The following is a 139,451-nucleotide window of genomic DNA, read 5'->3' on the forward strand; positions in this document are numbered from 1 at the left end:
AGGGCCATTTTATTAACCGTATGCTGTGGATCTGTTGCTTGCGAGAAGAATGAAGGCATTCACAGGTTTGGTCACCCATCTTGCCCTTGGCCTGGAGAAATCATATTACCATCAAACAGAAAACAAGGTTGTTGGGAACACCTGGGTGAATTACAATGTTTGAGTGGGTTTTTTCTTTTGTTTAAAGGGGTCAAAGTATTCAAGAGGCTAGCCTCCCCATGACTGGGGAAGGAAAATGGTGACTTCACAGGGTGGTAGGCCAAGGGCTGGGAAGCTAAAAGCTGGGTGGGGCACCTTGGATATGGCAAGGTTGGGGTAAGAGTCTTTTTAGGAGAGTGGATGGAAGTGTGCAAACTACAGTAAAGTCAGAATTTGGACACTTGGAACTGTTCTTATGTGCCCTAGGTCCTAAGCTGGCTATTTCTCCTCTTTATATACCTTTAAAAAATCTTTTTATTTTGAAATAATTTGAAACTTACAGAAAAGTTGCAAGAACTTCTATATACTCTTTACCTGAATTTATCAATTTTCACATTTTTACAAATTTTCTTTATCATTATGTATGTACTATAACTTATTTTTTTCAGAACCGTTTGAGAGTCGGTTATAAACAATATGCCTCTTTATTTCTTAATACTCTAGTGCATATTTCCCAAGGACAAGAATATTATTTTAACCATGATATGATGATCAAATTCAGGAAATTTAACACTGACACCATACTTTCATCTGAAGTCCATATTCCAGGGACTTCCCTGGTGGTCCAGTGGTAGTGAATCCACCTTCCAATGCAAGGGACGCGGGTTCGATCCCTGGTTGGGGAACTGAGATCCCACATGCCGCGGGGCAGCCCGTGCGCCACAACTACTGAGCTCCCACGCCTCAACGAGAGGGCCCGCATGCCACAAACTACAGAGCCCATGCCCTCTGGAGCCTGCACGCCACAACTAGAGAGAGAAAATCCACATACCACAACTAGAGAGAAGCCCGTGCCACAACAAAGAGCCCTCATGCTGCAACTAAGACCCGGCACAGCCTAAATAAATAAATAGATAAATAGATAGATAAAATAAAGTCTATATTCCAAAGTTGTTGATTGTCCCAACAATGCTCTTTATGGCATTTTCCCCTTCCAGTACAAGATCCCAGTCCAGGATCATGTTGTTTCCAGCCTTTCTTTATCATTAACATTGACATTTTAAAAGAATACAAGCCAGTTATATTATAGAATGTTCATCAGTTTGTTTTTTCCTGATGCTTCCTCACGACTGGATGCAGGTCAGCATTCTAAGCTGCAATATGACTTGTCACGTGTGTCCTTTTCAGAGAAGCACATCACGAGGCCACAATGTCCATCTGCTCCTTACTGGTGATGTAACTTTGATCAAAGTCAAAAGTGGTCAAGGTGGTGTCTGGCTTCTGCAAGGCATGGTTACTATTGTGCCCTTTGCAGCTAATAATCTATGAGGAGACATTTTGAGATTTTGCAGATATCCTGTTCCTCTTCATATTTTCCCCATCTAGACTTAGTATCCATTCACGATGCTTGCCAAACCAACTTTTATCATAATGATAGCCAAATGGTGGTTTTCTAACTCCAACATTCCCTCCACTTTTATAATTTGGCATTTGACTATAAAGAAGAGCCCTCCTTTCTCCTTATTCATTTAGTCATATATTTTTTTTCAATATGGACCCTTCATTTTTGGCTGCGGTGGGTCTTCGTTGGAGTGCGCGGGCTTCTCTAGTTGCGGCGCACGGGCTTAGTTGCGGTATGTGGGATCTTAGTTCCCCAACCAGGGATCCAACCCAGGCCCCCTGCATTGGGAGCGCGGAGTCTTAACCACTGGACCACCAGGGAAGTCCCAGACCCTTGTTTTATTAAGTAACTTATAATCCATTTCTAACCTTACTTATTTTTAATGCTCAGATTGTCCCAGTTTTGACCATAGAGAGCTGCTTTAATCTGGCTCCCATGTCCTTTAAACATGACTTTTTGGTTTTTTTAAAAACACTGCCTTTCTTCCTGGCACAGCAAAAATCTTGTCCCTTCTCTGCCCAGTCTTGCAATCAGCAAGGAGCCCTGATTCCTTTTAGTGGAGAACGGCATTTAGAAACCACAATCTAGGCACCAGGTATGTTCATTGGTACTGGATATATTCATGTACTTTATTTATTTATTTATTTATTTTTGGCTGCGTTGGGTCTTTGGTGCTGCGCGTGGGCTTTTCTCTAGTTGCGGCGAGCGGGGGCTACTCTTCGTTGCAGTGCACAAGCTTCTCATTGCGGTGGCTTCTCTTGTTGTGGAGCACAGGCTCTAAGAGTGCGGGCTTCAGTAGTTGTGGCACGTGGGCTCAGTAGTTGTGGCTCGCGGGCTCTAGAGTGCAGGCTCAGTAGTTGTGGCGCACGGGCATAGTTGCTCTGCGGCATGCGGGATCTTCCCAGACCAGGGCTCGAACCCGTGTCCCCTGCATTGGCAGGTGGATCCTTAACCACTGTGCCACCAGGGAATTCCCTATTCACGTAATTTAAAAATTTAAGCTTCACGTAATTTAAAAATTTAAACTAACATCCTTTTGGATCTCCTAACCCATCATAACTGTGCTAAGGGAAACAAAAAGCCAGAGTTCTAAAGGGAGAAATGCGGTTCCCCTGAGAGCTAGCACAGGGGCAGCAGAGAGAATGGGTTGATAAACTAGGATGGTAGGTGGGGGGTGAGGTACAGAGTTGGGATGCTTAGTTGATTCATCTCTTTTTTTAGAGAGTTTTTTTTAATGTTAAGTGGAGAACCTTGCAGATTGGGTACTGTATGAAGATGGCAATGCTCTTGCAGACCCTGGTTTAGCATGAGCATTCCAAGTTTCATAGAATTTTTGGTCTTGCAATTAAAAGGACAGAACAGGTACTCATCTGTACAACCTTGGCCTTTAGGTAGATTTTTTAAAGCCGTATTTTACAAATAAGGCAGCTGAGGCTGGGCAAAGCTCAGGTTCTTGACAAGGTCACAAAAGTGTCTGTCTCTTAAGCAGAAGATGTATTTTATTCTAAAGAGGAATATCTGGGACTTCCCTGGTGGTCCAGTGGTTAAGAATCTGCCCGCCAATGCAGGGGACACAGGTTCGAGCCCTGGTCCAGGAAGATCCCACATGCCACGGAGCAACTAAGCCTGTGCGCCACAACTAATGAGCCTGCGCTCTAGAGCCTGCGAGCCAAAACTACTGAGCCCACGTGCCGCAACTACTGAAGCTCGCGTGCCTAGAGCCCGTGCTCCACAATAAGAGAAGCCACCGCAATGAGAAGCCCGCGCACCGCAACGAAGAGTAGCCCCCGCTCACCGCAACTAGAGAAAGCCCGTGTGCAGCAACGAAGACCCAACGCAGCCAAAAATAAATAAATTAAATAACTAAATCTTTAAAAAAAAAAAAAAAAGAGGAATATCTTTTGTTTGTACAAGCCAGCATCTCTTTAATTTTATACCCCAAATACAATAATTCTGTTCTTTCTTTTCTAGACTGATACTTTTTTGGCTCTTGAGATCCAGTTTCCACATGTTAGAGGAATCCAGTAGTCTGATGGCCTAGTTTTGAAAAATTCCTGAAGTTCATTTTTAGCAAATTCTCTGGTGCCAGCATAATGAGCTTGCACATTTCCTTAGTTTGTAGCATGGTATTTTTAGTTTTTTCTTATAATCACATACATTTTAAAGTTGGCTCAGAGGTTTAAATGTTTTTACTGTCAACTGGAGGTGTTGTGGTGCTGTTCCCTTCTGCTACATACTGTCACACATCAATGCTGAGACAGTACCGTGTCCTGAATGGAACTTTGATTACAATGGAAGCTTTGATTACTACAAAGCTATAGTAATCAAGACAATGTAGTTTACAGGATACACATGCAGGTCAACGGAATAGATTGAGAATCCAGAAGTAAACGCTCACATTTCCACTTAATTGATTTTCAACAAGGATGCCAAGACAATTCATTAGAGGAAAGAATAGTCTTTTCAACAAATGATGCTGGGACAACTGGATAGCCTCATGCAAAGTCGAACCCCTTTGTCACATTATACACAAAAATTAACTCATAATAGATCATGGAACTAAATGTAAGAGCTAAAACTATAAAACTCTTGGAACAAAATAGAGGAGTAAATCTTTGTGAGGTTGGGTCAGGCAAAGCCTTCTTACGAATGACACCAAAGCACAAGCAACCAAAGAAAAAAATAGATAAATTGAATCTCATCAAAATTTAAAACTTTTGTGCTTTGAAGTTTGTGCATCAAGGAGGTGAAAAGAAAACCTAAAGAATGGAAGAAGATATTTGCAAATCATATATCTGATAAGGGACTTATATCTAGAGTAGATGAAGAACTCTTGCAACTCAGTAATAAAAGACAAATAACCCAGTTAAAAAATGGGCAAGGGATCTGAATAGACATTTCTCCAGAGAAGATATATAAATGGCCAATAAGCAACTGACAAAATGCTCAACATCATTAATTATCAGGGAAATGCCAATAAAAACCACAACAAGATACCACTTCATACCCAATAAGATGGCTATAATTAAAAAGGGAAATAGCAAGTGTTGGTGAGGGTATGGAGGAATTGGAACCTCATACACTTCTGGTGGGGTTGTAACCTGGTGCAGTCACTTTATTTTTTTATTTTTTATTTATTTATTTTATTTTTTGGCTGCATTGGGTCTTCGTTGCTGCATGCGGGCTTTCTCTAGCTGCGGCGAGCGGGGGCTATTCTTCGTTGCGGTGTGCGGGCTTCTCATTGCGGTGGCTTCTCTTGTTGCGGAGCACAGGCTCTAGGTGCACGGGCTTCAGTAGTTGTGGCACGTGGGCTCAGTAGTTGTGGCTCGCGGGCTCTAGAGTGCAGGCTCAGTAGTTGTGGCGCAGGGGCTTAGTTGCTCCGCGGCATGTGGGATCTTCCCGGAGCAGGGCTCAAACCCGTGTCCCCTGCATTAGCAGGCGGATTCTCAACCACTGCACCACCAGGGAAGCCCTGGTGCAGTCACTTTAGAAAACAGCTGCCCAAAGCTGGAGGGATTGGGGGAATGGGTACAAGATTTTTTGAGACAGTGATGAAAATGTACTGAAATTAATGAATTCTGGAGATGGTTGCACAAATCTGTGAATGTACTAAAACTATTAACTTGTACCCTTTTAATGTGGATACATTGAATGGTATGTGAATTATATTTGAATAAAGCTGATAAAATAGCTCATATATATGTATATATGTATCTATACACATCTTTCCCTCTAAATCAGGAACAAGGCAAAGATGTCCACACTCACTCATTCTATTTAAAGTTGTACTAGAGGTTCTACCCAGGCAATAAGGCAAGAAAAATAAATAAAAGAAATAATGATTGAAAAGGAAAAAGTAAAATTGTCTTTATTTGCAGGTGATATAATCATCTGTTTAGAACATTCTGATGAAGCTACAAAAATGTTACTAGTTTAGCAAGGTTATAAGACACAAGATATAAAATGCAGAAACCAGTTGTATTTCTATATACTAGCAACAAACTATTGGAAGTTGAAATTAAAAGACAATATCATTTACAATATCATCAAAAAATGAAATGTTTAGGGACAACTCTGACGAACGATGTGCAAATTCTATACACTGAAAACTAGAAACATTGCTAAGAGAAATTAAACGAGACTTAAATGGAGAGGTATACCATGTTTATGGATTGAAAGACACAATATTGCTGAGATGTCAGTTCTCCCCAAACTGATCTAGAAAGTCAGTGTAATCTCAATCAAAATCCCAGTATGATTTTTGTAGAAATTAACAGTTGATTCTAAAATTCATGTGGAAACGCAAGTGATCTAGAATAGCCAAAACCAACTTTGAAAAAGAAAAAATAGGAAGACTTATACTGCCTGATTTCAAGACTTAATAAAAAGCAGTAATCAAGACAGAGTGGGACTTCCCTGATGGCGCAGTGGTCAAGAATCCACCTGCCAATGCAGGGGACACGGGTTCGATCCCTGGTCCGGGAAGATCCCATATGCCTCGGAGCAACTAAGCCCATGCGCCACAACTACTGAGCGTGTGTGCCACAACTACTGAAGCCCCCGCGCCTAGAGCCTGTGCTCCGCAATAAGAGAAGCCACCGCAATGAGAAGCCCGCGCACCGCAACCAGAGAAAGCCCGCGCGCAGCAACGAAGACCCAATGCAGCCAAAAATAAATAAATAAATAAATAAATTAATTAATTTAAAAAAATCCTTTCTCCTTCCCACTTCCTTTTAAAAAAAAACAGTGTGGTATTAGCATAATTATAGATAAATGGAACAGAAATGAGAGTCCATAAATAGATCCATACATATATGATGAATTGGTTTTTAACCAAGTTGCAAAGGCAATTCAGTGGAGAAAGTACAGTCTTTTCAACAAATGGTGGTGGAACAACTGGCTATTTATATGCAAAGTTAAGTTAGATACCTCCTGCTTTTAAAATGGAGGAAACCTCATGGAATGATGGTGAACATGTAAATGGCTCTAAGTCTAGCTATTCTGGAGAATATCTGGCTATTCTTAGTGAAATTAAATATGTCTTAAGAACAAGTTCCTAGGAAATCCCACAGAGAACCCCTGTCTCCTCAAGCCCATGCTAAATATCCACTATTAAATGTCCAAAAGACATATATAAAATGTGGTGCATGCATATGATGGAATGAACTATCAGCAGAAATTAACTAACTTTACCTGTAACACCATTGTACATCTTTTAAAACGATGGATGAAATGGGATGAGAATTATGGCATAAATTACTTTATATAAATTAAAAAGGTGCAGTACAACACCGTATATTTCAAGAATACGTATAGGTTTGTCATGTATTAGAGCGGATACGTATGGTGCAGAGGAAATGGCAGTAAGGGACGGGAACTGAAGTAAACAACCTATACTAAAATATGGAGACCCATGGGTGTGAGAAGCCAGCAAGAGTGAGCTCAGACAACTCTTTCCAGAAGTTTGGCTATGACAGAAAGCTGAGAAGTGAGACAGCTTGATGAGAATGTGGGGTGAAGAGATGACTGTAGTAGTAGAGGAGCATATCTGGATGCCAATGGGAGAAATTTGATAGGGAAAAGGACAGGGTGGTGCCCAGAACTCATCAAACGGACTAAGTGTTGGAGATGGTGAGAGAGACTGGCCTTTGATGTGAAGGTGTTATGGAGCTCATAGACCACTGGGCCAGCACAAATTAGGGGACCACAGAAGAGTGGAGTGGGTGTTATACGGGGGTTCCTGGACAGGCAGGGAAATTTGGAGAAAACACAGGACAGAATCAGAGGGGTAAAGAGAGTGTGATTGAAGCAAGGGAGTGGGCACAGAGTTTGGGGACACAGGTGGGGCAGGGCGAGGAGACCCCAGACAGGAAGACGGGGTTCCTAGCCCTAGCCCGGGAGCAGAGCCCCACTGGGCAGGAGGGTGGCCAGAGAGCCCTCATTGCCTCCCACGTTCATCACCACTCCAGGCGCTTCCACCCCGAGTCCCCACTGACCCCAGGGGGTCGTGGAGGGAGTGCCGGGCAGCTCCGATGCTGCCCTCTGGGTACAAGGGTAAAACAAGGGTGCCGCCAGGGGAAAGGGGTCCTCCTTTGCACAGGCTCAGGATGCCTCTCCCCTGACACCTCTATTCCACTTCAGCCCAGCTTCAAGGCATCCTTACCTGGGCGCCCTTCTCAGACTGGGAGTCAGGGTCTTGAAGGGCCCGTGAGAGCTTTGGTGGAGGAGGGGGTCTGGATGGAGACCAGCTGTGTACAAGCCTCCGTATCATGAACAAATTGAAGAACCCAATATAAAATAAGGAGATGATATCTCCCTGCTATTGGATTAATTTCCTTACTGGAGAAAAAAGGTAAAATTTTGAAGAAGATGAAGGAGGAGGGCTTGGTTTGGTGTATTCTAACGCAGTGGTTCTCAGAGCGTGGTTCTCGGATCAGCAGCAACAGCATTCTCTGGGAACTGGTTAGTAATGCAAATTCTCAGGCCCTACTCCAGACCTCATGAATCAGAAACTCCTGGGGTGGGGTTCAACCGTCCATATTCACAAGCCCTGGAGATGATTCTAATGCATGCTCAAATTTGAGAACAACTGTTCTAAGGGGATTTTTTACTTCCATCTCCGAACATGTGCTTCTTCTTAGCCATATTGCTGCTGGGACCAGTGGCATCAGGGCATACAAGTGAAGGCTTGGACTTGGCATTAGTATGGGGAAGGCCTGGTGTGGAGACAGGTGAGGAGCTGCCTCATTCTCACCACACAGGAGCCTGGAGACCAGCTCTGGAGAGGCCCTGAGCAGAGGTCAGGACTGTAGGAACACTGGAAGAACATGACTCAGAGGGCCTTGGCCCTACAGGGATGAGGTCATTATAGCTGGTGTTCCTGCCTACGGGACAGCACAGGAACCACTGAAGAGGTACGTGACAACTTAAGAAAATATTAGGAGCAGCTAAAGAGATTCAAGTAGTGTACCCAAAAAATACTTTCTGGAACCAAAAAAACATTATTTTCAACAACAAAAAAAAATCAGCCTATTTACTGAAAGAAAGAAGTCTGGTCACTGGCAGGACTCAAATTAGTGGCTTGGAAGAAGAAGTGGAAAAATATTTCAAAGCACAGAGCAAATAATACGAAGAGATGGAAATAATGAGGAAAATATGAGATTTGGAGAAGAGACCCAGTAATCCTAATATTCAAATATTTTAGTTCCAAAAGAAAGAAAAGGCATAAATGGAGGAGAGGCAATACTTTAAAAATAGAATATTTTGTGGACCTGAAGAAAGTTCTGAGCTTGCAGACTGAAAGGGCATAGGAAGATACAAAAAGAGAAGACATACATCTAAGCATGGAACTCCTGAATTCCAAGATTAAAGAAAGATATTTTCAAGTGTCTAGAAAGAAAAAGCAAGTTATTTACAAAGCGAAAAGAATCAGATTGACACAGGACTTTTCATCTGCAACACTGGAAGTTAACAGTAGGAATACTGAGAGAAAAGGATGGCTACCCCGGAATCTCATACCCAGCTGAGGAAGCATTCACCTGTTAGCGCAAAAGAAAGATATATGGAGATATAAAGGATTCAGAGAGTATATCAATCCCATATCTCACCTGAGGAAACTACTCAAGAAAATTTTGGTTAGAGAACAGAGAAGTCAAGATAGAGGAAGATGAAAAGGAGAAAGAACAAGCGGTGAGCAACAAACCCGGCAAAATATTATACTGTTAAATGTTTATGGCGATTGGGCTTCCCTGGTGGCGCAGTGATTAAGAATCCGCCTGCCAATGCAGGGGACACGGGTTCGAGCCCTGGTCCAGGAAGATCCCACATGCCTTGGAGCAACTAAGCCCGTGCGCCACAATTACTGAGCCTGTGCTCTAGAGCCCGCGAGCCACAACTACTGAAGCCCACGTGCCTAGAGCCCGTGCTCCGCAACAAGAGAAGCCACTGCAATGAGAAGCCCGTGCACCACAACGAAGAGTACCCCCGCTCACCACAACGAGAGGAAGCCCGCGCACAGCAACGAAGACCCAATGCAGCCAAAAATAAATAAATAAAATAAAATTTAAAAAATTAAAAAATTAAATGGGCAGAAGACTTAAATAGATTGTTCATAAAGGAAGATACACGAGCGGTCAATAAACACATGGAAAAGTGTTCAATGCCATTGATTATCAGAGAAATGTAAATTATAATTACACTCCACTAGAATGACCAAAATAAAAATGGACTAGCAAAATCAAACATTGGTGAGAAGTCCTGTGCCCAACTAGAATTCTCATACACTGCTGGTGGCAATGTAAAATGATATAACCACATTGGAAAAAAGTTTTGCACCTTTTTATAAAGTCAAGCATGTATCACCTCTATGATCCAGCTATTCTGTTTCTTGGCATTTACCCAAAAGAAATGAAAAAATTTACCCACAAAATGATTTGTACATGAATCTTCAGAGCAGCCTTATTCATAGCAACCCCAATTCAAATGTCCATCAACAGGTAAATGGATAAACAAATTGTGGTATATTCATAAATGGAATACTGCTGAGCAGGAAGAAAGTACAAACAATCCAAAACATGGAATAATCTTAAGAACTATATTCAGCAAAGCAAGACTACATCCTTACAGGAGTACATACTGTAGAGCTCTATTCCTGTGAAGTCGTAAAAGAAGCAAAACTAATATATGAGGGTAGAAATCAGAAAGTAGTTGCCTTTGGCTGAGGAGTAGACTGGAAAGGGGCATGAGGGAACAGTATGTCCCCATAGAGTCAAGACACTTCTAACCTAAATGTCCTTTTTTTTTTTTTAACATCTTTATTGGAGTATAATTGCTTTACAATGGTGTGTTAGTTTCTGCTTTATAACAAAGTGAATCAGCTATACATATACATATATCCCCATATCTCTTCCCTCTTGCGTCTCCCTCCCACCCTCCCTATCCCACCCCTCTAGGTGGTCACAAAGCACCTAAGTGTCCTTTTTTTTTTTTTAAGCCACAACGCGTGGCTTGTGGCATCTCAGTTCCCCTACTAGGGACTGAACCTGGACCACAGCAGTGAAAGCGTTGAATCCTAACGGCTAGACCACCAGGGAACTGCCTAAATGTCCATTTCATAGCTGTGGAAGCTGAGGCTCACGAAGTTAAAAGATTTGGCTAAGGTCTGTACAGGAGGCTCCTCTCCTGGGTCCTCTGAAGGAAAGGAGGCCAGCCATGTGCCCTCTCAGGATGTGCTGGAGGTTGCCAGGGGCAGAAGGAGTCAAGGGTTGGGGAAATGTGATCTGAAGGAGTAGAGGTGGAAGAGGGGGTGAGGCTGAGTTTTGGGGAGATGGGGTGGTATAGAATAGGTAAAGGAGGATGTCACCCAAGACCCTCAGCCCCTCCCATCACAAAGTCTTGCCTCTGCAGACTTTGCCTATCTTCAGTCATGCCTGTCAAAAGTGGGTCTTCACATAGAGAACAGACTTGTGGTTGCCAAGGGGGAGGGGGGGGTGGGGGAGGGATGGACTGGGAGTTTGGGGTTAGTAGATGAAACTATTACATATAGAATGGATAAACAACAGGGTCCTACTGTATAGCACAGGGAACTATATTCAGTGTCCTGGGATAAACCATAATGGAAAAGAATATAAAAAAGAATGCATATAAATGTATAACGGAATCACTTTGCTGTACAGCAGAAATTAACACAACACTGTAAATCAACTATACTTCAATTAATAATTTTTTTTAAGTGGGTCTTCAACAAATGATGAATGAATGAATAAACGAATGAATAAAAAGCGATACAAAGAGTTTATTATTGTATTGGAAAGAGCACAAAGAAGGAAACAAACACCTCTCAGACCTTGATGGTCCGAGTTGCTTTAAGTCACCCCACCTTCACCAAATCTGTAAGGCCCTTCGTGTCTCCCCCAGTCTGAACAGCCATGGAGTGAGAGGGGGCCCTTTGCCCAACCCACCGGGCTGGGGGCTCAAGAGCCACCACCATTCTGAGTCTGTGCTCACCTGCCCACAGGTCCACAGATCTCAGTCCTTGGAGTTCTCTGGTGGGGTCAGGCATGGCAGGCCCCCTTGACTCAGAGCTAGGTCTGGGAATTCAGAGAGGAGCCCTGGTCCCAGGCTTTGCAGGCAGAGAACTTGGTGGTGTCATCTGGGCAGTGAGCGTGCCCTGACCTCTAGGTATGGCAGGACCAAGATCGAGGTGTCACCAGCCCCCAGAAGGTTGTCTGTGCCAGAGAAAGGTGAGTTGTGAATAAGGTCCCTCCCAGTGCCCACCCTGTGCATCTAAGACACGGGAGCCCGTCCCTCACCCGCAAACCGGGCCCTGGCCCCTGACCGTGGCTGTGGAATTGGGCAACAATAGGGGGCTGGCTCTTGGGAAGGGGAGGCAGGTCCTCCTGGGTGGGGAGCTGAGCGAGGGTCATGGTTCCTTACCTGGGGCAGGGGGCAGTGGCGCCGTGCATACCACTCCTGGCAGTACAGGCTGACCTGGATGCCCTGGCCCAGAAAGAGCATGGTCCACATGAGCACGTTCCACGCTGGGCCCGTGCGCCGGTCATGCATCATGAAGTTCAGTGGCCCTGATGCAGGAAGAAATGTTGTCACCTCAGCTCCAGATACCTGTATCTAATCTTCCTGGCTGCCTTCCTATCTCAGGGCACGGGGAAGAGTTGGAACAGGAAGGCACCATTGAGGAAGATCTTGAACCCAGCTCCAGAAGCTCACGGAGGTCTCAAGTGGCTCATGTAAAACCAGGATTCCTCAGTCTACACTTCAATATCCTGGATCTCTTACTAAACCTCCCAACCTCACACCAGTTTTCTCCCCTTTGTCTTCCTGTATGTGTGCCCTGCTCAGATGCTCCTCTCCAGCCAGAAGTCTTTTCCCACATCCCCCAGGATACCCCTTTGCTGCCTCCCTCCCTGCTCCCAAGTCCGTCCCCCACCCCCCACCAACTCTCACACACAACTCTCATGCCTTCCCGCAGAAGGCACACACATTTCCCCCTCTGTCTTGGGTACATGGCCTCTCTCATCAGTCTGGAATCTCCAGGAGTGGGACTCCAGGTCTCTTCCCTCTGGATGTCTCCCTCTCCAGGGGCATAAAGAGGCCAAGCTCACCTCCAATGACAAGGAAGAGCAACAGCATGACAGGGTAGAAGAATCCCAGGACGAAGCAGAAGATGTACTCGTGGACCACTGCAGAGACCAGGAACACGCCCAGCATGGCTGCCCCTCGGGCCCGGCCACCAAGGAGCTGGCAGGAGCCGGGGGGAGGAGGGTGGAGTGAGTCTCCCTAAGCCCCCTCCACAAAGAGCCCCCTCCTTAAGGAAGCCAGAGGTTGTGTAGTACAGTGGAAAGAATATGGGATTTGCGATCAGAAGGGCTGACATGTCCTGTTTAAGAGCACTTTATTAGTCCATTGGGCCTTAGATGCAACTTTCAAAAGGGGATATAATAATACTTACTTCTCAGGGTTACAGGGCAGATTATGTAGTACGTGAAAATTCTTGGTAACTGAAAATTGCTATATGCATGTTCCTTAGAAGGCTAAGGAGGGGAGAAATGCCCTGTGGAGGAGGTGTAGTTGAGGACAAGGAAGGAAGGAAGTTAGATCATAAGAAGGACTTTCTGCCCATTGGGTTGGGTAGAATGGGGACAGGTGAAAGTCAAAGGGGCCCCTAGGTCTGGAAAAGAGGAATGGTGCAGAGAAAGGGAAGGAGAGGATATCCCAGAGAGGTTCCATGAACTTTGGGAGCTGACGGAGTGTGCAGAGCCCATACCCACAGCCCATCCTGATATACGTAGCTGTACAGCCAGTCATGGACCACCACGTTCCAAGTGCGGTAGTAGTTGGAGAAGGACGTCGAGTTCCACCAGTCCTGGGGGGGGGTTCAGGGGGGGAGAGGAGGTGAGCATCAGGGCCCTGTCTCTGCCCAGGCCCCAGCTTCTCTCCCTTGCTTCCTGCCCCCTGTCCCAGTGTTCTCCACAAGGCCTGGCTCCCAGCAGGAGAGAGACAGCAAGCATCCTCCCAACTCCCTCTTCAGAATCTGGGGTCCTTGCCCTCCCTCCTACTCTCCCTTTCAGGAGAAGAAGATTCCAAATTAGCATCCCCACAAGAGCAGTTAGCCCTGGCTGGTCAGGGGGTAGAGGGGTGACAATACAACCATACCCAGAGGAGCACATTTCTCACTGTGGAAGATTGACAGCACAGCTGATGTTGAAATCGTGCCCCACAGGGTTAAGAGAAACTGGTGACTAATGGAAATTCCTGAGCTCGTCTTACAGAACAGCAGGTAAGGGAACAGCTTGTTAAAAAACCCTTCTGCTTGTAACCTGCCTTCACTGACTAAGCCTTAAATTTTTTTTTTTTTTTTTGACTCCTTAACTGCCCCATATAGATAACACCTCTGATGTATGGGTCACTATAGTAACAGGGGGCATAAGTTTTCCAGGAACTTGGAGTTGGCTCTTGTCTAGTTCAAGCGGGCTAAGACTGGTTGGGACCACTGACCCTAAAACTGGGCTTGCACAGGTGTCGGATGAATGACCTTTTGACATCAGAGGGCCAAAAACTCCACCCTCAGATCATGCTAAATGCCTCCATTTTTTAACATGCATCCCATGAAGAAGCATGTAACTCAGATACACCTGTGCAGAACACCGATTACCTCACCTTTTCTCTACCTCCAATCACTTTTCCCCATACCTAAGATCATCTTGCTTCTTTATCCCATAAATATCTCAAGCCCCTGGCCTTTGGGGAGGCGAATATGAGATTGTTCTCCCTTCTCCTCACTTGGCTGCCTTGTGAATAAACCCTCTCTCTGCTGTAAATCTTGGCGTCTCAGTGTTTGGCTTACTGCGAATTGGTCAAATGAACCTGGTTCGGTAACAAGGTGACAGCCAACATAGCCACCATCCTCCCCACATCCTTCCCTAGCCCTCCCTGCATCCAGCTCCCAAGTAGCCCAGGTCCAGGCCCCACCCGATAGAACATTCTGTCTCCAAATCGTAGCATCTCTGCGAAGGCGTTGAGCCAGCAGTGAAGGAAGGCAAAGAAGATGAGCAGCAGCATGAAAATGCCTGGTAAGTGGAGACAAGGGGCTGCAAGTCAGCCTGGCCCCCCTGATCCCCCAAGAAGCTCCAGGGGTCCCCCCAGGAAGCCCTCACCCAGCAACCAGGGCCCCAACCCCTACCAATCATTTGTTAATCATTCACTAATTCATGCACTCATTCATTCATTCCATTTGCTCATGAAGCCCATGCCACATGTTGGGGATACAGAGATGAATGTCAAAACCTCTGCCCGTTGGGAGTTCATAGAGTGGTTGAAAGGTAGGGAGTAGGTGGCAATCTGAAGTGAGACCCTGACGATGAGCAACCATAGGCGGGGGCAGATAAGAGAGAGTCAGAGGGAAAAGGTGTTGAAACTAAGAGTGAGCGGAGGGAGGGGTTCCCTGCTAAGCCTTCCCCAGGGTGCAGCCTTCTGCAGCCCTGCCTCTGGTGGGCATACCTGGCAAGGTGGCGTGCATGATGGAGAGCACCAGGGCACGGGTGCTGAAGGGCTCCCTGCTCATGTTGGCAAAGACAGGAACACAGAGGCGGCCCAGGATGAAACAGGCATAGAGCACGCAGCCCAGGGCCTGGGGAGGGGGTGGAGGACGCATAACTTAGAAAGGAATCACTGGTCGCTGCCCCTCCTTCTGGAATCAGACTCTGGCCCAGCAACTGCCTCCTCTTTCCTTAGCGCCACCCTCTGACCTCTTCCCCAGGCCTCCCTTACTTCACTCCCAGAAATGTCCCCTCAGCCACCATGAGTCACGGGTAGTCCACCCTTTGACCCCGTCTTCTGACCTGGGCAAAGTTCTTGGCCACATAATTCCACCTGACGTTGGGTGTCCTGCAGCAGCAATGGGGATAATATGTTTCTCATCCTTTTATCTTGTTCCTGCCTGGGCCGGGGCCCAGCACCTGGGGCCTCTCTCCGCAGCTCCCTCAGTTGCTCAGGCCTGGGAGGATTATCTGGGGAGGTGGGGGCCTAGAACACTTTGGACCTTCTATAACAGAGACGACAAGTGGATTTTTAGCTTGAGTGTCCACTAAGGTGACCAACCATCTGGAGTTTGCTCCAGACTGAGAGGTTTCCCAGGATGTAAGAATTTCAGTGTTAAAACTGGGGCAGTCCTGGGCGAACCAGGACAGTTAGTCAGCCTTGTGTCACCATGAGCTGGGGCAAGGAGAAGGGGTAATATACCTGCTCCTTACTTCCCATTTTTATTATGGGGTGCTGCCTGAGAAAGTGGCCAGTGTCTGGGACGAGGCTAAAGACCTCAGGGAGAGGAGAGTAGAAGGGCTAGATCCCTGACGGGCCTGGGCATTTGGGGAAGGGCGTGCAGGGTCTTACCTGGGGTAAGTCTCCCTGTAGATGAGTGTGGGGCAGAAGAGGAAATAGAGGTAGCTGGAGAAACTGGGGGCCCGGATCCCCTCACCTGGGGAGGAGTAAGAGGGGTCCATCAGTGAAGACGGAAGGGAGAGAGGACACAGCTGGGTGGGATGCTGGGAATGGCACCCCCATTTTCTGGCACAGGACCTGCTGTGGCCAGAGCTTCATTTGGCACCCACAAGTTGCACCACCCACTTCTCTCTCCTTCTGTTTTGACTACCTAATGGAAGGCTCTCATGCCCTGGGTCTTAATAAGAATGAGCCAGAAGTCCTGGGCAGCAGAGGAGGGGTCTCAGAGGTGGGACCTAAGAGAATGCCTAATGACTAAGGCCCACAGAGCCCACCTGGGGGCCGGAGCTGTGACCCGTGGGCAAGATGGCCTTAGGAGGTTGGAGCTTTTACGAGGATCCTGCAGCTAGTGGCTTCATGCAACTAGCCAAGAGGACTGAGTTCACAGCAGCGCCTGCTGAAGGCCTCACCTCCTCTGGCCCGAAGTGTCCCAGGCACAATCTCTCTCAGGAAGGAGTAGCTTTTCATCAGGAGCCTGACCTGAGATGGAATGGAAAAGAGGTTAAGGTGCTGTGGGACTTTGAACAGATCACTTAACCTCTCTGTGTCTCTTTTACGGGAGAGGGGCAGGCAGATTGTAAACTTTGTACGGTCAAAGCCCATACTTTATCTTTTTGTTGGACTGTCTTATAGCCTAACACAGACGGCTGCTGGGATGAATCGAGGGTAAAGGGGTACCGGAAAGGGCAGAGTCTCCAGCTGGCCAACCCAATCGATTATATTTGCGTAGCAGTGTCCGGTTCGTTTACATTTCCTTGGAGCCTGCTGTTTGTCTCAAATCCCTCGCAAAGGACTCCGCCCCTGGTAACTAGCTCCGCCCCCACCAATACAGTATCCAATGCCCTCCTTCCCAGGGGCCCCGCCCACCATTGGTCCCGCCCATCACCTACCTGCTCAAAGACTAGGACACAGCGGGAGGCTGGCGGGAGCTGATACTCCACTGCTACATGGACCGGAAGGATGCTGAGCACTGCTGTGTGGCCGGCCAGCAGCATGAAGCCCAGGCCCACCCCCAGCGTCCAGACCGCTCTGGACTGGGGCCTCGCCCACAGCCGCAGGGCCTGGTAGGGCACCAGCAGAGTGGACAGGAACATGGGGACCCACGTTACCAGCGCCAAGGGCAGCTGTCCGAAGCTGAAGATCAGTAGGTCAAACTCCAGCATCAGCCTGGGAGTGGGGAAGGAGAGACAAAGTAGACAAGTGTGAGGCCCATCCTTGTCCCCTTCCTCTGCAGTCAGAGCTCTTGGAAGATAAACTGAGGCATCTTGCCAAGGTTGTGAGCTCCCCATCTCTGAAAGTGTTCAAGATGGCACCTCTGTTGCCCAGGACTTCTAGCAACAGGGCATTGCCCGAGGAGACTCAATCATGGGATGGCTTTGCTTCCAAATAACCTTTAGAGCCCTCTGTGGCACTGCAGAAGGGTTCAGTACATCCCGTGCCACCGGTGTTAGGGTATGAGGTGCCTAGAGTTTAACTTTGATTTTTGTTAGTTTTGTACTTTTGGGGTGTCTGGAGCTGTAGACTTGAATTAATAGAAAGCAGGTTGTTGAGTGTTTTGTTTGCTTAGGTTAAGAGTATACGGTCTGGGGACTTCTCTGGTGGTACAGTGCTTAAGAATCTGCCTGCCAATGCAGGGGACATGGGTTCGATTCCTGGTCTGGGAGGATCCCACATGCCGCGAAGCAACTAAGCCTGTGCGCCACAACGACTGAGCCTGCGGTCTGGAGCCCGCGAGCCACAACTACAGAAGCCCGCGTGCCTAGAACCCATGCTCCACAGCAAGAGAAGCCACCGCAATAAGTACACGCACCGCAACGAAGAGTAGTCTCCGCTTGCCTCAACTAGAGAAAGCCCGCACACAGCAACGAAGACCCAACGCAGCCAAAAATAAGTAAATAAAATAAATAAATTTATTAAAAAAAAAAAAAGTATACGGTTTGGGACTTCCCTGGTGGTCCAGTGGTTACGAATCCACCTACCAATGCAGGGGATGTGGGTTTGATCCCTGGTCAGGGAACTAAGATCCCACGTGCTGCAGGGCAACTAGAGAGCCCGTGTGCCGCAACTAAGATCAAATGCAGCCAAATAAATTAATTAATTAAAAAATAAAACAAATAAATAAATTAATAATTTATTATAATAATTATAATTTATTATTAATTTATTAATAATTTATTATTAGCTAAATAAATTAATTAATAAAAAAAAAGAGTATACGGTTTGGGGACTTCCCTGGTGGTCCAGTGGCTAAGATTCCAAGCTCCTAATGCAGGGGGCCCGGGTTTGATCCCTGGTCAGGGAACTAGATCCCACATGCCACAACTAAAAATCCTGCATGCCACAACAAAGACCCGGCGCAGCCAAATATATAAATAAATAAATATTAAAAAAAAAAAAAAAGAGTATATGGTTTGGGGAATTCCCTGGAGGTCCAGTGGTTAGGACTCAGCGCTTTCACTGCCGTGGCCCGGGTTCGATCCCTAGGGTCAGGGAACTAAGATCCTACAAGCCTCGCTGTGCAGCCAAAAAAGAGTGTATGGTTTGTAATGGTGAAAAATTAGAAAATTAGAAGCGACCCAAACGTCCATTAGTAAAGAACTAAATGAACAAAAGCTGGCACTTCCAGACTCTGCAGTCATTAAAATCAATGGACCAACATGGAAAGATCTCTAATATGGGTCATTAGGGAGTGAAAAGGAAACAATAAGTACAGTATCTTATTAATGTAAACCCCCATAAAATACATTCCCTTGGTTCTTATATACATCTGGAAGTGGATGCATCGAAATGCTCTGGAGGGAAGCTCTCAAAACCATTAAAAATGTTACCCTTGGGGAACGGTCTGGGATGGAGGTGGGTGATGGAGAAGGAGCCATCTTACATATATTTGAAACTTTTCCTGAGATTTGATCCTTAATTATAAGGATGAACAACAAGTTTGCCAAAAGGAAGTGCTGTTGCTGAACCTGCAGATCCTTGGTCCTCTTCCTTTTACTGCTTCCTAAGCCATATGTAGGGTGAGATGGGGTCATGCAAGTCCAGACCCCCAGGGGTCTACAGCTCCCTGAGGCTCATCCCCAGAGTGGGGAGCTGCTTTTTGGGGGAAGCGATCCACCAAAGCACTTGTGTGCACAAGATCTTGTCTTCCCCACAAGATTGGGAGTGCCTCACAGAGAGGGCTGGGGTGCCCCCCAGGGCTGGTACTTAGGAGGGGCTCACTGGAGGTTACTTGAACTGAACACCACTGCCTTGGAAAGGACTGTGTGAGAGCAGTGGGGTGGGAACCGTGCTTGTGCGTGCACATACATGTCTGTCTGCCTCAGGACAAGGGTCCAATTGAGAAGGATTTGAGTGGGGGAGTAGTGTTCCCAGAGGGCTAACTCTGAGAAAACAGACCAAAGGCCATCCAAGGCTGTGCTAAGAGGACTTTTTGGGTGGGAAGGTGGTTGGAAAGCAATGTTGATGTGTGTCTAATAATCAAACGGGCCCGTGCTCTCTCAGGCCGGTGGCAAGTGGAACACTGGGAACCCAGGTGGTCTGATCTTACCTGTGGGCCTATCCCGAGCGGGAGGGGTGCCTACCTGCCCTCATCAATGAAGTCGATGGCCAGGGTGCTGATGATGAAGACACACAGGCCGGCGACAAACATGTGGTAGATGGTGCGGAAATGCTGCACCTCCATCAGCTCGCTGGAAGGACAGGGGCCCGAATGTCAGTGGGAGAGTTCTCAAGGTCATGCAGACTAGCTCAGGCACTGTACACAAGTGGGGATGGGACCTAGTGATTGGGAACTTGCAGCTACGGGCTGCAATATGGCTAGGACTTCTGTCCAAAGCTCTTTCCAGCCCGGACAATTCTCATCCTGGTGGCCTTTCTTCCACAATCACACCCAAGGCAAATAGAGAAACAGAACCTTAGAAACCTTCTCCAAGTCCTCCCCCAAACCACCTGGAGCCTGAGGATGACAAATGAGGTGCCCTGGACCCCCAGACAAAGCTTTTTCTTTTCTTCTCATCCCGTCCTCACCCTTGACTTACTCAAGCAGGGACTTGCGGTTGATGAAAACTTTCCGTTTCCCCAGGGATGGCTCCCGGGTCCTGAATTGAGACAGTTGTTCTGGGCCAGGACCCAAAGGAAGAAGGCAGTAGGCAGAGGGTAGGGCCTTGCGGGACGTCAATATTTGGGAGCCGAGGGCAGTAGTAGGGGAAGGTCAGGGTTAGGGCCAGCGGGCAGGACCAGGTGGAAGGTCAGGGAGGGCCAGGTCAGAGCAAAGCCCAGCAGTGGAGGTCAGGAAGGCAGAGGCGATAAGGGGAGAAGAGGGAAGACTGAAGTTGGAGTTACATCAGTGCTGGCAAAAGGCACATGGGATAGCATCTGTGGCTCATAATCCTTACGATGCAGGAGGCTGCGCAGCTACTCCCCAGCCCCCTGGCTTCTCAGACTCTTACTTGCGCAAGGAATCTGGAGGGATGGAGGGCACTGGTCTGTCTTGTGGCGGGTAGGCTTGAATAGCCTCGCACATGGCCTGATCCAGCAGCTCCGTCAGCTGGCCTTGTGCTTGTTCCAGCAACTGCGTCTTCACAGCCTACAGGACAAAGCAGGGCAGGGCCCCCGGTCCCTCCATCCAGTCAGCCATCCTCCCACTCACCAAACATTTACTGAGCCTCCCTCCATGCCAGGCACATTGCTAAGTGCTAGGGATGGAAAGATGAACAAGCATGGCTCCTGCCCAGAGGTTTCCATCCCCAGTTTAACTCCCTCTGGTTTCCCAGGGCAGCAGTGAGGATCCAGGAAAGATACTTTCAGACTCCGGGTCTGAACCTCAACCACCTTGTCATCTCTGATCCTACTCTCTTCTCCCTGACCCCAGCCTTCCCTCTCCTGACCTCTAGCCCCACTAACAGAAGACTGTTCACTGGCTGACTTTTGGCCCCTGTCCTGATGACCTGTGTTTCAAACCCCTCTATCTTAACTCGTAGCTCTGACCTGAGGGGTCTGAACCCAAGAACAAATTGTCTTTATCATCAAGCCAGTCCTCACCCCTCCCTCCCTCTACTCCAGGACCTGTCCATTTTGACCTCTGACCTCCCTCACCTGCATATGTCGGGTCCATTGTAGCAAATCTGGGCCTCTATGTGTCTCATTGTTTCCTAGGATAAGGGGTCAAAGGGGAGGAGTTGGGGTTCTGCTGCCTAGTGCAGACCCAGAGGCATCCTCTGACCAGGAAGTGCTTTCTGTGTGCTCAGCAGCCTCCCCACCCCCAACCAGTCAATATCTAGTATCATGGGGGGGGGCGGGGAGCAATCAGAAGGGGAAGTTATTTTTGCAGGGGGTGAGGAGGTCACTGGCAAGCGGGGAGCCTGATGACATTCCTGGAAACAGGGTACCCAGGGAACAGGAAGCTACTCTAATCACCATCTGGGGTAAAAGAGTCAGAAAGATAAGGCAAGGTACTGAATAGCTCTTTTCTCCTCCCTTCCCCAGCTGGGTAGTTAGGGGGCAGAGGCTGGGATCTGCCTTCACTGGCCTCCCAGGACAGCAGGAAGGATTGAAGGTAGACAGCAGAACCCCCTCTCGACAGTGCACCCCACCTCCAGCCCCACCTGGGCATTCTGCATTCCCAAAGTGGGGCTCCCCTTCTCTGGAGGGCCGGTCCTCCTGCTCTCCTCCTAGCCCTTCTCTCCTCCGCAGTTGGGCCGCCCTTGGCTCCATGATGTGTGTCTTGACTGGGCAGCGGCAGCTGGTAAGTGTTCCCTCCCTTCCTTCAGGCTTGCCTGGCAGAGCTCTTATCTCACTCAGCTCCTCTGACAGCTCCAAAGACTAAAGTCCTTTCAGGAGGAGGGGTTATAGGTTATCCGATCCATGATCCCCTTCCGGAAGGCAGTACCATCTCAGCTACAGGCTCTGCTCTACTGGCTGTCACAGGGATGGACACAACCCTTGAACAAATAGCCCAACCACCACCCAGATGCCCAGCTCCCTCCCACAGGAATGGGAGCTCTGCATCCATACATGTCACGGGGAGGGGGACTTTGCCCCTCTGAGGCTTATCACCTGGTATGGCTGCTTCCCAATCTCTTTCTCAGTAGGCTGAAGGTCGGGAAGGAGTCAGAAACATCTTCAGGTATCAGGGCACTCAGCTCCCGTACACCATGATAAGGTGCGTGAAAGAACCTTGTCAACAAAGCTTTCTGTGCATGTGATTACTATTCTGTGAGGTTGGTACCTGTGACGACTGCGGTACTGTGGCCCCTCCAGTAGAAGGCTACGTGCTGGGGGCCTTGAACACCACCTCTTCCCTACACCTGCTTGGGTTAGCAGGTAGGCAGAAAGGAGGCAAAACAAACACTTAATCAGCACCTGAGGAATGCCAGGCATTGTCACGTATGGAAGAACCAGATTTAAATCCTCCCTCAATCATTTACTGGCTGTGGAATTTCAGGCAAATGACCCTAATAGTTTAAGCTACAGTTTCTTCCTCTGAAAAACAGGGGCAAAAGTCCCTACCTCATTAGGTTATTGTAAGCATAAAATGAGGTAGTCCAGGTAAAAGCACATGGTCCAGGGCATAGCCCATGGTAAGAGTGCAATAAATAATAATTTCCTTCCCTTTTTAGTAAGAAGTAACAGAAGGGGTGCTTGAGAATTCCTCTTTGTTGGGTTCCTGGTGGGGATTAACTATTAATCGTTCCTCTCCCTTTGTGTCCAAAGATCAGTGTTAGAAACAAGGTCACAACCTCAGACCAAGGCCACGGCCTCAGTGTCTCCCTGCCCCCACCTGCTGCCTTCCACTCCCTGGTGGGCAGTTGGGTGAGGCTTGAGGCCATGAAGCCTCTACCAGTGGCTGTCTCTGTCATTCCAAGTGTGGCGGGAAGGACAGATGGTAGTCCACAGGAGAAGAGAGCTGCTATAAGAGGCTGGACGGCGTAGAGAGAAGGGCCAGGGACTCCACAATGTAAGAGGTGAACACAGAGACGTAGGCCAGAGACCCCCAACACAGCTTTATTAACACCCCAAGCCAACACCAACAATCTTTCCATGTGTGAGGTTGACAATGGGGCAGGGCCTGCAGGTGGAGTGTGGGGCTCTGGGCCCCTGAGTTACTCAGCACTCAACAAATAACCCAAGATGACAGCCCCACGCTCCTGCCAGTGGCCATGCAGCCTCCCACCCAGCCTTAGCCACTGCTCCCGGTGGGGCAGGGGGAGCTTCCATCGCCATCTGGGGACCCGGGCAGGGGCTGGCCCATGCGATCCACACACCAGCAGGGACCTCGGCGCTGCCCCTGGGAGGACCGGCACTGGGGAGAGAGGCACAAGGATCAGAGGTGTGGCCCAGGAGAGATGGGAGGGGCCCCGTGGGTTGGGGGCCGGGCTGTCGACTCCTGAGTCTGAGTCTGTGGAAACATCTGAGTGTTCTCAGGACAGCGAGGCCCACTGGGTTCCCTTGCATGGCTTCTCTTCTCCACCCACCAAATTGTGCCTGTTCTTCTAGGCCAGAACAGTGGTTCTCAAAGTGTGGTTTCCAAACCAACAGCATCAGCATCACTAGAGGCCGCATTAGAAATGCAAATTTTCAGGCTCTGTGGGCGGGGCTCAGCCACCTGTGTTCACACCAGGGTGATTCTGATGCTCCTCATGTTTGTGAACCTCTGAGTTAGGCATTGCTTAGATAGTCTAACTGCTCTCCCGTAGCTGTGGTTGGTTATTCTCTATGTTTGTGTGGGCCCTAAAGTTGGGAGAGCCCTAAGGGCAGGGCAAGTGTCTTATTTATGCAACTTTGTAAGCCCCCCTACCCAATTGCTGGTAGGACCCTTGTACTGATAGACCAAGGGAGGAGAGGAATGGCCTCACCTGCCGCTTCCGGTAGAAGCCCCGATGGTCACAATTAGGCACGTAGAGGGTGTGAGCCCCGCGGTAGATCTCGGTCTGGAGTTGCTGCAGCACTGAGTCCAGATGTCTGCGGCAGGGGCCCTGGAGGAAGGGATAGCTCTGCTGCAGAGCCTGCCGGCCCCACCAGCCAGGCTCCCAGGACTGGGATGGAAGACTTCGCCAAGCCCAAGGGAGCAGTCTCCGATGGGAATCTCCAGGACTCCCCACCCCTCCTGTTCCCTGCCCGCCCCAAACGCACCATCTCAGTGTCTTGGACGCCCCCAGGATTGGGCCGGGCGGGAGTGGTAGAGGTCCCCGGATTCCTCTGTTGGTCTCTGCGGTTCATGTCCTGCCGGCGAGTTGTCCCTGCTTGGGGCTTACTCTCCTTAGGATTCTCCCCTACAGCCACAAGAGGAATGGGGAAGAAGAGGCCGGAAATCAACCAGATGTCAAAGGCCAGAGCCCAGTGGAAACGAGCGGGGCTTTCAGAGTAGTGAGGGGGTTTACAGTTTGGCTCCACTGTTACCTTCTCCTGGCCTCAGTTTCTTTCTCTGACAAATGGTAATATTACCTTTCATGATAATATCCCCAGACTAGTTTTTAAAAAAAATATTTATTTATTTTGGTTGCACCAGGTCTTAGTTGTGTCATGCGGGACCTTTAGTTGCATCATGTGGGCTTCTTAGTTGTGGCATACGGACTCTCAGTTGCAGCGTGCGAACTCTTAGTTGCTGCATGCATGCGGGATCTAGTTCCCAGACCAGGGATCGAAGCCAGGCCCCCCGCGTTGGGAGCACGGAGTCTTACCCACTGGACCACCAGGGAAGTCCCCCGCAGACTAGTTTTAAGGCTTATAAAGGAGAAGCACTTTGGAAAGCAAAAATCAATACGTTCATTGATTGAGAAGCCTGGGGCTTTGGGTGAAAAGACCGGGCTGTTCCACCAGAGGCCAGCAGGGGGTGCACCAAGCCAGGGAGTTGGGGCAGAAGAGCAATGGCGGTGAGAGGGGGGTCAGCAGGGACCCAAGTGGAATGTGTGTCCCCGCTGTGACCCTGCTGTGACTCAGCCCACCCCTCCCAGGGCTGAGACATGGTTACTTTGGGGGCACTGCAGTGGGGGCCTCTCCCTTCTGGTCCCCTGAGACTCAGCCCAGCTCAACCCCAGTGGTCCCAGGAGCATGTGTGATTCAGCCCTTAACCAGGAGGTGGAAGGTGGGCAGGCTGCAAAGGTGCAGGAATGAGTGGCTTCCAACATGCAGGCCGCTCCTGGCTCTGGAGAAAGTTGCACACGTTGTACTGGGGGGTTTGGGGAAAGCTCAGGATGGGAAGGGAAAGTCAGGGTGTCAGGGCAAAGAAAAGACAGGGAGGGGAGCGGGCACTGTTTGGAATTTGCCCCAGCTGTAAAATGAGATATTATGAGCCCTGAAGTTGCTCCCATCTGCCTACTACTCAAAAGCCAAGAACCATTTCCTCTGCAATCCTGAGTCTGATCCCTCTTCCTCCACACTCCTCAGACCTTGCCCCTCATTCCCTCTATTCAGCATCCTACCACGACCATGCTCCCAGCTGCCTCCTCTGACCCATCCAGACCACCTCTTTGCAGGAAGACCCCTAGCAGCCTGGACCCAGGCATTTAGGACTGAAAGAAACTCCAAGTTGATTTCCCATCCTCCCTGCGGAAAAAACTGGGAGCTCAGATGCCCCTGGGGTGGGGGCCGTTTGTATTTCCTCCTCTTCCCATCTCCCTGCTGCCCCCCATCTTTTAGGTTCTGACTCACTTCTGTCCCACCCACCCAATGACTCAGCCTTCTATTCTCCTCTCTGGGTTAGGGTGGGGTGGGGTGGGGTGGGTGGAGGGTTCTGAGAAGCTTTAAATCATAACCCTGATTTGGCAGACTCCTTCTTTTCCCACCTCTACCCCCCGCTCTGGGTGGGGAGGGGGGAGGGCCAGCGCCAGACATCTAACCCTAGTCTAGTCTGAAACTGCTCTGGGTTTGAGCCATCTTCTATTCTCCACCCCATGTTCGGGTGCTTTGGACACCCTGATATTAAGAGGAGATATTTCTCAGTGTGTGCAGGATTTGGGAGTCTGGAGTTCTCTTCCCTCTTTCTCCAAGTGGAAGCTGATAACAATGCCTGGGTCCTTTCTCCAGCTTGGGGGTCTAGGGCTGAAGGAGCTGGGCCTCTGTGGCATACAGCACGTCCCTAAACCCTTCCATCCCTCCCTTTCCCCTCAAGAGAAAATAGGTCGAGGGGGCAAAAAAGGGTTGCGGGCTCAGACATCTCCCTGCTTCATCCCTAGGGCCCCCAGCCGTACCCCTGACTCCTAGGAGCTCCCTGCACTGGCCCCTTCAGCCCCTAAAATGTACCCCCACCAGGGTTGGGGAGGAGGAAGCGTCAATCTCAGGACCCTAATAGCAGGGCTGCCCGTGCGCATCCCTCCCGTACCCTGCCGGCAGAGTTGCGGGGCTCACGTGGGCGGGGCAGGGGCGGGGCGCGGACTCACCCGAGGGCGCGCGCGCCCGGCCGCAGCGGCCCCGGCCCAGCAGCAGCGCCCGCAAAGGCGCCTCGTCTTTCTCCGGCGGCTGGCATTGCAGTCCTGGGGCGCAGTTTGGAGTGTAGACCCCGCACTGCTGCCCCTCCCTCCTGAGACAGCCCCCAGCTTCCGCACAGCCCTCCGCCGGCGGCCCTCCATCCTCCTCCTCCACGCAGCCCCCTGGACAACCCGCCTGCACCCCCTGCCCGCAGCCTGGGCACCTTGCCAAGGCGCCTCCTGGGCGGGCAGCGAGCAGCAGAGTTAGCAGCAGTGGCGGCAACAGCCTGTGGGGGGTCATGGTCAAGATTTTTGCCCCGTCCACTCCTCCCAGAGCAGTCGTAGCGCAGCTGCTGCCCGTCGCCGCCCCTCTGCCTTAAGTAGCCGCCGGCAGGGGCCGGGCCCTTTAAGAGCCAGGTGAAGGGGGGGGCGGTGGAGAAGGCAGGGGCATTCCCTAAACTGGGTGGGACTGGAGAGGCCCCCCCTCCACCTGGGTCCTCCCCACTCTTCTCTACCTCCTCCCTCCTCCCGGTTTCTGTTTACTTCCCAAATTACTCTGATTTTTCTTGCTTTGTTCCCGGGAATCTCGCCCGGATTTTGGGAGCTGGACAGCTGGCTGGAGGCCCTGGAGGGTGGGAAGGGGTGGAAGCAGGAGGGGTGGAAGCGGCAGTAGGGGTGAAGGGGAAACCTGAAATCCAGTTCGGGTACATGTGTGGCGGATGAAGGAGACGGAGGGACTCCGATGGGGAGTGAGAAGATGGCGGACTTAAGTGGATGGAGAAGGGATGGTGTGGGGGTCATGAGAGGAATGCGGGTGAAAAGAGAGAAAAGGAGGAGACGACGGAGAGTGGGGTCTTGGGAGAACCGACTGCTCATGGAAGAGACTAAACCAGGGGCGAGGAGAGGAAGAGCAAAGCTGAGGCAGGAGCGAGAGAAGGTCTCCCTGAGATGTGACTGAGGGGAAGGCGGGTACTGGGGGCCAGACTTGGGTAAGATGATAGTAGAAGGGGTTGGGGGAAGCAAGGGGTGAGGTGAGGGGAGGCGGAAGCACATCTTGAATGAACTGTCAGAAATCCTAGCATTGTGTTGGGACCATGGGAGTCTGGAGGGATTGCAGGGGGCGGAGCGTGCCCGCAGAACTGGCTGAACACCTGGGAGGTAGGGACGGGGGACTGGCCAGCTGAAATTATGGTGGGGGGGGGGAGCGGGGAGGCGGGGGGGGGGAGGCGGGGGGGGGAGGATTAGAGGAACCCATACTCTGGGTGCTCTTAGGGACAGTGGCCAGAGAGCAGATCCCCAACCCACCCTGCCCTTCATCCAGGTCAGCCCACCCCTCCATTCCTCTCCTTTCCCAGAATCTGTCCTCCACTCCACACCCACCCAGTACCACCCTTTGGGTTTTCTGGATTATTCAGGCTGTGCTCTACCCAGGGGGGTTGGATGGTGACTGGTCCGAGTGTTTCAGTCTGCCTGCTCCCTGGGCTTTCACACGCTGGTCTGTCTACCCCCGCTCCCCACCCCTGGCCGCCCTTCTCCAGGCAGTGCCCCGCCCATCTGAGAACTCCTAGCTGAGCCTTCCTTCCTAGAGGGAGGAAGAAGGACCGTTTCCTTCTGCAACCCACACCCACCCAGCTCTGGGTTACGCAACACCGGCCATCTCATTCTTTCCTAAAACAACGGCTCTGGGCAGTGACTAAGTTTAAATTCTGGGCCTCCAAGCAAGAATGTAAGCAAGGGCTTCCTGAACTTTTAGGTAAATACAAAATAAAAAGAACTTTACTCCCAGCCCGCCCCCTGGGGCTACCCTGGGACCCTAGGACCAGCATTTGGCGAGCAGCGTCTTACAGTAGCCCTGAGACTGTGACGCAGATTGGGCAGGCAGGGAGGAGGGGGTGCTGGGGGAGTGGGAGGAGCAGCTCTCCTCTCTCTGGAGGCTCTCCTCTGGGAGGCTCTGGGACCTCCTTCTCCAAGCTCTGACCCCAGGGTAGCGAGCTCCATCCTGTCCCTCCGTCCTTATCACGATTTATTTCGCCCTGCACGTGGTTCTAGCTAGGGCTTTTCTCCTCAGCTCCATCTTGCTGCTTCTGAATAAGATGGAAAGGTCTGTGGAAAGTTGAGATGGGGAAGAGATGGCCATACTCCCTGCAGGATCCCAGTGTGGCTTTTTAAAGAAGTTTGTATTCTTTGGTAGGTTATATTGCAGAGAAGCCCAATACTCTGCTAGCCTCTCACATCCACCGCTGCCTTCCCAAATTCCCCCTTCCCCCTCCCACATCACCACCGCCACCCTTACAGATTTCTCGTTTACTGCTACCCCCTGCCCAGCTTGGTCCCTCCATGCAGTCTAAGTACAGCCACTGCACAGCCCAGTCCCACCCGCCACCCCAGCACTGCTCTTCCCTCGTCCCCATGCCTCCAGCATGGATGTCCAGAGCGGCGAGCTGTGCTGTCAGTGCTGGGGTCTAACCAGGCTCTTTCTCGAAGTCTGAGACTCTCGAACTCTGCTTTTCCTCCCTTTGGGATGCCCTTCACCTCAGCGCCCAGAGCAGAGGTAGGAAGCGCATGGTGAGTGCTCAGGATGGAGTGTGGGCCAAGGTGCAAACAAACCTCTGGAACTCTGTCTGGCCTCTGTGGAGAGAAGAGCTTGCAGAAAGCTTCTGTCAGGGCTGTGAAAAGACTAAACAGCTTGGGCTGTTACTTAGGCTTTTTATAAATAAACTTTGACAGGACTTCCTTCTCCTCTTGCAGGTTACACTCTGTCGTCCTGCTCCCTTATGCTCTGCATCTCTCACACCCAGCCCATCCCTCCAAATCCACAGCACCCCCAGGTGCTGACTTCCTTTTGAGAACCAGGGGTAAAGGAGGGGGCCTGCCTGGATCCTTTTGAGCTTTGAGTCTGAGGAAAGACAAGTGGTGGCACAGTCCACAAACAGAAAGCACCAGAGAGGAGGCTCAATGACCACGTCATGACATGGCCTGTCTGGTGTGGGTCTGATGGGAACTGTTACGATAACCTCCGCTGGTCTCCAGCCTCTGGTTTCTGCCATCTGTCCCACACGCACAATTGGTCTTGCTCCTGTGACTCTCTCCTCCTCAAAGGCCTTTGGTGGTACTCCATGCCCCCCCTCCCCCCAAGGACCCATGCTCTCATATGCCAATCATGACCCTGTGGACAGCTGGCCCTGGAAGCACACTCTGGTTCAGCCATCTGGTGGGATCACCTTCCCCAAAACCTCTTGGCAGTTTCTCATCTCTGAGTCTGAACTGAGATTAGGGGAAGGGAAGGTGTGGTGCTCAGAGGTAATTTCTTCCCCTGGACTCCAAATTTTTAGCTCATAAGGATGAAATTCTCCCCCCCCCATTCCTCTCACCACAAACCAAATTCTGCCACCTCATCCCCACCTGCTCAGCCAGCTGTCTGCCTTTCTTTGAATTCATCCACATTGTTGTGTTGCTATCTTAAATTTTTGCTCATCTTTTCTTGTGTCTTATTTTTCCAGTTAGATTATGAGTGTTGGGTTTTTTTTTTAAATTAATTAATTTATGGCTGCGTTGGGTCTTGGTTGCTGTGCACGGGCTTTCTCTCTAGTTGCGGCGAGCGGGGGCTACTCTTCGTTGCGGTGCGCGGGCTTCTCATTGCGGTGGCTTCTCTCGTTGCGGAGCACCGGCCCTAGGCGCGTGGGCTCTAGAGCTCAGGCTCAGTAGTTGTGGCTCACCGGCTTAGCTGCTCCGCGGCATGTGGGATCTTCCCGGACCAGGGATCGAACCCATGTCCCCTGCACTGGCAGGCGGATTCTTAACCACTGTGCCACCAGGGAAGTCTCAGATTCTGAGTGTTTTGAGAACAGGAGCCCCATACCTTCTTCACCTCTGGACCCCCCAGCTCTCAGCTCATGTAAGGAGTTAGGAATTGATACAGGTAAAAGTTGTTGTTTCGGGTGGGAGCAAAGGCAGTCCTGGGGGAGGGCCTTGAGAGGTGAAGCGGGCGCATTGTAACTCTTCTGGAGGCTCCACCGGTGCTTCTCTACTTCTGAGCTAGCCCAGGCCACCCACCCCAGGGGGTCTTGTGGCTCTCCAACTCCTTTAGCCCCTCCCCTCTCTTCTCCTATTTCTCCTCCTTGTTCTCCAAGTAAAGGCCAAAGAGACTGAGAGGCCACAGTGTGGTCAGAGTTCAATAAGAGAGGGAAACCTGGCCCCAGGATAAACCAAAGAGGGTTTCCCGGAGAATAGGGCTTTATTTTTTTTTAAATTTATTTTTATTATTTATTTATTTATTTATATTTTTGGCTGCGTTGGGTCTTTGTTGCTTAGTGTGGGCTTTCTCTAGTTGCAGCGCGCGGAGGCTACTCTTCGTTGTGGTGCAAGGGCTTCTCCTTGCGGTGGCTTCTCTTGTTGCGGAGCATGGGCTCTAGGCGCGCGGGCTTCAGTAGTTGCGGCGCATGGGCTCAGTAGTTGTGGCGCACGGGCTTAGTTGCTCCGCAGCATGTGGGATCTTCCAGGACCAGGGCACGTGGGATCTTCCCAGACCAGGGATGGAACCCGTGTCCCCGCATTGGCAGGTAGATTCTTGACCACTGCGCCACCAGGGAAGTCCCGAGAATAGGGCTTTAAAGTAGAGTTTAGGGGGCTTCCCTGGCAGTCCTGTGGTTAGGACCTGGTGCTATCATCGCTGTGGGCCCTGGGTTCAATACCTGGTCGGGGAACTAGGATCCCACATGCCTCATGGCAAGGCCGAAAAAAAAAAAAAAGAGTTTAGGAGAAGAGGGAGGAGGGCATCTCAGATAGGAAAGCACATCTTTGTGTAACAGAGATGAGGGGAAAGAGGCATGCGTGTGGATGTGTGTGCATGATTTGTTCTGTCTAGATTCCCAGTGTCCCAATGATATCAGAGAAAGGAGAACTGGGAAGGGAGCAGAGCAGTTTTCTAGACTGGGCTGGAGTCAGCCAGATGGTTGGGAGCTGGGAATCATTAGTGGAAAAGAAATAATAACTGGGGGTCTGAGTTTTGCTTTTTTTGGTAATTACATGAGTAAAAATATATTCAGTAGACTGATAAAGCATTTATTTATGTGGATGTAACTACATTATATGGACATAAATAGGGAGGAATTGTGCTCCCAAGGAGCTTAGAATTAATATCTGTCCATCCAACACACACTTAATAAACACCTAAAAAACCAATCGGGATGGTAGGGTATTCCAGGATAGAATGCAGACTGTAACAGGTGAATCTAAATGTATTATATATGTATGACAAAAACACACTGAGGGGGTGAGAAAAAAAAAAAAGGTGCTGACCTAAGTAATTTGGAAAACAGTGTTATGACTGGAAACTGTAAGGCTAAAGATAATTGTAATGGCATACTCTACACTCTACATAAACACTGTACTCTGGTTGATAAATTTGTTTCTCATGGGCTTATGGGTTAAAATTTTTGCAACTGCTTAATATGTACTGGGGTTGAGCAAATAAGTAATGGATATTGGGTTTCTCACTGTCAGAGAGAAGTAGGGAGGAAGGCTAGAATGAACCCTGTGGTACTGGATTAGAGTAAGAGACTTCAGTACAATCCTCATGGATTGGAAGACTCCATATTGTTAAAATGTCAGTTCTCCCAAAATTGATCAATAGATTCAATGTAATCCCAATTAAAATCCCAGAAGGCTTTTTTGTAGAAATTGGCAAGCTGATTGTCTCATATAGAAAAGCAAAGGATCTGGAATAACTCAAACCAACTTTTAAAAAGTACAAAATTGAAGGACTTATACTACCTGATTTCAAGGCTCATTATAAAGCTATAGTAATCAAAACATAAAGATAGAAAAACAGATCAGTGGAACAGAGAGTCTAGAAATAGACCCACAAAAATACAGTAAATTGATTTTTTTCCTTTTCTTTAAACACTTTTTTTTTTTTTTTTTTACTTGTTCAATAGGTGTTTGACAAAGGTGCAAAGGAATTCAGTAGAGAAAGGACAGTCTTTTTAACAAATGCTGCTGGAACAACTGGACGTCCATATGCAAAAAAAAAAAGAAAAAAATTATCTCAAAATTAATCACAGATCTGGATGAAGTTGGTAATGCATAACCTCAATCTAATAATGAGTAAATATCAGATAAAATGAAACTGAGGGATATTAAACAAGATAATTGGCATCTACTCTTCAGGAAAGACTGAATAACTGTCCCAGATTAAGGAGCCTAAGGAAACATGACAAGTAAATGTCAGTCACAGATCTGGGGTTCTAATCCAGATTTCTTAATGTCTGGTCTACACCTATTTCTGACACCTTATCTCCATTATGCCAAGTGGCCACTGTTTATGGTATAGGAGAGGATGGCTTCCATTTCATTCAACATTTGTAGAGCACCTATTTATGATAAGAATAGGATAGCTCTCAGGGGTCTGAAGGAGCTCACAGTCCAGCAGAGACAGATCTACAAACACAAGTTACTTTAATAATAAAAGTAAGACTGTAATAAGTGCTATAAATGAGGTGCAAACGACATGGTATAAGAATACAGAGGAGGGAAAACCTTCCTATCTGGAATAGAGAAATTCGGTGATGGGAGGAAACGGGGAAATCCTCCCCAGAATGGCAATAATCACCCTTTAGTAGGTGCTCAATAAATGTCAGTATCTTTCTTCCCTTCACATTATGGCCCCAGCCTAACTCTCCTTATGTCACACCAACCCCTCTGTTCCTGAACAGCGTGCCGTTTCATGCCACTGCTTTTTGCATCTGAAGTTCTCCTCCGGGAAAGGAATGCCCTGCCTAGAATGAAGGAAAGGTAACATGAAATGGAGCTCTGGAGAATACAAAGCACATGGTAACAGGCGCACGAGCTGTGGAGGCCAGCCTCAGGCTCTGCATCTACAAAAAGGATTTAATAAGACTCATTTCATAAGGTTGTTGAGCGGATTAAAAGGACATTCCTACAAAGCTCTTAGCCTCACGTCTGACACGGAACGAGCGCTGAGGGAATAGTCTCAGTATTTGTGGGTGCGCAGCGACCTTCCCCGCCCACCCCGCCCGGAGGGAGCCGCCCCTTGACCGGCCAGTCAGCGCCCAGGGCGCCCAGTGCTGCGTCCGCGCTGCCACGTCGCCACCTCCCACCCTCTCGACACCCGCATTTAGCAGCCCCTTACCCGGCACTAGGTACCGGGTTCACCGGGCCGCGCCCGACCCGGCCTGCGTCCTCCGATTGGCTTCTGCAGGTGCCTGTCGTCCTCAGCCGCTGCAGGTTGGCCGGGGTGGGTAGAAAGGGGCGGGCCTCGGGGAGCGTAGGAAGGGCGGGGACCCGGATGTGTGTGGTGGCGGTGGCCGAAGAGCTAGTGAGCGGAGCTCAGAGGCCTATGGATGAGGAGGACGCGGCGGCCCCGGTAGGCGGGGATCGGGGGCGGGGTCCCGGAGGCCTCGGGTCGGTCTCCACGGAGCCTGAGGCAGGAGGCTGGGGTCCTGGGAAGAGGCTTCGGAGTCAGGGGCGGGGTCTTGCGCTCTGGTCACTGGTCTTCCTCCCTGGGGACCCTCTTTGGCCCAGTGCAGGGCCTGGGGAGACTGGGCGTAGTCACACTGACGGACCAGGGCCCCTTTCCCCCGGGTCTTGTCTGAGTGATCGGGCTGTGCCCGGGGTGGAGGCGGGGCCCGGTGCGGCCGCGTCTCGGCGGCGCCAAGGCTGTGGGGTTCTAGGCAAGCAGATGCCCCTAGGTCTGGGCGCCAACATCGACCTAGGGTCGAGCCCCCTGGCCGAGTGCCAAGGAGGCCAATCCTAGGGCTGCCCCACAGCTGCCTACCCTTTTGGTCACGCGGTGGCTTGTAGCTACTGCAGAAGCGTGTAATATGCGCATTGGGATTGAATTCAGCCTAGCCGAGGCTTCCTAAGCCCCTGCTGTGTGCAAGGCACAGTCAGGCCTGGATGGAACCCTTGTCCAAGGGTTTGGGGGATGGGAAGAGAAAGTACCTCCCCTTTTTGTCGCTTTGGGAAAAATTCGTCCATTCATTCATTCATTCATATGTTAGCACTGTTAGTGGTTTAAATACCTGGGTCATCCTACTCCACTCCATCTTCACTGCTACCATCTTTGGGGATGCCGTCTCTCATCGGAACAGCTGCAACAGCCTCCTAATTAATTGTTTGCCACTTCTGTTCTTGCTCCTTATAGGATCAGTTTAGTCTCCAACCAACCGCCTGAATGATCTTTACGATCTGATAAACCTTAAAATCATATAATTTTCTTGCTTAAAACCCTCCAGAGCTTTCCCATCACACTTGAAATAAAATTCACACTCCTTAACATGGTCTGTAGGGAGTTGATCTGGCCCCTACCTTCCTTCCATCCTCTTCTGGTACATTCTCCCTCCCTCACATTCCCTACACACTAGCCACCTGGCCTTTCTATTTTCCTACCATGCCAGCTGCCTTGCACCTCAGGACCTGTGTCCTGGCTGTCCCTTCTGCCTGGGATGCTCTTTCTTGGGCTTGTTACATGCCTGTCACCTTTTCATCTCATAGAGTTCACCCCATTATTCTTTATCACAGCACTCTGCTTTTTCCTCCACTGTCTAACGTTGTCATGTTTGTTTATTGCCTGTCATGCCTCCCCCAATAGAATGGAAGTGCTATGAGAGCAGACATCCCATTCATCTTGTTCACAGCTGTATCCCTAGCACCTAGGACAGTAGGAGCACATAGTGGGAGCTCAGTAAATGTTTGCTGAATGAAAGGATGAGGGTGGGGACTGTTGAGGTCAATCTGGGCAACTGGCTTCAAGTCCAGTGTCCTCTCCGCATTCTGGGTGGAACAGGCTGAGGTACTTTGCTCAGCACCTTGCTTCCTCCTCCTCAATCCCCTTCTCCCCCTGGCAGGTTTGTTCTCATGAACAAGATGGATGACCTCAACCTGCACTACCGGTTTCTGAATTGGCGCCGGAGGATCCGGGAGATTCGAGAGGTCCGGGCTTTCCGATATCAGGAGAGGTTCAAGCACATTCTTGTAGATGGAGACACTTTGAGGTGAGTTTCGGGGACTGCTTCCACATTTTCCTTTCTGTGCCAGATCTTAGAGATGAAAAGGGGCTTTTGCAAAGGTAGAGGACTGTCTGCACTGCACATGGAGGGGTATGCTGTAAACCCTGGAGGCCTTTCCGAATGGAGCAGTATATGCTTCTTCACCCCGCACCCCCCTCTGCCTGTGTCTCTGGGTCCCTCTGTCCTGGTCTGCATTGGAAGCAGTCATGTCAGAGATGGAGGCTGCTGGGGTCTCAGGAATTGCCCAACTGCCTTGTTGAAAGGACTCCAGCGAGTCTGTGCGATGCCTGGGTCTCCTGCCTGCATCTCTGGAGTTGGGATCGGTGAAGAATGGCCATTCAAAGGCAGTGGATTTCCTGTTTTGGGAAGGACAGTTCTGTAGTGCATCCTGCTTACTGCCTTCCAACCCTTTGGTTTGTGTGTTTGTGTTTGTTTTCGCTCTATTTTCTGGCTTGAACTCTTCCCCTGACTCCATCCGAGTCTAATTCTCTCACAAAGTTGTCACTGGAAGGGGGGAAGGAAGTAGTGCTATCTAGCCTGGAGACAAGAAAGCTGAGGAGTGGGGACTGAATAACTGTCTTCCAATCTGCGGAGGGCTTTGGTCCCGAGGATCGAGACCAGCCGCTCTCCAGCTCCACTGAGGACAGAGCCAGAGGAAAAGGGCCGAAGCTGCAGCATGAGGGACTGAGGTTAGACAGGGTTGTGAGACCCCTATAGGCAACTGAGGGAGGCTCCACATTCTCTTCCCCACCGGCAGTGAAGAAGCCAGGCTTGCATTGGTCTGGTGTGGGCTGGGCCCTGGCTGGAGGCGGCGGGTAGGGTGGGTGACCTCAAGTATCTTGTTATGGTGTTTGTGCAGATGTCCTGAAGTATGGCCTGATGGATTCTCTTCTGTGCTGGCCCTCACAGGGTGGGAGTTGGGGATGCTGAGGCCCTCCCCCCAACCCCTGGGCTAGGCTGCTAATGGAACTCCCCCTTCATTCCTCCTTCAGTTACCATGGAAACTCTGGTGAAGTTGGCTGCTACGTGGCTTCTCGACCCCTGACGAAGGACAGCAATTATTTTGAGGTGATCAAGGCAGTGGGTGGGCAGAGCAGGGGGTGAGATGGTTAAGCTCCAAGGCGTTCTTTTACTGGATTCTTGACTGGTCCTTTAAATTTTCCATCAGGATTATCCTGTTGGCTGGGAAAAGGGCCCAGGATAGCATGGTGCCTAATCTGAGAGGCACCCTAAAGTCCTTTCACCCTGTCCCTTCTGCTCTCCTGCTCTTTACCTAGGTAGACTTTGACCCATGTCCTTTCCCACCCCCTAACCCAAGCCCAGCATCTACTCCATCTCCCATCTTTTTCCATAGCTTGGAAATTATTTTCTAAGTAATTGTGGTAAAGTGGGCCCCCACTTTCTCCAGTTCTCCCTCTGAGTGCCCTGACTTTTTCTCTGATTCCCCTGTCTTTTGCTCTTTGAGCCTCAGCCCGCTTTGATGTCTAACTCCCCTCCCTGCTAACTGTGCCCTGCTCTCCTCCCTCCAGGTGTCTATTGTGGACAGCGGGGTCCGGGGTACCATTGCTGTGGGACTGGTCCCTCAGTACTACAGCTTGGATCACCAGCCTGGCTGGTTGCCTGACTCTGTAGCCTACCATGCTGATGATGGCAAGTGAGTTGCCTTTTGTGGAACCCGACCCCTTTCCTACGGATTTGGGAATCTTGGGTATAATGGACTACCTCAGGGTGGCTTTGGCTATTCCTTCACTGGTCTTGGGGTATTTTTATAGACCTTTCTGATAGGGACAGGAAGGTGGCCTGTTGGCTACCCTTGGAGGTTTGCAGACTTAAAGGGGAGGGTGGAGCTCCCCCGAGAACGTAGGTAGATGCCGTTGCAGAGTGATCGGGAGCAGGAGCACTGGGGAGAGGTTGGGAAGCCAGGTTCGGGTCCTGTGTCTGTGCTGCTCTGTCCACAGGCTGTACAATGGCCGGGCCAAGGGCCGCCAGTTTGGGTCAAAGTGCAACTCCGGGGACCGGATTGGTTGTGGCATTGAGCCAGTGTCCTTTGATGTGCAGACTGCCCAGATCTTCTTCACCAAAAATGGGAAGCGGGTAAGTGGGACATCCTGAGTGGGATTTAAACGGCTTGAAGCTGTCCGGGGATTTGTGTGAGTAATAAGAAAGAGTCTGCTGGCTGGGGCTTGCCCAGGGCCCCACGGGCATATTTCCCATCTTCTTCAGTTCAGCCTCAGATTCTCCTGGGGTCTCCTGCATGTAGGAGAAGATGCTCCCCACACCCAGGGGAAGCTGGGACATTCCCCAGGTGATGGACACAGAGGGGCAGGTTTGTGCAGCGAAGGAGGGGCAGAAACTGTGGGGGACAGAATTGGTGATGTGGGGGAAGGTTTTGAGCAGAAAAAAAGACGGGGAGATTATGACCTGGCTGCATAAGCTGGAGGTCCTCTTGGGATTTTTGACTTGAATGCTTTTGGGGATATGTCCTTTCTGTGTTTCGTGTTCCTTGTTTCACTTCTCCTTTCCTTCCCTCTTCAGAGAGAGACTAGTGATGGTGAAGGGATGGGATAAGAGCAAATAGGAGAGACCCCGGCTCTCTTTCTTCTCCTCCCCAGCCCCATCTCCCACCCTGGGAAATTGCCTTCTCAGGCCTCCGCCGGCCAGCCTAGTGGTCTTCCTCCCTTAAGCATCTATGCTCAGCACTTTCCTGCTCCAGTCCACACTCATGCGTACCTAAAGTGTATGAGGGGTTGTCGAGAGACTTGTGTTTGCCTTCTAGCTCCGCGGGTACCTTGCTCAGCTAGGAGTACTCAGCAGCTTTTTATGCTTCTTTGTACCTCTGTTTTGCTATCTGTCAGCGTGTGTGATGATGACTGGCTGCATCATCTCAAAAGTCCCCTTGTGAGAATTAGATGAGCTGTGGGACAGTGAGCCAGGCGGCAGCTCCCTCCCTTCCTCCCCCTCCCTCTGCTGCAGGTGGGCTCCACCATCATGCCCATGTCCCCCGATGGGCTGTTCCCAGCAGTGGGCATGCACTCCCTGGGTGAGGAGGTGCGGCTGCACCTGAACGCTGAGCTGGGCCGCGAGGACGACAGTGTCATGATGGTGGACAGTTACGAGGACGAGTGGGGCCGGCTGCACGACGTCAGAGTCTGCGGAACTGTAAGTAAGGGGCAGGTAGGGCTGGGCCGAATCCCGGGGTCCACAGAAGCATGTCAGGATTGCTTAGAATAGGGAGTGAAGACAGGGTCTTTTTTAAAATTAATTAATTAGTTTATTTATTTATTTTTGCCTGTATTGGGTCTTCGTTGTGGCGTGCGGGCTTTCTCTAGTTGCGGCGAGCGGGGGCTACTCTTCATTGCAGTGCGCAGGCTTCTCATTGCGGTGGCTTCTCTTGTTGCGGAGCACCGGCTCTAGGTGCGAGGGCTTCAGTAGTTGCGGTGCACGGGCTCAGTAGTTGTGGCTCGTGGGCTCTAGAGCGTAGGCTCAGTAGTTGCAGCGCACGGGCTTAGTTGCTCCGCGGCATGTGGGATCTTCCCGGACCAGGGCTCGAACCCGTGTCCCCTGCATTGGCAGGCGGATTCTCAACCACTGCGCCACCAGGGAAGTCCCAAGACAGGGTCTTTTGTAGGGTTTTGGAAAGTGGGAATTTTGTCAGGAGAGCCTGGCATCCTGACATGATTCTTGAGTCCAGATCGGTGTTCTCCTTAGCGTTGGTCCTCTTTCCTGCCTTCTCTTTGTTTGAGAGCTCAGCCTAGTTGCTTAACCCTGGGAACAAGCAGTAGCCAGTAGCTCTCCTTTGCCTTCTTTCGTTCCTTCAAGCCCCCCCCCGCCCCCCCCCCCGACCCATGCACGCTGCTGCCCTGCACGCCTGCCTTTGCGAGGCTGGGCTGACTTGGAGGCCAGATGCCTGGAATACCCTTTTGGCTTGATCCCAGCCCAGCTAGCCCAGCTTTCCATTCTCTGCATTGTGGAGCAGGTGTGGTCACAAATCCCACTCATGCTGGGGAAGGTTCTTTGAGATCTTTTTCGAGTAAGCATCAATCACAGTCTCTTTTGCCTTCCTACATTTTATAGAGGATGAGAATAGCGGCAGATAATGATTCAGTGAGAGTCCTTGATCCTCCAAAGCTGGCCTTTTTATACATCTCATCATACCTGCTTTAGTCCCCTGCCTAGATTTTAAACTTTCTTGGGAAGTGTATGGACCTTGAGAGAGGGAAATTCTTCATATCTACCCTCTGTGCCTCATGCTGGGTTGGGAGTGAATGGATGCTGAGTTAGGGGTCTGGCCCTGACCTCTAGTGGGCCGCTCGGGCCTTCCACTTCGAATTGTCCCTCTGCTGCCCTCCCGCTCCTTCCTGGCTCAACCTTTTCCTCCGCCCTCTGGCATTCTCACCCCAACCCAGGCTGTTTTCGACTCAGCCTTTGATAGCAAAACAGAAGCAGCGGGGGGTGGGAGTGGATTATGAGTAAGGCTCTCCACTCTGGAGTTCAAGGTGAGTCAAACACAAGGAAAATGGCAGAAAGTGTGGCCTCCTGCAGCTTTGGGCACTCTGCACCCCCTTCTGGCACTAGGGTCCAGGAGGCCTCAGATGCCCACTCCCTGACCTTCATTCCTCCTTTCTTTTCCCCTTCCACCATCATTTTGACAACATCTACAGAGTTGAACTTGGGACTGAGCCAGGGCGATGTTCCAGCTCTCATCCTTGACCTCTCCTCAAGAGTTTTTTTCCTGGCACCCTTCTCCTGCCTGGACCTGTCCCCACTCTGCTCCCTGCTCCTCCCAGGCAGTCTTTTCTAATTGATGCGGAATCCTGTAGACATTTATAAATAGCCTTCCTTCCTCCCTGCCCTTCCCCCAGTGCCCTCAGGCCACACATTTAAGAATTTTTTTCTTTCTTGGACATAAGCTGTTGAGTGTAGCTCTTCTGTCAAACCCGCACCCCAGCTGGGGCAGCTGGCAGGGTAGGCACACTGCTGCCTGCGCACTTGCTCCTCTGGGACAGACGTGGGCATGAGCCTCTTGAGGGACGCAGGCTTCTCTTCTAGTCTTGCCAGCTACCTCATCTTTCACATGAGGGTGACTTACCCAGTTTCTGCCAGCCCCTCGGCCCCCCATCCACTCTTGCCTCCTGGCCTCCTTGCCTCATCCTCTTTGTCCCTTCTGACCATCCACTGTATTTCCAGTCCAGCAGTCAGAGTGGTGTCAGCCTGGAGGAGCCTGGGAGAGGTCATTAGGCTGTGCCTGTGCCTCCTATTTCTAAAGATGTCCAGCACAGCTGCTTCTCCTCTCTTCCCTTCCTGTTTTTACGTCCCCCTCTGTGGGGAGACCTTTCCTGAGACCTCAGACCTCTGCTCTTGTTGCAGCCTGTTTCTCCTGCCCCAGGTGATGTTCCCAGGAGGACACCCCATAGAACCATAAAGGTCTGGGGGAGGCTTTGATGCCATCCTGTCCAGGTTTCTCAGTGCAGAGACTGTGGGCATCTTAGGTGAGATAGTTCCTTGATGTGCAGGACATTTAGTATCCCTGGTTCCCAGACCCAGGATGCTGGTAGCTCCGCCCCGCCCCCCCGCCCCAGTTGTCGTGACTGCCCGCACATTCCCATATATCCTCTTGTACTGCTGAGAAAACAATCCCAGAGAAAAGTGAAGAGACTTGATCAAATGTCAAACAGCGAATTAGTAGCAGAACTAAGCCCAGATATTCATTCCTTGACCCCTACCCCCGCTTTTTCCACTGTCTGATATATGCTGCTGCCTTCTGCCCAGGCCCACTCTTCTGTAGCCAGTCTCTCCTGCTCGCTTCTCACAAGATGAATCCAGAGTTCCTGGGCTTAAATTCCCACGTCCCTGGGGATTTCTCCTGTCTAGTGTCTTTAGCCAGGGGCCTCCTAGGTGAGTTTACTTGGCTACCTTGGAATTCTTCTACTCCTAGCCCTTTCTCCCAGTTTTGTAGTCTCAATTATCCTCTCTTCTCCCTTCTCACTGGTTCTTCCCATTACAGAAGAGTGAATTCGACCCCTGACCCTTTTTTTTCCTCCAACAATTCATTATGAAAAGTTTCAAACATACAGGAAAGTTGAAAAAATAGCACAGTGAACACCCACTGTATCCCCACTACCTAGATTCAAGAGTTGTTAATATTTAGTTGTGTTTGTTTGATCTGAGGATCTATATATAGACAGACCGGCTCTTTCCAGAGGGAAGTCTTTCCCTGCTTCCTGTGGCCTCACTTTCCCCTCCTAAAGAGCGCCCCCTTCCCAGAGCTCCGGGAGGCTGAAGAATTGCTGTTGCATTTGCTCAGGCACGGGGTGCTGCCCCTCATTCCGGTCCCCAGGCCTTGCACAGTGAGGTAATGTGTCAAGGGCGGGGGGCAGTAGGTAGGGCTGGGGGATTAGACTCATTCTGTCTTTGTTTCTCATATCTGTTCATAGCTCCTCTAACAACTCCTTAGTGACGGGGCAACAGCTTTGGTACACAAAGTGGGGTGAATGAGGCCCCACCCTCTCAGGGGTCCTCCCTGGGCCCAACCCAGAAGGAGACCGTGTTGGGGCCTGAGCTGGCCGGTGGGGAGCTTGTTCTTCGTTCGTGTTTCAGTTGCTTCTAGGCCCTCCGGGCACTGAGTCCTCCCTTGCTCCTGTCAAGAGGGATTAGGGTCTCTGCTGGCAAGAGGAGGAGGGCGGGCCGCAGCAGGAGAGGAGGCTGAGAAGGGCTACTGTAGGAGGGAGGGGGCGGGGTGCAGGAGGCTCTCTGCACTCTGGTCTGCAGCCTCCGCTCTGTGGAGTTGACCTGTTTGGCCTCTCAAGGCTTCCGTTGTGTGTGGAGGGAGGTGGGGTGGGGAGGGGGTCTTGAGAGCCTTAAGGAAAGAGTTCCCCACCCCCACCAAAGATGTAAAGGAGCATGCCTGTTGATTGGGGGTATTGTTTGAGGAGAAACACTGGGAGGAAGACAGTTGGTCCTTTGGGATGGAGTCATCTGAGGAGTGTCCTGGGAGCCCAAGGGACCATTCTAGCTGGGGGTAAGGGCTGAGGTGAAAGATCCTTTCCTTCTTTGTGATTGGCAGTTCCAGTCTGTTGTAGCTTGGGGGCGACTGTTAATGTTTGGGGAGCATTGGAACTTTCAGATATTCCAGTATCACCCCCATTTCCTGAGTCAGGGAAAGGCTGATATGTGCATTTATCATCTACCGGGGGTCAGGCTCCAGACTAAGCCCTTGACACTCATTTCACTTCGTCATACCCATTTTTGGAGATGCAGGTAGTGGTACCCCTATTTTACTGCTGAAGTATCTGAGGCTTAAAGAAGTGAGAGTCACTTGCTTGAGTTTAGTGACTAGTAAGTAATAGGAGCTAGGATTTGAACCCAGGTCTGTTTGATTCTCTTTCAAACTAAGAGGTATCTTGGGAATTCCCTGGTGGTCCAGTGGTTAGGACTCCGCGCTTCCACTGCAGGGGGCATGGGTTCGATCCCTGGTCAGGGAACCCGCAAGCTGCGTGGCGTGGCCAAAAAAAAAAAAAAAAAAAGTAGAAACTAAGAGGCACCTGAGGCACAGATTGAGGGACCAGCATCAAGATTCTAGCAACTCAGACTCCAGGTGCTAAACCTCTCATCTCCTCTAGATTTCTACCAGCCCTAGTCTAAGGAGGGGAGGAGTGCACTCAGCAAGGATCTATCAGGGAGGCTAGACTTTCCCCCACCCCCTCCTCTGAGTGCTCTGAGAAGGCTCCCAGGGCTTGGGAGGACTTTGCCCAGGGGCAGGAGAGTGGATCCAGAGGAACAGATGAATCCAGGGGCTTACACCCTAAGGGGTGGGTGGTTCCTCTCTTGAAGAGGTGGCTTGTGCATGGCCCTAGTCTTCCAGGCATTCAGCAGTCTGTCTGAGCTGCTCTGCTTTCTGAGCTGCTCGGCGGGCTGGGGAGTGGGTTTTAGAGTCCCACGTTAGTGTGTTTCATCCTCCTGGCCTTTTAGCTTAAGGAACCATCCCCCCCTATCCATAGACAAACCAGCAGCCTGCCTTCCTCTGGGCTGAGGCACAGGGAATGGTTGGGCGGGTTTTTCCCAAGGATCAGGATCTGGATCTGCTGTCTCTTGGCTCTGGAAGTGGAGAACACTGTGTTTCCTATGCTGAGGCCAGTTGGATGGAGTGGGTCAAGGGCAGCTGTGGGATCCCCCACCCAGTTCTGCAATGCAGGGTGGAGAGGTTGGGCTGGGGGCTGCTCGGATTGGGTGGAGTCTATGTTAGTTAATGTGCATCATACCACACCCCTCCGGGCCCTGTGGGGAGAGATGCAGAGGAGGAACCCAGGCCACGCTGAGGACATACAGAGGACCAGAAATCGAATTTAAACAGTGTGGGCCTTCATAATACCCAGTAAATCAGAAGACCACCTGCAGGGGACCCCGTTCTGATGGAAGAAAGCAGTGTGAGATAATGGAGACTTGAGCTAGGAGTATGAATATCACAGAGCCAGTGTAGCCCGAAACATGTATGGTCCTGGCTGCAGGAAGGAGAGAAGAAAGTTTAGGTGGCCTCCCGTACACCGCTGGCTTTTCTCCTGGTGCCCCCTGTCCCCTGCCTCCAGTTCTCTGGGGAGGAAGGGAGAATGGACTTGAGGTGACAGGGCTTCGGGGATCCAGGGCTGAGAGGGGGGCCGAGTCCCTCTCTTGCCTCCCTGAAGCGGTTGGTGAGGATGCAGCGCCTGCCTCTGCTGAAGACACACGGAGGCTTCGGCACTGGTGCAGGCGAGCGTGATGCCTTTCCTGTTCAGGCAGGAGTTCTTTGTGGGGTGAGAGGCCAGCGTCTGCCAGGGATAAGTGGAGGAGATCCTCAGGGAGTGAGTTTTCTTCAGGGCCTGAGGGGTGGGAGGGTAGAAGAAAGTCTTGAGGGGCAGTTTGGTTAATTAAAAAGGGATTAAGGAATCCCAGGTGATGCTGAGGGTGGGGGAAAGAGGGATGGGGTTGAGTCACAGCCCTACGATCACCATGACAACTGATAAATAAATCCTCCCAGATCGGGGGTTGCCGCCCCATCATGCCCAGGCAGGATCACTGTGGGGCCGAAGAGCCCCAAGAGCCCATCAGTCATCTCCCCTCCACACCCCTGCTCCAGCTGGAAAGAGCCATGAGGGGCTGGGAGCAGGAACGCCTGCCTTTCTAGCTTCTCTCTGCCTGCTCCCCTTCCTCGCATTAAATGAAGGAGAAGAGCTGGGTGTCCTCGGTTCCCTGGCTCCCCTCGGCACCTCCCTGACCCTGCTACAAACAGCTCTGTTCGAAGCCAAGTAAAACAAAGACCTTGAGAAATTATATCAGTCCCATCCCAGGCAGAACTGGCTTCTGAGCTCGTCTCCCCTCCCCCGGACGTCTGGAGTTGGCCCCTAACCTCTGCATCCTCCCCATCCCCCTGAGGCACCCTGAGAAAGCCATCAGGCTTCCTCTCAGCCTAGCCTTTGCTTCTCCTCTTCTCTGTGTTCAGAGCCCCTGGGTGGCCCTTTCCTGGCAGGGTGATTGAGGGAAGTGATGGCAGAGTCTACAGACCCCTGTGTGGTCCTGGCGCTCGGCCATCCGGATCGCCGTGCTGCTCTCGCTGGCTCCCCACAGCAAGGAGAGGGTTTTTGGCTCGGTAGGCAGGTGGGCGCAGCCTTTAGCAGGGGCTCAGCCCTCTTGCTCGTGCTGCCACCGCCACGCCCCTGCCCCCATCCCTGTTCTCCCATGCCTGCCTGGAACCCTGAGGCCCACTTTGTGCCTCCAGGATCCCTTCCCTTTCGGCCAGGGCTTTTTGTGAGACCCAGGAAAACTGGTCCCCAGATGGCCCTGGAACCAGGTTTCCAGGGGTGGGGTGCTAGCCTGCCCCCCACCCCTGGTTCTTCCCCCACAGCTACTGGAGTACTTGGGCAAGGGCAAGAGCATCGTGGACGTGGGGCTGGCCCAGGCCCGGCACCCGCTGAGCACCCGTAGCCACTACTTCGAAGTGGAGATCGTGGACCCTGGAGAGAAATGCTACATCGCCTTGGGGCTGGCCCGGAAGGTGGGCGCCAGTGCTGGCTTTTGGCCTGTGGAGCTGCTCAGCTCTGGGGCTGTTGGGCCGGAGCTGGGAGCTCTTGGGGAGATCAAGGGGCTGGGCTGCAGAGGGAGGTCTAACCCAAGACAGAACAGGCTGTATGTGTCTGCTGTGTAAGGGTACAGACCCCAAGTCACCTCGGAGCTGAGAGAGGGTCGTGAGCGCACCACACGCACCTAGGCCTGGATGTGGGGTGGGGGGCAGCCTACAGCCCTGGCTGGGAAAGCCAAGCACCTTCCCACCTTCCCCTGCAACCTCCAGTGCCTGAAGGGGTGAGGCTGCCAGGGTGGCAGCAGCCATCTGGGTCGTAGCTTGTTTCAGAAGATCGAGAGTTCGTAAGCCACTCTCCCGTCCTCTTTTCTGTGCGTGGTACCACAGCTTTCCTTTTTTTGTCTTGGTGTAGGATTATCCCAAGAACAGGCACCCTGGCTGGAGCAGAGGGTCTGTGGCTTATCATGCAGGTGCGTGAGGGGCTGCCCTGGGGAAGCTGGGGGTGTGGGGTATAGGGGCACAGGGACATCCATTTCCCTGACCCCGCACTAGGGGCCTCGCCTTCAGCATCTGGCCGGAGAGACTTTCCCCTGCCGCTCTCTGCTCTCCCCATCCCAAGCTGCTAGCGCTTTCTCTTCATCTGTGTTTTTCCTCCCAGCCCAAAAAGCCAGGGGAGCAGAACAGGGGTGGGAGATCTGGGACCAAACTGGACATTCCAGGCCTCTGAGTTGGCTCCCTCTGCACCCTTCCTGCAGATTCTGCATTTTCTTTTTTTTGATCGGCTTGATTTCCTTTAGGGCTTCCTTTAGAAAGGAGGAGCTGTGAGTTCCTGTGAGTTCCTGGTCCCGCCTCTCCCTCCCCTCCGAGGGCCGCCCACCCCCCCCACCCCCCCACCCCCCCACCCCCCCCACCCCACCCCCCCCCCTGCTCTCTGACCAGCTCCCGAGGGAGTTTTCCCCTTAGCGCCTTGAGGGGACAGATGTGTGTCTCTCTTTAATCTGGTGCCCTCATTCTCTCTCCTCCCTTCCTCAGGGCCAGAGAGGGAAGGAGGGACACTTGAACTTTAAGCAGGGGCCGCTCTAGGGGCTGTAGGGTGTCGGCCCCTCCCTCAGGTGTGTGTCCTCTCCCCTCCCTCTGACAGATGACGGGAAGATCTTCCATGGCAGTGGTGTGGGGGACCCCTTTGGGCCACGCTGTTACAAAGGGGACATCATGGGCTGTGGAATCATGTTCCCCCGGGACTACATCTTGGACAGTGAGGGTGAGTGGGGTGACCGTGGCCAACCAGGCTGGTCGGGCAGAGGCTGGGGGCAGTACCACAGGAGCTCAGGTTTCCTGGCCCCCAGGTGACAGTGATGACAGCTGTGACACAGTGATCCTGTCCCCGACCGCCCGAGCTGTCCGGAATGTCCGGAACGTCATGTACCTGCACCAGGAAGGGGAAGAGGAAGAGGAGGAAGAGGAAGAGGAAGATGACGGGGAAGAGATAGAACAGGAGCATGAGGGCAAGAAGGTGGTGGTGAGTGGGGTGGGTCTGGGGTTGGACTAGGGGTCTTGGGCCTCGGTGAGGTCTGGTGTTAGTGCCGAAAGCGGAGCCCAGGGAGGGGAGAGGGGAAGCCCTGGCTGCTGTGGGCGTGGGGCTGCTGAGTGGGGAGACTGGCTGGGAGGCTGGTTTCCGGCCTCGGGACGCCCTCTCGTGGTCACCTCCTGCGTCGCCCTCTGTCTCTCCAACGGTGGTGCGAGTTGGGAGTGATGGGGCTCAGGCCTACGTAGCTCCAGCATCCTCAGAGGAGAGGCTAGAGCCTGCCTATCCCACTTTTCTCTTTCACCCCCAGGTTTTCTTCACTCGGAATGGCAAGATCATTGGGAAGAAGGATGCTGTTGTACCTTCTGGGGGCTTCTTCCCCACAATTGGGATGCTGAGCTGCGGGGAGAAAGTCAAAGTGGATCTGCACCCCTTGAGTGGCTAGGCCTTCTCCCCTGGACCTGCTCCTTCTCCCTCTCCTCGCCCTTTGCAGAGCCAGGTACCCCGTTCCTGACGCCCCGAGGATTTGCTTACCCAGCAGGCCCCAGGGGGTGTGTTGTCCCTCTGCCCTACCAGATCAGGCCCCTGCCAAGCTCCTCTGTGCCCATGTTTCTGACCTGGTGCTGCCCCTGTTGTTAGTCCCTGGGCGAGAGTTCCTGGCTGGACAGGAACCAGCCCAAAGGATGGTGTTGCTTCATGGGTGGGTCCCACTGGCTTTGGCCGTGGGCTCCCGCATGCCCCTCCCACTCTGGCCCGTGTGTGGGGAGAGGAGTGAGCGCCCGTCTCAGCTGCTGTTGGGCGTGAGGCTCGGCAAGGGTGGAGCAGGACACCCCCTCCTCTGTTTACCACAGGATTCCTCTTCTCATCTTCTTTCCTGTTCCCTGTCCTCGTCGTCGTGTGAAGCAGTTGCCGCTGTCATCCCCCCCTGGCTGGGCTGGGGGGGGCTCTCTTGGGCCCTCTGTCTCCTTCCACTGACTGGTGTCCCGAGAAGACTACTTGAGGGTCTCCGTTCTTTCCCCTGCGGGCCAGCTTCCTCCCTCACTGCCTGCTCAGGCACCACAGTCCCCCCGAGAATCCGAGTCTCTGGCTTCCCCCAGCTGTACACACATAGATGGTGTCCATGACGTGTTTGATGGGGTGAGAGAGGGGCTGTCAAATCGGGGGACTGGGGCCTTTGCTCCTGTCTCCCCCTTGCCCTCCTTGGCTCACCTGTGGCACCCGTCTCTCGTTCCTGGGGAGGCAGGCGGAGACTCCGGAGCCTGTCTCTCCCACGTGGTCAGGGCAGGACCCCAGAGCCCTAGCGAGAGCCCGAGGGCACGGGCCCACGCTCCCCTGCCCTGCCTTGCCCCCGCCCCTGCTTGCTGCCTGTGCCACTTGCCTGTTTTGCTTCAGTGTTTGATTCTAGCACTTAACGTGTCCTCCCACACCAAGCCCTCCTGTCTCCTAGCCCCTTGACCCCTGTCCCCTCCTCAGTGACTTCTGGGAGAGAGAGGGAGCAGGAGCAGGTGGCCCTGGTTTGGGGAGAGTGGGCAGGGCTTCGGGAAGAGGGGCGAGGTGTTGTGCTGCTGGGGCCTCCCCTTTGGCCCTCCCTTCAGGCCCTGCACTATGATGTATGAAATGTATGTACAGACCAGAGATGTTTATACAGCCAATAAAGATGGAGTTTCCATATTTATCAGTACGGCCAGGACAGGGGAATCCTTTCCAGTACAGGGGACCAGGGACAGGGCTGGAGGAGGGGGCGGCCGAGGGCACTTGCTCACCAGGCACGTGTGGACCAGTATGGGGCCAGAGAGGGGGATCGTGTGTGTCCCATGGGCCTGGCTTGGGCCTGGGATGCCCCAAGAAGCACAGGTGTGCCCCTGGGAGACCTGAGGCTTTGACCCTCCTGGAAACAAGGCATGACTCCAACTCCGACTAAACGTTATAGAAACTCTTTATTATTAGACAAAAATAGACTCTTTTTTAGCCCCCTTTTCATGTGATCCCACTCTGATCTCTCTGCTCAGAGGGGAGGCAGAGGAGGGAGTGCCTTGCTCCCCACACTCTCCCCTCTCCCTGCCATGCTGGGACCTGCAGCTGGGTGGAGCTAGCAGGGCCTGTCTCCGCCAGCGCTGATGTTCTCGCGCAGGTAGGGCCATCCCCATCTCCTCCAGGCTCCACTGCTGATGCCTCCTCACCCTCCACACACCCATCTCTGCCATCTGCTCACATGCAAGGTCATCTCATGGGCCCGTCCACTTCGCTTAGCAGGCTGGGGGCGGGGAAGGAGAGCAGTGTCCCAGGCCGGTGTCCGCTCCCCGTTCCTAGGGGAGGGGCTGGATCCCGGGTCTCCTGGGTCCAGGCCAGGGGAAGTGAGGGCTGTGGGGTGCTGAGAGGGGCGCAGTGTTGACGTGGGCTCGGAGCTTGTGGCCTTCCTTCATTTTCTCTGGCCCAGCAGAACTTTGGTGATGAAGGTGACAATGGCGCCTGCAGGCTGATCTGGGTCAAGCTCTGCAAAGAGGTGACACACATTCTCCCAGGGGCTTCCCGGCTTCTTGGCCACGAAACCAAAGATCCTGGGGGTACAAAGGCAGGGTGGGGAGGGCTCAGCATCCCTTCCACAGGGACTGCCACGCCAGGGTTGGGGAGGAAGGAGGTGCCTCGATGCCACGCCAGTGCCATGCCATGCCATGCCATGCCAGGGAGGGGCGACTGCACTCCCAGGGAGGCTTACTTGGAGGTGGTCCCGTCCGGGTTGGTCCATCTGCAGAAGGAGAAGAACTGTGAAGGGATGCACCCGGGGAATAGCTACCAACGGAAGAGCTGAGCTGGGGACTGTGGGGCGAAAGGGCTGGGAGGGAGAGGGTCACCTCCGGTCCTGAGGATCAGTGCTGGCGAAGGTGATGCTGTTCACTGGATAATGGCGGCGAAAGAAGAGCCTGTGAGGAGGAGGGTGGGGAAAGTCACCTGGAAATCGGGGCCCAGGGCCTGCGCCCCCCCGGGGGCTTGGCACGCACACTCACTTCCTCTGGTTGTCTGTCAGCGTGATGCCCTGGGCTGAGACCTTGAAGTGGACAATGGCTGGTGTGGCGCGGGGGCTGCAGCTCAGAGCTGCGGAGCTGGCCCGCGCCACCGCCTGGGGGCCTGTCAGCGACTCCGTCTCCACTGAGGTCAGGTAGAGCACACTGCAGGCTGGGGGGGCGGGGGGTTGGAGGGAGCAGCGGCTCTGCCTGCCCCCAGGTCTATCTTCCCTCGGTCCCCCCACCCCACCAGCTCTCGCACTTTCCCCAGCTAGCGCTGCTCGGGATGCGTGTCACACAGGTAACCTGTTAAAAAGGCAGGTTCTGTGACTCCCCCAGATCCACAGTCAGAGGTGCTGGAAAGGGGCCTGAGAATCTGCGTTCTAACAAGCCCCCTCCCCGCAGAGCCTAGACTGAGGACTCCCTCTCCCACTGTGCTTACAGATGCATGGCTCCCCCTGCCCTCATGGGTTAGACGCATCCGCCAGGGCCCACCCACCCACCCACCTCAAGGCCTTTCAGTGCCCCATGTATCAGCAATGGCCCCCTTGGTGCCCAGGGGGAGGAAAGGAGGGAGAGGCCCGTACCGGCGCCCTGACGCAGGAGGTCTGCCGCTGTGCTCATGTTGGTGGGCACTGGGGCCTCTGGGGCCTCCTCCAGAGGATCTGAGGGAAACGGGGGTCAGCGGGGAGTGGCAGTGCTGGGAGCTGGAGAGCACCCTCTGCCGTCCCCGAGGGAAGGCAGGCAGGCGGGAAGCCAGGGCCTGGGGATTCTGCCTTTGGCTGCAGTGGGTGGGGAGAGGTGGGAGGACAGATGACCGGACACCCACCTTTGCTGGGAATGCGCAGGCAGCAGGGCAGGGACAGCGGGGAGATGGAGTGCTGGGAGACCAGGGCCGACAGGCTGCCTGCAGGGGAGAGGCGAGTGGGCTCTCGAGGCACCCGGAGATACCGGCGGTCTACCTCCTCCCTCCTGACGCCTCTTGGCCTCCCTGGACCAGCCCAGTGCAGCCTTCCCAGCCTCTGCTTCTCACCAAAGTAGGGCTCGCTGGGGCAGCCCTTGATCTTCACCCCTTTGGGCCCAGTCTCAATGAGAAAATGGCGGACCAGCTGTTCCAAGGGGTCCCCTGAGCGGAGGGGAGGGGAGGGGAGGGGAGAGGAAGGCTTCGTCAGATTCCAGGTTCAGCTTCTCGCCTGCCTGCTGGAATTCTTTCCCGAGCAGGAGAGATCACTTGCTCCCTCTCCCCACTAAGAAGCGACATGGTCCACCCTGCCTTGTCTGGCCTCTGGTACCTCCCCACACCCCACTCCCCGTTTCCCTCACGTTTGGCCATTCTGTACCTTTCCAGGGCTGGGCGCTGGGTGGGGGCGTAGCCACCTTGAGAGCCAGCCCATAGGCTCCTTGGAATGAATGACTGTCCCTGATCAAGAAGGTCCCAGGGTCCTTGTCCTTCAGCAGGGCAATGGCTGGAGGAGGTGGGAGAAGTCTTCACAGCGGCCGACTGAGCCCCAAGGAGCCCCTCCGCTCTGCTGCCCAAGTTCCCCAGGCCTCTGGCCCTAACAGCTGCGGCGACAGCACCCGGGACGCCACTGGGGAGTCAGCGCACAGAGCGCTGACAGTGTTAGACCTCCTTGGGCCTGAAGCCCAGAATCACCAGCTAGGGAGAGGCTCGGCCTAGAGGAGGCCCGCTGAGACGGGGAAGAGGCACCGACTGGAAGGATGGGCTCCAAAGCCGAGCCAGAGCCCTGGAGGGGGGTGGGCGCAGGCTGGCTTCTCACCTTGGTCACGGGACAGGTGTGGCTTATACCAGAACTTGGATGTATCCTGGACAAACTTGACGTTGCTCTGGCTCTCTTGTATAGGGGGCTCTAGGACAGGGAGGGACTGAGCTTGGCCTCAGGGCTCCCCAGTCCCCATGCCATGCCCCTCCCTGGGAAAAAGGGTTCTCCCGAGGTGGCCCCAGCCACCTGAAGGCCTTTATACCTGGAGGTTGGGGGGCATTATCCGGGAGCAGAGGTGCAAAGGTGACATGGTGACTCGTGCCTCTGGCTGGTGGTGATGCCTGCTCTGGGCCCCAGGGTCCTGGCTGTTGCCCAGGCCCCAGCAGGTGGCGCTTCTCGGGAAGTGGGGGCTGGGTGGGGCCATTGATGTCATAAGATGCAGCCAGAGGGAAGGCAGGTACGGGTGAGCTCTGAGGTGGCTCTGGGCTGGCCACAAGCCAGGGCATCTGAGTAGGCACAGGGGTGAGGGGGGACCCATCTGGGCTGTCCGGGGAGTCTCGAAGGCCCTGCCAGGGGGCGTGGCGGAGGCCGGGCAGGGTGGTGGGTACAGGGCCCCTCGGACTGGCGCTGTCCGAACGGCCCCCCGGGCTCCTCTCCTGAGGCCAGTCGTTGGGTGAGCTGGGCGGGGAGGCTGGGGAGAAGGGACCAGGGGCCGCAGGCTCAGGCCCACTTCTTGCTGGCAGCTCTGGAGATTTTTCAGCCCCTCCCTGGGAAGCAGGTGGCAAGGCCTCTCCGGGACTCAGTCTCTGAGGGGGCGCCAAGGTGGGGGACCTAGTGTCCTGCCGTCGGGCGCTGCAGGGTGGGAGGGCGGGTGGTTAGTAGAGCCGCAGAACCCCGTGAGAGCTGCCCCCATCCCAGGCTTCAGGGTCTGCCCGGACAAGGAGGCGCCTGAGCTGCCCAGCCCCTCTGGGTACCTCTCTTTGCCCTGGACTGGGCTGCTGGTGTGCAGGGGCGTGGAGGGACCGGACAGCTCAGAAGAGGCACTGCACTGGGCATCTCGGGGAGACCGAGGCAGGGTGCTGTGCCCGCTGGGGCCCTCCCTCCAGGACACCGGCTCCGGCGACTCTGCAGGGAAGGTGAGAGGAGGGGCTGTGAGCCAGGAAGAGCCCCTTCTGTCTGGCTTAGCTCTTTCTCACTCTGTGCCTTCCCCCACCATCTTCCAGAGCCCTCCTCTGCCCTGAGCCTTCCTACCCCCATCCCAGTGCCCTCACCTGCAGATGCCAAGGGTCCTGCTGGGGCCAGGTGCCCGGGCAGCGGATACCTGTCCCCTCCCTCCTCTGCAGGGATCTCGTAGCTGAGGTTCCTGGATTGGGGGTAGGGCGGGCTGCCGGGGGAAATGGAGCCAGCCCGGGGGGAGTGGGCACCAGAGCTGGGATACCTTCTGCCCTCGCCTGGAGACCCGCAGCTGTGAGGCGCCCGGCCATACGCTGGGCAGTAACTGGGAACCGCTCCTCCATAGCCGTATGTCACCAGGGCAGGGTACCCTGGATGCCCATACCTGCCTTCGGGGCACATGGCGTAGGAGCAGCCCTCATGCCCTTCCTCGCCTGCCTTGGGTGGCTTCAGGCAGCTGTAGTCAGGCACTGGGGCATGGTGGTGCCCGCAGGCAGGCACCAGCAGGGGCAGCGGGTGCCCAGGTCGCACCGGGTGCAGGAGGGGCTTGCCAGCCTCATTCGCCCACCCCTCTCCAGCCTCCCTCTCCAGGCGCAGCCCATAGAGGGCTGCCGTGGGCAGCGCTAGCTTCTCCTCACAGGCGGGGCATGAGCACAGGGCAGGCAGCCCAGGGTCCTCTAGGATCACCACCTCCCGGTAGCCTGGGGCGCGGTAGCCAAAGTCCCCGTTGGCCGGTTTCCCCAGCTCAGGCGGGTAGGGGTACGGCCCCTCGGACAGCGATCGGCAGAGGCGCCTCTTCTCCACGGAGGCCTCAGCATAGCCCTGTGGGGGCCCCTCGTAGGCCCCGTAGGCCAGCCGCCTCCTCTCCAGGGTCCCCTCTGGCCGGTAGTAGCCCCCATTGGGGACCCCGCAGGGCTCCCGGTAGCCCTGGCGGCAGGAGCAGTGGCGGCTGAGGCCAGGCCTGTGTCCCGAATACATTCCAAGGCGGGGGCCTCCACCCGCCGGGGGCTGCTCTTCATCATCGAGGATGGCCGTCTCACGCCCAGCTCCCCGGCCCCCAGCGGCCACTCCACAGCCCCCCAGGAGGCGCTCCAGCTCCTGCCGCTCGGCAGCTGTCGGGGGTGGCCGGCCAGGGGACTCAGCGGCTGGCTCGGTGGTCAGCGTGGATGAATGGCCAGAATCGCTGCTGACAGAGAGCAGCGGGGGCGGGGGCGGCTCCGGAGAGGGCGCCGGCGGGGTCTGGCGGGGGGCCCGCTGCACCTGGGCGTAAGGACTGCCATCCAGGGGTCCCCGGGTATGGGTGACGGAGTCTGGATCCGGGAGGGAGGGCAAGCAGGCAAAAGGGGGAGAGAGAGAAAGCGTGTGTGTTAACAGGGGACAGCGCAGGAGACTCCAGCTCAGGGGGTGTCTCTTGGGAGGGGTGTCTGCCTGGGGAGGGAAGAGTGTGCCCCCCAAAACTCCACCTCCTGCCACCCCGCGCCCCACACACCGTCCACACTGTCCTCGTGGTGCAGGTTGAAGTTCTCGTAGGAGTCCCAGCGCACAGCAGGCTCTGCCGTGTTGTAGTCAACAGACACCGAGGGCTCGTTCCGTGGGGTGCTGCCTACGGAAGGGCACCCGGGGGTGAGGAGCAGGGAGGGACGATCCACCCCCCCACCCCCCCGCCGGGGCCAGGCCTGGCTCTCACCTTTGATCTTCTCTGGGCTGGAGGAGAAGACGAACTCCACCGAGGCTTGGAAGGGGAACCTCTCGTCTGCAGGGAGTGGACCGTGAGGAGCCCGGCGCCCGCCCGCCCGCCCGCCCGCCTTCACCTGGGCTCCAGCCCCAACGCCACTTGTCTCCAACTCACCGGTCCAGGCCTCGTCCAGCTGGTCCTTGGGGAAGGTGAGCCGTGGTCCATGGATGGTACACGTGTGGAACTGGACTCGGAACACGAGGGTCCGGTCAGTCCCCCGGCTCCCCCTGTGATAGCACGTCACCTGGGTGAGGGGAGGGAGACCGGCGTTCAGGCCCTCGTGTCCACTCACGTCTTCTCAGTGCTTCCACCCTGGGGACTATCTGGCCACAGCTCTGCCTTGCCTGAACCCCAAGGTGACCTCCCCATCAGGAGGACGCCCTCTTTGCCCTCCCATCGGCCTCGAATCGATGGCTCACCAGAGACTGTGCAGCTGGCACCTTACACCACCACCCCTCACCCCACCCCCAGGACTCTCCCTGTTGCTAAGGCCCCCTCACCATGACATCGCCTTTCAGGAGGAGAGCTGGCTCCAGGCTGATGCAAAGCTGCTGGGGACCAGGGCCTGCAACATGACTGGGGAAGAGAGAGGGCAGAGGTGAATCAGGGGCACCCGGGTGCACGGGTGGCTGTGAAGAGTCAGGAGGGAGCTGGGAGATTGGAGACTGAGCACTGCCTTAGTGAGAGCCCTTTAAGCATCAGCTTCCGCATCTATAAAACGGATTCTGTGATGCTGTTAGTTTGTGGGTGCAGTGGCTGGAGCTGGAGGCCCAGCTATCTGGGGAGGCTGGAGAAACAGGGACCCAGGGAGCAGGGAAGCAGGGGCCGGGGAACAGAGCACTCACTAGATTCCAGATGTGTAGACAAGCTGCATGGACTGGTAGATCTTGAGGAAGGGCTGGAAACCTGGAGGGGCACGAAGGAGAAGGCACGTGAGGGGTGCTGAGTGGAGGGGGTGGGGTACAGCCCGCTCCCTGGAGTACATTCCAGGCAGACTCACCCGTGCCAGGTTCAAAGGCTGGCAGCATGGGCACGAGCACGTAGTGCAGGAAGAGAGGGCTGCTGTTCATTCTGATGGAGCCGGACAGCAGACCACTGAAGTAGCTGATATACCTGGTGGGGGGATGTCAAGGAGGACGTAAGCCCTTTCCTCTGGAGACGCCCTGGTGTCATCTCAACTACGAACACCGCCCCAGCCACCTTCTCCTCGGCGCTTCCCTCCCATCTTCCAGCTCAACAGAGATTTCTTCCTTGCATCTAACCTCCAGCCTTCTTGCTGCCTCTGAGGTTTTGTTCTTATTGTTCCCTCTGTCTAGAATGCTCTTCCCCCAGATCTCTGGCTCACGTTATATAGCGGAGGGCCCTGACTGTCCTGTGAGTCTCCGTTCATCACGAGACTCAGCTTTGTTTTTTGTATAGATAGCACCTGTCATCATCCAAAACGACCTTGTCTCTTTATTCACAGGTTTATTGCCCTCTACCCCACTAGCATATAAATAAGCCCCACGAGAGCAGGGACCCTGTGCTTGTTCTGCATTCTCAGCACTTGGCACAATCCCAGGCACACAGATGCATCTGTGCTCCATGAAGGTGCGCTGCATGAATGAGAGAACCTCGGCCTTCGTAGCCACGGAGGGAACTGCTCCTCTGGCCCATCCCCACCTAGGCTGCTCACCGGCGCTGGGATGGCTGCAGCTCCGAGGCCACCTTGTCCTCACAGAACTTCCGCATGGTAAGGGTAGCCAGTGCCTGGTCCGCCCTGGGGAGAGTGGGACCAGTGTGGGGGCTTAGGGGCTGGTCTCCAACCTGGTCTCCCATCCCTAAGCCCCAGGGGAGGGAAGAGAGGTGCGATTTCCCCCAAGTCTAGAGGAGGCCCAGGGTGGTGGTGAAGAGAACTAGAAACCCCACAGTCACTTTACTAGTTGTTGGACCTCGGGCAATTGTTCCCCAAGTTTTAGCTTCTTCCTCTGTAAAATGGGACAATAAGACCATGCTACGGGTTGAATTGTGTCCCCGCAAAAGATATGTACCTCAGAATGTGACCTTATTTGGAAATAGGGTCGTTGCAGATGTAATTAGTTATGATGTTATACTGGAGTAGGATGAGCCCTTAATCCAATATGATTGGTGTCCTTAGAAGAAGAGAAGAAGAGACACAGACACACAGACACACAGGAAGAAGGCTATGTGACAACAAAGGCAGAGATTGGAGTGATGCATCTGCAAGCCAAGGAACACCAAGGATTGTCTGCCACCACCAAGAGCTAGAAGAGGCCACGAAGGTCTCTACCCAGAGTCTCAGTGGGAGTGTGGTCCTGCTGACACCTCAGATTTTAGACTTGTAGCTCCCAGAACTGAGACAACAAGTTTCTGTTGTCTTAAGCCACTTAGTTTGTGGCACTTAGTTACAGCAGCCCTAGGAAAACTGTGGTGAAGTACAAGTGAAAAAAAGGAGGTGGAAAGGTCAAGTTTATAGTAAATGGCTCTTCTGAACACCGAGGTGGGCTTCAGAGGAGATGGGCTCGTCAAGGGCCAGCTGGAGGAAGGGTCACTGGGGAAGGGGGCACTCGGGGCTGGGGAGCCTTACCCTGCAGAGATTTTGCTGTAGTGCATGTAGGCAGAGACGATGACCCCGAGCTTGCCCTTGCTCCCCTAAGGACAAAGAGACAGGGATGCAGGGCTTACTGGGGCCCCTGGCTGAGGGCACCCCAGCCCTGCGAACCCGCGCTCCCAGCTCACCTTGCAGTACAGTACGACCACGTGCTGCGGGTCGGCACTGAGCCACGTCTCCATGGCTTTGCAGATGGAGCACAGCTTGTCCAGCGGGGGCGCGTGCAGCTCAGGCCAGCCAAAGTCCTGGACCTGAGGGGTGCAGGAGTGGGACTGGGGCTGGTGGTCACCAAAGAAGAGGTGGGTGGGGGTGGAAGAGGGACAGACTGTAGGGGCCTGGAGACAAGGTCAGACAAGGACATGGTTGTGTCCATGACGGCTTCAACACTTCCCTCACCTGGGAAATGGGTTGATACCTGCCGCACCATGCTTTGGGGTGTCCCAAGTGACGTGTCATATGGGAAAGTGCTTCAGAGTGAAGTAGATGGCAATTGCTACTATTAATACCGAGGAGGCAGGGGGTGATGGCTTTAATCCCCTCCTACCTTGGGGTTTAGGCGGGTCAGGTCATGTCTTTTCTCTGAAAGGTTGAAGAGCTGCAAGTAAAGTGGGGGCGTTAGGCGAAGTGACCCCAGGCAGCGAGGCGCGGTGATGCTTGGAGGTGGTATCACCCGCTGTGACCCTAAGGACGGGTCTTTCTCCAAAATGAGTAGGTCGCTAAGGCCCAGCCTAGCTCGTACAGCCCAGTCGGCGTTCCAGGTTTGCGCCCGGGCCCCGCCCACTCGGGGCTCCGCCTCCGCGGCGTGACGTCAGGGAGGGGCCCGGCCCATCCGGACCTCCCAGCCCTCTCGTTGGCTGACTGAGGCAGGTCCCGCCCCTCACCAGGTACTTGTCGCGGTGCTTGGATTGCAGCACGTGAGCCAGCTCGCGCAGGTGGCCCCGGTGTCGCTGCTCGTCGGGCCGCGCGGGGAAGGCGGCGGCCAGGATCCGCTCCGTCACGTAGGTGAGGTCCAAGTCCCAGCGGCGCTCCATGAGAGGATCCAGGCTGAAGCTCCTGGGGAGGAGGCGAAGCCTGCGTTAGGAACAGGGCGGAGAGTGGGGGTGGGGCGGGCACCGGAGGCTGGTGTTAAGGAAGGGTGTTTGGCTGACTACAGGTGAGGTCTCCTGGGTCCTGAGAGTGGGTGGGACCAGCTGGGGGGCGGGGCTGGCCTGGAGAGCTTTGTTGGGGGGCCCTGCTCTGGGCTGAGGTGTGGGGCCAGCGGAAGGGGCTCATATGGGACCACACCCCGCGCCCTCACTTACCTGGGCAGAGTGCTGCGTTGCTTTGAGTAGTTCAGAGACTTGGTGGATCCCTGGTGGATGAGATGAGACTTTGCACACGTCTTTTGTGCCCCTCACTCTGGGCTCCCCACTCCAGAGTTCCATGAACTTTTGCCTCAGAAGAAACCTAGGTCCTTAGTCCCAGAGCTACCTGCTTCCGCCCCCCTCCTCCAGCATCACCTTACCAGGTGCTCTATGCGCCTCACAGGGGCCGTGTTTCTCCGCTAGAGGGAGATGGGGGAGGAAAAGGGAGTGGTTAGGGAAGGGGCAAGGACCAGCCGGTGTCCCTGTGAGGGATGTACCGGGCGGGGCGGGGGGAGTCCTAGCCCCCAGCAGGCCCAAGAGGACGAGAGCAGAGGGCTCAAATTTTTTCCCACTGCCTCAGGATGACCACTATCCACAGCAGTCCATTCAAGGTAACCTCCTGGGGGCCCTCTCTGTGGCCACCAGACCTCTGGACACCGCCGCAGCCAGGTTCCTTGCCTCGGTCACCCCATCCCAGAGCATACTCACCAGCTCCGTGGGAGGCACGGCCTGACAGGACGAAGTCACCTGGAAGGAGATGGGAGTGAGGAGCTGAGTTGCTGGTGAAATGGGCTTTCCCGGGCTTAAGGATGGGGCCACCCCTCAGCTTCAGCAAGAAGGTGGAGGGGCTGTCAGCAGATGGGCACAGGCTGCAACTGAGGTTCCTCTATTTAAGGGAGCCTCCCCTCTGGCCTCTCGGTCCCCCACCCCTGGGCCCCCCACTTGTTACTCTTGGCTTCCAGCCCCCTGCCCACACAGACCCCCATTCATCCAGCTGCAGGGCAGGAGTTATATATAGAGCCATGCAGGCAGGCCACGGCCAGGGATGGACACTGGCCTCTTTCACTGGGAGACCCCGCCCCCGGGCACACAGCTCCCCAAAGCCAGCTCCAAGGCCCTAGGACCCCTCACACTGCAGGAGGAGGACCAGGGCACCTCCCCAGAGATGCGGCTGTCTCAGGTTCCCAGTGGACAGTGGGTGCTATCTACACCTTGCACCTTCTGCCCAGCCTTTCCAGGGCCCAGGACAAGACCCACTCAGGCATCCTGAGGACCCTTCCCCAGAAGGAAGGCACAGCCCATCCGGCTGCCAGTCTCCGAAATCCTGCTCTGACACCCACCCACCCCACCCTTCCTCCTCCTCGTTCTCCTCCTCTTCCCCACCCCCCCATCCACTCGCCAGCTGCAGCCTGGGCACGGCACCAAGACAAACGCCAAACACGCTGTCTGCCTGTCTGCGCTGCCTGGGCCAGCCCTCCAGGGGGTGGAGTAGGGTGGTTCTTAAAGGGCCCAGTACAGTACCCTCTCCCACCCAGCAGGGGTTCCCCAATGATGAGAAGGGTGGAGGGTTGATGCCAGTGTGGTCGGAGAAGCCTGTTTCAGAGGAGGAAGGGACCCCAGTCCCCCTCCCCACAGCAGGTACCCACCTTTGCTTCACATTTTCTGTGTGTCGCCACCTTGCACACTAGAGGGGATGGAGGGGAGGAGAGGGGTTAGCAGGGGCCCACTGGGGCAGTGGAAGGGGTGGCCCTCTCCCATCTCCCCAGGCCCTGGAACTAGACCTTGGGACTTCCAGGACTCCGGCTGTACTGAGCTGGCTGGAGTGGGGGAGCAGGGGCAGAGTTCAAGGGAAGCGCATGGCAGTGGTGCACTACTGCCCAGGCCAGGGAGGGAGGGAGCCAGGGGTAATGTTCTAGGGTGGGTGCGGGTGAAGAGGAAGCAAGAGAGGAAAGCCTCCAGTCTCAGGTGAGGTGGGAAGGTGATTTAGAGTACTGGGTCTCCTGGGGTGCTGGGGGAGCAAGGGCTGTTTGGCGGGGACGCAGTTCCTCTTGGCTCCCACGTGGCCCAGCCCAGGGGCAGCACACGCAGTACGGGTTCTGTTCTGGGGTCTGCCTGCTGGGGTTGTGCAACCCAGTGGTGCTGGGTGATGCTCGCAGAGTCACAGCATAGGGCAGGGCGCCTCACCTCGGCACGAGACGCCTGTCCCATCGATGGTCACCTTACACACTGCACAGACTGGTGGTTTCTTCCGGAAAACCTTCTCCCGGAAGCTATGTGGCTCAGCTTTCCTAGGCTAGGTGGAGGGACAGACAGACAGAGGTGTCAGTTCCCACGGGCCCATCTCCAGGACCGGGCCGGGGCCTGAGCACTGCACAGTTTCTCTCTTCTTCCAACCCGATAAAGCCCCCAAACTCGTAGAACGCACTTGGCCTCAGCTGTTTCCGGGCAGTTGTAGGGCTTGTCCTAGACAGTGCGTAGAACCCGGCCCCTTGCGTCACCCTAGCTGGGTCAGCTCCTCCCCAAGGGATCACTTAGGCCCCTCACGTGGCCCTGGTGTGTGATACCCTTGCGGTCACTGCCACCCAAGCCCTAGAGCTTCCGTCCTGGTGTGGGGGGATAGCGCTCCCTGACTCCGCTGTGAAGGCAACCTGTTTCTCCTCCCATCTTGCCCTCCCCAGCTGGAGGCTTCGGTAGAGAGTGAGCAGGGAGGGGGTCAGACATGAATGTACGGTGTCAGTCACACAGCGCCCAGACTGACCCGGCAGGAGGGCCTCAGCCAGGCCTGCTCCCCTGGTCCCTCTGTCCCAGTCCTCCAGGCGGCGGACACGCCCTCCTCCCCCTACTGTCAGAACAACATGTTTACTCATTGTGCACCCAGGCGGCAGGCAGCAGTTGTGTAAGGAGGGGGCGGTAATGCTCAGAGGGAGAGGCAGATGGAGGCATGACTTGGAAATATTTCGCTGCCTTACTGCTCCGGGATGTAGTAAGCGCCCCGTCACTTGAGGAGGTTCAAGTGGGATTCCAGCGTTGGAGGGGGAGAGGGTGGAGCAGATGCTCTTGGGCCCCTCCCCACCCAGAGTGCAGTGAGCGAGGAGGCTGGGATGCCCCCTATGGCCCAGGCCTACCTTGTCCCATCCCTCCCATCCTCTGGGGACCATTTACTTCCTTGCCTCTTCTCTCTTCTACCTATTTTTCTCCTCCTCTGGCGTTCAAGTTCCTGCCTCCCTCCCGCATAGTATTGTCTCATGTTGCCCTGAGATACTTCTTTTGGGGTGAGGTTGAGAAAATGTGGGGAAAGGCAGTGATGGGGCCTCCAGGCCCCTCAGCCTGGGGATGCAGGCAGCACCTCTGGTCTCTTGGCTGTCCCTGAAGCTTCTGGATTAAACCCAACTTGAACTCTTCTGGGCTGGACCAACTCTGCCAGACCCACTAGGAAACTTGGGTGCATTTTGGCATTAATGGCACACACAGATGATATCAGTGGAAAGCAAATCAACCCCCCCTTGTCTAAAGCACTCCTGAGACCTGGCTGCCTCCCTCCCTTCCTTCCTTCGCCACCCCCATCCCATCTCCCTCAAACTTCTCAGCTTAGGGACGTCCTCTCTGGGGTTCCAGAATAGTACCCAGGAAGGTCCTACAATGATGTATACCTGCCTGGGTGCAGGGCTGGCCTGGGCTAGGGCAGGGAATGTGTCAGGGGAGCTGAAAGGGACACCAGGTTTTGCTCTAACCCGAACGTCTGCTGCTCACGTCACAGCCAGCCCTGGCCACTCCAACGGGATAGAGTAACGAGGGGATGCGAGGGGATGCGGGACAAGGGGAGAAGGCTGAGGAAGCCGAAACTGGGAAGGGGGTCTGGCCTGAGTCCTGGCCCCCTCCCCCACTGCCCATACCTCCACCCCTGCCCCTCCTCTGCCCAGCCAATGGGCACTCCTACCCTGTTGGTGGCCCGGCTGCTGTCCCTCCTCCCCAGGGCTCTGAGCAGCCTCTCCACTGGGCCGCTGGACTTCATGGTGTCCGGCTGCCTGGGGTGCCAGCCGTGGGGCCCGAACAATGCTGGGGCCTGGCCCGGGGCTTCCTGGAAGCGGCCTGGCGGAGGCAGCCACTTCCCCTGGGTGGAGAGTAGGCTGTCTGGCTGGTGTGAGGAGAAGCCCAGCCCTGGAAGTGGAGGGGAGTGCAGGCGGGAAGGGGGCAGGTCGCTGCTCCAGGAAGTGGGGGCGGGTGGGGGGGGGAGGAAGTGGGGGAGGCCAGGAGATCAGATTCCCAGGATCTACCCTGCTGGGAGTGTCAGCCCAGGATCTTTTGCCCCCAACCCACCCTGCTCTGGAGCTGCCCCATGCCCAGGGATCTGCCCTATCCAGGGATCTGTGGGATCCTGAGATCCAGCCCCCAGTGGGGCGGGGCAGGGGCGGGGTGGGAATTTAGGTCTCAGGGCAGGGCTCAAGGGCCAGCGGGGAACACCGCGTCCCAGCCAGGCCAGCCTCCCGGCCTGAACTCTCAGGCTCTCTGGGGACTTCTAGTGGGGGGAGTGGGAGCTGGGAATTGCGACCCCAGCCAGCTCAGGAGTGAAGTGCATCCTGAGGGTCAGGGAAAATGGGACTGAGGGCCAGCTTCCTGCCTCAGTTTCACCAGTTGTGAAGAAATAGGAAAAGGAGAACGTGCACTGGCCCCCTGCCCCCACCATCTACACTGGAAGGTCAAATTCCAGCCAGAGTCTGCTCTGCGCACAGGAGCGAGCCATTCTCCTGCCCCAGCCCGAGGCATTTGGGGCCCTTCTCCTGAGAGCTCCCCAGCTGCTCTGCTCCTGACACAGTTCCCTACTCACCTATTCTCTGGCTTGTTTCTCTCAGGTCCCTAGCTCTCTTGAGCCTTGCCACCCCAGGCTCTAGGTCTGGGCACCCCCCCACCCCACCCATCCCCCGAGCCTGAACGCTACCTTCATGGCTCTCCCAGCTCCGCTCTCCTTCCTCAGCAGCTGTCCCAGGGCCCGAGGACTGGACAGGAGGCCCCCCTCCCAACACATACTCCACGCCCCTCCGAGGGCCTCCTGCCTCCCTCCTGGGAATGCGGCCAGCTTCCTGTCCCGGAAGTTAAGGGAAGGAGGTGGATTGGGGCCTTGGAAAGGATGGGGGGGGGAGTAATCTTCGGAAAGTATAAGGGGTTAATAGCCTGGGGGTCCTCAGCCCCAAGCCTTGGACAGCAGCTCCCCAGAGCAGTCCAGTGGAACAGTCCAGTGGCTTGAAAGAATGTGCAAATGTGCGTGGCCCGCCCCCATTTGCAGCGTATTTACTGAATGTCCCAGGGCTCTGGAAGCTCCCCCAGCTCTGGCTTCTCCCACCAGGTCCTTAACCTTCCCTCTCCCTCCCTCGAGCCCATCTGGGTTGGTCTAACCCTGCCGCTGCCGGGATGAGCCCACTCAGGACACTTCCTTGGGCTGCCTGGACTGGGTCTACCCTGAGGCTTCTCCCTTGAAGCTCTAATCCTCCTTCCAGGTCAGGAAGTCTGCCCCCAGGGTACCTTAGCCAGAGGGAGGCCTAGCCTGTAACTGGAGAGGGGCACTGGCTCTGCAACACACTCCCACCCCACCAGCCCTGGCTGGGTCCCAGGACATTCCAGGCCCCTGGCCAGTGTGGGCAACCGGGCCTGGCCTGGTCCAGTCCCCAGCCCTGCTGGGAGCAGGAGAGGTGCTGTGGTAGTGGTAGGATGGCCCTTCTCCCCTCCTATTACAGTTACCCTGACCAGGACCCCTCCAGCAGGCTTCTCTCTACTCCTGCTGCCTGCCGAGAGGCTGAAAGTCCCCTCACCTGGCAACAGGTCCCCAAACCTTCTCTGACCCTTGCTCTTGTCCTCGTGGGTGGCTCACTAGCCCCCGTGTTGGGTGGCCAGGGAAGCATGGCTTTGAGTCCCTCCCCACCTGTGGAGCACCTCTGACGTGAGATGGGACGGGAGAGCGCTGAGCCTTCAGGCAGTGCTGAGAGGAGAAGCAGCTCGCTGGGGCAGGCCTGGGAAGGCCAGGCCAGACCCCTGGGACCCTCACCCTCCTCCTGCCTGGAACTTTCCAGAGCCCGTCAGTCTCTCCCCGAGCCTGGCCCCCTCTTACTCCCAAGCCCTGGGTTTGTTTGGAGAAACCCCTCCACCCAACACTCCCCCTTCCTGGAAATAGCTGTGGTTGGATGAGCGGCTGGGAGCCCAGCCGCGAGGAGGGGTGAGGCCCAGGGAAGGAGACAGGGAGGGAAGGCGGGGTGTGCGAGTGTGCCCAGGGTGACCTGGAGAATTGACGGTGGAAACCGAATCTGCCTCGGTTTCCCCAGATGTGAAGTAAAATAGCAAAACCCTGACTCGCACTCTCCCCGGCCAGTTCCCGCCCAGGTCCCGGGCCTGCGGGGGCGGCGCGAGCGCGTGCGTGGCGGGACGGAGCGGCGGCGTGTGCGCCCGGGACCCGCGAAGGCGAGACTGTCGGGCCGGGGAGTGACCGCGGGCCGGCTCCGCCCCCTGGTCACCTTTCCGGCCTCCGGGCCCCGCCCGCTGCCGCCCCCGGCCCCGCGGCTCCCGGCCCCCGGCCCAGCGCGCCCGCCCCGCTCCCCGCGCCCACTCGCCCCCCCGGTGGCCCCGCGCCCCCTGGCGACCGCCCCCGGCACTGTCCGCCGGGCCGTGACGCACAGGCCGCCGCCCTCCCGCCCGGCGCAGCGCGGCCACTCACCTGCGGGGGGCGCCCGGCGGGGCGGGGGCGCGGCGGGGCGGGGCAGCAGCAGGGGGAGCCCCCGGGCCAGCCCATCTCGCCCGGGCCCGCGCCGAGCGGACGCGGAGGAGGCGGAGGAGACGGGGCGGGCGCGCTGCGCTCGCCCCCGCCGCTCCCTGCACCGCCCTCTCCTCCCTCCCGCGGGCTCCTCTCCCTCCCTCTCTCCCTCCTTCCCGGGCTCCAATCCCCACGTGCCGCCCGCTCCCCGCCCCTCGTCCTTCTTCTCCCTTTTCTCCTCCCCACCTTCTCTGGCGAACCCACGCGCCCAGGAGCTGGGAAGGAGGCATGCGGGGACTGGCAGAGACCCTCGGAGACCGGAAGAGACAGAAATGCGGGGAGAGATTTTGAGAGAGGTGGACACGGAGAACACAGGGACAGGAAAATCTCAAGAGTCCGGAAGAGATTGACCTAGAGGGACACAGGCAAAAAAACTTACGAGCCAAACAGACGCAGAAGAAAAGGTGGACACAGGTCCAGAAGGCACTAGAAACAAGGGTGCAGAGGACTGCCTCGACCTTTCTCAGTCCGGCCCCTCCACAGGAATGCATTTGGGAGTGGGCCTGACCCCGAAATCAGGGGCCACTTGCGGCCTGGGCTAGTGGGGCTAGCGCCACCTACCCACCGGGGCTTCAAACGAAGGCATCTGGTATCACGTCCCAAGTCGCTGGACGCACTCCTCTGGTCCTCTGCCACGGGAGACTTCTCGAGTGCCACCTAGTCTCCCCCAAAGGACTCACAGCTGAGGACCTTCAGGTCAAGTTCAACCTCCCAACCCCACCCCTAAGCCGCTCCAGTCAGCCCAAACATCGCCCTGCTTTGGACCTGGACTGTCATTCCTGTTCCCTAGGATAATTCTATTAAAGTCTTCCTCTCATTTAACTCAAGTTCCAGGCTTCCCAGTGGACATGGAAATTTATTCTGTGGTCTAATCTCATTCACCTCTTTTGCAGTGTCTGGGTCTGGTACTGGATAGGAACTTCCTGGAGTTGAGTTAATGGGCTGTGGGGCTGGTTTGAGTTGTGCCACCCTGGAGGGGAAGGTAGAGGGAAAGGGTGTCTTTCTAGAAGCTCAATCTATTCCCATTCCCAGGTTCCCCAATGTTCTTTAGCAGTGAGCACTTCCTGAAACTTTCTCCCTTCCTCACCCTCCCCACTGGATTTTCCATGATGAAAGCTGGTGGGGGAGGGGGGCAGGCGGATTCTGAGGAGCCGGTGCCCAGGCCTCAATGTCCAATGCCTGCTCAAGGCAGCCAGTATCGCCAGCACTAAGGCCTTCTATCCCTCCCTGTCTCCTCTCTCAGCTGGGTCTTTTCTGTGCTCATCTAGCCTTTGGCAAAGGCTGAGAAGTCTGGTTCTGATTACGAGGGAGTGGGGCACCTGATTCTAATCTGGCGGCAGGGAAGAGGCTGGGAAGCTGCGGATGGTGACAATGAAGGTCCCCCAGAGACTGGCATTTGGGAGGGGTAGGTGTGGCTGGGACCGGGGGAGCCTTGATCTTACTGCTCTTGACTGAGTTGGTGTCCAATAGGCAGAGATTAGAGCGGCAGGAGTCACTGGGATCTGGAGGAAGAGCTAGGGGATTGGAATGGAGTGGGGGAGGGAAGAGGTAGGGAGGCACTGGGAGAAGGTGAGAGGCCAGAGTCTGGAGAAGACCAGAGGAGAGAGGAGAACCACAGGGATCAGAGGCTACTGTCGAAGGGGCAGGGCTGAAGGTCATTCTGTGTATTTTGGCAAGATGTGATTATGTAATCGAGATAGCCAAGATATGAAAATTCACACTTCTTTGGAGCCTGAGTCTACCTCTTTTAAAATATTGCTCTTTCCAGAGTTCATTAGGGTCTTTGGCTGGGCCCTGGGATGCATGCCAAAGGGTAGGTTTTAGAGGTACCAAAGGAGAGACTGGGACCCAGAGAAAACGTACTTGACTGGATCCCAGAACGATGGGAGGGCTAGAGCCTCACACGCATGCTGGTATTGCTGCCCCTAAGAGGAAATTTTTTTTTTTTTGGGCCACACTGCCCGGCTTGCGGGATCTTAGTTCCCTGACCAGGGATCAAACCCGGCCCCTCGGCAGTGAAAGCCCCGAGTCCTAACCACTGGACTGTCAGGAAATTCTCGCTAAGAGGAACTTCTGAGGTTCCAAGGAATTGGGGGAGGGTCGTAAGAGGGGTAGCTGAACTTCCAGCGCAGACTTGATTCCTGCTCTCAATGTGGGGACGGGGGAAGGGGCTGCAGGGGGGAAGCTGATGAGGAAGGTTGAGAGTGAGAAAATATAGAAGGTGGCTTGGAGGGGGTGAAATTATAATGGGTGGCACGTGGCACATAGGGCCAGCCAGGCATCCTGACTACCAGGTCGGAGCAGAGGGAACTTTAGAAAGGAAGGGGAAAGGGAGGAGAAAACCAGGATTGTGTTAGTGAAGGTGAAACAAGTTGAGGAACACCCTCTGACCCTTCATGCAGGTTTTCTTACCTTAACTACGCAGGGGGCAGCCCATCCTGGCACGGAAGGCTGAACCCCCTCTTCCCTGGTCTGGGGTGATCCCATGCCTGTGACGGAGTGTGCTCAGATCCTGGAGGTGGGGGACTATAGGAGGAGAGCATTGAGGGAGTAGGCTGGTCTGGCTGGAAGAGGTCAGGGGAACTTCAGGGGAGGTTTTGGGCTCTGGGAACCAGGAAGAGTGGGGGAAGGGGAAGAGCTGTCTCCAGAGGCAGATCTCCTAGCTGAGGACAGAGGATATATTGTCCAACTGGGAGGTTGCTGCAGCTGCGCGGGGAGCTGCACAGCTCGCCTCTTCCAAACTCTTTCTTTTTGCTGAGGCTGGGGGGTGAGGGAAGGCAAGTCTTCCCTCCACACTTGTGGCCCTTGGGGCTACAATGGTTGCTGAGAAACAGGGTTTTATTTGAGAAATAATGCTTCCCAGGAGCAGATGTGTAGCTCTCCCACTTCCTGAGAAACCAGATGCTGTGAGCTCGCTTAGCGCTCGAGGTGACGCCCTCAGCACTAACTGGGACCCTGCCTTGGGATCCAGAGCCTAGTGTTTGACTCTGTTTAGAAGAAACTAGGCCATGTGGATTGGAATACACGAGGGACCCGACCACACTGAAGCTGATGCCAAACCTGCAGCCTCTGGTCGCTCAAGATTTACGTAGGTTGACAGGGCTGACCCATCCTGGGACCCGTTTCCACGGTTGGGCTTCTGAAAGAGTCCACACACTCTTATGACTGAGGATGGGGGCCATACCGGTGCCTACCTTTCCCTTGAACTTAAGAGTACCCTGTTGGGCCATAGTACAGGGAGTTTTCCTCCCTGCCTCTTCTGTGCACAACCAACATGAACCTCTTTCCGGTCAGCCTTTCCCAGCTTCATCCTTCTTTCCATCATCATTTACCCAGACGTCAGTATTACACAGTGAGGGGAGTGGCTTGAAATGAAGGCTTTGGAGGATGTGACTGAGGCTGCTGCCTGCGGTGGAGCTGCAGTATGCAAGCGCTGCCTTGTAGGCTGTAGGTACAGGCAGCCTGGGCCGGCCGGAGCTTTTCCTCCCTACCCACAGGGATCACAGCACACCAAGCCACTTATCACTCAACTTCAGAAGTCAACGCACCAGCAATAAACTACAAGAGCAGCTGCTGCTGCAGTCGGCCCAGGAAAGCCACCTGTGTCACTGTGCTTCCATCTCCTTACACCTCCCGCCCCACACTTCCTCTTGGCTCCAAGTCCCCAAAATTGTCGACTGAGGTTTCCGTGGCTTTCTGTGCTCCACCCCCTTGTGACCTTAAGGATTCTCTGCCACTGTTCTAACCTCTTTCCTGCCTTGTAACAATGAACAGTCTGTCCCTAGCTGTTTGGAAAATCCCCACTGTCTGTGCATTAAAAGTGGCCTCAGCTGTAACCCAGACCGTTGTGCCACCCTGTCAACCGTAACTCCACTCTGCCTGTGTGGTGTAGCCTAGGACAGCAGACACATCACCTCTCCAGACTGAAGGGTGGAGGTTTGTGGAGACACCACCTCAAGGACATGAGGATTTATCCCTAGAGTTCCCGCTTAATCTTATGACTAAAATAAACAGTACAGGAAATGGAACACAGGTACTCTCAAGTATTAAAAGTAAACACCAGGTAAAAATGGAGGGGAGCTGATGCAAATTCCCAGTTCTGGGGCCTCAATCAACAGATTCCTCTTGTAGTCCCACCCTCCACCTGCATAAAATGGTATCCAGTACTGAGAGGGCACTTCAGAAAGGGGTGTGTGTGGGTGTAGAGCAGACTATCAATAGGGAGTCGAATAAAAAACGCAGAATGTGGCATGCACGCCAAGACACTTAAGCATTAAAGTGAACTTTAAAGATCAGATTTATTTGGAGAAAACAAAAAACCCCACAACCTAAAGGATGGGATTTTACATCTCAAGACATCTCCCAGGTATTAAGTCTACAGATTACAAATCATTTTCATAGAAGATATTTTTGTACAAATTTTACATGTATTGAGGAGCGGGTCATAAATCCCTGTTTGTTTTAACAGGGTGGCAGGGTAGAGGAATGGGGGAAAAAACAGCTTTTTTGGACACATCTATTTGGAAGGAGCAGACATGAAGAGGGCAAACCCTACTTTTTCATCATCTATAGCAAATGGTTAAAAAAAAATACCCTCTCAACCTTGGGTATCTCTAAAAGCCACTTCCTAGCTACTACCCACTCCAAGCCCATTATTTAAAGTTACTTCACTTGGTATGTCTTTTATGTCCACTGGGTAAATGATTCATTATGCTCACCGCTGCAGCACTCATAAACCAACACCCCTGCACGGCTGTAAAGGGTCTAACCTAGGACTGATGCGAGAAGAGGCCAAGATGTCTTTTCTCTGCAGGTACCAATATTGCCTGTAAGGACACCATCTGTTGAGCTGACAGTACCAAGGTGCACATAAAAGCAGGCAAGTAAAGCTACTGTGTTGCAAGAGAAGCCAGGACCTTGTGAAATTGTTCTTCTCCATTATCATTTATTCTCTCAAGGGGATGCTAAAAAAACAGAACCAAAAAAACCACACATTGGTCTAAGCCACATTATAAATCCAAACATTGGTGTGGGATTTCACTTGGAGTGAAGGAAACTTTTGTTTTTTAAAAAGCCCCTCAAACCCCAATCAAGGTTGTGAGAAAGGCTCCCAATTTAACCACCCTCGCTCACCACCTAAGACTGGTAATTCTAAAGTTTTCTGAGGTGTAAAAGGGGTCAAAGCAGCAGGAGCACGAATGGCTGGAGGGAAGGAGTGTCAAAACATGAAGGAGCCAAGATTTGCTTGAGAAAAAGCAGTGATGATTCCTCACTGGACAGCTCCCAGGGGCTCTAGAGAATGCTTAGGAGGTCAAGTATGTGACTTAAGTAGAAGCTGCCTGTGGGAAGGTTAACAGGAAAGAGTAGCATGAGGAACATAAGACGATGACAAGAGTCTAAATTTTTAAAGCTTTAAGATTTCAACAGAATGTGGATATATTTGAACTTTCAGAAGGGATAGTGTTTAAGAAAGGGTGAAACCAGGACACATAAAAGACCTGGGAATTCCCACAACCCTAAGTGCTTCCTGCTCCAGGAGGTAAACGATTATGTGTTTATTGGAGGTCATACCATTTTCCCTGTTACTGGTGCAAAATAATTCATCAAATCCCCAAGCTTCTTTTCAAACCACGATTTCCCCATTTACTTTGGTCACCAAACAGTCCTATTCTTCAGTGGCCTGTAGACTCACTCCCACCTACCCCCCTGGGGGGCACAAATGAAGGAACTCCCCCTTAGGCTGGCCCCAGTAACTCAGAATTAAATAAGAGGTGGGGCTGGCAGCCTCCTGGAGACTAAAACAACATCAGAGACTAAACCTACCTTGCCAAGAATGGAGAATTTATTCAGATACTGTTTGCGAATTCATGTATGCCACAACAGGATAAGAATTAAAGGTAGAAACCTCACACTCTTCCTCATACCTGCCTACTGCCCAACTAGATTCCAGACACTGCATCACTATCACTGCCATCTTGCTAAACGGAGGCCCCCAGGCACTAATCACACAGGCAACTGCACGTGTCATAAAAATGCACCACAACTTTAAACTTACAGCATTAAAAGCTGTACGTCTCTCTCTGGCTACATTGGTGATTCTCCAGTTAGTTCAATATTTTAAAGGCTGCAGCAGCATGCAAAAGAATTTCATTTCGTTTCTTTTTTTAAAAAAAAAAAGTTAAGAAAGGTCTCCAGGAGATGGTGAGTTTTATTTTGTCTTGTCTGGATAGAGGTGTGATTTGCTCTCGAATGTTCCCAGGGTGGTGAGAGACTAGGAGAAAGCACAGAATGCAGAGGTCTATTCGGTGTAATCTTCTCCCTCATTTTCATCTTCACCATCAACGGCAAGAGCAGCGTACTTGCTTGCAGAACTGAACTTCTGTAATAGACAAGATCGATAAGAACAAGCAGCAATGTCTATTTCCAACCACCCTGTTTGCAGCCCCAAATGTACAGGATTTCAATGGCAAAAGTAAGCTACAAGAAGTTGAGGGCAAGCAAGTCTTTGACACTCACAGAGGCTGGATTTTCTTCAGCTTTCTTTGGCTCAGGTGCAGATCTGGAGTCTTGATCCTTTTTGCCATCTTTCCTGCAGAGACATGAACAACTTTAGGAGAGGACTCTCCCAACACTCAAGCAGTTCTGAGGTACTGAATAGGCACCTCCAATCAACAGTTCTGGCTATCTGGACATTTTGTAATCTAGATTCTCAGAATTGTAACTGACTATATTGGTTGACTTTAATGGGTTCACAGTGGGAGATCTGGCAAGGCTTGGAGAACCAAGAACTTCCTCATACAAAGACACAGGTATCTAGCATCAGATCAAAGATTACAAATGAGGAGGGAACACACGTACCTATCTGACTCCTTCCAGTGGTCTTTGTTCCCTCCATCTCCTGGACCACGGCTGGAATTTCCACTTTGGCCTTTTGGGGCACTCACCCCATCTACTTTATTTTCATCTGCTTGAGTGGAGACACAAAAATAAATGGAAGTCAGTAAAATAAACACTCTCCCTCTCCCAGGTTTCCCTTAAGCTGAAGAAAAGTGTGCCCATATGTACTGAGGGAAATAAAAACTACCCCCAATCCAGATTTCCTTCCTAAGCCCTTCTTCCCTTCTATTATCAGACACAGTCACACACACACACCGCAAACAAGATCCACTAAAAAATTCCACCGTGGGGTATGCCATCATAAAAAGCAAAGTGGAAATAAGGACTATGATGCTGTGTAGTGACCTTGGCCTTGCAGATGGCAACATTTCTAATCTGGACTGAGCATGTCAATTTCCTTCCGATTCTTTTTTTTTCCCTTTCAGAGAAATGTTCTACCAGGAAAGGGCAGGGCTCTATGTTTTCTCCAAACAGGCCACTCCTGCCCTCTACTGGCAAGAAAAGGCAGACAATCAAAGAACCTTTAACACAAAAAAATGGGTGCAAAATACAATGATATTCAGTATTTTGTGACTCCTCTATGGGGACTTTTTTATTTAGGCCTCTATCTGGGCGAATAACCTATTCCCCCCTCTTGGCCTTACCTTTCCTTACTGGTCCTTCCTCCGATGGTTGAGCTGGAACTACTTTCCCTCCACCACTAGAAGGAAAACATGTAATCACATCCATCAGCTATCTTAGGGAAGGAACAGATAAGAAACTTCTACTTCAAGTGAAGTTTTACAGAGAACCAAAAATACATACTTAATGCTGTGAAACATTAAAATATGGGAAAGCAACAATGAAAACAATTATGTGAACTTGACCAAATGTCATGTCCTTTAGAATCATCATAGTCATGCTAGGTTAATCTTATCCCTCTACTTTACAAATGAGAATCCTAAAACAGGGAAGTGATGTGACCCCCAAGGCCGTACTGCCAGAATGTGGCATTGGTGGGTTCCGATTTATAGTGTGTGCAGATTGAGTCACCAAAGTGATGTTACCCAGCTATCAAAACTCCAGAAAACTGAACCACCAGCACACCACAGAATTTGAACTATGACAGCAAAGATGGCAGAACTTATCAGATGCCATAAGGCCAGTACCCCACAGGGCACCTTCCACCATGATAGCACAGCACTGAAGAGTCTATAGCCAACCAACTGCTATGTTTCCAAGCTGACTCACCTTGTAGGGGACTGCTGCTCTGTGTCTGAGCTCTGAGATCGAGCAGGAGGGTTAGAACTTCGCTTCACCCAAGCATTCTCCTTTGGTGGAGGGGCTGGCATTACCTTTAGAGGCTGTTCAGGTTTGGGAGGCTTAGAAGTTGGAGACTGACAGTCTTCCTCTTTATTGGGTGTTTCATTTTCTAGAGACTTCTCACTCTCTCTCCTTCGTGCATCTGTGAAGTCAGAATGGGAAGGTCAAAGCATCAGGAAAAAAGGGCTTATTGGACAACAATCTATTAAGACCTCAACAGAGTGGCAAACGGTCCACATCCGAGTTTACTGCTTTCCATCATTATTCTTAAATACAGACCTGAATTTGATTCCCAATAGATAAAATTATCCCCAAACTGGTTTCCAAATGTCCTCTGGCGAAAATGTTTTACTGATGCAAGAGAAATAGGAAAAATAATGACACTCCAAGGATAGCTATCTGACCTCTCTTAGGAATGAGAATTCTTTACTTTAGGATTATAAACTTTCTGTATTCTCCGTGTTAGAACGTTGGTACTTGGAGAAGGATACATATATGTGTGTGAAGGGGACCTACAATGAAATTGTAAACTCGAGGAACCACTGATCAACTTCCACATAGAGGCTCAACGCACATGTGCACACACACCCGTAACAAAAGTCTCTTCTGGTACACATTTCTCAGACTTTTCAAAGCAGATGTGAAAGTCAGATCAATCCATGCTAATACTCCAAAATCTCTGCATAATTTGGTTATGGATAGGTTATGGAAAAGGGCAATAATGAGATACCCACCCTGGTCTGACTTACTTCTGCCAGATGTGGCTGAGGTCCCCGTTTGTGATGACTCACTTCCTGTCCTCGATCGTTCCCGTTCCTGAGTTTCTTCACTTCGCCAGCTTGGGTGTCTGTATAAAAGAGATTTAACAAAATACATCATGTCCAGCTCAGTGAAGGCCACCTTGGACCCATGCTGACCCCTCAGGAACTATCGCTTATTAATATTTTATCCTGCTGGCTTTATTTATGCGTGGGTGCACGCACCTGTCTCTTTTGCTCAAACCGTTTGAAAGCGGCAGACATTAACATTCTTTGGTTCTAAATACAGGCATCCCCTGCTTTTCCGAAGTTTCCTTTATGCCACTTCACTTTTACAGAAAGATCCATATATGCTGCTGCTAACCAAAAGAAATCCAAAGAGGATTTCTGCTTTTACAAAAAAAAGACGAAAAGCGAAAATAGCATTCAGCGATTGTTTTGCAGCAAGCTGTTACCTGTTAGCAAGATGTGCCCTAAAATAACTGCTTCTTCACTTTACACCATTTTGGCTTATAAGAGGTTCCGTAGGAATGCTCTACTTTTGGACAGCAGGGAAACAAGTGCCTCAGCAAGTGTCAGCTAGGGTTAAGAACATTCCCCTACATAATCTACGACTCTGCCCTCCCTTAGTGGTAACACAATTCCGCAAATTGCTCAAAATCAGGCCTAGCTTTTCAGCGTATTATAGGAGGTGTCTACCCTATTGGATGTCATGCCATCTTTTTAATAATAAACATTCCTTTACACTATCCTGAAATAACAAATAATATAACCAACATACACACAAATAAAAGTAACTGGAAAATAATTTACAGCCTACACTTAGTATCAGTGAAAACATTTTGTCTACTCCATCCCTAATAACTTGAAAAGAGGTAAATCCATTCACCTCATTATGGTGTTTTACTTTATACAATAAAGCAGCGTTTGGCAAATTTTTTCTTAAAGGGCCAGATAAACTTTATTTATAAAAACAGGTACAGGCCACAATTTGCAGACTCTTGTATTAAAGTACCACCAGGGCCCAGGAGGCCTTTTGAAAATCATGAGGGATAAACAGCAACACTTCATTGGGTAAAGAAACTTTCCCACACGCTGCAGACCACCTAGCAGCCCCACCCCACACGCACTAATGATAAGTGACAACCAGTAACACCCACATGAATTTCCTAAGTGCCCCCTGGGGATGTAAGCCCCCATTAAGAATCACTGGATTGGGGACTTCCCTGGTGGTCCAATGGCTAAGACTCTGCACTCCCAATGCAGGGGGCCCAGGTTCCATCCCTGGTCAGGGAATTCGATCCCACATGCCATGAATAAGATTTTGTGTGCCGCAACTAAGAGCCGGCACAGCCAAATAAATAAAATAAATAAATGTTAAAATAAAGACTCAGGATTAAAAAAAAAAAGAATCACTGGATTCATGGATGTGAAATCCGTAATACAAGACCACCTCACCTCTCCCGAGGCCGTCGTTCTAGTTTTGGCTCATCCAGCTGACGCTGCAGTTTCTCCTGTTCCTTCTGTAGCCGCTCTTCTACTTCTCGTTCTCTAGCAGCTGTGTCAACAGGCTTTGCCCCTCCGAAGATAGAGGCTGCTCGACTGGACTGGGATGTGCTAGCAGAGGAATCATCTTCCTTAGGAGTACTCCGAGGCTTTAGGTTCAGTTTGGGTCTTTGGGGGGGACCTAAGTTAAATGAAACTCTAAGTAATAGTTTTTGAAAATCATCAGAAGCTGATGGCTGAAAGCCAGGTTTCCAGACATACCTCTTACGAAATGCTATTTGGGATTCAGATTAGTGAGTGGCCTAGCCAATCCAGCAAAGGTAAAAAGGAAGATCATTAAAAAATGGGTGGCCCAAAGAACCAAGTCCAATTAATCTTTCCACTACCACATCCATGATGCAGTACCAGACTGAGGGAAAGACTAAAAACAGTAAAAATTTCAATGGTAAATTAAGCATTTATCATGATTACTATTATCTGGGGGAAATTTTTTGACTATGATAAGATATTGGATGAAAAGTATCTTGTTAAAAAATGTGGTCTGGAAGATGGATTGCTTCAGTAGGTTAAGACAAACTTGTAACAGTATGATGCGGAAGGCTCTAGTTCTTATATTCTTATCTCTGTGTATAATATAAATTTGATGGTGATTCATAGGGCAAGGCATGCAACACCGAACATTAGAATATAAACTGTAAGGGAGTCTGACTTCTTCCTGGATCCAAGTTGTCAGAATATTTCAAGATAAACCTAAGTGCTTCAAGGATATTGTATTTCTCAATATCAGTGTTTATCCTAAGTATTTCAGACACAAAATATATAGAAGATATAAAGAAAGCCTGTGTACATCAACCACCTGACACCACAAAAACCACTGAAGCCTCCCGATAACATGCTTAGTGCTGCGCTGTCTTCTCATAACTACTATGCTGAATTTGGTATCTATCATTCTTATGCGTGTCTTTGGTCTTTTACTACGTATCTATGTATCTGCAAACAAAGAGGGTATTGTTTAGCAAGATTTAAATTTTCTACAAGGGTTTTAAGTTGGTAGTTTATATAACTTCCAAGATACATTTTTCATCAGTATAACTCTGCGAAGGGGCCATTACCTATGTGAATAGGGTACAACTGGGGTCAGAAAGAGGAACTCATTGAAGTCACACAGCTAACACCTGGTGGACCAAAGAATGAAATCCATGTTATTGAAGCAACTCCACTGCTCCTCCCACTATGGTACACAATGTCTCCTTCTTCCTTTGGTAATTTCATTTACCTACTCAACAAGTAATTGGAACACCTATATTTCAGATACCATGCTAACGTCCGGAATATGATGGCTGGGCAGTTTTTCTGGAAGGGATGGAGACAACACTGAAGAGGCAGAGCAGCGAAGGCCCTTGTATGTCAGAGGTACAAAGGGAAATCTTTCAGGCCATGAAGAGACAAGACAGGGTTTTAGAAGGAGGAGAATAACCTAATTAGATATTGTTCCAGAAAGACTACTTGGACCAATGTGAAAATGGAGCGAGGCAGGGAAATGTTAGTAACGTGGGCATAGCAATGAAGTCTGAACAGAGGTAGTGGCAGTGACCCTGAGAACAAGGGGGGGCAGATCTTAGAAGGAATGGGGGGTTTGATCATCAGGGGGGAAGGGGGGCTGGAAATCAGGTGTACAGCCATTGGGGGAGGCAAGAAATGGCATGAGAGGCAAAGGTCAGTAGTCAATGAAGACTACATCTGAGCCTCTACTTTTCTCACAAGTGAAGGGAAGATGGTAACTGTATCTCTACCACATAGAATACTTAAATAATACCTGTATGAGCACTCAGCTCATTGTTGGTGCAGCGTAAATGCTCGATAAATGTTAGCTATTACTTCCAGGTTTCTTGCATGGAAATAGAGGAAACAGGTATCAGCAATGCTTTTAAGAATAAATTTTAGGGACTTCCCTGGTGGCACAGTGGTTAAGAACCCACCTGCCGGGCTTCCCTGGTGGCGCAGAGGTTGAGAATCTGCCTGCCAATGCAGGGGACACGGGTTCGAGCCCTGGTCTGGGAAGATCCCATATGCCGTGGAGCAACTAAGCTCGTGCGCCACGACTACTGAGCCTGCGCTCTAGAGCCGGCGAGCCACAACTACTGAAGCCCGTGCGCCTAGAGCCCGTGCTCCGCAACAAGAGAAGCCACTGCAATGAGAAGCCTGCGCACCGCAACAAAGAGTAGCCCCCACTCGCCGCAACTGGAGAAAGCTCGTGTGCAGCAACGAAGACCCAACACAGCCAAAAAAAAAAAAAAAAAGAATAAATTTTAAAACTTTTGTTTAAAAAACTGGAAACGTTACAACTTTTTTGTTTGAGGGAGGAATAAAGACTTTACCGCACAATTTCAATATGGCTCTGATGACTTGTGCCACCTCACGGTGTTTTATTAGTTATCTAGGTCTATCTTCCTCAGGGGATTATAGGAGATGCTGGATATAATAAAGCACTTGGGCTAAGACAGGGATATTAAAACACCAGGTTTGCTGTCTAAACATAATTACAGAGAAAAATTCTGGGGCCAAATACCTTACTTTTATTTATTTTATTTTTGGCCACACTGTGTGCCTTGGGGAATCTCAGTTCCCCAACCAGGGATTGAACCCAGGCCACAACAATGAAAGCCCAGAATCCCAACCACTAGGCCACCAGTGAACTCCCAGATACCTTACTTTTAAAATGACATCACTTGGGCTTCCCTGATGGCGCAGTGGTTAAGAATTCGCCTGCCAATGCAGGGGACACGGGTTCAAGCCCTGGTCTGGGAAGATCCCACACGCCACGGAGCAACTGAGCCCGTGCGCCACAACTACTGAAGCCCGCGAGCCTAGAGCCCGTGCTCCGCAACAAGAGAAGCCACTGCAAAGAGAAGCCAGCGCACCACAAGGAAGAGTAACCCCCGCTCGACGCAACTAGAGAAAGCCCACGCGCAGCAACGAAGACCCGTTGCAGCCAAAAAATAAATACATACATAAAATGATATCACTCAAGTCAGAACAACAAATAGTGGCCATTTATAATACTTTTTGAGAGGTCAGAGTTGTAACACAATATATGTTTTATATAAATGATATAATATCAGGGGCATAATTTTAGAATAGGTACACTGACATCTCACCATTAATTAATGAGTATCAACTACTCGGTATCAATGGCATTGAAATAAGCAACACCTGGTTTTTAACGCACAGTGCCAACCAATTACTGGCTATGAGACCATGTTTGAGTCTCATTCCTTCACTTGAAAAATGGGGCTAAAACAGCCTATTTTAAGTGAGATCATACTATAAGAATGTCTGGCAAATGTTTTTTCCTTTGTTTATTCAATTAAATTTTAACTGAAAAAATCTATATGCTAAAACAGGTTAGAACTAGACTTTATTTCCATTATGTCCATTTTTATCTAATGCTCTTTCCATTATGTTCCGATGCAACCTTTACTATGTGTAGGTTCTATCTGTGCCCACTTAAGGGGTTTGAAACATAACTGAAAAATTTCCAACCGGTTACTCTAGTGGTAATGCCCCATTAAGTAAGCAAAAGCAAATGATTACCTCTATCATCACGCCTATAATCATCCCGAGAGTAATCATCTCTGGAGCTCCATGACCGGTCATCTCGTCTGTCATATCTGTCTTCATAGCGGTCCCCACCTCCTCTGAAGTCGTCATCCCTACGGTACCCACTACCAAATGCTCTTCTGCCACTGCCTATCCTGGAATCATAGCCTGTAAACATATCCCAAATTGTGATCATCACACTGGAGGGGAGAAGGCAAGAAAGGAGTTCTTAAAAGAAAGCAATTTAACTTAATTGTGTTTTACAACGACCTCTATCATAGTCTCTGCTGCCTCGGTCATCATAGCGATCTCGGCCCCCGTATCGATCCATGTCCCGGCGTGGGCCATCACGGTAACTGTCCCGATACCCATCACGATATCGGTCTGAATCATAACGATCTCGAAACTCTAGAGAGGAAAGAGACAGGTAACGTCATTCCTTTTTCTTTGACACCTACTGATAAAAACATAGCCCATTAGTCAGTTTGCTTTCATGACTTCATATTCACTGCTGTCTGTTTTTATTAAAAAACAAAAAAAAAATTGCATTATATCCAAGGTAGAAGAATTTGTATTGAATTAAAGTTTCCTTGGTATTTATTTTAAAAAGTTCTCCACTAATTCAATAAATGTTGCCAGGCTAACAATTTAGAAGGGAGTTAGGGGGGAGAAAAATCTCTATACAGTGGTACTGCCTTATGTGTGGTTTCACTTTTTATTTATTTATTTATTTATTTTGGCTGTGTTGGGTCTTCGTTTCTGTGCGAGGGCTTTCTCTAGTTGCAGCAAGCGGGGGCCCCTCTTCATCGTGGTGCGCGGGCCTCTCACTATCGCGGCCTCTCTTGTTGCGGAGCACAGGCTCCAGACACGCAGGCTCAGTAGTTGTGGCTCACGGGCCTAGTTGCTCCGCGGCATGTGGGATCTTCCCAGACCAGGGCTCGAATCCGTGTCCCTTGCACTGGCAGGCAGACTCTCAACCACTGTGCCACCAGGGAAGCCCTGGTTTCACTTTTTGAAGTTTCAGTTACCTGTGGTCAACCACAGTCCAAAAATTTTAAATGAAAAATTCCAGAAATACACAATTCGTAAGTTTTAAATTGCATGTTGTTCTGAGTAGCATGATGAAATCTCGTGCCATCTCCCTCCAACCTGCCCATGAATCATCCCTTTGTCCAGCATATCGACGCTGTACAGTACAGTAAGATATTTTGAGAGAGAGAGAGATCACATTCATGTAACTTTTATTACAGTATACTGTTATGTATAGGAAAAAACATAGCATAAAATATAGGGTTCAGTAATATCCGAGGTTTCAGGCATCCAGGGGGGGTTCTTGGAATGTATCCCCACAAGTGGGGGGGGTGGGGGGTGGGACTCCTTTATATCCCATAATGAACTTCCAGGATTAAAGATCTGAATACTAAAAATGTAAGCACAAAGCACCATAAGAAAATATAGTTGGAATCTTTCATGCCTGATACCAAAGAACCAAAGACTACTTAAAAAGTTTAACATGGAGGGAATTCCCTGGCAGTCCAGTGGTTACGACTTCGTGCTTCCACTGCAGGGGGCATGGGTTCCATCCCTGATAGGGGAAGTAAGATGCCGCAAGCCACTGGCCTGGCAAACAAACAAAAAGTTTAGCATAGAAAAACAATACACATAGCACAAATCTGAGAGGCAAACAAAATGAGAAAAATATATGTAACATATGACAACTGGTTAATTATCTGTTACTGCTTAAGTAACAGAAACTAAAACGGGACATTGTTTTCTACTGCCCAAATGGAAAGGTTAAAATAAATGATACATCTTGTATTGGTGAAGTTTAGCACAATAAGTCAATTCCTACTCTGCTGAGTTAAAAATAGTTCAAAGGCCTTGAAAATTGTTTCGGAACTATGTACTAAAAGATTTAAAAAACATGTATACCCTCTGGGCCAGCAATTTAATTTCTAGGAATTTAACCTGAGCAAGTAACCGGACACATTATACAGATATACACACAAGAAGGTTCTTTGGATTGTTGTTTATAATATTAAAATCGTTGCATGCTATTTAGCTTCAGGTGACATGTCAGAAACCCAGATTTTTATATGAAAAAAAAAAAACCCTCAATGTCTAAACATGAACCAATTAAAAAACAAAACAAAAAAACTTAAGACATTTTGAGTTTGTGAGTAGGCCTAAGAAATATCTTAGTTTTATGACAACTTCCTTTTAAAACAATGGTTTCATTTTGCAAAGGACATCATTTTGTCTACGTGAACATTCATCTGCAGGTAGTTTAAATTTTAAAAATTAAGGGACTTCCCTGGTAGTCCAGAGGTTAAGACTCCGCACTTCCAGTGCAGGGGCACGGGTTTGATCCCTGGACCGGGGCGGGGGGGACACAGACGGACAGGGGGACGACACTAAGACCCCACAAGAGGCTTGGCGTGGCCAAACAAAACAGGTCTTGAATTTTATCCTTGTCGTCACATGTATGTTATGTTATCAAGTATTCCATTATATAGACAAACCACTACTTAGTCATTTCTTTACTCAACAGTAGGTTCTTTACATTAAAAAAAGAAATGACAGTGTTGAGTCTTTCTTCATGTATTTCAATAAAGTTGTATCATTTTCTCCACAAACGTATTACAAAGCTTTTATTGGATTTAGGTGGTGTGTGTAAAAGTTGTAATTTATCCCATCTCCTACCCCATGACATTCTCTACTCCCCTTCTCTAAATTACATTTTATTTGCATATTGTTTCTCTCCCTTGGTATAAATAATGTCCAACAAAGACAGTATTTTTGTCTGTTTTGTTCACTGCTGTATCCTGAGCTTACAAAAGTATCTGGCACGTGGCAGACATTTAGTATTTTTGAAGGTAATGAATTTTCTGTTATTTTAAAAGGCATCTTAAAATTTTTTTCTGCATCTACTGCTACCCTCCCCTTTATCTGCTATTGTGATCATCTACATTAACACATTTGTCCTATTACAAAACAATCCCCCAGAATACACAAGAAACTAACTAGATAAAAATGAACTTACTGTCTCCAAAGCTATCATCACCTCTTCTAGGTGGGTAGTCATCAAAGCTGTCTGTAGCAGGACGGGCCCTCCAGTCTGTATCTGTTTTGTCAGAATCCCGATTTCTATCTCGGCCAAAAGAACGATCATCCCTGTCTACAGATATATAAAATGAAAAAACACAGGTTAGCTCACAAAAACTTTTGCCAGGTATTTCTCATATGCACAGAGGCCCCCTCCTGCCCCCACATACTGTACTTCTTGCTTACACCGCAGCGTCATCATGAAGTCACCCCAGGCCCCGTAAGTGTACTCTCCAACTCAACCAAGTGACTCCCTTCCTCACATTTATTCCTACTGGTTTAATGCTTACCTGTCTCATCTTCTGTATAGGCATCTTAAAATTTTTTAAAGATAGGCCAGGAACCCCCTGAAATATACATGAATCAGGCTCCTCTTGTGTCCAGTGTGCTGCTAGGTACGTAATCTATTTAGTATATATTTAATGTTCATCTAGGTCAATCAGGGTTTCTCAGTCTCAACACTACCAACATTTTGAGCGAGACAATTCTTTGTTGGGGCGGCTGTCATACGCATTACAGGATAGTCCCTGGATACTATTAGACGTTAGGAGCCCTCCCCACAGTTGTGACAACCCAAATGTCTCCCAACGTTGACAAATATCCCCTGTGAAGCAAAACCATCCTCAGTCAAGAACTACTGCTCAAGGTTAAGGTGGCCCCCACTATCTGCCTCTACTACAAGTTACTGGGGAAGGGCACCTCTGCTTTGTCTTCCCAGGACCATGACAAAACAAAACATTCAATCATCTTTCCTACCTTTATCCTGTGCTTGATCAGCAACGTCCACTCGAATTCTCCTGTTACCTAGAGACTGAGAGCATAGGACCATATTAACCAACCTTTTGCCCCATTATGCACAAATCCCATGAGTGACCTTGAACGTCTGGGCATAGCAGAAGCACTGGGGGAAGGAAGATAAAGGAAAAACACTGTAATCTAGCCAACACTACAATTTGTTGGCTAAAGAATCCTTTATAAAGACTTGAATATAAAATAACCCCTTAGAATTAACATTTAAGTTGGGCTTAAATGAATGTTAGGTCAATTATCTTACTATTTTTATAAAGTCAAACCTCACAGAATAGATTTAACTTTTTAACTATCACAGGCAATTTGTCAGATGTAATAAATTAAATACATTTTCTAGACAACTAGCTAAATAAAAGGTATTATTTGGGTCCAGAGCAATTATGCATTCAAACATTTACAGAGTCCTTACTATGCACCAGCAAAGTTGCATAAAGCATGGTCTCTGTTTATAATCTCAAGTTCTTTCACTCAGTATTACCTTAGGATAAATCAGTTCCTCCAGGATACCCTCTGATTTCCCTTTCCCACATCACTATTTATATACTTTGAACCCAATTAATTCTACTGATGATATTTTTCTCATTTCATAGTAGAATCTACAGTTGAAGAAGGGTAACAATGAAATTTAGTTAAGAACACCTGGAATTATATTAAATACCACTATGATGATATCTCTAAATACAAACTAACTCTTAAGTCTGGACCATGACAACATTTTATTTAACAGTCAATTCAGCAAACTTCAGAAAATAACAATTGTATGGTATTCTTTTTCTTATTCAGACTGAGAGTTAAAAACTAGTAATGTTAATAAAACCTAAAATGACCTAAGAAAAACTTTCAAACAACTTTTGCTTTTCATATATTTAACTAAATACATGAATTTTATTCCTATTTGACATCTGCTTCAGATTATCATGGTGGTACTCAAGTTATGAGATAGGAAAAATATTTTAAGAGGAGTTGCTTTCAATCACGTCCAATGGCAGACATGGACCATAGAATTATGGCACAAATGGCATTGGAAATTGCCTTCTCAACGAACAATGAGAGGTTTCTGGAATTAAAAGAGAAAAAAACAGCCTTTTTTTTCTTTCGATATATAATCAGTTTGATTTCTAAAGTCACTCACTAGAGATAAAAAAGCAGTTCTTGGATTAGAAACTTCCATCACTAACAAGTAACTAAATGTTTCAATATCCTGCTCTGGCTAGCCTAAGAATCCCTACATGGCACCAATCACTTAAATAACTGTATTTCAATTAGATTTAATCTCCATCCCCCCTCATGTATTAACAGCTAAATCTCCTCTCCCCACTGAACCTCTAGTGTCTGGATTAAAAAACATCTATGGGCAATGTTACAAAGCAGGACTGAATGTTTACTGTCATTCTCCTGTAACAGATTCCCAGGAGCAAGTATTACAAATGACATCTTAGTGAGAAATGTTTCTGAGCCCTCTTAAAAATAAAAAATTACTTCCCTGAAAATGAGGTAATGCCTTTAAATACTAAAATAACATGATTTTTCTATTTGCCTTCATCTGGTCGTATTATTTTGAAAAAGCAAAGCCACGGAGCTGAGGCAAAGCTGTGAGTGAACTAACGTGAGATTTTATTAAGGACTTCGTGGTGGATTTCTTCACAATTTCCCACCTAAACACGTTCCTGAATTACTAGGCCCTGCTGAACTTGCAGAAGGGAGGTGTGATGTGCTAGATGTTGAATGTTAACCGGTAATATTGATAAATAATCCAGGCTTTTCTTTGTAGGTATTATGGGAATCTTCGAAATAGCTACTGACCCGGCCTAAAAACTATCAGTTTGATAAACACAAGAGCTGTTAGCTCCCAGCCCTCAACCCCCACCCTTAGTTTGTTTACCTCTTCATTGAGGCTCAGGGCACTGAGCAAGGAATCCAGGTCCTCAAACTCAGCGTAACCAAAACCTTTCAACCTCTCAGGATTGCTGGGTTCACGTGGTAAACGCACTGCACTGATCTAAGGAGGAAAGAAACAAAAAATATTTCCTAATTCAATGCTCTTGTTCATTTGTCTTCTTCCTCTTTTTTTTTTTTTTTTTACCACTGTGTATGTAGTGAATTTCTCTGAAGAATACCCAAGAACCTGGCTGTCTCCAGGAGGAAAACCGGTACAGAGGGATACAAGAGAGACTTTATCGTATACCCTGTTAAACCTTTTCAATTTGAACAATATGAATTTAACCTTTAAGAAACTAAGGAGTTCAGTGTAACATTTCTAGTTTTTAGTTGTTTTTCAGTTAAGAGGAACTGCCTGTGTTCCACAATTAGTTTATTTCCAATTTTTGTCTCTCAGAAATTTGACTCAGTTTTTGCCAAAAAATTTTCTGGGCAGTATATTTTTTGGCAAGCTGACTTACCTGAGAAACATCATTTACTGTCTTCATATATTAATAGCTTGGCTGAATCAAACACTGGATTGTAAACCCTCACCATACTTACCCCTTCTGCCGAATTCTGAGATGGTAAACCACTGAATTGTACTTTTCACTTTTTATGTCTGTTTTCTTACTCTTTTTACTTATTTCTTCATTTCTCCAATATTTTGCATATATTCAAGCTATCTTTTCCATCACTGATTTGATACTTTATTCTGGGCTCCTGAGATATAGATTTTGTCACAGTCGCTTTTAAATTCTAGTTTAACTCAACTTATGAGGAGAGCAGGAAAAGGAACAAAATAAAAAGGGAATAAAATAAAAGGGAAGTAGCTACAGACCAATTCTAGAGCATAAAGGTGAAAAGCCTGAACAGGCCAGAGATTATTCAACACTCTACAGAAGAAAGAGGCTACTAGAGAGGAATCGAAAACAGGCCATACTTCTAGATGTACTACGTAATTAAACAGAGAGTAAAATTTGTAAGTTGTGATCAAAAATAATCACACAAGAAAAGCCAGCTACAGAAGTTGATGGCCCATTGCAGAGAACAGGATCTAGTAAAGAAGTCAACCAACATAGCAAAAGTGAAGGATTGACATATATACACTAATATGTATAAAATAGATAACTAATAAGAACCTGCTGTATTAATAATAATAAAAAAGCAAACGAGGGAGGGACTTCCCTGGTGGTCCAGTGGTTAAGAATCCACCTTCCAATTCAGGGGACGTGGGTTTGATTCCTGGTCGGGAAACTAAGATCCCAGGTACCGCAGGGCAAATAAGCCTGCGCGCCGCAACTAGACAGCCCAAGCACCCTGGAGCCCACAGCTAGAGAAGCCCGCGTGCCGCAATGAAGACCCAACGCAGCCAAAATAAAAAAGTGAAAGAGGAAGCAGATTCTTAGACGATACCTAGTTTTTAATGTCTTCTCTTCGGCAAAGACTGGAGAAAGACCCAATAGAATTGGAAATTATTACTCATTCTTCCATTTTTGAAATCCTAAGTATTTTTTCATCAAAGTTTAGAAAAAGGATTCTTAGCACCTCATATTCACTTTTTCGTCTTTCTGGAAACTTCTAGGTCAGTGTTTTCAAACATCCTGCCTTAAGCTTTTTAAGCAAGCCTGTGAATTCCATTATATGTGAACAGACTCTGTTAATAAAAACTACGCATCTGCTCAGTTAAATGTATTCATATAAAAAATTAAAATGTAATTTTGATATAAGCCTGAATTGTCAATAACAGAATAGCTGAGTTCAGAGAAACTTTCTTCCACTTTCCAACGTTTACCTGGGTATGTCACCTTTAAATTTCATAGAGAAGGGATATATATTTTTGAGAGATTCTCTCCATATCAATAAGGTATTAAATTTGCTGATAAGACTGTCCGACTGGTTTTGGATGAGAACATTCTCAGCCAAAGGGCCTAAACACCACTTAATTACATACCTGTTTCTTCCAAGTATAGACACAACCTCAGAACCTTTCTCAACACAGAAATTCAGAGACAGTCACTACCCATACAGTACCCTCCATATCTAGTTAATTGCCTAAAACCTTTACACTTACATTTAATCCTCTAAAGAATTCCTTAATGGAGTCTTCTGTCACATCATAGGGCAGGTTCCCTAGAAAAGCAGTGTAGGGTGGTGATTTGGGAAGACGGCTCCGGTCGATATTGGGTTCCCGAGCAGCCCGTGGAGCAGTGGGCAGGATGGAACGGTCAATTGGAGGTGCCCTATACACGTCATCATCATTACTATGCCAAGTGGTTGAAACTAGGATAGAAAAGTAGACATAAGAAATTAGAAGAAAATTCCCTTACTGCCACTGTAGCATAAGAGGACATATGCTAAGCGCCCAGTATTAAACAAGCTATATCAGGAAATAAACACATAAAAAGGGTAGGGGTTCAGCAATAAGGACCCTTTACAGACAAAATGCTTCTGAAATGTCAGAATCAGATAGCAATGCAAAGACTCAGTACTATTTACTGTCTCTTTGTTTCTAAGTATTTCAAGGCCTTTCAAGGCCCAGGCTTTTGTTAATAGAATCATAACTTATTCCTTATGCAGCAGAGAAATGAGAGAATATCAATCACTATTTATGGAATGTTACCATGTGCCAGGTACTTCATATTCATTATATCCCAACTTACCTTTGTAATAATTATGTGAGTTTGTTTCCCATTTTACAGAAAAGGAAACTAAGATTTCAGGAAGGTTTTGTAACTTGCCCAAGGTCACACAGATGGTAGTGCAGTAGGATGGTAATCTTAGTGGAGCTAGGAGATACTGTCCCTACAGCACTGCCCATGAATTTGTACTTCAGGTATGAACACTTACGGAAGATAAGATCTAGATGAAATTTCTTGTTACAAAAGTAGGTCACAAAAGAAAAAATATTCTTCTGTTTGCAATTAAAGCTTTTAAACAAAAATGATGGGTGATCAGACTTACGTCATACCCAATGATTTTATAGCTCCTGCCTGTTCCTCGTTATTCCTTGAAGGCACAGAACTTATTCAAATGATACCCCAATGACTCTTCTGCATTTTCCCACCATAATTCCTATTCCTATTCCTTTTCCTCAGACCAGTTCTGTTTACCCAGGGACACCCTGACTTCATACTAATAGCTCTTAGAACAAATTATTCCTTGACTCTTGAGTATAAAGAGCGTACAGATTATACTGCATATTACTTTATGAGGACATCACAGAATTTCAGACCTAAAATGAAATAATCTAGTCCTTAACTTTCCAAATGAAGAAAATAAGGCTTAAAAGGATAGTACCCTGAGAAAACCCTGTTACTGCAATAGCCAGAATTAGCACTAAGCTCTCTTGAATCACCACTTTAGCCCCGATCACAAACTCTTATAGCCTAAACCTAAGATTCTACAAAATACATAAACATAAGATTGCAGATTCTACAGAATTAGTTAAGTTCCTTCCAAATTACAAGTGAGAACCATAATTGTGGAACAGATTTTGTCTAGAAGGTAATGAAAACTCCAAACATGACGGAAAACAAAAGAAAAGTTACCATCTCCTTCTAGGTCATCTGTTTCATCAGCCCAGCTGACTGGTTTGGGGACATAGGTGCTTCCTCCACCAGTCCCTCCATCCTCAGCCAGGAAGTCTGTTAGGGAGATAGTCTTCCCCTTCTTATTCTTCTTTTTTGCTATTTTAAAAGGGCCAGAGAAAGATTATTCATCAATACTTGGGTACTTACAGAGTTGTACAATGCACTATTGTTAAATGTATTTATAAAGAAAGCAACAATAAAGGCCCATCAAAGGTTTAGATTGTGGTACATTTCTGTGAAAGAATTCCATGCAGATATTAAGGAGAAAGCACAATATACTGGCACAGAAAGTCCGAGATGTGAAAAACAAAAAATTACAGAATACATATTATGTAAGTCCCCCTTTTTAAAAAAAAAAATTTATTTATTTTTGGCTGCGTTGGGTCTTCTTTGCTGCGCGCAGGCTTTCTCCAGTTGCGGCGAGCAGGGGCTACTCTTTGTTGCAGTGCGCGGGCGTCTCATTGCAGCGGCTTCTCTTGTTGCGGAGCACAGGCCCTAGGTGTGCAGGCTTCAGTAGTTGTGGCATGAGGGTTCAGGAGTTGTGGCGCACAGGCTCTAGAGCACACGCTCAGTAGTTGTGGTGCACGGGCTTCGTTGCTCTGTGGCATGTGGGATGTTCCTGGACCAGGGCTCGAACCCGTGTCCCCTGCGTTGGCAGATGGATTCTTAACCACTGCGCCACCAGGGAAGCCCCTATGTAAGTCCCTCTTGTTTAAATATACATTATGCATACGGATGAAAAGGGGTCTAGAAGGGTTTTCAAACTTACTCTGGGAGTAAAACTGAGGTGGGGGCAGCAACCTTTTATTTCCTACTATATTCACTTGTGTATCATTTGAGATTTTTGCAGGTTACTACATTTATTGCTCCTGGGACACAAAGAAATAAAACAAAATCCCTATCCCTAATAATATATTCTGTATGACACTTTGGAGAATTGTTTGATACTCCTAAAATAACCACATGAGAAAGGAATCATTACTATCAATTTACAGAGAAGGAAACCAAGTCTCAGAGAGGTTAAATGACCATCCTAAAGTTACAGCGATATTAGATGGCAGAGCTAGAATTAAACCTAAGATTTTGGATACCAAGTCTAGGGCTCTCCCCTATGGGAGCCCCAGCCCCTAAGAAGCTTGTTATTAGTTCTATGGCAGGTTATCACAACCAGGGCAAATGTACTCATTGTCATTTGAAAGTGTTCAAATTGTAAGACTCATACACACAGCTCGATTTCTCTGCCCTCTAGGAAAAAAAAAAAAAGATCTCCTTCCCTACCTTAACACCGCATATGAAGATGAGATATTATACTAAAGGGAAAACATAGGAAATCCCTAAGAACCAACAATTTAAATGTTTCCCATGGTTATGAAATCTTTAGGAATCTCTAAATGGCTCCATTTAGTGGCCTGACCTTGGCTCTTTAACTCTCCAGTCCTCAGAACTTCTGAGATGGCACCCATCAGCAGCTAATGCAGAAGAGCTGAAAGGACTAACTGAAGTTCTAGAACTGGCCCCTGAGAATAGCTGCGACATAATTAACACAAAAAACAAGCAGCTCTGCTGTAACAAAGATCATTTTCATGGCTTTTATAATGATGAGTTCCTCCTCCATGTTCCAATTCTCAACAAATTTTCCATCCAAGAGGATGAAGAATCTGTAACTCGATGCACCATTTGCTTAACTGAATGAAGATTGTTCTCTCACCTGGTACCTGCCTTTCCTTTAAAATACCATTTTCAGGAACTAAAGACCTGCTTGCTACGAATGTTATGAACATTCTGGACACAATATGAATTAAATTCATATATAAAACAAAGGGAAAGGGATCCCTCAGTCAAACTCTTACTATTCTTATGTTGGACTTGACCTCATTTTGCACCCTGAGATTATGGTCTCAATGTGCAAAACAAACTTGGCCGTAATTATACAGAGAAAAGATGGTCTTGAATGTGAAGTTTCCATGTCTCTCTCAAGTGACTTAACACTAACCCTGCTCCAAAACTATAATTTATGATCACCAGGTTATATTTTGGATCTAGTCTATGCTTTGAAAGAAAGCAGCTATGCAAAGTTTAAGTCCTATAGCACTGATATTGCTCCTAGCTCATATGCAAAGGCCTAGGGGAAATTTTAATTTGAATAAGACATAAAACACACCTCTGTGGTAGAACGCTTATAATGTATAGGCTTATTTTAGTTGTCCAATTTAAAAATAAGTGTCTGGGACTAGTATGATGCTAGCTAGAGATCTTTACCTTCATGGGGCTTAACGTAGTATCATGATCTGTCTGGTCACTGAGAAAATAAAAATAGAATTGGTGGTCAGTCATACAGTGAGGTCAAGTCCAACATAAGAATAGTAAGAGTTTGACTGAGGGATCCCTTTTCCCTTTGTTTTATATATGAATCTAATACCAAAACAGCACTGTCTGGAATTAACCTGCCCTTTGGTCTGATTCTGGCTTACATCAATTTTCTAAATCAGAGTTTCTCAACTTTTACCCCTTGACTCTTGACAAACAAGTCTCACACTCTCCTTTAATGTTATTTGAAATTTCAAAATAATAAATAAAATATCATGACCAAAAAAATATTAAAGCACTGTTTTAGAATGTCTTTTCAAATCATACATCTCCCTCTCCCCTGATTCTGTGACTGGCCCCTCCAAAAACTTCTGGCTGAGAAATCACTGCTGGATGATGGAGTCTTCAATTAAAGACAGGCTAAAATTCTTTCACAAGATCCCTAACTTCCATTTCTTTAAATCTAGCAGCAGCATTGACTCAATCACAATATAAGCAGCAGATTTAAAGGAACAAGCCTTTAAAAAGTAAAATGAATAAACCTAAATGTTTGCTCCACTCTTATTTTATTTCAGTAACCGAGAAACAATGTTATCTAAATTCTCCTTGTGCTTTGCTCCTTCAATATCTAGGTCCATTCCATGTTTAGGATTTCAACAATGTTCTCTTCTTTATAAGTAAAGCATCATTCAATGCTCTAGGGGTATCAATTCCTTGACACAATGATTGAACTAATTGAACTGAACTGCTTAAAATTAAGCAGGTCCAACTCTTAATTTTCTTTAAATCTTATGTGAATTGGTTAAAGTTAAACCAACCACCTAATAAACAAAACACATTCCAATTACTTAAGACCAAATCCACATGGACTAAGAGGAAAAAAAAACATATGTCCCAGAAATTTTATTAAATCCTCTAACTGCCTGCTTGTCTCATTACAATTGCATTTTATTCACTAAGTACTAGGTACTTGTAAAGGTCTTTATATACTCATCTAGGTTAAAGAAAAGATCTTACAATTGCAATCTTCTTAATTAAAAAAACAAGCTTTGTTATGACATATAAAAATAAATACTACAACTGATCAGCTTAACTCTTTCTCAATTTCTGCACCACTGACATTTGAGGTTGGGTAATTCTGTGTTGGGGGGTGGTGGGGTGTCCCGTCCATTGTATGATATTTAACAGCATCTCCAGTCTCAACTTAGATGTCAGTAGCAACCCCCCCACCCCACTGTGACAAAGATGCCTCCAGACATTGCCAAATGTCCTCTGGGATGGGTGAGACAAAACTACCCATGATTGAGCACCACTGCTCTAAGTGGTATTTTCATATCAATAAATAAGTAGACAAACAAAAGGAAACGTTAGCCCTATATGAAGCACATCAGCAGAAAAGTGACTACATTAAACCAAGTCTTCAGGACTATCAGGCTGTAGCAAGTAAAAACGCTTCATTTTTCTCAGAATGTTTTCCTGTTATAACTCCATTGTATTAGTGATAAAAGCACCAACTGACAGATATTTGAGTGATAAAATCTATGGAAGTGCTGTTTTCCTTAAACAAAACAGAAGACACCTTAAAGTACTTTAACCAATAAAGCTTATTTGCTGTACAATGCAGCCCTACTTCTCCATCTTTCTTAAACTAGTATCTCTTATTTAGGAAGGAGAATTCACACAGCTCTTAACATTCAGATGAGGAGTTGTCAAAAATTTTCTTAATTTTAGATCTTGCCAGACTAAGTCCCACTTATTTTACAGGGTTATCAAGTCTTCTCAATGTGTTAGCAACTACAGACTAGGAGGGCTTCCCTGGTGGCACAGTGGTTAAGAATCTGCCTGCCAATGCAGGGGACATGGGTTCGACCCCTGGTCCGGGAAGATCCCACATGCTGCGGGGCAACTAAGCCCATGCACCACAACTACTGAGCCTACGCTTTAGAGCCCGCGAGCCACAACTACTGAAGCCTGTGCACCTAGAGCCCGTGCTCCAAAACAAGAGAAGCCACTGCGTTGAGAAGCCCGTGCACCACAACGAAGAGTAGCCCCCGCTCATCGCAACTAGAGAAAGCCCACGCACAGCAACCAAGACCCAATGCAGACAAAAATAAATAAATAAGTAAACTTATTAAAAAAAAAAAAAAAGACTAAGTAAGTCAGAAAGTGTCATAAAAACCCGTACAAAATCACAGCATTATTCATAATAGGCAAAAAACTGGAAACAATCCAAACGCCCACCAACTGAGGAATAGATAAATAAAATGTAAATGTCCATACAATGGATTTGTCAATAAAAAGGAATGAGTATTCATACATCCTACAATATGGATGGATGAACCCTGAAACATGCTAAGTGAAAGAAGCTAGCAACAAAAGTCCACCCACTATATGATTCCATTTATATGAAACGTTCAGGATAAGTAAATACAGAAACCCAGTAAGATTAATGGCTGGTGAGGGGAGAAGAGAAATGACTGCTAATGGGCAAGGTGTTTCTTTCTGGGAAGTGAATCCTGCCAGTCTCCAGAATTAAAAACTAATTAACGATCAACAAATATTTCCTTAAAGAAACAATACTGTATAAATGCAATCTACTCAAATACCAGAGTGCCTAGAACTGAACTAATCTGCTGATTAGAGCCCAGCACGAAAAGATGTTTCATACAATGCAGTACAGTATCATGATGTTGAGAGGCTTCAACCTTTACTATGCTGTTTAGCAGAGTAGAGAATAAAGACTAAGTCAGGTCCAATAAGCTCCCCCACCTTGACTCCTATGTTCAGTTGTTATGGGACCTCTCTTCTCTGTCCAACTTCTTCATCTTGACACAATCTGAGGAAAATGCCACACTGCCTTTTCCTTACCTCTCCACACTACTCAATTTGATCACTTACATAAAATATATAAAATAAGTGTCCAATACAACATCATGCAGATAGATCACTACACAAAGTACTTGCAGCTTTTCTGTAAGAGAGAAGCTATAAAAATTCAAGAATAATTTCTTGCTTTGGGCATTTTCCTACCATTAGGACCACAGCAATATCCACTACAAATCTAAGAAACTGACTTTGGTGTGTGCACTTATAAATGTACATACACATACTTAATTACAAACAAGCAGTTAAAAAAAAAAAAAACCCCAAAATCCTTAAGTTAATTCTTTCCCCCATGATCAGGAAAACAAATTCTAGGATGTTTTGAGACAAATACAATGTAGTAGGGTATCCTATCTCAAGCTATACATGGTATGTGACATATCTCAAAGCTGTATAAAAGTATATACATTTTTTTAAAAAGTGACATTACTTAGAAATACGATGTTTTACCTTGGTACTTCTCTCTGTATTTGTACTTGAATTTTCATAAGGAGTTTTAACCTTGGTCTTCTGAATCTGGGTATCTTACTCCCAGAATAACAAACATGATACAGGAAGGGATATAAAAATAGGTAATATGTGAACAGCATATAATAGCAACCACTGAAACTATTTTTCACTGTAAGGATCAGAATTGTATGAAAACAACCATTGGACACTATCCTCTCCCCATAAAAAATAATCAAGATGCCACACATAATTCTGGAAAGTGTTATGCAAATGAAAGGCCTTGTGTGGGCATAGGTACACTATTTACAATCTCAAAGCAGTCTAGTCTCAAAAACTGTTAACCCGTATCAAATACATTTGATCCCCCATAGGTAAGGAGAGTAGATTCAATAGTCAGCTCTGGGACACCTCCTGTTCTTGAAGTTCAATAATGGGTCACACTGGATACTGGTATTACTGCAAAGAATTTTTGGGTCTCACTTAACAGTAAAAGAGGCCTATGAAGTTTTATCATGTATTTTCACCAAAAAAATGTAAGATCTGTTTTTTCAACAAGACACCAGGCACCCTCAAGAAGTATACTGAAAATACACTAATTTTACAGACTCATTAATACAGTCATCTGGGAATACTGGTCACTCAACCAAGTCAATGCAATGGGAAAGGATTCAAAGTGGGGAAAGAAATTTGATAGTTTCTCAAGTGCAGACTGTCAGATGCAACCTTCTGCCTGGATACTAGCGTAAGTGTCCCTTACACATACTACACAAGCTAAAAAGATTCATGGAACCGAATGAAATGAGATGAGGGCTTCCAGGCAGGTAAAGTGGAAGAACAGGAGGAGACCTCACTAAGCACATCCAGTTTAACCAGTCTGGATTTCACTCAACTCTGTAAAATGAAGGACAGATTGTTAATGGTGTCTTCCACCTCTAAAAATTCCACACAAGTTTTGAGAAAGGGAATACAGGCTTTTCACTAGATTATGACACTAAGCCATCAAGATGGCAAATTCAGGCCAAATAAGTAGTTCAGATGAAGCTCTTGGGCAGCATCCCAAACTTAGGGTGACATGGAAGCCAACCTTGTTAGTTCCAAGTTGATAATGGAGAAGAGTGAGAAGTTTCAAAGATTTTGACCTTACTCTGCCATCAGCATGCAGTGTGACCCTGAACGAAGCATTTCATCTTCCTCAGATGGGAGACACCAATATCTGCCTATATTATCTCACAGAACATCAAATTAGACAACATACATAAAAGTGCTAGGTCCACGTCAAGCGCTACACTAATAAAAGGTATTATGTTCAAATGCACCTCAATTCCCTCAAAGACATACATCTCTATGTAACAGAGGCGAGAAATCCTTGGTGAGAAATGAGTGTCCGGAGATAACAGTTGTTCAATAAATGTTTTGTAGAATGCAGGGTCATGCCAGGGAAATGAGACCATATCTGCCAAACTAAAATTACTGCTACGAAATGTTGGCACAGTTCACTAAGTCCATCAGAAACGCAAGTAGACTTGCATGTCAGTGATATTCCCTCTCCCAAAGGCTAAAAAAGAAATCAACTCCAACCACTAATATTCTAGTATTATTCTAAAAGCACCCCCAAGCAGTTGTGCAAATATCTTCCAAAAAAAAAAAAAAAGCCCAACTCCACCACTGGGGCTATCAAAACTCGACCAAAATCAAAATGGAAGTTGTCAAGGAATCAGATCTTGCTCACCATCGTATCTCCAATACCTAGAATCGTGCTTGGCACGTATATAGCTCACACTCAGTAAAAATGTGTTGACTGAATAAGAAAAAAGCCTAGAAGAAATGTAGGTCTCCACCCTGTTTCTCTCCTCCAACACGTGGGCGCCCCACACCGGGTTCCCCATCCCCATCTAACTCCAGTAACTTCAACCTCCAAACCTAACACATTTACTCTCGTAAAAATATAAGGGCCGGGTCACACTCTAACAGGGGAAGGTCAGAAAATGGAAGGACCTAAAAAGAAAGCAACACAGGTGCGTAAACCTTCCCATCTGGGCTCTCGCGCGTGCTTTTAAGGAACGCCCGTCTCCACCACCCTCGTCTCTTCTACCGCGCACGCGCACCGCCGCCTTCCCCGCCCCTCCACCGACTCGCGCTCGCGTTCTAACTGCCCCCCCTTTATTCCCTGCCCCCACTCCCGTCCGCAAAGGCCTCGCGCCTCGGAGACCTGGTCTAGTGTGCACCCGTCCGCGCGCCAACCGCCTCTTTCCCTCCTCCACGCCTTCACGCGGGCATAGTGCTTCACGTCTATGAGAAGGCCTCACGTCTCCCGCGGCTCTTTCTGCGCCTCCTCACTCCAAGTCAAGCCAGAGTCCACCATTGCTCCCAAGTCCAACCTCGCGCATACGGGGTGAAAAGAGTGTGAGGGGGAGGGGAAGGTGTCCTTCCCCTCCCCCTAAACATCCCGAGGCGATAACCTCACATGGCCTAGCCGCCAGCCTGCCGCAGCCCCAAAATCCGAAGGGAAGCGCTGCCGCCCACCCCCCGACTCCAGAGAACCAATGGATCAGGGTCGGAGAGTCGCTTCGGACCCCGGTCCTTGGCCGCGCTCGGCCGCTCACTCACCTGAGGCCGCCATGTTGGGAGAGGGAGAGAGAACGCAAAAGACCCGGATGAGGCAGTCACGTGATTATAGCGAGCGCGTTGGGCTAGGAGACGCAAAACTGGGAGGGGGCGGGGAGAAGAGGAGGGACACAGGAGGCGGGGCGGCGCTGCTCTAGGTTCGTAAAGCAGCGCGAGGAGGTGGCGCGGCGTCCGACGGGAAGACCTGCGCGACATGTGGCCAAAGAGGTGGGGCCTGGGCTGTCGCGAAACCTCACACGCTTTACGTAGGGCTACGCGCGGACGAGGGCCAGGGTCTGAGCCCGGGGCGGGGTCTCCTGATCCGCAGACTTCCGGCCGGTGCGGAAGGGGCGGGGCCGCGCTTGCAGGTTCTACTTTTCTGGCACCGAATGGCAGCTGGCTGGAACCCAGAATGGGCGTGCCACAGTTGGTTTCCTGAAAGGGAAGATTTTGAGTTTCTTTGTAAATCGCTTTTTGTTAAAGCAAAACAAACCCAGTATTCTGCTTAAGGATGGTTTTAGTTGGGCATGTTTAGAAGGAATAAGTAACAAATATTGAACACTTACTTGCCACGAGCTTTTACCTCTTTTAATCCTTCATTTTACTAAGTTCAGTCAAACTCAGGCCCTTAGGATTTCACAGCCGAGTGCTATCCATGCTTCCTCTAGCTAATGCTATATTTTTATCATAGATAGTAGTTAATTCAATGAAAATTTTCATTGAGCGCTTACCATGTGTCAGGCACTGTTGTTGGCATTTTGGGTACAACGGAGAACAAAACTGCTCCAAAGGATGTTACAGTTCAGTGAGGGAAAGACAGACAATAAACAGTGAATAAATAAAATATTAGAAATGATAAGCACTCTGCAGGTAATTAAGGTGACTTAATAAAAGTGTTTTTGTGCAACTTTAGATTGCATGGTCAGGGAAGTCCTCTGAGGAAGTGACATGTAAACTGAGATCTGAATTTCAAAGAGCCAGACCCGTGAAGAGCTTTAGCTGAAGGTAGAGGATGCACTACCAGATCAAATGCTCCAGGGCAGGAACATGTTGGCAAGTTGAGGAATTTAAAAGCTGGTAGCTGGAGTTTGGTGAGGGAGGGGGGAGAGTCGTACAAGATGAGGTTTGAGAAATAGGTAGGGGTTGGATCATGTGAGGCTGTGTGAAGCAGGTTTAGGAGTTTGGATTTTATTCCAAGTGGATTGGGAAAGCATGGAAAGATTTTATGCAAGGGGATGTCATGACTTGAATAAAATTTGGAAAAGGATTACTTAGTATTTTGATGTGGGTGGTGGTTACATAAGTGTATATTTATGTACGTCAGGTTGTACACTTAAGGGTTGTGCACTTTACTGTATAGAAGTCATACTTTAATTTAAGCAAGGATAACAAGATTACTCAGTTTACTGAATGGAGAGTGGATTATACACATGCACTAATGGAAGAGAAAGACCAATTAAAAGGTTCTTGCTGCCAGGATCTCATAATGACTTTTCATGGACTCTAGGTACTTTTGCCTTCATAGGCCCTTTTCTCCAAAAAACAGTATTAAAAATTATATTTTATGATTGTCCTGGTGTAAAGACCAATATATTAATATTATACATTTTCTTTGACCTAAACATTTCTTTTTTTGCTTTTTTTCAAAAATATTTATTTATTTATTTTTATTATTATTTTTTTTGGCTGCACCGGGTCTTAGTTGCAACATGTGGAATCTTCATTGCTGTGTGCAGCATCTTTTTTTTCTTTTTTTTTTTAGTTGCGGCATGCGGGATCCAGTTCCCCGACCAGGGATCGAACCCAGGCCCCCTACATTGGGAGCATGTAGTCTTAACCACTGGACCACCAGGGAAGTTCCTATTTTTTTCTTATAATTTAAAAATAAACTAAAATGTTTTTGTGGGCCCCTTAAAGTATGGTGGGGCCCAGGCATTGTGCCTGCTGTGCCTACTGGATAAGTCAACCCTGGTGTAATCCTGATGAGAGAAGTTGGTGTTTTAGGCATGAATGAAGAGATGGAAAGGGATAGATGCAGATATATTTTGGAAGTGGACTTCATGATTGATTAGATGTGAAGGGCACAGGAGAAGGAACTCTCCCAACTTTTTGGCATGAACACTTGGGTGATGCCATTTACTTAGTCTCTGTCTCAGAAAGTCAGGAGGGAATACTGTAAAGAAGAGAGCCTGAATTCTAGTGTTGACTCTGCCCAAGTCTCTGGCTGGTCATTGAAGCATGAATGCATGAACTGTTCAGCTGAGGAAAGCAAAAAAAAAAAAAGAGAATTGAACTGAGATCTGAGCTGCTGTCTACCTCATGTGAGAGAGAGAGTGTGTAGTTTGGGTCCAACCAATTTAATTGCTTGCTAAAATGAAAACATGAACATTTTTGGAGGATGCCTTAGTTCCTTGTTCCTGCTGTAGGAAATTTCCACAAATTTAGGGGCTTAGAAAAACACAAATTTATTCTTTTATGATTCTGGGTCAGAAGTCTGAAATGGGTTTCACTGAGCTAAAATAAAAGTGTTGACAGGACTGCGTTCCTTCTGGAGGCTCTATGGGAGATTCTGTTTCGTTGCCTTTTCCACCTTCTGTATAAATGCCCATGTTCCTTGACTCATGGTCCCCTTCCTACATTTTTCAGAGCCAGAAACATTGGGTTGAATCCTTCTTGTACTGATCACTTTGACTCTGGCTTTTCTTTCTGCTACCCTCTTTCACTATCAAGGACCCCTATGATACATTGGGCCCACCTGGTTAATCCAGTATAATCTTCCTATTTTAAGGTCATCCAGTTTGCAACTGTAATTCCATCTGCAGCCTTAATTCCCTTTTGCTGTGTAATGTAACATATTCACAGGTTCCAGAAGTTTGGATGTTGTCATCTTTGAGAGGGCCATTATTCTGCTTGCCACAGAGGGATATAACAGAATCTAGAGTCTTCAAAACATAACATTCACGATGTATAGGATATAGTCAAAATTATTCAACATGTGAAGAACATGGAAAACGTGACCCATTCTGGAGGGAAAAGACAACAGGGGCCAACCTTGAGATGAGCCAGATGTTGAAATGATCAGACAAGGACTTTAATGCAGCTATTATAACTGTGCTTGTTGAGTTAAAGTAAAATATACTTGTAATGAATGAAAAGGTAGGAAATTTCAGCAGAGAAATAGAAAATATGAAAAGAATGAAATGGAAATTTTCAAATTGAAAAATACAATATTTGAAATAAATTTCATGGATGAGATTAAGAGCGGAAGAGAGATGATAGGAAAGAGTCTCTATACTTGAAGGTAGATCAACAGAAATGATCAAATCTGAAGAGAGGGAAAAAAAGATTGGAAAAAAAAAAGTGAACAGAGCCTCAGGGACCTGTGGACCATATCAAAAGATTGAACATGTTACTGAAGTCTCGAAAGGAGAGGAGAGAAAGAGATAGGATAGTAAATATTTGAAGAAATAATACCCCCAAACTGTAGATTTGGTTAACCACATTTGGTTAAGATTCGGGAAGCTCAGCAAACCCTGAACAGTGTAAACATAAAGAAAACTGCATTGGCTTATCATAGTCAAAATGCTGAAAACCAGTGATAGCAAGAAAATCTTGAAAGCATTCAGAAAAAAAGTGACATCATATACAGGGGAACAATAATTTGAATGGCGATGGGCTTCCCATGAACTATAGAGTCCTGAAAGCAGAGAAACAAGATTCTTAGAGTGCCAGAAGAAGAAAGCTGAGGGGAAATGACACCAGAGGAAATTCAGATCTTCAGGAAAGAATGGAGAGTTTCAGAAATCGTAAGTTGCTGCATAAATATAGAAGACTTTTTTCCCTTTTAATTTTTAAAAAATACATCTGATTGTTAAAAGCAAATTTTAGAACATTGTGTTGTGGGATTTATGATGTATTTAGGTGTAATGTGTATATTACAACTATAGCGTAAAGGGTGATGGTCCTTCTGTCTGAAGAGATTCAATATTAACTCTAAGTAGGCTATGAAAGGTTAAGGATAGGTATTCTAAGCCTTAGAACGGGAACTTTAGAAATAATGCAGAGGGCTTCCCTGGTGGCACAGTGGTTAAGAATCTGCCTGCCAACACAGGGAACACGGGTTTGAGCCCTGGTCCGGGAAGATCCCACATGCTGCGGAGCAACTAAGCCCATGCACCACAACTACTGAGCCTGCGCTCTAGAGCCCGTGAGCCACAACTACTGAAGCCTGAGCGCCTAGAGCCTGTGCTCTGCAACAAGAGGAGCCACTGCAATGAGAAGCCCGTGCACCGCAACAAAGAGTAGCCCCTACTCACCGCAACTAGCGAAAGCCCGTGCACAGCAACGAAGACCCAATGCAGCCAAAAAAAAAAAAAAAAGCAGAGAAGTAATACACTACCAAATGTGAAATGGATAGCTAGTGGGAAGCAGCCGCATAGCACAGGGAGATCAGCTCAGTGCTTTGTGTCCACCTAGAGGGGTGGGATAGGGAGGGTGGGAGGGAGCTGCAAGAGGGAGGAGATATGGGGATATATGTATATGTATAGCTGGTTCACTTTGTTATATAGCAGAAACTAACACACCATTGTAAAGCAATTATACTCCAATTAAAAAAAAAAGAAAAGGGGCTTCCCTGGTGGCGCAGTGGTTGAGAATCTGCCTGCCAATGCAGGGGACACAGGTTCAAGCCCTGGTCTGGGAAGATCCCACATGCCGCGGAGCAACTAGGCCCGTGAGCCACAATTGCTGAGCCTGCGCGTCTGGAGCCTGTGCTCCGCAACAAGAGAGGCCGCAATAGTGAGAGGCCCGCACACCGCGATGAAGAGTGGCCCCCACTTGCCGCAACTAGAGAAAGCCCTCGCACAGAAACGAAGACCCAACACAGCCATAAATAAATAAATAAATAAATAAATAAAATTTAAAAAAAAAAAGAAAAAAAAAGAATGGGTTAGTTGGAAACATTTAGGGTTTCACAATTGATGGGATGCTTGTGTAAACTATGATAGTGTGTCTAAAGTCAATAAAACTTACTTAAACAACTTAAACATAGACTAGGATTTGGAAATATAAACATCAAGGTTTTATTAGTGGTGGTATCTGGATACATGAAAATATCTGGAGGCATGTGATTTTCCTATGACTTTTTTTCACTTAATTGTATCTTAATTATTCTGTAGTAAGTATTGCATTTGTAATAAGGAAAACTAGAATTAATCTAAAAAAATTTACTGTAAAAGGAAAATGAGTAGGTTTGGGGGCTCTCAGTGATTAAAAATTATAATTCATTATAAACCAATTATTTCACTTCTGCTGGTTTGCTATGTTTTAATTTTATGCTTAGCTGTGAAAAACAGTTTGTTCCAATTAATTCCTCTTGCTGGACATTTAATTTTACTTCCCAATTAAACCCATATTATTGGAAAAAAAATAATGCAAAGAAGTATAGCTAAAAATCCAATAAATTAATTAATGTGGGATTTAAAAAGTTATTTAATCCAAAAGAAGGCAGAAAAGGAGGAACAAATGATAATAATTTTAAAAGCCAGAGGGGAAAAATAAGGTATATAAAGCAAGCACTTTAAAGGGACAGCACATAAATTGTCTTCCTGAATAACGTTTTACTTGGGGATTCGTAATTTCTAGAGCCTAGTAGTGGAGGTTCTTGTTGCAGCTCTGTTCCTACTCAGCTCTGCAGAACAAGGGTAAACAGAAAAACGCAATGCAAGGGGAAGTAAAGTGGATAGAATATAGAAGAGTATTCTTGACTATGAGGAATTGGAAATATGCAGTGGCTGGAGCACAAGAACATTTTGAATCCTCATCTCTGGAGAAAAAGCAGGCATCCCTCAGTGGTGTGCCCAGGAAAGTGGGAAAGAGATGGCTAGGTGTGGGTGTGGGTTCTCTCGATAACCAGCTACCTTGGGGAGGAGAGGAAAGGCAGAAAGACACCTGCCAGCGTAGGGTTCCATTGTGAGCTAGCCCCTGGTAGCATTCCACAAGGTTCTCTCCCTGCCCTCCTCTCTTTTTGCCCCAAAGGCTATGGATGCAGATGCCTCCAGGAGTCAGGCAGCTAATGGGAACATTTAAGCAGCCTGGTAGGCATTGTGGCAAACTGCATACAGAGCACATGCTCCCTGTGGCAGAGACATTTACTGCTCACCCCAAATCCATAAGCTCCCCATTTCTCAGCTCCCTACTGGGGGAAATGTGACTAGTTCTGGCAGACAGACTGTCAGTGGAAGGAGCTGTGTCCCATCAAGTAGGAAGCATGTTAAAAGCTGTGGAGCAGCTTGATCTGAACAGCTACTGCTCCCTGCTGATCATGGAGACCATAAGTTGAACTAGAGCCATAAGGTGTAAGCAGCCTGGATCCCTGAGTCATTGCCAGGAGGAAAGCTGCTCTGGAGAGTTGCCCGACTGACCCTGGACTTTGAGTGAACAAGAAACAAATCTTCATCCTAAGCTCCTTCTATTTTGTAGCCTAGCCTACCCTATACACTTCCTTTAAAGGCACCAGTCACAACTCAGCTCAGACTCTTTTATTATCAAGTGAAATGTTAGCCCAGTGTCACCAGATCTCCCAGTTTCTGCAAGATAAACCAGAAATAAGGGTTTTCTGGTGAAAATTCTGACATTTAAAAGTAGATGTGGGGCTTCCCTGGTGGCGCAGTGGTTGAGAATCTGCCTGCTAATGCAGGGGACATGGGTTCGAGCCCTGGTCTGGGAAGATCCCACATGCCGCGGAGTAACTAGGCCCGTGAGCCGCAACTACTGAGCCTGCGCGTCTGGAGCCTGTGCTCCGCAACAAGAGACGCCGCGATAATGAGAGGCCCGTGCACCGCGATGAAGAGTGGCCCCCGCTTGCCGCAGCTAAAGAAAGCCCTCGCACAGAAACGAAGACCCAACACAGCCAAAAATAAATATAAAAATAAATAAATAAATAAAAGATTACTATTAATTAAAAAAAAAAAGTAGACATTAGGGGCTTCACTGGTGGCGTAGTGCTTAAAAATCCTCCTGTCAATGCAGGGGACACGGGTTTGAGGCCTGGTCTCTGAAGTCCCACATGCCGTGGAGCAACTAAGCCCGTGCGCCACAGCTACTGAGCCTGTGCTCTAGAACCCGCGAGCCACAACTACTGAAGCCCATGCGCCTAGAGCCCGTGCTCTGCAACAAGAGAAGCCACCGCAATGAGAAGCCCACACATGGCTATGAAGAGTAGCCCCCGCTCACCGCAGCTAGAGAAAGCCTGTGCGCAGCAATGAAGACCCAACGCAGCCAAAAACAAACAAAAAAAAGTAGACGTTAGGGACTTCCTGGTGGCACAGTGGTTAAGACTCTGCACTCCCAATGCAGGGGGCCAGAGTTTGATCCCTGGTCAGGGAACTAGATCCCACATGCATGCCACAACGAAGAGTTCGCATGCCACAACTAAGGAGCCCGTGAGCCACAACTAAGGAGCCCGCAAGACACAACTAAGGAGCCTGCTGGCTGCAACTAAGACCCGGCGCAACCAAATAAATAAATTAAGTAAATTAAAAAAAAAAGTAGATGTTAATTTGAAAAGTAAAACCTTGTGTAGCCCAAATAAAACATTCCTGGGTGTCAGTTTAACCCTGGGGCCACTAGTTGCAACTCGAGCTCTGCATTTTCTTCCTTAGTGACTCATCAGTTCCCAAAGCTTCTGTTGTCACTCCTGTTCAGGTGGGGCAGAGACCAAATCTTTGTATCACAGCTCCTGATGAGCTCAGTAGATGCCTCCAACTCTGGGTTTCTCGCCCTGATCTAACTTGTGGAGGGCAGCTCTTGAGTGCTAAGCCATGAGTCCTACCTGGCTCCCTATAGCCAGCACGGATAAATGCAGCCTGTAAAAGGCCTAATGGTTCTTTCTCATGGCCTTGACCCCAATCACCTTTTCCTGACATATTTCATATTCAACCTGAATGTTTCTTTATGGTTTCTGACCTAGTGATTTACTTTCCCATTTATGGCCTTGACCATCTACGGTTGTGCCCTTTGTATCTGACTCTCCGTCCTGCTCCTCCTTTCAACCTTTTTCCTCTCAGCTTTTTTTTTACTCTTTGGAGATTTGGATTCTGCCTTCCACTTCCCTGCAGGTTTGCTCTGGACTAGTCCTGAATTTTCAATTAATCTCATATATCTCAAATTCAACATGTTCCATGTTGAACAAACATTTTTCTATCCCAACTTTCCTATCTCTGTTAAAGGTACTACTGTCTTGCATGTCACAGTCTCAAACCGTTGATGTCACATTAACCTGCCCATCTAAAACCAATGCAGTTATTTACTGAGTATTCATACTGTGCACCCTATTCTAGGCACTGAGGCTACGATGGTGAACCAAAAAAAATCTGTGCCCTCATGGAGCTTGCACACTATTGGGAATGGGCAGAAAATAAACAAATATATATTAGGTCAGATGGTGATAAGTGCCATGGAGAAAAATAAAGCAAGGTAACAGAACTAGGGAGTGCCATGATGGGGGAAGGGTGCTATTTTATATTTGGTGGTCAAGGGGACTTGAGTAGAAGTGAAGGAATGAGACTTATATACTTCCGGGGAAGACTGTTGCAAAGGCAAAGACACTGTGTGGAGGCATGCCTGGCATGTTTGAAGTCCAACAAGGAGACCATTTTGGCTGGAACTTGGTGAGCAAGGGAGAGGGTAATAGGGGTGGTTACCCACCTCTCCCATCTTTGCCTTCTACTCTCTCTCCACCACTTCTGCCCTAGCTGTGACTGTCCTTTCCCCTCTGGACTGCTTCAGGAATCATCTGACTCTACCCAGCACAAGCTGCCTGGATGAATCTTCCTAAACCTGGGCTCTGTGTTGGTTAATTTTATGTATCAACTTGACTGGGCTAAGGGATGACCAGATAGCTGGTAAAACATCATTTCTTGGTGTTTCTGTGAGGGTATCTCTGGAAGAGATTAACATTTGAATTGGTAGACTGAGTAGAGATAACCTCCACCAATGGTGCTGGTGGGCATCATTCAATCCACTGAAGGCCTGAGTGGAATAAAAAGGCAGAGGTAGGATGAATTTGCTCTCTCTGCTTGTGCTGAGCCATCCATCTTCTCCTGACCTCAGACATCTGTGCTTCTGGTTCTCAGGCCTTTGGACTCCGACTGAATTACACTACCAGCTTTCCTGGTTCTCCAGCTTGTACGGAGCAAATCATGGGACTTCTCAACCTCCATAATCATGTGAGCCAATTCCTATTATAAACCTCCTCTTATATTTATCCCTGTGTATCCTATTGGTTCCATTTTCTCTGGAGAACTCTGACTAATACACATCCTGTTTCTTTCCAAGGCACTACTCCCTAGCACTGAAAGCATTTCATAATCTGCCTTCAGCTGGCTTCTCCAACTTTATGTCACCCCCAACTTCTGCCTTGCCCAGAGCAGACGCTGGGCTTTCCCACTGTTACTCACAATTCTCTTCGCTTAGAATAGCTTGTACCTTCTCAGTCTCATAGGAGAAGCCTTACCCACTCCAAGACATCGTCCCAAGACTTCTTGGCCTGGTTTCCTATTTAGTTGTGTACTTGGTTGATTTTATCCTCCTAATTAGATTATAAACCCCAGGACGTATTTTACACATTTGTTTTTCCTCTCCTCCAAAACACATTTGTTTTTCCTCTCCTCCTGTAATTCAGCCTTGTACCCTGTTCTTTTTTTTTTTTTTTTACAAGACAAAGATTTAATGAAAGTTGGTCAGTGGGTATGTAATAATCCAAAGGGCTCAATAGTTAAATAGAAGTAAATGAAGTAAATGTTACATGTTATCATCATCTGATTCATCTTCTTCCTTCAAAGATTCCTTGGCATATTTCTCTGCCTCTTTACTTATATCTTTTGGAACAATTTCATGTCTTCCGTTAGTTATTTCACCAACCCAGCTGAGCTCTAGTTCAAAAGCTTTATCCTTAACTTCACCGTGTACTATGTAAATTATTTTTGCAACTTCTTTAACAACATCACGGCAGGTCATTTCTCTCATCTGAAGCTTTTGGATTTCTGTCTTCGCAGCTTGCCTGGCTTTGCCAATGGCATAGCCCCAATAACCATATGAAACACCCGATGGGTCAATCATGTAGAGTTGTGCACCATCATCACACTGTAAGACGCTAACAAGAAACTGCAGCCAAAAGGTCTAACAGCACAGTAGAGTGTATAGGCATGTACATACATGGCCACTCTGTCTGCAAGATGTTTTAGTGGAAGGTTATATCCAAAGTTAGATCTAAAGTTGGAAGCCTCTTCTCTTGCAATGTCTGCTAAAGAACGAGCATCTGCCAACAAACCTGCTACTGCCATTCAGACATGCCGATCAACATTAAAAAGTCGTTTGTTAGGACCTTCTTCATAAAGTTTAGAAAGGACTAATTTTTCTACCCCAAAGACAACGCCATCTTTACATCTGATTCCAATAGCTGTACTTCTATTTTCCACAGCCTTCATAGCATACTCAACTTGAAAAACTCTTGCATCAGGAGAGAATGTAGAGGCTGACAGGTCACACCTGGTGCCGATTGAGCTCATCGTGCTAAAACCACTGGGACACCTAGGGCTTCAAGGTCTAAAGTGATCCTCCTCACCCTGTTCTCTTTCTGCTTGAGGAGTGTGGGTGGGCTTTTCTTTGCCCAAATCCAACCTCTGACACCAAAGATGCCATAGTTCCACTTCCTGAGTTAGAGATTGTTAATCAAAGGAGGGGCAGGTGAGGGCTTTGGCTAGAGATTTGCCATGTAGTGTTTCAAACTTGAACCCAACTCTGGACTTAGGCAAGAGAGCAGTCGGGTTGCTCATCAGGACAAGCTTGTTTGACAGCAGCAGGCTCAAGTTCTTCTTCTTTTCCTTCTCACTTACCAGTTCAAACTTTTTAATGCTGAAGTGTGTTTGAGAAACAGCTGAAGGCCTGACCCCTGCCCCTGAGGAGTTTACAAATCTGTAGTTAATTGTGTGCTCTTGACAGGTATTGATAAGAATATAATTCAGCTGATTAATGTTTTTATGGTATGTCAGTGGAGAAATGAATAGTGAAATATTCTCTAACAGACAAACCAAAGGTAAATGCAACAGGGGAAGGAGCTAGGGATGAACCTGTCACAGATCCTGGTCGAGTTATACTCTTTTCCACATTGACCTCACCTTGCCTTGCCTGGGACCAACTCCTCCACCTTCTCTTTCCTTCCCCAAATCTTGCCCATCCTTCAAGGACCAGTTAGACCACTGCTCCTCCAGGAAGCGTTCCTGGATGACTCCAGACTCCATTAACCTGTTTTGAACACCAGGATTAATAACCTTTGCCACACAGTTTAGAGCTTAATGATGTACTTAAGCTCTTTGATGCTGTTTTGTGTGATTTCCCAACTAAATGATAACTCTTTTGAATAATAATAATAGTAACAACATTAAAGCAGCTAATATTTATTAAGCATTTATTATAAGCTAGGTACTTTGCTAATATTGGGTTGGCCAAAAAGTTCATTCGGGCTTTTCTGTAACATGAAAAACCCAAATGAACTTTTTGGCCAACCCAATATATCTATATATTTTATCTAATTTCATCTGCCCAACAACCCTATGGGGAAGTTCTATTATTATTACCATTTTACAGTTGAGGAAGCTGTGTTGTAGGATAATTTTCAAAAAAGTAAAATAATGACTCACACAAACATGAAGTGAACACATATCAAAGATTTTATTTAACTCACTAATTAAAGAGAAAAACCTGCAATTTGTTAAAACCAACTGAAAGGAGAATCTGAAGAGCAGACATTTATAGGCAATCAGGAATGCTGAAATGAAGTTGCTAATATGTTCAAAACTGGTTAATATTCTATGTGTACTAAAGTTTGAAATCATCTTTTCTACTAGGCAGAAACCAATTTTATTTTATTTTTAAATTTATTTTATTATTATTTTGTTGAATGACTATTTAGCAGAGGGAGGAGATGGCCACACTGGAAAGAATTGGTCTTCCGGCATGCAAGGCAGTAGAAGAGTCTGGCTATTAAAGGACTGGAGTAACAGAGCTTCTATCATTCAGCCTGGACCTCTATCAATGATGAACAGGAGTAGCAATGGCATTTTCTCTACAGCTGCCCCGGTTGGGCCTTACCCCTGGATATTTAGCCATGGAGCGTGTCTCACTGGCCCTCTTAGAAATCTGTGAGCTACTTAAAAGCCCTTAACAAATTTGTTTTCTCTTTTTTAAAAAATTTATTTATTTAATTTACTTATTTTTGGCTGCGTTGGGTCTTCATTGCTGCACGCAGGCTTTCTCTAGTTGCGGCGAGTGGGGGCTACTCTTCGTTGCGGTGCGCGGGCTTCTCATTGCTGTGGCTTCTCTTGTTGCGGAGCACGGGCTCTAGGTGCGCAGGCTTCAGCAGTTGTGGCACGCGGGCTCAGTAGCTGTGGCTCGTGGGCTCCAGAGCGCAGGCTCAGTAGTTGTGGCGCACGGGCTTAGTTGCTCCACAGCATGTGCGATCTTCCCGGACCAGGGCTCAAACCCGTGTCCCCTGCATTAGCAGGCGGGTTCTTAACCACTGCGCCACCAGGGAAGCCCCTGTTTTCTCTTTTATTCAGAAACCAATTTCATCTCACCGTTTATCTCAACGTTCATTTGCATTTCTATGGCCCCACATTATCTGCATTACTATCAGTTTTTCCAACTTGCAGAGCTATAAATGAGTCTAGTCAAAAACAATGAAAGGAAAAAAAAAAAAAAAAAACAATGAAAGGGGGACTTCCCTGGCGGCTCAGTGGTTAAGAATCCGCCTGCCAATGCAGGGGACATGGGTTCGAGCCCTGGTCCAGGAAGATCCCACATGCCGTGGACGAGCAACTAGAGAAAGCCCACGCGCAGCAACGAAGACCCAACGCAGCCAAAAATAAAAATAATAACAAAGAAAATAAATTTATTATTATTATTTATTTATTATTAATTAATACTGGGTCTTAGAGTTCTTTCATACTTACGTACTGAGCACAACACCTAGTGCATATTAGATGTTCCATACGTGTGGGTTGGTTAATTGATGAGAGTTTTTGAATGATGGATTATAAAGCTTGTGGTAGATTGAACACCGTGACCAAAATATTTTCCATCTCTTTCACCAAGAGGGAGAGTCTAATTTCCTACTCCTTGAATCTGGAATTGCCTGTGACTTGCTTTGGCCAGCAAATATGTCAGAAGTGACAATGTGTGACTTCTGGAGCCTAGACTGCCAGAGACCCAGAAGCTTCCACTTTCACTGTCTTGGGACCTGCCCTTACTGAGTAAGAAACCTCTTCTCCAGAAGCTCTTCTTCTGGAGAGTCACATGGAGGAGAACTGAGGCACCCTGACCGACAGCCCCAGTTAACCGTTGTATATGTGAGTGAGGCCATCTTGGACCATCCTGGTCCAGGTGACTGCAGCCACATGAGCAACTCCAGGTGAGACCAGCAGAAGAACTGCCCAGCTGAGCCCAGCTAAAATTGTGACCTAATAAATTGTTGTTGTTTTAAGCCTCTAAGTCTTGGGGTGTTTTGTTATGTGGTGATGGCTAAACTGATGCAGAGGTGTCAGTGCAGTCATAGAATGTCAGCCGGGAGCAGGGGACAAGTGTTTATTCTTTGGGGATGGAGGCTACTCCCTGTGATTGAATTTCCTGGCTCAGCCGTCCTGTGCCCCAGCTGACTGGGACCCCTGTGCTGCTCCTTGACAGAAGTATCACTACCTGGGTATGTTGTTTGGTCCCAAACCTTGTCCACGGAGCCGCTTTGACAGGCTCATTGTCTGCACTGGGCTGGTGACTCATTAGAGCAGCAGGAGTCCACCCTCTTCAAAAGAAGAGAGGCTGTGATCAAGCGACACTCTTCTAGGAACTTTACATCTAACAAGGACAGTGTGTGTCCATAATAAAGTACAAAGTTAAACCTGTTGTTGATATCTGCCTCCTCCCTTCCCTCATATGTGTCATGTGACACTTTTACTTTCCAAACATCTTTCTACTTAGCTTGTTTGGGTCCCAACGTAGCCCAGTGAGTGAGAAGGACAGGTGAGGAGATCAAGAGATTTGCCTAGCACCACACAGAGCTTAATCATGGGCCAGGTCCCAGGCCTCCTGCTGCAGTGTCCAGTGGCCCAGTGCTGGGACTGCCTAGAGCTGGTTGCATGTGTAGCCCTGTCTCTCTGAGGGCCCCCAATCCAGGCGGTACATCCAGGACATATGTATGAACTCGAGATGATGTCAGGGTGGTAGTGTGGTGTCAGGGAAGACCTCCATTCTGTTAACTCCTTCAGCTGTGTGATCTCAGGCAGTCACTCAACCTTGCTCAGTCTCAGCTTATTCATTTGTAAAATAAGATTTAAATTATATCTACCTATACTTAAAAAACCTGTAAATAGTGGTTGCATCTGGAGTAAGGTATGGGGCTGGGCATCTGGGATAGTAGGAAGACCTACTTTTCTTTTTTGTTGTTATATTCACTGGTTTTATTATTATTTTTTAATTTGTATTTATTTTGGCTGCGCCTTGCAGCATGCGGGATCTTAGTTCCCCGACCAAGGATCAAACCTGTGACCCCTGCAGTGGAAGCGTGGAGTCTTAACCACTGGACCGCCAGGGAAGTTGTTTTATTTTTTAGATTCCACATATAAGTGGTAACATACACTATTTGTGTTTCTCTGTCTGACTTACTTCACTTAGCATAATGTCCTCCAAGTCCATCCATGTTGCTGCAAATGGCAAAATTTCATTCTTTTTTATGGCTGAGTAGTATTCCATTGTATACACCACATTTTCTTTATCCATTCTTCTGTTTTAATTTTTTTTTTTTTTTTTTTTTTGGCTGTGCCATGTGGCTTGCAGGATCTTAGTTTCCTGACCAGGGATCGAACCCGGGCCCTTGGCAGTGAAAGCGCTGGGTCCTAACCACTGGACCGCCAGGGAGTTCCCAATCCATTCTTTTGTTGATGGACAGCTTGGCCATTGTAAATAATGCTGCTATGAACACTGGGTTGCATGTATCTTTCAAATTAGTGTTTTCGTTTTCTTCGGATATATACCCAGGAGTGGAATTGCTGGATCATATGGTAAGACATACTTTTCATTGTATATCTTTTTTACCATTCAAATTTGTAGTTGTGATGATTGAGTTTATGTAAACTTGACTGGGCTACGATGTGCCCAGATCAGTAGTAAAACATTATTTTTGGGTGTGTCTGTTAGGGTGTCTTGGGAAGAGATTAGCATTTGAATCAGTAGACTGAGTGAAGAAGATCATCCTCACCAATTTAGGTGAGCATCATCCAATCTGCTGAGGGCCTGAATAGAACAAAAAGGTGTAAGGAAGGGTGAATTTGCTCTTTCTACTTGAGCTGAGACATCCATCTTCTGCCTTCGGACAATGGCGCTTGCATTCAGACCAGGAGTTATACCATTGGGCCCCAATTCTCAGGCCTTTGGACTCAGACTGAATAACACTACTGGCTTTCCTGGGTCTCCAGCTTGCAGGCAGCAGATTGTGGGACTTCTTGGCCTCTATAACCATGTGAGCCAATTTCTATTATAAGTCTTGTCTTGGAAATTCCCTGGTTGTCCAGTTGTTGGGACTCTGCGCTTTCACTGCCGACGGCCCGGGTTCGATCCCTGGTTGGAGAAGTAAGATCCTGCATGCCGCGTGGTGTGGTCAAAAAAAAACCCAAAATAAATAAATCTTGTCTTATATATATCTCTATATATCCTATTGGTTTTGTTTCTCTGGAGAACTCTGATACAGTAATCGTAGGGCCAATGTTATTAATTTAGTAACAATGCTAATTAACCAAGAAATAAATTATTAGTTCATAATAATTCTAATTAGCCAATAATAAATATATCTAAAAAATGAAATTATGTCTTTCTCCAGTGGCATACCCAGAAACTCCTTCCTCTACAGGACAAAATTATTTTTAGAAAGAATCATTCTTTTCTTGATTCACTTTTTAGCTTAAGAACAATTAGTAATTTAAAAATATTATTTTAAAAGATATTATTCAAATTCAGTGTAACATTTCATGTATGACCTGAAGTTTACACTTACCAAGCAAAAATATTATACCTTGCAGTTTGCAGTCATTATTTTTAATTTTAAACACAAGTAAAAGTTGGAAATGTCCACATAGAATGGCAGAGTTGGAGTTAGCCAAGGGCTGTTTCTTTATAATCACTGTGTGTGGTCGTTGTCTATTTCTCATCTACTATTTAAACCCTGGAAGGTGTATTATCACAAAGGCTGGCTGGGCAAGGGCTTGGACAATTCTGAACTGTTACAAACTTCTTGCCAAATGAACAGGTATCATTGTTGAAAACACTGGGTATCCACTGCATATAGAATACTATGTTCATTGAAAGATAAGTAATGAAAGTGTGTTCATTTGAAGCTTACACATTTATTATCAAAACTCAACCGTCATTACGGCAATTGTTTAGCACTTAGACCAACAAAAGATTTCCTTATGGAATATGTTATCATTGACCTTGTTTATTTTTTATTTTTTGGCTGCGCCACTCGGCTTGCAGGTTCTTAGTTCCCGGACCAGGGATGGAACCCAGGGCCCCGGCAGTGAGAGCGCCGAGTCCTAACCATTGGACCACCAGGGAATTCCCTCACTGACCTTGTTTAGAATTGTCTATGCATGGGACTTCCCTGGCGGTCCAGTGGTTAATAATCTGCACTTCCACTGCAGGGGGCGCGGGCTTGATCCCTGGTTGGGGAACTAAGATCCCGCATGCCTCACCCTGCGAGGCCAAAAAAAAAAAAAGAATTGTCTACGCATGAAGATAATAAAAACAGACTTTTAGTCAGTTTTATTGTTTTTAAATTCTCTGCTGACAACGATCCCGCTTGTTGCCTAACTCAGGGTGGACTACTCCCACAGCCCTGCCCTCCTTACAATGTCCTTGTTAAAGATCAAATGAGATAGCATCTTCCCGGGTCTCAAACTCAATTTCAAATGCTGCAGGGTTCAGAGGCACATATGTGAAGTGGTGTAAGTCACACAGCACTGTGCAGTCCATGGAAGACCGTGGAGGGTGTGCCCTGCCTAGAGGCGTTCACTGTCAGTCTTCCTTTCTGAGACATATCCTTCTGTGGCATGGGCTGACACCCTGTGACACCCATGAGTAATAAGTAATTCAGACTGAGGTCTGGGCTGATTTCAAAGCTCTTTCCACTATGCCATGGTAAAAATACCACCTTACTTTTAAACTAATTCATAGATGCGTACTGATTTATGTCCTAGGTAAGAAAAGTAAGAAACGAGGGAGCCCTGGAGAAGTTGAGACCAGAAGCAGGTGGGATTTAGATGAGAAGTGAGTCTACTGGCCCCTGTGCTTACAGGAGGAGAGAAGGGGATGGACCGCAGTGACTGCAAGTGTGGCTCTGCATGAGGGAAGAAGGTGCGGGGCTGTTCTCTCTGTGGGGTCCTCACAGTTTAACAGGGTAAGCATGCCACCCACAGGAGCATTTACAATGCAAAATTATTTTTTAAATGACCAGAGAGATGTTTGTTGCAATTCAGTTTGTGATAGCAGAAAACGAACAGCAATGTAAATATCCAAAACTAGGGGAATGGTTAAATAAATTATGCTGTATCCATTCATTGAGGGGATACTATTCAATCCTTAAAAATAATATTTATTTGACAGGGAAAGAAAATCCCATTATCTATATGATGTGTAAAGAGGAGATTACAAAACAGTGGGTACAATCCAATCTCACTTTTGTGAAAAAGAAACAAAAGATCTTGAAGGCTACACATCAAGGTATTAACAATGGTTATAATTAACAATGGCTAGGTGGAGGTATTCTGGCGGTTTAAAATTTTTCTTATTTCTGCTCATCTGTGTTTTCTAATTTTCTACAGTGAACACATCTTGCTTAGGTAATAAGGAAAACCCACATTTATTTATTTATTTAAAAACATTTATTTATTTCTTTGGCTGCGCCAGGTCTTAGTTGCCAGCACTCAGGATCTTTGTTGAGGCGTGCAGGATCTTTTTATAGTTGTGGCATGTGGGATCTAGTTCCCTGACCAGGGATCAAACCCAGGCCCCCTGCATTGGGAGCGCAGAGTCTTAGCCACTGGACCACCAGGGAAGTCCCCACAATTATTTGTTAAAGTGTGGTGAGAGTCAAGTGGACAGGGTCAAAGTTTGTGTTAATAGGTTAATAGGACTGAGCTAATCTGGAAGAGAACCTCGTAGGAGGCTGATGACTTTCCACCCAGGGTGAAGGAGGGTGAGAGGTGTGTGTGTGTGTGTGTGTGTGTGTGTGTGTGTGTGTGTGTGTGTGTGTGTGTGTGTGTGTCGGGGGGTGGGGGCAGATGGAGGGCAGGACCAGGAAACCTGGCATAGCTTAGGCACAAAGGAGATGTCAGGGGTTGGGCCCTCACACCTGCCATGCATATTGCCAGTTCCTTGACTGCTGGACTATGGTCATTTGCCACTCTGTCCTCACCTCTAGCATGGCCCTCCAGAATGAACTTCAAGCACAGATGAACTCTGGATGGGACTTTGTCCACTGAGGTCGTTTGCACTCCAAGAGGCCATGATTCTATGAACTCTGCCCAGTGGGAAGGTTGAAAAGAAATTGGAGGTGAATGCGGGTGGAGAAACCGACTATTAGCAGCTTTGGCCAGATGGTGGTGCTATAAGGCAGAGAATCAGAGCGCAGCACGGTAGTCCCGGGTTAGGCGGGAACAGCCGTCTGCTCCTGGAAGGCCACCAGGGGGCAGAGGAAGGTTAAGAGGGTGCTGCTTCCGGAGGGCCTGCTGGAGTCCCCGGTATACAATGCCATCAGCTGCCATTTGATAAAACGGATCATTATAACAATGAAGTGCCAGGGAAAAAACAGAATAATTCAAACAGGTGCAGATTTGAAACTAAATGCTCGGACTTCCCTGGTGGTGCAGTGGTTAAGAGTCCGCCTGCCAATGCAGGGGACATGGGTTCGAGCCCTGGTCTGGGAAGATCCCACATGCCGTGGAGCAACTAAGCCCGTGCACCACAACTGCTGAGCCTGTGCTCTAGAGTCCGCGAGCCACAACTACTGAAGCCCGCACGCCTAGAGCCCCTGCTCCACAACAAGAGAAGCCACCGCAATGAGAAGCCGGCGCACCTCAACGAAGAGTGGCCCCTGCTCCCTGCAACTAGGGAAAGCCCGCGTGCAGCAATGAAGACCCAGCGCAGTCAAAAATAAAAAATAAATAAATTTATAAAAAAAGAAAGAAAAGAAAAGAAACTAAATGCTCAAAGGCAGTTCAAAGGACCTGTCTAAACACTGCCCTCAGCCCTCCCCTGCTCCCACATACACCTCCTTGCTGTGAGCCTCACTCACCCACCATGCTTCTTCCTTCCCTCCCTGTGTCTTCCCTTCCTTCCCCATGTTCACTGAGCGCCTTCTGGGTACCAGACCATTTAGCCAGAGCCTGGGGAGGAAGCCAGAGCCTGAGAGATCTTTTGAGCATGAGGTAGGAGGGAGCTAAGTGAGGGACAACGTGTGTGTGCGTAGGTGGGTGTGTGACTGGCAGAGAGGAACACACTCCCAGGTCCTTGGGCTGGTCCTTCAGTGTCGCTGAAGGCTGGTGAACATGGGGGAGACTGGAAAAGATGGGGCTGGAAAGAGTCAGGGGACTGACCATGTAGTTTGCACGTTTCTGAGACCATTGAAGGATTCCAAGTAGGTGACGGATATGATGAGAGTTATTTTTAAAGAAGACCACATTGGATGGTGTGTGGAGGAAAGCTAAGGGGTCAAGGAATAGAAGGAATGTCAAGTGTCAACTGATTTTAACAATGTGGTGTCTCTGGGAACCTAGGCTAGTGCAGCTGCCATGGGGCAATGGGAGCCCTGGCCAGCCTGGAGTGGGCTGAGGAGTGAGCGGGGGCAAGGGAGGGGAGAACCTGTGGAAAGGAGCAGAAAGCTAGGGAAGGAGCTGCTGGGTCAGTGGTCCAGGGAGCTTGTCTTAAGGTGGACAACAGATTTGAATGCCAATGGAAGGACCTAGCAGAGTGAGAAAGAAATCTGACGGAGGAGAGAGAGGAAGGTCAGCTGATGATGTGCGGGAAGGGATGGGGTCCAGACCTTGGCTTATACTATTCCCTCTGCCTGCAATGCGCTTCCGAGCCTTACCACCGCCTTGCCACCTTGTATGGATCCTTCAAAGACCAGCTCAGATGTCACTGCTTCTGGGACATCTGGAAGACAAAAGTTGTCTCCACCCACTCACAGCATGTTTATAGCTGGATTATAGGTTTTATCATATATTATCGATGACAGAGACTAACTGTCTGTACCCCAGCATTGTGTCTGGCACCTATATAGGAGGCCCTAATAAATGACTTTGAATGGACGGCCAGGTAAATGAATGGGTGAAGTGTCAGCACCCCATACCATGGTAGTGGGGAAGGGCGATGTTGGGGATGGCACTGATTTTTTTTTTTTCTGCAGGATTGGAGTCCTAACAGTTCCCAGACCCTCTCATATTATCTCTCAAGGAATCTAGCTTAAAGGATCTGCCCAATGTAGATGAAGAAACAGAAATCCACACAGCAAGCCTGGAGGTCAGAGGTGAAGGGAGCAGGACTGGGGTGGGGGCAGGGGAGGCGCCTGAATTCCTTTCTCCCAGCACTTAGCGGGGATCCTCAGGAATTTTCTAATTAAGACGAGAAGAAGCAGCAGGGGCCCTCTGGAATGTAAACGTCAGATAAGATCAGCACCCCCTCCCCTCCAGGAAGCTTCCATTTTCTTTCTTCTAGGATGAATAACACATTCTTTCCCAGGAACTAGTTTCTGCCCCCTTTAGTCCCTGCAATTTATCCTCTCCCCTGCGGGGAGTGAATCTTTGCGTCCCAAGTGCTTTCCATGCCCCCTACTTCAGCCCTTGCCTCCATCTTTGGGTCTCTTTTCATCCCTTACGGCTTCCTCATCTTATACAGGGCCTGTGCTTCTGAACCTGGAGGGGGACATCTCGCTTTAATCATAATATGAACATCTCTCGGGTTTGGGCTTGGGGGTCAATGACCCCTGCTATGGGCTTCTCTATCCTCTCTCTTCCAGGATGGTAGAACAGGTGCCATCATTGGATCAATACACCTTTCATTCAAATAATCAATTCCAGCCAACATATGGGACCAGGCACCCCAAGTACTAAAAGAACAATCTCGATGAGTGGTCCTAATGAGAGGGTGCCAGGATCTGGTGCCAGAGCTATGGGGAAGGCTTCAGGGAGGAGGTGTCTTTAGTGCTGAGCCTTGAGGGAAGCGTGGGATGTAGGAAACAGAAGAGTAGGGGGGATTATAGAGGCGTGGGCAGGAGGCAGCTGAGGAAACATTGTTAGCGAGCAAAGAGTTTGGAGAAGGAGGAGACTGGAGAGTTAAGTAGGGAGACAAATACGGGGTGGTAGGAGAGATGGAATGCAAGAATAAGGAGGTGGGATTTTATACTTTCAACAATGAAGGTGTTTGTCGGGGGAGGGAGTGGTGATAGGGGACAGGTGGGGATTTACAGATAATTCTGGAAGCAAAGTGTGGACTGTTGTCCAGGGTAGAGAGGTAAGGGTCCCATGCTCTCTTATCTCCCCCACTTCTTACCCTTTGCTGTTGCCACTGTCACAGCAGGCCCAAGAATGTCTGGAGCAGAGATCCAAGATGCGTGGGACTGTGGGAGCCAGGAGACACACGTTCCCCCATCTCCCAATCCAGGGATTCTCCAGCCCTTGGGTCCACACTTGGCCAGTGGTTCTGTCCACAGTGGAGCTTCCCTACCTCTCGGGTGGCACAGGACAGGGTGAACTCTTCTGGACCAGAGGGCCTGGCACCATTCAGGGAAGGGTTCAGTTCACTGGTGCCACCTGGCTTCTGCAGGCTCTGACCTCAGTGGTGGGGTGGCAGGTGGGAGTGGGGAATGGAGAAGCAAGCGGAGGGAAGAAATTCAAGAGCAAGGGGATGGTTTGGAGCAAGCTCACTGGGTCCGGGAGTACATCCCAGAGGCTCAGTCCAGTCACAGAGGCTCCCCAGATTGTCTCCTTTCTCCCTTGTGACCCCCAGACCCAGGCCTTACCGCCCCCCAGAAGTCAAGTCCTGGGAAGAGAATTGTTCACTGGAACGCAGATCCTGGGTCTAGGAGAATGTCTCCCCAAGACAGGGAATGGAGGCAATGATCTCTCCAGGATTGTTTTGTGGGGGCATTGGCTGGGTTCTTGGACTGCCTTCCGGGATGTCTCTGGGAATCTGGGCCTGGGCCGTTTGCAGCTGCTATTACAGGAAGGGAGAGAACATTCGGCAAGCGTGCTGGGATCCCAGACCCTTGGGTTTTCATTCTTCCCTCTCCTTGTCCCAGGGCAGGCCACTCGCCTTTCTTCATGCCATGGCCCCCTTCTCTGACTCCCTGCCCAATGCCCAGTCCCCGGGCTGCCTCACTGGGGTGAGGATACGGCGGGCATCCTGACTGTGGGAGAGCCCCTTACCAAGTCCTTCACTTTGCTCCCCTGGGAGTTACAAAGACCAGGTCTAATTTCTCTTCTCCTAAGTGACAGGCCTTCAGATACTTGACATCACAGAAAGTAGAAGGGAACTCAGAGGAGACTGAAGGCTAGATGTACATTTTGTCAGTGAGGAAAATGGCCCAGAGAGGAAAGAGCTACGCTAGAGTTGCCTAATGAGTCAGCCTGACCCAACCCAGGTCTCCTGACACCGCCCAGGGCGCCTTTCTTGCCTCCCAAGCTTCCTTTTCTCCAGGCCAAACTCTCCTCTCCCTTGAGAGCTTACGTTGATCTTCTCAGTCCAATTTCACTCTTAGGTGTGTACATTCTCTCTCTCCTTGAGTTCACCCTGTAACTTATACGTTGTCTTGCCCACAGGGACCTAGCAGTACAGGGCTGTCAAGGAAGGCTTTACCGGGTGAAGGAACAATCGAGGTAGCCCATGCCCGCTGAGTTCCTTCAGTGTGCTATGCGTTTCATTTACTTTCATCCCCACCCGGTGCTCCTCCAAGGTGGGTTCATTTAAATGATGAAGAAACCCATGTGAGGAAATGAGTGTGCTGCTCAAGGTCCGACCGCTGGAAAGGGTGAAGCCATGGCTGCTGGGCAGCAAGTATGCCCTGGGCTGCTGCGTGACTGTTAAAGCATGGAAACATTGCACTTGTGTCCCATTTGGGAAATAGTTACTGCCTGAGCTGTCCGCGTCCCCCCACCCTGTCTTGTCTTCCTGGGATCCCTCCCCGCCACCAGCTCTAAGGAGCAGGCGTTCAAGCTTGGAATGTGTTCGCTCTAAATTTAAGCCTGGGCCGATGCTGCAAGTCCACAACCCCTGAAACCCAACCCTGAGGTCCAGGTGACTCTTGGGATTCAGAATCTTTTAGATTTTAGAAAGGAAATGTAGTGCATATAATGTATAAGGAAAACCCCAGTGAGGTTTGAGGTGGCCCCTGGAATCACGGAATCAGATACTTTACTATTTATGCAGTGAGACGCAGAAACATTCCTCCTAGGCGGAATATATAAAACCTAGATCTTTCTAGGTTAGGTTTTGCAGGTGAGTGAATTACAAAAAAAACACTTCTGGGTCCAGTGGTTAAGATTCCGTGCTTCCACTGCAGGGGGCGCAGTTTCAATCCCTGGTCCCTGGTTGGGGAACGAAAAAAAACTTCTGGTCTTCAGAGCTGTCTGGAGTTTGAAATTGTTAGATAAGGGCTTGATATTGCCTTTTAAGGATGATTGTACATGACTTAGTGGGAGCTTGAACAAGCCAGAGAACTTGCTGGGGAGGGCTGGGGAGGGGTGATAGAGGCCTGGAAGTGGGTGGCACGTGAGAGACAGCTCCGGGGAACCCCAGCAAGGCTTTGCTTTGACCAGGGCTGTCACAGTCCAGCCACCCTTAGCCCTGCCAACAGAAGGATCTGAGAGCTCTGCGGAGCAGAGCGTGGCTGGGCCTGGTGCCAGACAGGCTCAAAGCAGCGCTAAGGTGGGCAGCAGGCCTTTGAGACCCTGGCTGGGCAGAGCCAGGTTCGACAGGCAGGATGTCACCTCCTTATTTAGGCCCGAGGTCTTGGGGCAGCTAGGGGGCTGGCATCCTAGATAGTAGCTGCGGGGAAAAGACCTTTTCGTCTGTGCTTTTTGGCTCAGCTCAGCCCCACTGTATGCTCCTGCCAGTCCGAGGTTATCTCCCTGGTGATGGACTGACTGCCTGAGACCTGGCATTTGCCCACCCATGCTCTCTTGCCATTGCTACAGCCAAGAGCAGACTCAGATTCTCTGGGACCCTATGAACATGTATTTATTGAATACCTACTATGTGCTAGGCACACAGTGGACCTTGGGGACCGTGTTCTCATTATTCTCTCAGCTGGAATGCACACCTCTCCCAGTGCACAAGCCCTAGCATCCCTTGGGTTCCACTTGTGCATGAATCATGATCACCGTCTTTCCTCTGAACTCCTGTAGTGTTTACTGCCCTGCCATTCCTTGGCTCTGAATTTAGCTCATGACCTTTCTTGAATCCTTGTCTCATACTTTGTTGCTTGAATTTTTATTTGAACACTTTCTTGTTTTGAATCAGTTAGGGCTAAGTACTCCACCTGGCTTCAAGCTATCCCCAAAGTAGGAACCTGCCCCTCCTTCCCTGAGCACGTGTGGAATGCAGGATTGACCCCAGAGGAGAACTGCAAAGCCCTTCAAAGGAGAGGTGGAAAATGGTGCCTGGGGCCTATAAACATTTGCACTGAGCATTCCTAAACAATAGCAAGATTTATAGTTTTAGCACTTCCTATTACAAAGGCTGTTTAAGTGACTCAGGGAGGCTGTGTAATTTCTGTACCTGGAAATTTTAAAAAATGGTAGCAACTACCTTACATGAGCTTAGTATTCATTCCCCATGCTTTAATATTCACTCTATAGCTTTTGTAACATACAGGATTTTCCTCTGGCTAGGATGGCTTAGGTTGGGGCCTGTTGGAAAGCCCTTGAGGTTTCCTGAGAGTCTGTGGCTGTGAAGTGGGGCCACAGACTGAGGAAGTTCAACTATTCTCCCACTGGGTTCTATTTCTTTGTACAAAGAGGAGCTACAAAGGGAGAAAGATGACTGTTAACAGCTTAAAAGATCCCCCTACTCTCCTTATTACTCCTTCCCTTGAGTTTTCTGCCTGTAGAGTCCCATCTTGGTAGGTTATTCACTCATTTATTTGTTCATTCATTCACTCATTCATTCAAAGGTAGTGAGAGGGCAATACTGGATCATTTGGGTGTGTGTTATGGATGCAGAATCTGAGGGGGAAGCTGGCCTTGGGGCTTTTTCATCTCACAGCATTTTACTCCAATCACATATCCACACAAGTGCTTCTCTTGAAATATCTCGAAAATGGGAGAAGAATAAAATTGTTTATCCTCCACAACTGCCTGGAGAAGCTCAGAGATCAGCTGGACTTCCTTGGTGGTGCAGTGGTTAAGAATCCGCCTGCCACTGCAGGGGACATGGGTTCGAGCCCTGGTCTGGGAAGATCCCATATGCCGTGGAGCAACTCAGCTCGTGCGCCACGACTACTGAGCCTGCGCTCTAGAGCCGGTGAGCCACAACTACTGAGCCCGCATGCTGCAACTATTGAAACCCGCGTGCCTAGAGCCCGTGCTCCACAACGGGAGAAGCCACTGCAATGAGAAGCCCACGCACCACAAGGAAGAGTAGTCCCCACTCGCCGCAACTAGAGAAAGCCCGCGCACAGCAATGAAGACCCAACACAGCCAAAAATAAATAAAATTTAAAAATACTGAACTCCAGATTGTTTAAAAAACAAAACAAAAAAATAAATAAATTTAAATTAATGGAATTAAATATAATAAAAAATATAATTTCCTCAGTCACATTAGCTATATTTCAAGTGTTCAGTAGCCCCGTGTGGTTAGTGGCTACTATAGTGGACAACACAGATATAGTATACTTCCGTTACTGCAGAAAGTTCTCTTGGATACTGTCTAGAGGCAGAAGGAGGAAGAGGGATGGGTAAGGCAGACGGGTCATATATCCAGACCCAGATATATGTCATCAAAATGACAGAACCAACTGCTCTAGACAGTGGCTTTTTAACTTTTTTGATTAAAATCCACAGTAATATATATAACATCTCTCCCTCTGTCTCTCTCCACATATACATCAAGTTTCATGAAACGGTATAACAGTATTCACCCTTACCACATGGGATGCACTCTGATTTAGTCTTTTACCCTATTCTATTAATTTTATTTTAAAAATATAGTTAGACTTCCCTGGTGGTGCAGTGGTTAAGACTCCGCCTGCCAATGCAGGGGACACGGGTTCGAGCCCTGGTCCTGGAAGATCCCACATGCCACGGAGCAACTAAGCCTGTGTGCCACAACTACTGAGCCTGCGCTCTAGAGCCCGCGAGCCACAACTACTGAAGCCCGTGCGCCTAGAGCCCCTGCTCTGCAGCAAGAGAAGCCACTGCAATGAGAAGCCCGCACACTGCAAGGAAGAGTAGACCCTGCTTGCCGCAACTAGAGAAAGCCCGCGTGCAGCAACGAAGACCCAACACAGCCAAAAATAAATAAATAAATAAATTTAAAATATATATATATTTATATGCTGGTTAGTCAACTCTTCTGCTCATACCCCTCCATTTGAAAAATACTGCTTTAGACATTAGTGAGGGTAGGGCAGGGTGATGGGGATAAAGAAGTTTAGACATTAGTGAGGGTAGGGCAGGGTGATGGGGATAGAGAAGAGTGAAGAAGGTTTCCTGGAAGAGACTGTAGTGGCTTTTGGAAGAAGAGGGAAAGGAGCGATATGCCTGGCCAAGGGAACTAACTTGGGGTGGAGGACATGGGCCACAAGGGACTATAATTCATTCCCCAAACCTAGGAGGCTTCAAAGCCTCTCCCTGCTTCCCTCCCTCCCCCCTGGGCTCCCAAGCCCTTTCATCTGGCCTTGAGTGTAAATCATTAGCTCTAGCTGGGGACACAAAGCAGGACTCTAACACAGGTATGTGTGGGAAGGGCCTGGAGGAAGTTCAACAGTGTAAATGAATGTCTTCAGATCCTGAGGGGTTGGGTGGTGGAGAAAGGTCAGTTAATTTGGCTGGCGCCCACTCAACCCTGCTGCTTGGGGTGGGGTGGGGGAGAGCTCTGTGTGCTTTCGGCCCAGGGCATTGCAACGCCTGAGAATCCCTAGAAGCTTACCCTAAATCCCTCCTATTGCAGCACCAGCCACTTCATGTTCTGATCAGGGCCTTTGGAAGAAACAGCTTCCCAAGACCTGAGGATCACTAAAACCATTCATTCATTCATCCATTCATTCAAATTCCTTGAGTTGTTCTTTTGTAGAGCAGTGCTTCCCCAGCTCAGCCCCAGGCAGGTGGGGCTGAGGCCAGCAGTGGAGCTAAATCTGTACACAGTGCTTGGGGCTCCCTCTACACAGGTTAAGAGAATAATAATCACTCACAGATAAAATCTCACGGAAGAGGGAGTTCTGTGTAACTTCAGCGGGCAGAGCTGTGTCTAGAAAGTTGGAAGGAGGTAGATTTCAGCCCAGTATAAGTAGAAATAATGTTCTAGTAATTAGAGTGTGCAATGGGGGCACTATCTTAACGTCACTTACAGGCTATCTTTAAAAAATTTTTTTTAATTGAAGTATAGTTGATTTACAATATTGTGTTAGTTTCAGGTATACAGCAAAGTGGTTCAGTTTTATATATATATATATATATATATATATATATATATATTTTTTTTTTTTTTTTTTTTCCAGATACTTATAGGCTATCTTAAAGTCTTCACACCGAAGCCAGATGTCAGGAGGGCTACAAAGAAGATTCCTACCCTGAGAGGCCAAATTTGAACATTCATTCATTCATTCATTCAAACATTTATTGGCCACCTATTATGTGCACTGTGCTACGTGCTGGGGTCATTTCTGAGGACAAAGCAGATCAAAATCCCTTATCTCCTGGAGCTGACATGGCTGGGAGGTGGGAGGAGTGGGAAGTCAGGCACTGTGTGACCTGGCAGGCCTCCTATAATTCCAGGACTGTGGAATGTGTGGAACTCTGTGGAACTTCATGACTCACTTCCACCTGTATCATTTCAGGTAATCCTCACAACAACCCTTAAAGTTGTTAGGGCAGGCCAGGCCAGTGTCTACACCTAATAAATGTGTACTCAAAAAAGCAATATCTTTATTCCACTCAGGAAAAAAATCAGGCCCAGAGGGTGGCTGACTCAGGGTCATGGAGGTAATTTGGTTGGGACAAGGATTCAGATTTTAGAGCGTCCCAGCTTTTCACTCTGGTCTGTGACCCAGCCCAGGTGGGGCCCGAAAATCTCCCTCCTTACCCCCCTTCACCAAGGAGAGCTGAGGCTTTCCCTAGGGTGGGGAGAGGGGAGAGGGACCTGGGCCAGGGTGAGGGGACTGATTGGGGGGGGGGGGTGAGGGCGTCTGTGCACCACCCTTCTCATTCCTGGTGACAGTAGGCATAAGCAGATTGTGACAGGCCTTCCAGAGAGGGAAAGGGCAGGGGCAATTATGGAACCTGAGAAGAGGACATGGGAATTCTGGTGCTCAACTACCTGTAATAATATCAAGCCTTATATAACGTTTACTATGGGCTAGACAGGGTCCTACAAGCTTTACACCTGTTGATTCGTTTATTCCCACCACAACCCCAAGAAGCATGCACTATCCTTAGCCCTATTCTAGGAACAAGGAAACTAAGGCACTGACATAAGGAACCTGCCCAGGGTCACCCAGCAAGTGAGTGGTTCTCCTGGGGTTTGTGGCTGGGCAGCCTAGCTGGAGGGCTAACCTGGGTCCGGAGCCGTCTTTCCTCCCGATCTCCGTCAGCGGGCACCCGGCCAACCCGCTGCCCTGGCACCCGCTGGCACTGCTCAAACCAGACCACATCCAAGGCCTCCTCCAAGGTCGCAGTCCTCGTGGGCGGGGCTGAGGGGCAAAGAGGAACTGGGAGAACAAAAAGAAGCTTTGTGTCCGGCGGGGTGGGGGGGGGGGGCGGGATTCCCCTTAAAGCCACAGGCCTGGTGGGAACGGATGGGGATGCGGGGAGGGATGGAGAGGTGGCGCCAGAGCCCGCGGCGTGCGGACAGGCGGCGAGGGTTGGGAAGCGGGACCCTAACTCTCAAAAATTAGCCTTAAAGGACTCTGTGGAGCTGGGAGAGCTGCTTGCCAGCTCTGCGCCGCCCGCCGTCTCGGGTCGTTCGTTTCCCGAGCAAACCGCGTGGGGAAGCCGCATTCCAGCCCGCGCCCTCCTTTCTCTCGCTGAGTCCCCACACCCTCGGGTCTGCCTCTCCCGCCCCCCTCGCGTCCTCCGTCCCCAGTGGAGTCAGCGGGGGGCGCCTGGGTGTCTGCAGCCCCGAGAGCTCAGGGCAGTGCCGCCTGTCCCGTGGCCCCGCCGAGGCTGGGTTCGCACCCGGGGCAGAGTCGCCGCGCCTCCTGCCGCCGCCTCCCCGGCACACCCCAGCTGGGAGAGTCTCCTGGTTTCCAGTTTGTCCTGGGGCTCCTGGGAGCAAGTCCCAGGGCGAGTCCCGTGGCACCTGCAACCAACCCTCAGTCTCCAAGGATAAGGAGGAGAACTTTCCTATCATAACACATCACACTCAAAGGGAAAAAAATCTCGGGTGTGTGTGTGTGTGTGTGTGCGTGTGTTCGCGCGCGCGCGCGCTGAACGCGCGTGAATGTTTAGGGTAAGGATTGAATATTAAAAAGCAACCTTAATTTTTTTTTTTTGGAGAAAATAAATGCGAAACATTTTACATACCCATTTTTTAAAAATTAAACTTTTTAGTTTGAGATAATTGTACATACATGCAGTTGTCAGAAATAACACAGAGAAATCCCATGTACCCTTTACCCAGTTTCCCCCAAGGGTAGCATCTTGAAAAACTATAGTACTATGTCACAGACAAGATTTTGACATTGATAAAGTAAAGATACAGGACATTTCCATCATCACAAGGATCTCTAGTGTTGTCTTTGTACAGCCACGCACACTTCCCTCTGGCCCCATTTCCCCCTTAACCACCGCTCCCCCCCCGCCCCCCATCCCATCCCCCACAGTTACTAAGCTGTTCTCCATTTCTATAACTTTGTCATTTCAGGAATGGAATAGAGGGACTTGCCTGGCGGTCCAGTGGTTAAGACTCCGTGCTGCCAATGGAGGGGGCCTGGGTTCTATCCCTGGTCAGGGAACTAAATTCTGCATGCCGCAACAAAGACTCAGCACAGCCAAATAAATAAATATTAAACAAACAAGAATGGAATAGAAATGGAATCATACAATATGTAACCTTTTGGGATTGGCTTTTCTTAGCATAATTCCCTGGAGATTCATCTGGGCTATTCATATCTAGCTGAGAAGTATTTAACAGCATGGATGTGGTACCCCAATTTAACCATTTACCTGTTGAAGGACATCAGTATTTCTTCTAGTTTTTAGCTATTTTAAGTTTATTCTTTTTTTTATAAATTTATTTATTTTATTTATTTATTTTTGGCTGCGTTGGGTCTTTGTTGCTGTGCGTGGGCTTTCTCTAGTTGCGGTGAGCAGGGGCTACTCTTCGTTGCAGTGCGCAGGCTTCTCATTGCAGTGGCTTCTCTCGTCGCGCAGCACGGTCTCTAGGCACGCAGGCTTCAGTAGTTGCGGCACACGGGCTTAGTATTGTGGCTCGCGGGCTCTAGAGTACAGGCTCAGTTGCTCCGTGGCATGTGGGATCTTCCCGGACCAGGGCTCAAACCCGTGTCCCCTGCACTGGCAGGCGGATTCTTAACCACTGCGCCACCAGGGAAGCCGCTAAGTTTATTCTTTTTTTTTTTTTTTTTTTTTAAAGTTATACAATTTTTATTTATTTATTTATTTATTTATTTATTTATGGCTGTGTTGGGTCTTCGTTTCTGTGCGAGGGCTTTCTCTAGTTGCGGCAAGTGGGGGCCACTCTTCATCGCGGTGCGCGGGTCTCTCATTATAGCGGCCTCTCTTGTTGCGGAGCACAGGCTCCAGACGCGCAGGCTCAGTAATTGTGGCTCACGGGCCTAGTTGCTCCGTGGCATGTGGGATCTTCCCAGACCAGGGCTCGAACCCGTGTCCCCTGCATTGGCAGGCAGATTCTCAACCCCTGCGCCACCAGGGAAGCCCCCGTTAAGTTTATTCTTTGTTGTTGGTTTTCCTGTACAGGTTCTTGTGTGAAGATAAAGTTTTTATTTCTCTAGGATAAATGCCCAGGAGTGCAAATGCTGGGTTGTGTGTTTAGATTTTTAAGGAACTGCCAAACTGTATTTCAGAGCGGCTGTGCCATTTTACATTCCTACTAGCAATGTATGAGTGTTCCAGTTTCTCCACATCTGCTCCAGCTTTTGGTGTTGTCCATTTTAAAATTTTAGTCATTCTAATAGGTGTGTCGTGATATCTTGTTGTGATTTTAATTTGTATTTCCCTAATAGTGACATTGAACATCTTTTCATGTGCTTATTTGCCATCTGTATATCCTCTTCAGGGAACTGTTTCTTCAGGTCTTTAACCCGTTTTCTAAGTGGATTGTTTATTTTTCACTGTTGAGTTTTGAGAATTCTTTATATGTTCTAGACACTGGTACCTGTAGGATGTATGGTTTGCAAATATTTTCTCCTAGTCTGTTGTCTCTTCATCCTCTGAACAGCTTCTTTCACAGAGCAAACACTTTTAATTTTGATGAAGTCCAACTTAGCAATTTTTTCCTTTTATGGAGCATGCTGTTGACGTCAAGTCTATGAGCTCTGCCTAGCTCTGGATCTCAAATATTTTCTCCTATGTTTTTTTCCTTAGAATTTTATAGTTTTATGTTTTACACTTAGGTTTGTGATCAATTTTGAGTTAATTTTTGTATAAGGTGTAAGACATGGGTCAAGACGGTTGTTGTTTTTTGTTTGTAATTGTCCAGTTGCTCCAGTACTGCTTGTTGAAAAGGCTATTTTTTCTCTATTGATTTATTTTTATGCTTTTGTCAAAAATTTGGGCATATTTGTGTGGATCTATTTCTGGGTTCTCTATGGTGTTCCATTGATCTATGTGTCTGTCCCTCCACCGATACCACACAGTCTTGATTACTATAGTGATAATAATGTCTTCAAATCATGTAGACTGATTTTTCCCACTTTTATGTAATTGTTTTAGCTATTCTTGTTTCTTTGCCTTTCCATATATATTTTAGAATAATCTTGTCTCTATCTACAAAAAAAAAAATCCCATTTCATTGTTGATGTTGGCAATTTGTTTCTTCTTTCTTCTCTCTTTTAAATTGTCTGTCTTGCTAGAAGTTTGTAATTTTATTCATCTTTTCAAAGAAATAGCTCTTTGTTTCACTGATTTTCTCCATTGCTTTTCTGTTTTCTGTGTCACTGTTTTCAAAATTTCTGCTCTCCTTATTATGTCCTTCTTTCTGCTTGCTTAGGGTTTATCTTGCTGTTCTTTTTCTAGGTTCTCGAAATGGGAGCTGAGCATAAATTTCCCTCTCAACACTGGTTCATCTTTATCCTACCACTTTTAATTTAATTTTAATTTTTCATCTGTATCCTACCATTTTAAAATTTTCATTCACTTCAATGTGTTTTTAAATTTCCTCTGAGACTTCTTTGACCCATGGATTACTTAGAAGTGTGTTGTTTAGTTTCCAAGTGTTTGGAGATTTTCCTGTTATCTTTCTGCTGTTGATTTCTAGTTTGATTCCATTGTGGTCAGAGAAAACATTCTCTATGATTTAAATTCTTTTCAATTTTTTGAGGTTTGTTTTGTGGCCCAGGATATGGCCTGTCTTGGTATATGTCCAGTGGGCACTTGAAAAGAATGTGTATTCTGCTGTTGTTGGAGTGTTTTATAAATGACAATGAGGTCTTGGTTGATGCTGTTTTTGAGTTCCTCTATAGCTTTGCTGATTTTCTGTCTAGTTGTTCTATTAATTAATAAGAGAGGGGTATTGAAGTCTCCAACTATAATTATGGATTTGTCTATTTCTCCTTTCAGTTCAATCAGTTTTTTTACTTCACATATTTTACAGCTCTGTTGTTTGGTGCATACACATTAGGATTGCTATATCTTCTTGGTGAATTGACTTTTCCTCATTATATAATGTCTCTTTCTATCTCTGGCAATTTTTCTTTGCTCTGAAGTCTACTTTATCTGGTATTTATATTGCCACTTCTGCTTTCTCTTGATTGATATTTCATGATATATCTTCTTTTTTCATTCTTTTACTTTTTATATCCTTGATTTGAAGTGAATTTCTTATAGACACATTTATAAGAGAAAAACAAAAGATGACTTTAATAGACTGCCTACTTATTTTAGAACTAGAATCCTATGACCAGGTAATTACTGCCAAAGATTCCTGTGGGTCAGACCATTCTGATTATTAGGCTGACCCGGTTGCGTTTTAAGGTAACCAAACCTACCTTGCCTCTGGTGGTCAACTGCTGCCCCTGGCTGTTCCATGCTGGGATCCATCATTGCTATCGAAATCAGGAAGGCCATTTCCATAGCAGCCCGTCCATCTTCATTCCTGAGTGCAGAGAAAAATCAGCACAGCCCTTTTTAAGAATGCTCTACTTCTCTTACCAGTATATTTCTCAATGCCTCAGTGAAGGACATTTCCGCTAGGCCCTCTTGGGGGAATTATTTAGGGGTGAGTGAGTGGATTGTACATGATAAATCCGCTTCAACATTCCTCTCTCTTTAAGTCTTTGGATTCCTTTCTCTGCGTTATGCAATAGGATTTCTTGCATTGCAGCTTCATTTGTTGTACACCACTCCTGAATCCAGGTTTTAACAAATTAACTAAGGAAAGAGATAAAATCATTCCTAACTGCTGGAGTTAGCACACTAAGTTTGGAATCTCTGAACCCATATTAAAAAATTCAGCCCAGGGAATTCCCTGGTGGTCCAGTGGTTAGGACTCTGCGCTTTCACTGCCAAGGGCCCGGGTTCAATCCCTGGTCAGGGAACTAAGATCCCACAAACTGCGAAGCGAGGCCCCCCTGCAAAAAAAAAAAAAAAAAAAAATCAGCCCAATTCTAAAACTGTGTTCCTTCTTCTCTGGTTTAGCATCTTTAGAATCCCACCCCACCCATATTCCCCAAGTTTATGTTTAATAATCTAGCAAAATCTTTGTTAATCTTGTGAGTCTTTTCCTCTAGGGTCAGATTTTGTACTTGTCCCCCTAGTTACATGTCTGAGGCACCCATTGCACATTGACCACCTCAGGTGAGGCTTTTACAGAGTCTCCAAGCAAGACAGGACCAGCCTCGTTAGACAGAGAAGGAAGGGCTGCCTCTGCCAGATAGTGAGATTTAGTGGGGCCTGGGCATTCAGCATCCTCACATAGATCCCAAAGCCCCTTTGCCCATTCTTAGGATTCCTCCTCAATCTTTCGGCTTTTCCCATAAGACCTGGTAAGGATGTGATTTCAACATATGTAATTCAACAACCTGCAGAATCAGGCTTCAGCGGCATCAGCCCTGTGGCTATGGGAGTTAAGAGATTCATTTGGGAAGTCTTTCTTAGGAGCAGCCCTGTCCTCTTGAGCCAAGAATTTAAAATTTAAATTAAAAAATTTAAAAAGAATTTAAAATGTCAAGCTTGCCATTTCCTTTTCTTAGGCTCATTAGTACAGCCAAAGCAGCCAGACCATACCAGAGTCCTTGATCTCCTTTTTCCTTTCTGGGAGGGAAGGAGGGAAGGCCATGGTGCTGACCCTCTGTACAACTTGGGTCTGACTCTCAACAATGCTTGCCCATTGGAATCACCTAGGGGCTCTTTTAACATTTGCCTGGAGGCCTGCACCCCAACCTCAGAACAACTGAGTCAGGATCTCTGGAGATGGGACCTGGCCTTGGTATTGTTTATAAATCTTGCCAGGTGATTCAAATGTACATCCAGGGCTGAGAACCCCTGGGTTAAGTTGTAATCCACAGAGGAAAGAGTTTGGGACTGGGAATCTAGAGATGTGTTTTCCTGCGTTAAGCTTCTTGCTCTGTAGCTTCGGACAAGTCACATGATCTCTGTGAACCTCTATGCCCACTTCTCTGGGCCAGAGCCAGTAATAACCACTGCTTTGCATACCTCACAGGATTGTGATGAGGATCAAATGCATAAGGGCCCTGGGAACTGTGAGACATTGTCCGATGGGAGGGCTAGTCATACCAGATGCATCATCTCGGGTTACTTCGATCAACTTAGTTGCAAACACTGCTCAGCCTCTGCCAGGGACTTTCTGCTTCATCCTCGGGCAGGTACACATCCCATAATGTTGGCTGGGGTAAGTCTAGTCTCAGACCTGTCTGCTCACCATACCACATCAGTCTCTCCTTTTTAGGGGCCCGAGGAAAGATAGATTCCTCCTGGCTAAATTCCAGTGATGGCCAGCCAGGGCAGTGCCACCCTTTGTAGGGGCTCATCAGACTTCTGGGGCACCTGTGTGGTCAGAGGGAGCACATGCCATGTCATACTTACACATTTGGAAAATGGTAGGGCAGATGGGGCAAGAATACTACCTCGATGGCTTTCCTAAAACAAATGTCAGAAAGTAAAGCTCAACCATCTTGCCCCAAGGATTCATATCCTGTAGACTCCTGCAAAGATTGGGGTTGGGGGACAAAGTAGGGGTTGAAGAGAGATTGGGAAGGAAGAAGCGGGATAGGTGATTGTTATGTTTATTCAGGGAAGGTAGGTTTAAGAAGGGTGAGACACACCTCACTAGGGCGGGCGCCTTGCTTTCAGGTAGGATGTTTTCCTCCAGGTAGTGGAACCCAGGCACGCAGAGGCAGTGGGGCTCCCTGCCTGCAGAAGCTCCCAGGTGACCTCTCGTGGGGCTCAGGAAGAGCGGCCCTTGCTCTGCTCACTTCGCAGCCTCTCTGACTCATCTTCTCTTGGGGCCTGACAGTGATAAAGACGCCCACCCCTTCCCTCTGGGGGCTTCCCTGCACCCTTAGGGGCTGCCTGTCCTGGCCTCATCCTCCTCTGGGCCTCTCAAGAACAAAGGGGCTCGAACAGTGCTGTCTTTAGCTTTTCTCCAAGGACCCTCATGTTTTTAGAGACTGCAGAATAGACACACTGTATTTTTTAAGTAAAAACTCAGTTTTCCATTAGTTGAAGATTCATTATCCTGGGATCATCACCTTTTCACTTTCCTGACTACAATTCTCCCTGCCTGCTCTATCCAACTTATAACACTTGTCACCTGCTAACATGCTATATCACATTTATTATCTGTCTCCTGTCACCAGAATATGAACTCCATGAGGATAGGGATTTTGTCTGTTTTGTTCACTGAAAATCCCTAGTGCCTAGAAGAGTGGCTGGTGCATAATAGGGGCTCAGTAAGTTTTTGTGTGAGGAATGAATAAAAACGCAAATACTTTTGACCATTAGGCTGTGAGCTCCACAAGGTAGGGGCAATACCAATTTTCTTTACCACGTATATACTCACAGGGCCTGGCACAAAGTAGGCACTTCATAAATATTTGTTAATATGGCAGTCCAGCATTCCATTTTAGGAATTTATAGATAAATTCCTAGATATGCTCACACAGGGCACATTAATTAACATTAATTGCAACATTTTTGCGAAAGCAAAACTACTAGAGACCAAGACGTGCATCACTAGAAGACCTTGGTTAAGTGAATTTGTACTCCACACACTAGAGTACCAGGCAGCTATTAAAAAGAATGAGGTATATGTGAAATTAAATATAATAGCTCCCTTCCCACCAAACAACAGTTTTTTTTTTGGTTGTTGTTGCCAAGACCTGAGAAAAAATTATTGAAGTTCCTTCTAAAATAATGATCCTAGGGAATCCCCTGGTGGTCCAGTGGTTAGGATTCCATGCTCCCATTGCAGGGGGCATGGGTTTGATCCCTGGTCTGGGAACTAAGATCCCGCATGCCATATGGCGCGGCCAAAAAATAATAATAATAAAAAAAATAAAATAGGGACTTCCCTGGTGGCCCAGTGGTTAAGAATCCTCCTGCCAATGCAGGGGACACGGGTTCGAGCCCTGGTCGGGGAAGATCCCACATGCCGCTGAACAACTAAGCCTGCAAGCCACAACTACTGAAGGCCGCGTGCCTAGAGCCCCTGCTCCTCAACAAGAGAAGCCACCGCAGTGAGAAGCCCGCGCACCGCAATGAAGAGTAGCCCCTGCTCGCCGCAACTAGAGAAAGCCCGTGAGCAGCAACGACGACCCAACACGGCCAAAAATAAACAAATAAAATAAATAAATTTAAAAAAAGTAATTATTAAAAATAAATAAATAAGTAAAATAATGATCCCAACATCATTCCTATACAGATGCAATAGAAATTTTATGTAAAATGATATCATATATATTTTAAAAATAAATTTATTTATTTATTTTTAGTTTTGGCTGCATTGGGTCTTCATTGCTGTGCGTGGGCTTTCTCTAGTTGCGGCGAGCAGGGGCTACTCTTCGTTGCAGTGCACGGGCTTCTCATTGCAGTGGCTTTTCTTGTTGTGGAGCAAGGGCCCTAGAGTGCGTGGGTTTCAGTAATTGTGGCACGCGGGCTCGGTAGTTGTGGCTCGCGGGTTCTAGAGTGCAGGCTCAGTAGTTGTGGTGCACAGACTTAGTTGCTCTGCGGCATGTGGGATCTTCCTGGACCAGGGCTCTAACCCATGTCTCCAGCGTTGGCAGGCGGATTCTTAACCACTACGCCACCAGGAAAGCCCGATATATTTTGTATGATGTTTCTCAAACTACATGGATGACAAATTACTAAGGCAAGGGTCAGGAAAGACCTAGATATCATTTCTCAAATTGGTCTGTGGAGCATGATTGGACATTACACAGACCAAGGTTCTGATTTTTAGAAAGAATTTGTAGTGTAGTAGTTATTCTTTATTGCAGATTAAGAGATTTATGTGATATAAACATTCAACTGGACAATGGGTAGGAAAAAATTAATTGAAATTGGCACCAAAACAGGGGAGGTGACAGAATCACTACAATTCTGTAGTGCATAATCACTACAATTCTGCATTTCCCCCCCTCAATATTGGGCTAACAATTTCCTTATAGTAAATGGAATATGCATATGGATTCCAAATGAAGGTAGAAGAGATTCCAAATTCACTCATCTGGGTAAAAAAAAAAAGTAGGTCTACATATCTTGATTCAGAAAGGTGTCCAAATTATACTGTGAAATGAAGAAAGCAGAGTTTAAGAAATCAAGATGAAGAACAGTATGAGCCTACATACCTAAAATAAAATGTGTTGGTATATGTCTAGTTTAAGAAATTGTTTTACAGTGGTTACCTCTGGGGAGTGGAATGGGACATATTTAATTTTCTTTCCTTCTTTCCTTTTAGATTTTGTGCTTGTTTTTTATACTTTTTAATTTAAAAAGATAAATTATCATTCCAATCAAAGCATATTAGTTTTAGACATCCTTTGTTTTCACTACTAGATGACACACTTCCAATCCAAAGCACAGAACTGTGCAACTAGAGATTATCATACTGAGTGAAGTAAGTCAGAAAGAGAAAGACAAATACCATATGATATGACTTATATGTGGAATCTAAAATATGGCACAGATGAGTCTATCTACAAAACAGAAACAGACTCACAGACATAGAGAACAGACTTGTGGTTGCCAAGGCGGGGTTGGGGGGTGGGGGGTGAGAGATGGATTGGGAGTTTGGGATTAGCAGATGTAAACTCTTATATACAGGATGGATAAACAACAAGGTCCTACTGTATAGCACAGGGAACTATATTCAATATCCTGTGATAAACCATAATGGAAAAGAATATAAAAAAATAATGTCTATATGATGTAAAAAAAAAAAATGGGATAATACCTACTCCATTGGGATGATCATGAGCATTACATGAAATAACCTGGCAAAGGACCAAGCAAGAAGCAAACTTTCAATGCATAGTAACAATTAACAGGATAATAATTATTGCAATTATTTACAAGAAAACCACTTCCACACACACACACACACACACACACACACACACAAAATCACAGAACTGGAAGTGTTCATTATTACCCAAGTGGATGGTTACTTAAGGGCACCACTTAGTTAGATGGGAACCACTGGTGTAGACTAGTCCTTCACCTGCCATGATTGCATTTACTCCAATTCTAGCCAGATCTCTAGTACTCTAAAAATCATATCCCATTCTCAATTAAGTGAATGAGCAGAGCATAGGGGACCATTGATTTGGGGGCTGAGTGTGGGAAGGGTGTGTGGGGAGAAGCACTGGGCCGTGGGTCATGGATGCAGGGTGGCAGGGATGGGGAGGGCCAGTTGCATGCTCTGGTCTCGCCTCTTCCCCTTTCCTTTGCCCTCTGTCCTTGGCTCCACTTCCTTCTCAGGCTCAGATTTCTACTAAGGAGCACCTGTCAGGTGGGGGCTTTATGATCAGTTTTCTTTAAGGTTAAGATTCACAATTCTATTGTAATTTTCCCCACTGCCGTTGGCCCATCCCACCTACTGGCTCCCTTCTTTTTTTCTGAGAAGGTGTTTCCAAGAACCCAGACCCTTCCTCTGGGTTCAGAGGCCCACTCCCCAACCCGTATGAAACCTCTGGGCTCAGAGGTGATTTCTGCCTGATCAGAGAGATAGAACTATGGAGTCAGGGCATTCGTATGCTCACAGTATGAAATCAGCCGCTCGCAGTACGAAATCAGCCACGGAAGACACAAAGTGATATGCAGTAACGTCTCAACTTTTATTGGCCTCCTGCTTCCCAGGGCACCCTGCTTCTGCTAACTCAATGCCTCAGAACTTTGGTGTCTGAGGCCTCAGAACTTTGGTGTCTGAGGTCTCAGACACCACTTTGCCGTCCACGAGCCTGAGGGTGGTGGTCTTCTGGATGGTTTGCATGGAGTTGCTGTTGTCCAAGGCATCACCAAGACTGTAACAGAAGACAAAGCCCCAGTTATAAACAGCACCGCAGAGAAAAGAGAAACAAGGAAAGTGGAGAAAAAAAGCCTCCCAATCCCTGCCTGTATGTCCAAGTTCCCCTTCGCTGCTTCCTCCATAAGAGGAAAACTGAAGGCCAAATTCCACCCGTGCTCCAAGAACGGCTAGGAGCAATATTTAGTCTATTCTCTTCTCGGGGCACGCACAGAGCACCAGCCCAGTGCTCAGTGGGTACCAAGGAACAGGCATATGGGGGGCTTACAAAAGCTCAGGCTTTGGGAAGAAGTGGTAGCTTGACCCCAGCTTATACAGATAGGAGGAGAGCCCCACTCACCTGAAGTCCTCCCCATCTTCCAGCAGGCGGCGGTAGGTGTTGATCTCAGCCTCCAGCTTGACCTTGATGTTCAGCAGGGCCTCGTACTCCTGGGTCTGGCGTTGCCCCTCTGCCCGGGTCTGGGCCAGCTCCGACTCCAGGTGCAGGAGGACCCCATTGAGCTGCTCCATCTGCATGGCATAGCGGGCCTCCACTTCCCTCAGGCTGTTCTCCAAGCTGGCCTTCTGCAGGGGCAGAGGGAGGAGGGTCGGGTGAGACAGGGTGGAGGGAGAGTCTCTGCAGCTTTCAGCCCTCTTTGAAACTTTGAGTGCCTACTGTTTGCCAGGTACTAGGGTAGTGAGTAGGAGCAGTGGGAAATACAGTGAGAAACAACCCTTTCTGAGCGAAAGGCACTGAGGGCTCTCACCAGATTTCTCATGGAGTCCAGGTCGATCTCCAGGGACTGGACAGTGCGTCTCAGCTCTGTGAGTGTCATCTCAGCAGCTCCTATCTCAGCGGTCTGCGAGGTGACCACTGTGGCGCTCTCCTCAATCTGCAGGGGCGGATATGGTCCTCAGGTCCCTCCTTCTCTGTCGGCCTCCCTCCCGCACCCTCGTGCCTCTTGTGCTTAGCCTGGCATCCATCCCTCTCCCTTGTGTACCTGCTGGGACCAGTACTTGTCCAGCTCCTCTCGGTTCTTCCGAGCCAGCTCGTCATACTGGGCCCGGATGTCTGCCATGATCTTGCTGAGGTCCTGAGCTTTGGGGGCATCCAACTCCACGGTCAACCCTGAGTTGGCAATCTGGTTTTGTAGACCCTTTACTTCCTAAAGGAGAAAGGGACAAAAGTGAGGAGGTGCTCAGGGTCAGAGCTCCAGGAAGCCTCTTCATCTGTGACGGCCTCTTCCAGGAGGCCTACAGGATCAGTTGGAGAACAGAACAGGGGAAATCTCTTGACTTTGCTCTCTGGGCGTTGCCACTTCCGGGCCTTCTACTCCAGATGGGTAAAATGCCAGCTGTCAACGCCATGCTTGTCACTCACAGGCGGTGGTTCCTCTCTCCTCCCTTCACCCTGTCCCTCCATCTACAAACCTGCTCCTTGTACCTTCCTCCCTCACCTCCTCCATCCGGTCTCACTTTTACTGCTAGCTGTTTCCACTGTGGTCCTCATCTCATCCTCTCACTCATGTCCTTTTGACTTCATCACACTCTAATTCAGGTGACCCACCGAGCGTGGCAACAGCCTGATGAAGAAGCACTCAGGCTGGTAGTTCTAAACTCCCCCGCAAGGTGTCTTGCAGGTGGCCTGCCCATCTAGTCCCCAACCCAGACTCATCTTGGCCCCTTGGTTCCTGGCTTGACCAGGGGCCCCTGCTTGCCTCCTCGTGGTTCTTCTTCATGAACAGCAGCTCCTCCTTGAGAGCCTCGATCTCAGTCTCCAGCTGCAGCCGGGTGACGTTGGTGTCATCAATGACCTTGCGGAGCCCGTGGATGTCACTCTCTACAGACTGGCGCATGGCCAGCTCTGTCTCATACCTGTGGGAGTGGAGGTGATTGGAAGGGCCCCGCCTCTGATCCTGAACCTTCTCAACCCACGCCACCTACTAAGAGCAGCCCCACGCCCGCTGCGAACCAGCCATCTGAGTCAGGAATCAGGGAGTAAGCCTCTGAGCACCGTTCCTGGCACTTGGGGGACAGTGTTCTTACACTGGGTTACATGAAGAATAAACGGATGGAGCCTTACTCTCATCCACCCAGCTCTACCCACAGCTGAACAAGATACCCCTAACAGACCCCAGTTTCCTAGCCCCCAGCCTTACTTGACTCTGAAGTCATCAGCAGCAAGACGGGCATTATCAATCTGCAGAACGATGCGGGCATTGTCCACAGAACTTGCAAAAATCTGGGGGGATTGTAGAGAGAGGTTGCTCCATGAATGGGAAGTCAATGATGGGGTGCATTGAGTGTGCGGAGGGTGTTATGTGTCTCAGTGAAAAAACCTTCCTAGTCCCTGGAATAACCAGAGGCTTTCCTTGTATACCTAGCCCCTTCTACCTGTGCCCCCTCATACTGTTCCCTCCTTTCCTGGAGTCTCAGATCCCAGCGTTCCCAGTCTCCTGCTGCCCTTCCTTCTAGGCCTCTGCTGGCTGGCCAGCCCGGAAGTGAGCGGTTACTGATACGTCCT

The 139,451-nt window shown here is 48.9% G+C and overlaps 6 protein-coding genes and 1 pseudogene across 15 annotated transcripts in view; 1 reads left to right on the plus strand and 6 right to left on the minus strand.

The window, feature by feature from the left end:
• Positions 1 to 11,313: 11,313 nt before the first annotated feature.
• SOAT2 (sterol O-acyltransferase 2) lies at positions 11,314 to 22,030 on the minus strand. Of its 2 annotated transcripts, none has more exons than XM_061204901.1 (15): positions 21,658 to 22,030; positions 21,149 to 21,204; positions 20,503 to 20,515; positions 20,092 to 20,170; positions 19,636 to 19,743; positions 16,945 to 17,221; positions 16,465 to 16,534; positions 15,947 to 16,031; positions 15,397 to 15,442; positions 15,056 to 15,185; positions 14,528 to 14,625; positions 13,323 to 13,421; positions 12,661 to 12,796; positions 11,975 to 12,120; positions 11,314 to 11,766 (listed from the first exon to the last, which is right to left on the minus strand). In XM_061204901.1, exons 1-15 carry the CDS (start codon positions 21,764 to 21,766, stop codon positions 11,716 to 11,718), a joined length of 1,503 nt encoding a protein of 500 aa, XP_061060884.1. In that variant the 5' UTR covers positions 21,767 to 22,030; the 3' UTR covers positions 11,314 to 11,715. The 2 variants fall into 2 exon arrangements, with proteins under 2 accessions (XP_061060884.1, XP_061060882.1); XM_061204899.1 differs by having other exon boundaries at positions 20,092 to 20,151; positions 20,503 to 20,639.
• Positions 22,031 to 23,034: 1,004 nt separating this feature from the next.
• Positions 23,035 to 26,849, minus strand: IGFBP6 (insulin like growth factor binding protein 6). The gene is made up of 4 exons (XM_061204493.1): positions 26,431 to 26,849; positions 24,185 to 24,324; positions 23,908 to 24,027; positions 23,035 to 23,354 (listed from the first exon to the last, which is right to left on the minus strand). The coding sequence occupies exons 1-4, from the start codon at positions 26,756 to 26,758 to the stop codon at positions 23,232 to 23,234; spliced, it is 711 nt and encodes a 236-aa protein (XP_061060476.1). The 5' UTR covers positions 26,759 to 26,849; the 3' UTR covers positions 23,035 to 23,231.
• Positions 26,850 to 33,753: 6,904 nt separating this feature from the next.
• On the plus strand, positions 33,754 to 48,740 carry SPRYD3 (SPRY domain containing 3). Of its 2 annotated transcripts, XR_009702577.1 has the most exons (12): positions 33,754 to 33,841; positions 35,325 to 35,471; positions 36,479 to 36,554; positions 37,016 to 37,140; positions 37,445 to 37,580; positions 38,460 to 38,645; positions 45,361 to 45,510; positions 45,947 to 46,004; positions 46,676 to 46,795; positions 46,881 to 47,053; positions 47,370 to 47,558; positions 47,911 to 48,740. XR_009702577.1 is itself a non-coding variant. In XM_061205572.1 (11 exons), the coding sequence occupies exons 1-11, from the start codon at positions 33,819 to 33,821 to the stop codon at positions 47,502 to 47,504; spliced, it is 1,329 nt and encodes a 442-aa protein (XP_061061555.1). In that variant the 5' UTR covers positions 33,754 to 33,818; the 3' UTR covers positions 47,505 to 48,740. The 2 variants fall into 2 exon arrangements, 1 of the variants encoding a protein (XP_061061555.1); XM_061205572.1 differs by having other exon boundaries at positions 47,370 to 48,740.
• A 237-nt stretch (positions 48,741 to 48,977) lies between these two features.
• On the minus strand, positions 48,978 to 65,224 carry TNS2 (tensin 2). 8 transcript variants are annotated; one of them, XM_061204166.1, is made up of 30 exons: positions 63,362 to 63,459; positions 62,363 to 62,536; positions 60,610 to 60,718; positions 60,072 to 60,109; positions 59,134 to 59,172; positions 58,806 to 58,844; positions 58,603 to 58,652; positions 58,183 to 58,354; positions 57,846 to 57,896; positions 57,430 to 57,552; positions 57,278 to 57,342; positions 56,366 to 56,449; positions 55,691 to 55,803; positions 55,536 to 55,596; positions 55,191 to 55,266; positions 54,805 to 54,934; positions 54,643 to 54,708; positions 54,445 to 54,558; positions 53,054 to 54,265; positions 52,757 to 52,907; positions 52,045 to 52,634; positions 51,840 to 51,929; positions 51,402 to 51,527; positions 51,095 to 51,187; positions 50,891 to 50,968; positions 50,649 to 50,726; positions 50,065 to 50,233; positions 49,912 to 49,980; positions 49,776 to 49,805; positions 48,978 to 49,617 (listed from the first exon to the last, which is right to left on the minus strand). In XM_061204166.1, exons 1-30 carry the CDS (start codon positions 63,446 to 63,448, stop codon positions 49,479 to 49,481), a joined length of 4,416 nt encoding a protein of 1,471 aa, XP_061060149.1. In that variant the 5' UTR covers positions 63,449 to 63,459; the 3' UTR covers positions 48,978 to 49,478. The 8 variants fall into 8 exon arrangements, with proteins under 8 accessions (XP_061060149.1, XP_061060147.1, XP_061060152.1 ...); XM_061204164.1 differs by having other exon boundaries at positions 58,183 to 58,372; XM_061204172.1 differs by having other exon boundaries at positions 49,558 to 49,617; positions 50,065 to 50,105; positions 58,183 to 58,372; positions 63,362 to 63,460.
• A 4,276-nt stretch (positions 65,225 to 69,500) lies between these two features.
• Positions 69,501 to 96,969, minus strand: EIF4B (eukaryotic translation initiation factor 4B). Its single transcript, XM_061206654.1, has 15 exons — positions 96,957 to 96,969; positions 88,668 to 88,805; positions 87,191 to 87,399; positions 85,082 to 85,198; positions 83,146 to 83,200; positions 82,328 to 82,462; positions 79,555 to 79,692; positions 79,279 to 79,452; positions 75,637 to 75,865; positions 74,170 to 74,267; positions 73,349 to 73,562; positions 72,763 to 72,818; positions 72,080 to 72,185; positions 71,738 to 71,810; positions 69,501 to 71,600 (listed from the first exon to the last, which is right to left on the minus strand). The coding sequence occupies exons 1-15, from the start codon at positions 96,967 to 96,969 to the stop codon at positions 71,520 to 71,522; spliced, it is 1,836 nt and encodes a 611-aa protein (XP_061062637.1). The 3' UTR covers positions 69,501 to 71,519.
• A 9,785-nt stretch (positions 96,970 to 106,754) lies between these two features.
• On the minus strand, positions 106,755 to 107,525 carry LOC133101146 (proteasome subunit alpha type-3-like; annotated as a pseudogene).
• A 29,211-nt stretch (positions 107,526 to 136,736) lies between these two features.
• The window catches only part of KRT18 (keratin 18), a 3,714-nt gene continuing 999 nt past the window's right edge, over positions 136,737 to 139,451 (minus strand). The window contains exons 2-7 of the mRNA XM_061205347.1: positions 139,087 to 139,169; positions 138,646 to 138,802; positions 137,929 to 138,093; positions 137,695 to 137,820; positions 137,289 to 137,512; positions 136,737 to 136,946 (exon numbers count right to left, since the gene is read on the minus strand). Of these exons, the coding sequence (XP_061061330.1) occupies positions 136,811 to 136,946; positions 137,289 to 137,512; positions 137,695 to 137,820; positions 137,929 to 138,093; positions 138,646 to 138,802; positions 139,087 to 139,169 (891 nt within the window). The 3' untranslated portion in view covers positions 136,737 to 136,810. The remainder of the gene's footprint in view (positions 136,947 to 137,288; positions 137,513 to 137,694; positions 137,821 to 137,928; positions 138,094 to 138,645; positions 138,803 to 139,086; positions 139,170 to 139,451) is intronic.

This window comes from Eubalaena glacialis, chromosome 11 (assembly GCF_028564815.1).
Source record: "Eubalaena glacialis isolate mEubGla1 chromosome 11, mEubGla1.1.hap2.+ XY, whole genome shotgun sequence".
NCBI lineage: Eukaryota > Metazoa > Chordata > Mammalia > Artiodactyla > Balaenidae > Eubalaena > Eubalaena glacialis.

Excerpts from the sequence above, each read along its gene's own strand:
- TNS2 (XM_061204164.1), bottom strand. The coding sequence starts at position 63,448 with ATGTGTTGGGAGGGGGGCCTCCTGTCCAGTCCTCGGGCCCTGGGACAG. Across the intron at positions 57,897-58,182 it reads AGCACCGCGACAAGTACCTG|CTCTTCAACCTTTCAGAGAA; the intron begins GTGAGGGGCGGG and ends CTTTACTTGCAG. Across the intron at positions 57,553-57,845 it reads TGACCCGCCTAAACCCCAAG|GTCCAGGACTTTGGCTGGCC; the intron begins GTAGGAGGGGAT and ends TGCACCCCTCAG.
- SOAT2 (XM_061204899.1), bottom strand. The coding sequence starts at position 21,766 with ATGGAGCCAAGGGCGGCCCAACTGCGGAGGAGAGAAGGGCTAGGAGGA. Across the intron at positions 20,152-20,502 it reads CCTCCAGATTCCTTGCGCAA|GACCCGGGAGCCATCCCTGG; the intron begins GTAAGAGTCTGA and ends GTCTCAATTCAG. Across the intron at positions 14,626-15,055 it reads CATGCACGCCACCTTGCCAG|GCATTTTCATGCTGCTGCTC; the intron begins GTATGCCCACCA and ends TCCACTTACCAG.
- EIF4B (XM_061206654.1), bottom strand. Across the intron at positions 85,199-87,190 it reads AATTCTTTAGAGGATTAAAT|ATCAGTGCAGTGCGTTTACC; the intron begins GTAAGTGTAAAG and ends TTTCCTCCTTAG. Across the intron at positions 71,811-72,079 it reads CACTGGAAGGAGTCAGATAG|GAAAGATGGCAAAAAGGATC; the intron begins GTACGTGTGTTC and ends ATGTCTCTGCAG.
- SPRYD3 (XM_061205572.1), top strand. The coding sequence starts at position 33,819 with ATGAGGAGGACGCGGCGGCCCCG. Across the intron at positions 35,472-36,478 it reads GTAGATGGAGACACTTTGAG|TTACCATGGAAACTCTGGTG; the intron begins GTGAGTTTCGGG and ends TTCCTCCTTCAG. Across the intron at positions 46,005-46,675 it reads GTCTGTGGCTTATCATGCAG|ATGACGGGAAGATCTTCCAT; the intron begins GTGCGTGAGGGG and ends TCCCTCTGACAG.
- IGFBP6 (XM_061204493.1), bottom strand. The coding sequence starts at position 26,758 with ATGACCCCCCACAGGCTGTTGCCGCCACTGCTGCTAACTCTGCTGCTC. Across the intron at positions 24,028-24,184 it reads GCGTCCAAGACACTGAGATG|GGCCCCTGCCGCAGACATCT; the intron begins GTGCGTTTGGGG and ends CCCTTCCTCCAG. Across the intron at positions 23,355-23,907 it reads GCTTCTACCGGAAGCGGCAG|TGCCGGTCCTCCCAGGGGCA; the intron begins GTGAGGCCATTC and ends CTCTCTCCCCAG.